The sequence below is a fragment of the Myripristis murdjan genome, chromosome 1 (genome assembly GCF_902150065.1).
Source record: "Myripristis murdjan chromosome 1, fMyrMur1.1, whole genome shotgun sequence".
In the NCBI taxonomy this organism is placed as follows: Eukaryota; Metazoa; Chordata; class Actinopteri; order Holocentriformes; family Holocentridae; genus Myripristis; species Myripristis murdjan.
In genome coordinates this window covers 29,990,028-30,110,635 of record NC_043980.1, presented here as the reverse complement: position 1 = coordinate 30,110,635, position 120,608 = coordinate 29,990,028, and the positions used below count along the sequence as shown (strand labels likewise).

At 42.7% G+C, this 120,608-nt stretch overlaps 10 protein-coding genes across 14 annotated transcripts; 3 read left to right on the top strand and 7 right to left on the bottom strand.

Moving 5' to 3' along the window:
* Positions 1 to 5,548: 5,548 nt before the first annotated feature.
* ldb1b (LIM-domain binding 1b) lies at positions 5,549 to 20,289 on the bottom strand. Its single transcript, XM_030074608.1, has 11 exons — positions 20,203 to 20,289; positions 14,119 to 14,221; positions 13,285 to 13,329; positions 12,908 to 12,983; positions 12,716 to 12,818; positions 12,418 to 12,590; positions 9,913 to 10,035; positions 9,720 to 9,803; positions 9,091 to 9,214; positions 8,858 to 9,006; positions 5,549 to 7,825 (listed from the first exon to the last, which is right to left on the bottom strand). Exons 1-11 carry the CDS (start codon positions 20,234 to 20,236, stop codon positions 7,595 to 7,597), a joined length of 1,245 nt encoding a protein of 414 aa, XP_029930468.1. The 5' UTR covers positions 20,237 to 20,289; the 3' UTR covers positions 5,549 to 7,594.
* Positions 20,290 to 35,801: 15,512 nt separating this feature from the next.
* LOC115375115 (peroxisome proliferator-activated receptor gamma coactivator-related protein 1) lies at positions 35,802 to 46,332 on the top strand. Its single transcript, XM_030074484.1, is given in 14 exon segments — positions 35,802 to 35,941; positions 37,712 to 37,816; positions 38,224 to 38,382; positions 39,772 to 39,867; positions 41,085 to 42,825; positions 42,934 to 42,987; positions 43,097 to 43,210; positions 43,560 to 44,616; positions 44,696 to 44,893; positions 45,085 to 45,148; positions 45,246 to 45,367; positions 45,476 to 45,587; positions 45,589 to 45,628; positions 45,898 to 46,332. Coding segments are annotated over 14 exon segments (4,044 nt in total). The 5' UTR covers positions 35,802 to 35,860; the 3' UTR covers positions 45,999 to 46,332.
* Positions 46,333 to 47,578: 1,246 nt separating this feature from the next.
* Positions 47,579 to 56,075, top strand: ogal (O-GlcNAcase like). Its single transcript, XM_030050210.1, has 17 exons — positions 47,579 to 47,972; positions 48,260 to 48,311; positions 48,741 to 48,838; positions 49,577 to 49,707; positions 49,974 to 50,145; positions 50,709 to 50,807; positions 50,930 to 51,069; positions 51,162 to 51,306; positions 52,312 to 52,410; positions 52,912 to 53,174; positions 53,300 to 53,474; positions 53,590 to 53,675; positions 54,184 to 54,276; positions 54,386 to 54,474; positions 54,563 to 54,683; positions 54,791 to 54,920; positions 55,527 to 56,075. Exons 1-17 carry the CDS (start codon positions 47,900 to 47,902, stop codon positions 55,661 to 55,663), a joined length of 2,103 nt encoding a protein of 700 aa, XP_029906070.1. The 5' UTR covers positions 47,579 to 47,899; the 3' UTR covers positions 55,664 to 56,075.
* Positions 56,076 to 56,143: 68 nt separating this feature from the next.
* On the bottom strand, positions 56,144 to 68,011 carry cant1b (calcium activated nucleotidase 1b). 2 transcript variants are annotated; one of them, XM_030050231.1, is made up of 5 exons: positions 67,845 to 68,011; positions 60,267 to 60,860; positions 59,991 to 60,131; positions 59,256 to 59,459; positions 56,144 to 59,105 (listed from the first exon to the last, which is right to left on the bottom strand). In XM_030050231.1, exons 2-5 carry the CDS (start codon positions 60,799 to 60,801, stop codon positions 58,735 to 58,737), a joined length of 1,251 nt encoding a protein of 416 aa, XP_029906091.1. In that variant the 5' UTR covers positions 60,802 to 60,860; positions 67,845 to 68,011; the 3' UTR covers positions 56,144 to 58,734. The 2 variants fall into 2 exon arrangements, with proteins under 2 accessions (XP_029906091.1, XP_029906082.1); XM_030050222.1 differs by lacking the exon at positions 67,845 to 68,011 and adding an exon at positions 64,381 to 64,502.
* A 610-nt stretch (positions 68,012 to 68,621) lies between these two features.
* Positions 68,622 to 75,880, bottom strand: afmid (arylformamidase). Its single transcript, XM_030050244.1, has 11 exons — positions 75,633 to 75,880; positions 74,504 to 74,594; positions 74,094 to 74,198; positions 72,971 to 73,019; positions 72,775 to 72,860; positions 72,561 to 72,633; positions 71,512 to 71,609; positions 71,229 to 71,307; positions 70,851 to 70,986; positions 70,221 to 70,325; positions 68,622 to 69,618 (listed from the first exon to the last, which is right to left on the bottom strand). The coding sequence occupies exons 1-11, from the start codon at positions 75,660 to 75,662 to the stop codon at positions 69,589 to 69,591; spliced, it is 882 nt and encodes a 293-aa protein (XP_029906104.1). The 5' UTR covers positions 75,663 to 75,880; the 3' UTR covers positions 68,622 to 69,588.
* A 1,080-nt stretch (positions 75,881 to 76,960) lies between these two features.
* On the top strand, positions 76,961 to 81,603 carry tk1 (thymidine kinase 1, soluble). The gene is made up of 7 exons (XM_030059114.1): positions 76,961 to 77,165; positions 77,351 to 77,382; positions 77,678 to 77,791; positions 78,130 to 78,223; positions 78,716 to 78,805; positions 79,145 to 79,264; positions 80,176 to 81,603. The coding sequence occupies exons 1-7, from the start codon at positions 77,100 to 77,102 to the stop codon at positions 80,350 to 80,352; spliced, it is 693 nt and encodes a 230-aa protein (XP_029914974.1). The 5' UTR covers positions 76,961 to 77,099; the 3' UTR covers positions 80,353 to 81,603.
* Positions 81,029 to 89,685, bottom strand: syngr2b (synaptogyrin 2b). Of its 2 annotated transcripts, none has more exons than XM_030059113.1 (5): positions 89,454 to 89,685; positions 85,898 to 86,135; positions 84,506 to 84,642; positions 83,614 to 83,882; positions 81,029 to 83,499 (listed from the first exon to the last, which is right to left on the bottom strand). In XM_030059113.1, exons 1-4 carry the CDS (start codon positions 89,562 to 89,564, stop codon positions 83,637 to 83,639), a joined length of 732 nt encoding a protein of 243 aa, XP_029914973.1. In that variant the 5' UTR covers positions 89,565 to 89,685; the 3' UTR covers positions 81,029 to 83,499; positions 83,614 to 83,636. The 2 variants fall into 2 exon arrangements, with proteins under 2 accessions (XP_029914973.1, XP_029914972.1); XM_030059112.1 differs by having other exon boundaries at positions 83,602 to 83,882; positions 89,454 to 89,683.
* A 325-nt stretch (positions 89,686 to 90,010) lies between these two features.
* On the bottom strand, positions 90,011 to 97,366 carry LOC115364437 (Fc receptor-like protein 5). The gene is made up of 13 exons (XM_030059012.1): positions 97,240 to 97,366; positions 97,126 to 97,152; positions 96,856 to 96,982; positions 96,537 to 96,712; positions 94,931 to 95,117; positions 93,782 to 93,888; positions 93,365 to 93,637; positions 92,933 to 93,244; positions 92,715 to 92,816; positions 92,374 to 92,401; positions 90,993 to 91,041; positions 90,737 to 90,802; positions 90,011 to 90,627 (listed from the first exon to the last, which is right to left on the bottom strand). The coding sequence occupies exons 1-13, from the start codon at positions 97,268 to 97,270 to the stop codon at positions 90,535 to 90,537; spliced, it is 1,578 nt and encodes a 525-aa protein (XP_029914872.1). The 5' UTR covers positions 97,271 to 97,366; the 3' UTR covers positions 90,011 to 90,534.
* Positions 97,367 to 97,747: 381 nt separating this feature from the next.
* Positions 97,748 to 103,756, bottom strand: LOC115363985 (Fc receptor-like protein 5). 2 transcript variants are annotated; one of them, XM_030058366.1, is made up of 11 exons: positions 103,660 to 103,756; positions 103,525 to 103,551; positions 102,958 to 103,239; positions 100,802 to 101,098; positions 99,861 to 100,133; positions 99,416 to 99,748; positions 99,214 to 99,270; positions 98,991 to 99,101; positions 98,852 to 98,879; positions 98,671 to 98,761; positions 97,748 to 97,940 (listed from the first exon to the last, which is right to left on the bottom strand). In XM_030058366.1, exons 1-11 carry the CDS (start codon positions 103,697 to 103,699, stop codon positions 97,920 to 97,922), a joined length of 1,560 nt encoding a protein of 519 aa, XP_029914226.1. In that variant the 5' UTR covers positions 103,700 to 103,756; the 3' UTR covers positions 97,748 to 97,919. The 2 variants fall into 2 exon arrangements, with proteins under 2 accessions (XP_029914226.1, XP_029914235.1); XM_030058375.1 differs by lacking the exons at positions 97,748 to 97,940; positions 98,671 to 98,761; positions 98,852 to 98,879 and having other exon boundaries at positions 99,026 to 99,101; positions 99,214 to 99,274.
* Positions 103,757 to 103,963: 207 nt separating this feature from the next.
* tmc8 (transmembrane channel-like 8) lies at positions 103,964 to 112,901 on the bottom strand. 2 transcript variants are annotated; one of them, XM_030057601.1, is made up of 16 exons: positions 112,659 to 112,901; positions 111,767 to 111,989; positions 110,825 to 110,973; positions 110,563 to 110,694; positions 110,412 to 110,464; positions 110,197 to 110,336; positions 109,916 to 110,063; positions 108,038 to 108,211; positions 107,734 to 107,885; positions 107,579 to 107,648; positions 107,298 to 107,395; positions 106,589 to 106,775; positions 106,150 to 106,280; positions 105,606 to 105,761; positions 104,835 to 104,913; positions 103,964 to 104,667 (listed from the first exon to the last, which is right to left on the bottom strand). In XM_030057601.1, the coding sequence occupies exons 1-16, from the start codon at positions 112,699 to 112,701 to the stop codon at positions 104,551 to 104,553; spliced, it is 2,052 nt and encodes a 683-aa protein (XP_029913461.1). In that variant the 5' UTR covers positions 112,702 to 112,901; the 3' UTR covers positions 103,964 to 104,550. The 2 variants fall into 2 exon arrangements, with proteins under 2 accessions (XP_029913461.1, XP_029913470.1); XM_030057610.1 differs by having other exon boundaries at positions 108,152 to 108,211.
* Positions 112,902 to 120,608: the final 7,707 nt, after the last annotated feature.

Here is a 120,608-nt window from a genome sequence, read left to right as displayed (position 1 = left end):
TGTGAGTCGGAGTGGTCACAAACACTTGCATTATGCAGTAAAAGAGTGGTGTAGACATCTGTGAGTGGCCTTGTATCTCATTACAGGGGAGGTGGCGATTGATTGTTCCCACACCTTGCCAGGCTATGGCGAGGAGTTGATGCTGATGGATGTTGTTTTAGCTGCAATTTGTCCTCGGTTGAGTCGAGGGGCCTCTGGTGGAGCTTGAGAACAATGCATCTGGTGTGATGACTGTGTGTTACCGACTCCAACACCGTGGAGCAGTGATCACCTTGATCTGGTAGAGCTTAGCAGGGCAGAACTCAGCTTATGACATGTTGGCAAGACGTCATTCATGGAGGTCTGCATGCATGGAGGGTCAGAGACTTTGTCAGAGATGGAGATGGGTGAGGGACCAGAGGGCTCTGCAGAGGGGCTCTGTAGCCATTTGTTGCTGGTTTGAGAAAGGCATGTGGGAGACGAGAGCAGAGTCAGCAACATAAAAGCTCACTTTCAAGTTTTGTAATTTGTACATAGAAATTTTTTGTGACATTTTGAGCTGTGAAAAATGTAGAAGTTACTCTCATCTGTAGCAGTCGTAGACAGTTTTGTGCTTCATGCTTTGTGCGTAGCTTCAAAGGAATCAAAAGCTGTGTGTTTGTGTGTGTGTGTGTGTGTGTGTGTGTGTCTGTATGTATGTGTGGGTACGTACCAGAGGCTGCGTGGTATTAATATCTACTGGCACAGCCACATTACTCATAGTCTTGGCTATAGATAATCATCAGTCAAGTTTTGAAATTCCTACAGTGTAAAGGTAGACATAAATACATAAAGAGAGGGATTCAGAGAGAGAATGTTGTGTGTGTGTGTGTGTGTGTGTGTCTGTGTGTGTCTGTGTGTGCGTGCATGCATGTCCATACTGCACATGTATTGCCAGTCCTGTGCAAAATTGCTGGAGGATTAGCGAGTTTGCTATTAGAGTTACTCAGCTCCTGTAAGATGTGCCCATAAATCACTGACTTTAGCTTGTGAGGGAGAATTAAGAGATTAGGAAGTATCACAAAGGTATAGTAAATTAAATTCAGAGAGCTTATTTCATCACTGACTCACTCGCTTTTACATTAATCAAACTCTTACAATGATTTTTCTTTTCAGCAGCTTAGTGGGTTGGTCATATGGTTGGTTGCAGATCAACCACACAGAGAAAAGTGAACAACGTCATGGGAAGGCATATTCCAGAACATATCTGAGGCTGCTCGGGAGCTGTCACCGATCAATGTTTCACATGTGTTCCTGTTTATGAGTGATAAAATGTTTCTCTTGTAGACCCTTTTCTGTTTGCTTGGATTATAAGACGTCCAAAGGCTCTGGTTCAAATTTGAAATAGCAAATCAGTGTGCAGCATTTGACACTTCTTTATTTTGACCTCATGAGTTCCTTGCTAAATTAACTTTACCATCAAGGGTACAATGTTTCCGGTGAAAGCTACATGGGGAGCCTCAGTTTCTGAAATAAATGAGTCAAACTCTGCTTTTCCCATGTCATTAGACACAGGGGGAGATGAGGCAAGAACTGAAAGAGAGGGAGACATCAGAACATAATGAGAAAGAGATGGAGCAGAATAACACGAGTGAGGAGTGTAAAAGAACATTAAGTGACACACAGGCAGCCAGCTAGGTAACCAAACACACCCTCACAATGTGTAGAAGTTGATGCTAGACTTTGACCAATACTGGATTTTAGAGGCTAATATTGATATGGATATTTGGAAGTAAATAGCTTCCATAATGTTTTTATACATAAAAGCACCCATTTATAGCAGGAAATCCTCAAGTTTGGCAAATAGCTATAATGAAGATATTAAGATACACAACATCAGTGTTCCCCAACCCTAACCCTCAAGGACTAACTGTCCTGCAGGTCTTGGTTTCAACTCTACTCCTGCACACCTGAACCAGTTAAGTCGACATACCTTCATGCATGCCTTGTTCATATTCAGCATGAAGCCCTTAAATGGATCAGGTGTGAAAGAGTAGAGCTGAAACAAAAACCTGCAGGACATGGGATCCTTGAGGACTGGGTTGGAGACTACTGCATGGACAAAAGTATTGAGCTACACGTCTTAATCATTGAATTCAGGTTTCATTCAGTCCCATTGCCACAGGTGTATAAAATAAAGCACCAAACTATGCAGTCTGCCTTTCCAAACATTTGTGAAAGAATGGGTCATTCTAAAGAGCTCACTGAATTCCAGCATGGCACTGTAATAGTAATGTAATAAGATGCCACCGCTGCAACAAGTCAGTTTGTGAAATTTCTTCCCTCCTAGATATTCCACCATCAGCTGTAAGGGATATTATTGCAAAGTGGAAGTGTGTAGGAACCACAGCAACTCAGCCACTAGGTGGCAGCACCATGTAAAGTTACAGAGCGGGGTCGCTGAGCGCTGAGGCACATAGTGTGTAAAAGTGGCCAACGCTCTGCTGACTCAGTAACCGCAGAGCTCCAAACCTCCTCTGGCATCAACATCAGCACAAAAACTGTGTGCTAACTTCATGGCATGGGTTTCCACGGCCGAGCAGCCACATGAAAGCCTTCCATCATCAAGTACCATTCCAAGTGTCAGATGGAGCGATGTAAAGAACACCGCCACTGGACTCTGGAGCGGTGGACACGTGTTCTGTGGACGACCAATCACACTTCTCTATCTGGCGGTCTGATTGATGAGTCTGGGTTTGGTGAATGCCAGGGGAACGTTCCCTGCCTGACTGCATTGTACCAACTGTAAAGTTTGGTGGAAGAGGGATAATGCTATGGGCTTGTTTTTCTGGGGTCAGCCTCAGCCTCTTAGTTCCAGTGAAGGGAAATCTTATTGCTTCAGCTTACCAAGACATTTTGGACAGGGCGTCCCAGTGGCTCATCGGATAAGAGTGCATACCATATACCAAGGCTTAGTCCTGATCGCAGCGTCTTGGGTTCGAATCCGATCTCAGGCCTTTTGCTGCATGTCATCCCTCCTCTCTCCCCCCTGCCTTTCCTGTCTCTCTCTCTGCTGTGACTGTCAAATAAAACAGAAATGCCAAAAAAAAAAAAAAAAAGACATTTTGGACAATTCTCTGCTTCCAGCTTTGTGGGAACAGTTTGGGGAAGGCCCTTCTCTGTTCCAGCATGACTATGCCCCAGCACAAAGCACAAAGCAAGCTCCATAAAGGCATGGCTGGATGAGTTTGGTGTGGAAGAGCTTGACTGGCCGGCACAGAGCCCTGACCTCAACCTCCTGACCTCTTCTGGATGAATGGACAAAAGTTCCCACAGACACACTCCAAAATCTTGTAGAAAGCCCTCCCAGAGGAGTGGAAGCTGTAATAGCGGCAAAGGGGGGACCGACTCCACATTGATGAGAAGAGAATTATTCTCACATAGGATGTGAAAAGCCACTGATAAGTAACGTTTGCATAGTTTTTGTAGTCAACAGGTGATGACAGTTCAACCTGGATAAGTTGCATGGTCAAGTGAAATCTTTATAAAGTAAAAAAAAAAAAAAAAAAAAACAAGCAAAGCATGAGAGGAATTGTGCCTCAGATGCCACAAAGAAAACAGAGTGAGCGTCAGGCCTCACTATTCACTTCTTTGTAATGACTGTAAGGCAGCATCTCAACTTGAGCTGTTTGACCTCAATTTAGTGTATCCCACAAAAAAACACATCACATTCATTGGATTAGGATTTAGGACATCTCCCTTAGAGGATATTTGGTATACTCAGAAGCATCTATGATCGGCTCTCTGCAGAGACAAAGTCTTGACTCTCAATAATGAAAAAGCATGAATGAAACTACAAAGAGATTATTATATTTATGTATGAGCTTCATTAAGTGGAGGTTAGCAGATTGTACCTTCTTCCGTGTAAATTATATGCCATTTGTAAGCACACTGGCTGCTATCAGGAGTTTGATTGAGACTCTGCTGAGATGACAAATGGCAAGTTTGGATGGGGGATGGAGGACAGTTGATAGAGAAGTAACATAGAAACAAACCAAGAAATCAAATGGGAATGGACACAGAAAATAAGATAACATGGCACTTAATTGATCCCAGTAGAGAACATCATTGTAGGGAAGCACACTAAAAAGCTAAATTTATTGGGAGAAACTGGATGATCTGCGATTTCAGACCAGTTTGCTTCACATGGTGAAACCCATATGATTATGTGAACCGGCCAGTGATCACAGATCTTATTATGAACACTGCTCCTATTGTCTTGCACATCAAGTCTTACTCTACTAACTCAACCCAGTCTTTTTTTCCCTTCTGCAACTCACAAATGTCAGATCCCACAAAGAGTGTGGTGATGTCAGGTATGAGGATGGAGACTATCAGCTCTTCCATAGAGATGAACTTTTTCCTCAGGCCGCTCCAGCTCTGCTTCCACCCCAGGAGACAGGAGAGACGTTCAGCTGGCTCAAAGCTTCGCTGATAGTGTTTAGCTCCGAGGGTACAGTGTCACAGAGAATGTGGGATAAAATGCCTAAAGAGAGGCTTTGGTTATCTGGCCAGAGGTGTGTGAGTGTGGTAAGCTGGTGTGAGGGCTGAGGGATACAGCAGGGGAAGGAGCATCAGTCAGAGATTCAGTCTCTGTGATTGCCTCCTGCACTCGCCACCTCAGGCAGCAGAGGAGCAGATTTGCTGCAGGGGAGAAGAGACTGCAGACAGCAGCAGACTGGATCTGAGGACCATTCGTGCATAGGAAGATCCAGCAGTGTGCACAGCATGAAGCCGGACTAGCAACCCAACACCTCTGACAGGTTATATCCTCCAGACTGCAGGAGTTGTGCCGGATTTCCGTAGGGGAACTGTCCATTGGATATTATGAGCAGGTTTTACTTCATCATTTGGAATGTTCCATATTAATTTGGTGACCTAGCAACAATAAAAATTTCAACTCTTTATGTGAAAGTTGCATAGTGTAAAGCCAGTAATAGAATAAATTCTGATACACTTAGACTGACATTACATGTGGAAATTCTTCATGCAGTTTGTTGTGGGTTTTGTTTTTTTGTTTTTTGTGAGTTCCAGCCAATCAAAATCATGTTCTGGGTTTGCATCATCATTTGGAACATTCCATATGGGTTTGGTGACATAGCATCAGTTAAAAATTAATTTACAACATGCAGCTAATTACATGGAAAATTGCGCTGTGTAATGTCGGCCTTACTCTGGGAAAAATGAGCATGTGTTTGCAAACTTGATAAAGCCTCATTCCCATGAGGTGTGATAATGTTAAATGGCTTTTGTGTTGACCCAAAAAAATGCAACCCCATTCCTTTCTTTCTTTCTCTCTGTCCAGCAAAGGGGGGGGACATGCTGTTTGTGTGTGTGTGTGTGTTGACCCGGTGCTCTGCTGTCACACCTATCCAAGAGCCATGGGAAACTTATACCTAAGTCATGGCTGAGGTCTTTAAAATAGGAGTGAGACCTAAAATCACTGCCACAGACTGTCACTAATGTCATCCATCAAATTAACTTTAAACACGCATATATATTTAAGAAAAAAAAAATCACAAACTCCATGATCTTTTAAAGTGAAAATGTATCTTTTTATTGGTACCATACATTAATTATCAAGGGCAAAAACTAACCAAATCAAAAAAATATATATCAATGATTTTTCTACAGGGTTTGCAGAAGGTACAAGTCACCATTCAAACTTAATCATAACTGTTGCTGGAAGTAACTGTGATGAAATGGAAATGTACAGAACAATAACAGAGCTTTAGCTGTATTTACAGAAAGAGACTCAGCATTGCTACCAGATGGATGCCAATTGAACTTGATGTAAAGCTGGTTTTAGAGGGTTTTTGGGTGACTGAGGGTACCACTCTGTGGGTTGTGAAAGAGACCACACAAATGAAGACAATTTTGCCCAAAACTAATAAAAACCTGTGATTTCAGCCAGTGATTAAAAACATGAAATTCACTGGTCAGCTAACAAATTCAGCTAGTAAATTCACTTGACATCAAGTTGAAAATGGGAGGAGACTGAATTTTGATGAATGTTATGTGAAAAATCATTTCCTGTATACATGAAATATACAGAAACAAATATCGGAATATACCAAAATAAATAAAAATCAAGAAATTAAATTGGAGAAAAAAAAAAATCACCTCTCAATGGTGCCATTGTACCCCTGGGGTTTTGTAATTTCATTTACACAAGTTTTAAAAAAAGAGGGAGGAGAGAAGAGTGGGTTGGAAGAAAGAGGGGAAGGTTCATGGGTGTTTTTTCTCCTTTTTTCCTTTTTTTTGTTTTTCTTTACATTAGATTGGGATGGCTTTAGGTAAATCTAAGTAAGAATACATTTTATTACAGTCAGACAGAACTTTGCTACTACCTTAAATATACAAGCACAAATACACAAAAATTCAAATCTCCAAAAAAGGAACGAAAAAAAGACAAAAATAAAAACATCCACACTAAATTATTTCTCTTTTATAAACATAAAAGATAAAAACAATATATTTTAGAGGAGGGGAGGGATAAAAGTCCTGTGTTGCTCCTTGGTCTGTAGCTTTTCAATATTGGTAGAAAATAAAAAAAGTAACAATTGAAATGAAGGAGTTTTAATACAAATTAAAAAACATTCTAGGGAAATAGATACTGTATAAAAACTCTTAAAATGTGTAACTGTGTGTATGTGCATGTGTGTGTGTGTTTTAAATGCTCTGTTCAAAAGGATGTATCTGCTGTAGTCTAATCAGAGAGGGCTTGGGCACTAGGGGACACAAAATCCTTCAATCATTATGTATAAGTGTATGTTTACGTGCGTGTGTGTGTGTGTATGTGTGTGTGTGTATATGTGTGTGTATGTGTGCATGTGTAAGACATATCCCTAGTGCCACAGTACAACTCTCCTACTAGTGTGTGACTGTCAATGATTTAGATGATTGACTCTAAATTCTGGTCCATCTGCTTTGGCAAAGCCCCAATTCTTGTTCAGGCTGACTGCTTCCACACACCACACAAACTCAAGCACACAAACACACGCACACACAGACACACACACACATTCCCAACAGCCTCTACAACGAATTGTAACTTACGTTTCAACAGAACAGACCAGAATTGAGAATCAGATTAGAGGATAAGTGGGCTAGCTGTCCCTAAGCAACTTGCCACCACCTCGAAGCCCCACTGTCACCATCCGCTCCGCCCCGCCTCTTCCTACATGCGTGTTTCAATATGGACACTTCTGTCTGTACAGTTCTCGCCTACAACAAATCTCTGCTCCTCCTTTCTCACATCTGTCCACCTGCTGTCCGACCTGTGGAAATGAGTGAGAACAGACTGGACGATCGAGATGAAGAGGAGGAGGAGGGAGACAGAGTTGGAAAGTACTGGAAAGTCACTGAAATGATGAAACCTATTACACTTCCTCTGGGCTCAACGACAACGTCTGAGAAGGGTGTTATCGAGCCTCTGGCACCCTGAGCTCCGCCGGGCTACCTGCCTCTGAGCTGTTTGACTGATCTGGGCTCTGAGGTGATGTCTGGGTAGGTGGGGGTGGGGCCTGAAGAGTGACAGAGAGGGACTGGTGTTGAGGTTGCGGGGCTCTGGGTTCTACTGCGATGCTTGTGAGGTGGGGTTGTCGCTCTTGCTCTCCTGGCTGGAGGGGGCCTTGTTGTTCCAGGGGGAGTTGGCCCCCAGCGCCGGGGAGTTGTTGAAGCTGTCCTCGTCGTCGATGCCATTGGCCGCGTCGAACTGTGTGTTCTCCAGCCGCGTGATCAGACGCTCGTCCTCGTCGCCAAACTCCCCGCCCATCAGCGTGGGCTCCCCAACCACCATCACATCCTGTAGAGAAGCAAACCACACAAGATCATTTCTGGGGCTGGGCCAAAGACCTGGATGTTTGTTTAATCATGTGTTAGGCTGCTATTTGCGTATAATGTCAGAGTTTGAACAAATCGGGAGTTCTGCCCGACCACAGTCATGTGAGGTCGTGTGTATGGAGTGACATGGAGGCTGACCATGAACAAGATGCTGGTAAGTTTTACGAGGGTACCTACAGTTTAAGGTAAGTTAGATGTAAGACTTTTTAGGGACACTTGGAATAAAATTTCAAATCAATTTTACAATAACTAAAAAAAAAAAAAAAACTAATTCACTAGGGTACAAAGAAATGAGAAATACCTATTGTTTGCGGGCAGGCTGACTTGGTAATTTTGTGTTTAACTCTCTGCATGTGGGATTCAACTGCCTTTACACCCAAGTCATTCTCTTAATAAGTTTGAGAAATAAACTGTTGTCACTTTGTTGTTTTGTATCCATCACTCACAGACTTTAATTTTATTTTATTTCTCACATTCAGTTCCATGTTGCTGACTTTCCATAGTAGAAGAAAAAAAGTACTAGGAGGTAAGTCTAAAAAGATTCAAATCAAAGTAAATTATATGAATTTGAAAAATGTCATTTACAATGTCATGTTTCACTGCAGGCTTCTGACATTGTGGAGGAGGTTACCAGCTGCACCTCTATCCTTTGGGAGATTAGTGTGTGTTTGGAATATACTCCACTATAGCCCAATGCAATTTTATAGGCCAATTAAATTAGATAAAATAAACAAATATTTGTTCGTAAAAGCCATATTATCTGAATACTAGAAAAGGTATTTGTAAACGCCCTCATCATTTCATTTCTGAGCAGGAATGGGAACCATCAGCCATCATTAAAAAAATTGTTTGTGAAGTGAAAAACCAATTCCTTCTCTCTAGCAGTGTTCCTTCCAGGAAGAATAAAGTACTTCATCTACGAATAATGCAGTAACGGCATCTGACATGTGTGTAATAGCATGGTGAGGTCAGTAGATGGCACTGAGGTACTCACTGGAACCTGACTGGACAGGGGGAAGCCGCTGGCAGGGCTCTTTTTCTTGCTGTTGTTGTTGTTGGTGGTTCCTCCTCCTCCACTGATGGTGCTGCCGCCTGACATCTTACGCTTCCGCCGCTTGTTGGGGGCCTGCCGTGTTGGCTCAGCTGCAGAGGAGGGAAAGGAGGAGAAAGTAAGTAAACTGGGCACGTGTGTCTGTGTGTAAATGTGTATTTATGTGGCTCACTCACCTGGTGGTGCCACCATCCTCTGCCATTTCTGGAAGAGGCAGGTCTTGAGGCAGTCTCTGGGGCTGAGGCTGTATGTCTTGTGTCTGGACATCAGCTCCTGCATGGGCTCCAGGATCACACACAGCTGCAGGCGGAGGAAAGACAGCAGCAGCAAGGGCAGTGCAAGATGTTTAGTCAGCAATGTTTATCTCCATGACACACACAAAAAAAAGTGGAACTATTGTCATGCCTGTGCAATTGTTTCCCCGATTAATCAACACTTTGTCTACCTCTTTACATTTACCCTTTCTGTTACAATTTATGCACATTTACAGATCAGTATCTCATGGCCCCAACAGAGTCAAATGAAAAAAAAAAAGTATCTGTCCTCAGAGTATCTGTGCACTGATATTATATAACTGAAAATAGTGTTCCCATGCATAGTGGTTCACACTGTGAACCACCAATGAGGCACTTTGCATGGAGAGGGGCAGGGTTACCAGGAACTGAGGCCAAATTAACAGCCTGCATACATTTGATAAGAAGAAATAGCAAAAGTGCAAAGCTGATTCTCACGGTTATGCACATTTTTGCTCCATCAACACTAGTATCATTCTTGAAGCATAATGCTGAATGTGTGCTTTACTTACTCGGAGGTAGTTTAGGGTAGAGTTGGACAGACCACATCTTGTGATGTTCTTGGACAGCTGGTCCAGCATCTGAGGGTCCTGGGCCTGGGACGGCAGCAATATACAGGTCACAAAGCTGACAAACTCACAAACACACACACACATGAAACCATGTGCTTCTGTGTGGATTCCCTTTACAAATGTATCTACTCACATGCATGGCCAGTATGCTGCGGGGGATGAGTTCACGATGTTGTCTGATGCTGAAGTGCCACGTCTTTATCCTCATCATGTCATCAAACATGAACTCCAGGTACAAGCGCCCCTCCACACACACCTAGAGCAGGCGACAGGACAGAGTAGAGATTAAATGGTATGAAAATTTCATATCACAAAAATTACCACAGTTATCAGTACTATCGCAGTATTGTTAAAACGTGTTGAAAATGTTCAAAAACTGCTAATTCACACTGATAAACTCAGTTTTACGCTGAAAACCACAAATAAAACTAGCAGCACTATGCGCTTACGTACTATGCAACAGTGCATTGTTGCAATCTAGGAGACTGTTACTAACTTTGGTTGATGCTGGACAGTATTTACTTTGAGTCTTTCAAAGCAAGGTACTCAAACACTTTGAATGATCATTAAAATTTGAAACGGTAATACTAACCATCAGGGATCTTACTATGGTTTACCATGAAACCACTAATGATTTCATCTCTACAACAGAGATGTGTAAACAGCACATGGTCTCTAAATGTGATGTGCCACAAAGAACTATGAGTTAAAGATTTAAGGCAAATGTTAGAGGTTTAAGTGAGGAGTACGTGAGGAGCACTGAAGAAAGGCAGTCAATCTATAAAGTGGCTTCTTTCAAGGAAGCAAAGATTAAGGCCATTCAAGTAAGCCTAAGCTGGCCTTAAAAACTTTTTTCCCCAGCAAGAACGTGCCTCACATTGATACCATTACACATGTACACCAGGGTACTCTAACGGAGCAGTTAAGGATCAAAATACTTGGCTAAAAGAAGTCTTCAATATCTGCTGTGATGCTGTCCTCAAGGGGGTCTTGAATTTATAGGGTGACGGTTGCACTGTAACCTTACCCTCTTTCTTGACAGAAACATCTGACAAACAGTATTTGAGGCAAACTTTGCCCAGTACCTCACAAAAACCCTCTACTTGTGTACAAGGTAGGGCTGGACAATATAGACAGAATCAAATATACTGATCAAGTATCTTGATATTAGGGAGGTAAAGGAATTTTGTCTCATTTGCAAAAATAAGATTTTTTTTTCAATCAGGGATTTGGGATAACAACATGAAATTAACAAGTATTCTTTAATCGGCAACTGTACACTGCAGGCTGGTTGGGAGCATATGCACCCCATTCCAGATTCCTGAGAGAGAAATGCAGGAGATATAAACCATATATTGCATCAGTGGTAATAGGGAATGTGAACTCGCTGGCCAACCAGACAGACGAGCGAGCCGCTCTGGTTAGAAATCAGAGAACATACTGGGACTGCAGTCTACTATATCTCATGGAAATGAGATATAACTCTAACTGGAAAAACACCCAATGCCAACATGGACATCCCGGGATTCACCACCATGAGAGCTGACAGCGACACTAAACTATGCAACAAAAACAAAGGCGGGGGACTTGCACTGTTTATTAACATCAGATGGTGTAACCCAGGGCATGTGACAGTTAATGGGACAAGAGCATTATCCATCGTCTGAGGAAGCTGTGGTTATGGGAAAGGAGTACCCACACAAGAAGAATGACACTACAAAATGTATGTAGGCCTAGCTACTATCAATGCAATAAAACTGTATCTGTCCATCAAGACTACTACGTAACCTCGGAGTATTCAAACCAATACGCTGTCAGCTGCGTATCCAATGACCTTTGGTTTTTCAGAGACACAAATCGGCCCGAGTTGTGTGGAAGCAAATGTGTTTTAATACATAAACCTTCGACTATAGATGCACCATTGGACACTTCCCCAAACGAATGAATAAATAACACGGAAACACCCCGAAGCGACTATGGAGCTATGGGACAAATGTCTTGCTCAGGGACACTAGTGCATGGTGAGGCTGCATTAAGCAGGACTCAAACCCACGGTGCACACACTGCAAGCAAGCTCCCTAACCACAACAAATATCTATGGCAGTGTAACTGCTGGGGGAAAATAAGGTTTGGGGATGTTATAAGGAGGACTGTAATTCTGTTCTGGTGAGAACTCTGTAGGGTGTATTTGTGCACTGTACATTTTTTTTTTAATGGTTCAGTTTTACACTCCCACTTGATGCCAATATTGTGAATTTATCATAGGGATGGTTATGTGCACTTTCACAAAATATTTAAACATGAGATTTTTCAGAAGCAGTAATTAGTAATGTGGATATGATGACCAAGCAGGTAGGACAAATAATAGAGCAGTCTAATAAGTTCAGAAAATTGCATCCTTCTACTGTAATGCAGCCTTTAAAAAAATAAAATAAAATAAAGGCCAAAACTTACCATGATATCAAGATAATATCAGTATTTCACCTAGCCCTAGAGCCATTAGCCTCAGCCCAAATTAAATTTGAGGATACACTCTTTGCAAGTATACACCAGTCATCTGTATTTGATACAGAGATGGTTTCTGGACCATATGGGGAAAACATTACACACATATACATGTACAAATACACATATTTACCTGTGTGAACATGGGCTTTCCATTCTGGGTGACCATGGTGCACTGATCACAGTCAAGAGAGACAAAGTTATTGTGGAAGGACTCCTTGGGATGTTTCAGTACGTAGTAGAGCTCAGTGGCGCCCCCCTCAAATATACTCCGGAAGTACCTAGGAATCAACGTCCGGCCAATTGCTAAGGACAAAGGAAGGAAACACAGTAAGTATAAGGAGACATTACTGTATTGCACAGAATAATTGTGTATATGTGGTCCAAGGATAGCAGACAGTATGGTTAATGGCTAATGGTTTGTTTCTTACTGTAGCGTTTGGGTCCATCCTCCAGACAGAAAGTAATGGTCAACATGGCGTCATCCTCAAAGAACTCTGTAGTAAACGCATCCCACCACAGGTTATCGCACTCCTACAGAGCGGAGACAGGGGAATCATCAATTAGCAACATAGTTTTCAAGGTGTTTTTGTGTGTGCCTGTGTATGTCTGCGTGAACATACCTCTGTCCAGTTCTGTAGCCGTTTGTTGAGCTCAAATATTCTGTAGTCTGTCTGGTTGCCATATGGTGTGTGCCTCCTGGAATGCCACAGACACACAGGAGCAGCAGAGAAGAGCCAAGCGCAAGTAGGACGGGGGATGAGAAGAGAGGCATTAGCTTGTGGCAATAAGACAGATGTCAGTGAACCAGGATACTATCCCAATCATGGCACTGTGCAAGCTCAACAGAATGGCCTCCATACTTTTAGGCCTTATCGCAGACTAATTGCAAAATCACTATTGAAAGATTAGACCCAAACTTGCCACAGCCTTATCTGTGCTAGTGGTATTGCCTTTTTCATATCACAATTACAGATAATGGAAAGTAATGTGGTCTTACCCTATTCCTGGCTCCAGGTATGTGGGAGGGTACATTGGGGTGGGACTGGAGAACAAGAGTCAGAGAGGGACAGTGTTATTATTACTAATACTTTGTTTTTGAAAAGTGCTGTATAAATGAAGTTACAAAGTGCTTTATAAAGACACCAGTTAACAACAGAAAATAAAATGGAGTTAAATCAAGTGGGACAAAAAACCAGGACATAAAAGCCAGCTATGATACCAATATGCCTCCTCCTCTTGGAGCTAGTCTGTCCTTAAAAACCTGGGACACCGGCCAAACATGGGACAAATTGGATAATACAGGGAAATACCGCTAATGACACAACACTTCTCAAAAACAGGCATACACACACCAGCTGCATTTGATGCTCAGACAAACAAACTGCAAATAAACAAGCAGCGGAATGCAGTGCACCCATCCCAGACTGACATGGAAATAGGTATTACTCTGACAAAAGTACAATCAATTACAGAGAATAAAGGCCTATACATGCCATCTAAAAGACTGATTTGTAAAAAGTTACGTATTCCTGAAGAATTCCTGGTGAGCGTTAAAAGCATGTTCCTCCAGTTAACACAATCAAGTGGTTCTGCCTTATCGATTTCAAAATGCACACTGCGCATTAAGTGCTGTAAACCAAGAGTGCAATAACAACTAATAACACCACAACACAACTTGTATGAAACAGCAGCAACAACAGATATTGGCTGCTCCGCTTCCTGCTGGCTTGATTTGACACCAGAGGCTAACTGCCTGTCCTGAGCTGACTCAGCAACACACTCAAACTCAAACTCACACAGCAAACACAACACACACAGACACAAAACTCACCCCACGTCTCTGTCCAGCATCGTGCCGGGGTGGAAAGGGGGAAAGGCGCTACCGTTGGGGGGCTCCTTGGGGGAGTACAGTTTGAACGACTTGGAGGAACAGCCTGGAAGAGAAGAGAGCAAAGGAAATCGCTCAGAGACAACTCAAATGCGTGAACATTACACATTTCTAGACATGTCTGCTTCACGCTAGTCTGTCAACGTGCTTTCAAACTATACAGTATTTTTCACATTAGCCACACATTTTTGGAGCGCCACTTAAAAGAACGACTGTCATGTGAGGGTGAGTGCATGTACAGCTCGAGCTGACCAGTATGGCCCAGTTTCAGATGGCTGCACTCATTCACGGGTCATCCCCAATAGGCCATTCATATTACAGGAAGGCGCAAAACAACAACGAGATGAGGAGAGCCTCCTTTATAGAATGTGCTCCTACCATACTGCACCATAAAGAGTCACACTCAGTCACTCAACTCCCCCTGAATAACATACTGAGCTCCATCAAATCCCAACAGCCCAATACTGACAACAGTCTCTCTCTCTCTCTAACACTCACTCACATGGCTCCGCCCCCTGCCCTACTCTAATTGCCCAGCTCTACTATAAAGGCCATCCAGGCATGGCGGCCGCTAGGTCACGACCTCTGCCGTTGCCACGGTGAAGCCCCACCTCTTTAATGTCCTTCTGTCTTGTCTCTGCATATTAAACATCTCACTGACAGTGTGTGTGTGTGTGTGTGTGTGTCTATGATCTAGAAACAGACTGACAGGGAGCAATAACTTGGAGTAGGATTGACAGAAAGTGCTGTTCAGCCAAGCAGAGCTGAATGGTGATTTGTGATCTATTTTAGGTTTATAACCACCCTTTTATAAGAGTAATACTGTCCCCTGACTCAAAAGAAGCAAATGATCTGACATAATGTGTGTTTATTCTCAAAGTTCTGCTTTATATTGGTTGGAGCCTGACTCTGATCTTCAGATGCACACATAAGCAGGGCGGTCTCTTATAATCCTTATAACACTCTTGTATATTCACAGCAATTTAAAAAAACAAGCCCCAAATTCAGCTATAACTCACTGACAGATTTATCCTCTTTAACAACAGCTCAGCTTCATTTTAGCCGCCTGGCTGCAAAGAGAGGGGTCGTGCCACTGCCAAGTTACCACACCGCAGACTTCAACTCTAACTCTATGTGCACCTTGCAAATCAGTGGCCACTGTCAGTTTTACTCAAATAAATTAACAAAGGAAAGTTGGTCAAAGTTTTGCCATTAAGTGACAAGCACGTCTTCAAAACAAGGACGACATCAACAGCACCCATCACACCCTCATTTTGTGTAAAACCAAGTTGTTTACTATGTGAGGTAACAATGATGGCTGCATCACCAGAGGAAAACAAATGGGCTGATAAATAAATAAATAATCAATGGTTATGTGTCCATTAGTTGTTGAGAGCTCCATTAGCTCCTCTCCTCTCCTGTGTTAGTGGTTAATGACAGCCCTTCACAATCACATCAGCTAGACTCCACTTCCTCTACTGGGAATAGTCCTCTTCTATCTCTACATACATTCACGCATACACATAAAAAACAAACACACACTCTCTCTCTTTCTCTCTCACACACACACACACACACACACACACACACACACACACACACGTACTTCCTGGCTCTAAGTGATGCACTGCATGACAGAAACCAAACTTTCACAACAAATGTGACATGTCAAAGCGAAACGTAGGGCAACACTGATGAGGTGCACAAATCAGGCATTCAATTTCAGAGTAACTGCAGTTTGTAAAGTCCTTCGGCACAAGCAAATTTCCCCCAAATAATAACAACCTGTCACCATCCTCGACCTGGCCATCCCAGATTGCTACCATGGCTGCTAGGAGTCTCGTTATCAAAACGGAACAGGCGATATAACAACACTGACTCTCTCCTAAACCAACAGGAAGCTGGGGATATTTTACATTTAAAACACATTTTCACCATCTTCATCTTTCCCTAATAAATTAACGTTGGTTATAACGCTTGTATTATGGCAACATTTGGCAGTTTCTGCTTACAATGGCAACCAGAAAGAGAGCAACCGGATAATGCTAACACATAACAGTTAGCTAGCTGCAGTTAAACGTTGAACACAGGTGATTTGAGTAAGATAGTTGAGTAATAATAACCATCAATGCTGGCACAGAAGACAAACAAAACAACAGGTAACCATAGCACCTTCAATTGCCAAAAATGCCGATTACACACTACACTGCCTTGTAGGCCTGCAGGGCACACAACTGCCCTGGCAAGCTAACGTTAGCAAGCTACATAGCAGTTAGTATCCAGTTAGCTGCGTTGCTAACACCTTAGCGTTAAAGCGTTTTTGCGAGAAAGCACCGAAATAAGACGCGAAGCTACAGCCCGGCAGCAGGTAAACATTATTTAATAGATGTGGGAGCTGTGGGGCATCAGCCGGTGCGTGCGTTTCAGAAAAGCGACCCTTTACCTGCAAAGAAGTCCAATCAGAAAATTGATGTTTACAGATCCGTGATGATAGACCGTGTGTACGCTCCGTGCGTAAAAACGGATAGGCCCGCTGGACGGCGGTTGGCTGGACGCGACGCACCAACCAATACGTCCCACTGAACTGGAATAAAAAATATTCTCAAGTAGCGGAGGTTAAAAAGAAAGGAACCGAGATTGCGGGAGTCGGTCGGTTATGTTTTGTCCCGCATGAGGCCTTGTCAATGGGCTGCAGCCTGCTGTGGGTTTACATACGGACCCCGATGAGCCCTTTGTTCACGGGAGGACATGAACAATAGCTGTAGGCCCTCCTCCTCCTCCTCTCCCTCTCCCTCCGCAATGCATTTGCTCCTCTCTCCTCTCTGTCGCTGGAAGGGGCGAGCACCGTCAGCCGCCCTCTCCCCTTTCTCCCTCCCCCCACTCCAGTGCACAACTGCACATAAAGGTTGTCTGGTAAGCATTTTCTCCTCCCTGCATCTCGTCCCTTTCCTAACTGACACAGATGAAAATTGGCCTAATACAGCAGAGTGGAGGCGTATGGGGGATGGCTACGGCCGGCGATAATGTTGACTGCAATTTGGTTTGATGTTGGCCTAATTAGTGCACATAATCAGCCCTCTGCAAACAACTGAATAGAGACATGCAATGCATTGACAGCGGGAGCACTCTCAGACGGCCCGAGTCATGTGTCATCAGTGGCCCGTGCAATAGGCATACATAGCTGATTCAGCAGTCTGATCAGTCAGTCAGTCAATGGCATGTAAGGCGACTGATATCAACTCTCATACAAGGCACTGACAAAGAGTGCGCCTATTTACAATTACTGTGAATTTTGGGGGTTTGCAAGCTCGGCTGTCTCCAAGGTACTCTGTTAAATCCATTACCACTGGGGATCATGTGCCCCCCCGTCCATCATACACACACACACACACACACACACTCAAACGGGAAGCACTAAGCCAAGAGGAGAATCCCATAGTCCCATAGACCTCTAAATCTGCTTAAATCGCCTCAAATTATAATCAGATATTCAGAGAGAGAGAGAGGATCCACCCATATGGCCAAAGTTGGGTTATAAAAAGAACCAGGTAGTTATTAGGTCAGGAGTTTGTGTGTGTGTGTGTGTGTGTGTGTGTGTGTGTGTGTGTGTGTGTGTGTGAGAGAGAGAGAGAGAGAGAGAGAGAGAGAGAGACAGTTTTTACTTATTTGTTATATAATAGTAATCTCCCAAGGGAGGAATGGCAGGGGCTCCTCATGTTTTCCAGCCGGTGATCTCATATCAAAGTTGAAGAGATGCTTCAAGTACAAAACTGAGGGTCTCCCGTGGGTGTGTGTGTGTGTGTGTGTTATATCACTGTGTTATTGAATAGTTCACATAGAGGCGATAGCTGGGAAAGATGGGGAGGGAGAGCAAGGGAGACACAACATGCAGCTGTAACACGCAAACAAAGGTCCCAGGCTGGATTTGAACCCAGGACATCACAGCCACATCATAGACATGGCAGGTGCCTCAGCCTGAACCACCTGGATGTCCTAACCCAGCGGTTCTCAATCTGGGGTCCTTGGGGTGCTATGGGGTCCCCAGAAAAATTGGTAACAATTGGTAACAATTGTTACCAAACACAACCCGTACATCTGATTTTCACACTGTGTATGTACACCAGGAGCCAAAAAAAAAAAAAAAAAAAACAGTTTTCCATAATTGATTTATTCACAAATTAAGCTGTCTGGGAGCTGGTCTGTGACAGAGCTGACAGGCTGCCTGGCTTTTCACAGCGGCTGTGAATCTAAATGGTAATATTAAATAAGTAATTTTGGTTTAAGTAAAACTTTTTTTTTTTCTGGTGGTACAATTTAGAATAATGAATAATCATACCCAGAGATAAAAGTTGGATTGACTGCTTGTACGTAGATTTGGAAGTCTAATTCCACTCCAAATCTCTGCATGCCCATTTTAGGGGAGCTATCATTACCTGGAGCACTATTTCCTGTGCACTTTTTTTTTTTTTTTTTTTTTTTTTGTGGTTTGGAGACCAATTATTAGTCTAGTCAACTCCAGTAGGTCTTGCAGTTGAAGAATTTGGGTATTAAAGCATGATATATGGACAGCTGCACTCGTGATATATGGACATTTGTACTGTAAATGCAAATGTAGTTGGACAGGACAATAAAACCAGATGATGAATTTTCATAGGGTGTGCATCTTTCTAGTTGTAAGGGCAGCTCTCCAGCTGTTGGGTGGGAGAAAATGATTTGTTTTAACTTGCTGCTGTGCTAGATGTCATTTTATAAGCACAAGTGACAATTTAAACTCTTCGTTGTTTTTAATCTATCAAACAATGTTGGCTACTTTAGTCTAGAGCTCTTTGATTTGAGTGCTAAATCTCTAAACTGACCCCTGCAAGGTCCTGACTCCAAGGTTGGAAAATGTCAGAAATACACAAGTGAAGTGAGTCCCTGACCCAGACATATGGAGGGAATAAGCTGATCTAAGACCTGTTTCTCACACTAGCAGCAACAAAGATACTCGGGCTGAGTTTATGTATATTGGTTTGACCGTGGTAAGCCTATGACATGAGCACTTCACAGCTCATGAGGTTTCTGTCACTCTTTTGCCCACATCTTTGTGTGTCTAATACCAGGGGGAGGTGTAGTCGGTACTAGCTTAGAGTGTCTGTTGTGGGTGACTTATGTGGATTTGCCTATCTTACATTCACTGGCCCTTGTAGCCATGGCAACACGAGCAGTCAATGCTGTCACAACTGGAGAGCAGCTAAGAATCATCCATGGAAATGGACACACAAGGGTTAATCCTGTGTGTGTGTGTCTGTGTGTGTGTGTGTGTGTGTGTGTGTCTGTGATTCTGTGTGCATGTGTATGTGTTTGTCTTTGCAAAGCTCACCCATTGAAATGGTACATGACAGGGGTTAATCCCCCTGTGTGTGTGTGTGTGTGTGTGTGTGTGTGTGTGTGTGTGTGTGGCGGGGGTGACGGGGAGGTGGGGGTGGGAGGTGTGTCAGGATAAGGCTTGAAGGGCTTACACACGCCGTCTCTTTCGCTCTCAGCCATAGGGCATGCCTTATCTCCAACCAGCACCCCGACCAGCGAGGCTCATGTGCGCGCACACACACACACACACACACACACACACATACACACTGCTGCCTAACCTTCGCCACCTAGCCTCATTTCCCAACATGTGCAGTTACACATTCACACCTAAAGCCATAAATCCATGTATAATAAGTGATTAAGGCTGGAGCGTGTGCGCACTGAATAAACTCCACAAAGTGCACTGTATGGTGTTTTTTAGGAAGCTTACAGTTAAACCCAGAAGTGCAACTTGGTTCAATCGCCTTTGTCAAAGTTGATAAAAAAATATATATATAAATATAAAATATATATAAAAAATTACAGCATTGGACAGCGGTAAAGCCAGGAGGTACAACAATAAAAAACAATCAAAAGTTTTCCTTTGCAGCTGTTTTGTAAGACCTCAGGGTGATGCTTTTGCTGCTCAAGCAACTATGAGAGAGAGAGAAGGAAAAAGGTCAGCACGAGACTTACCTCCTTCTGTATCTAGCTGCTCTGACATCGCCATTTTGTCACCTACAGATGCACTTGCACACTGCTATACTGATCAAGCCAAAATACTGAGTTCCTCTCTCTCTCTCTCTCTCTCTCTCTCTCTCTCTCTCTCTCTCTCTCTCTCTCTCTCTCTCTCTCTCTCTCTGTATGATATCTCCCATGTCCAGACTGTCAGGCCCAGGGGCACGAGGGGGGGGGGGGGGGAGAATGCCTCCAGTAAACTGTGTCTTGTGTGTGTGTGTGTGTGTGTGTGCGTGCGTGTGTGTGACTGTGCACACAAGCGTCAGCATGTGTTTATATGTCTGCTGTGTATGTGCAATGTGTATGTGCAAATGTGTGCAGTGTGCCACTTCCACCCGCTAGTCAACAGGAAGCTAAACGGCATACACATCTGCCAGAGTTCTGATAACAACCGTCTCCGCCACCCTCCCATGGACCCACTAATAGACACTGACCTCAGGACAGGCTGATGTGGGGTTTGTGCTGCAGGCTGTGTGCAGAAATAGAGCTCGGTGCACTGATCCCTGATCCCGTCTCTAATCTGAAGAGGTAACTTCCAATGAGAGTGACATCTGTTCAGCCTTGCTCTTTTTGTTTTCCCAAACAGGAATTAAAAATAGAAAAGAAACCCTAGCCTGTTTTCATAGAGTGCATCCACCGCGTTTGTAATTGACTGTGGCAGGATTTATGCCAAAATTGCTGCTCTGTGGCATGGACTTTACAACTTTATGCTACTTAGATGAAGTGAGACATAAACAGATGACAAGCCAGCACAGGCACAGATAGTCCCCGATCCTCCATATGGTAGCTTGCTCCATACCTTAGGGGCTGTTTGCAGTGGTCAGGGAAATACTCACTGTCTGCCAGATGAGTTGTGTTTTATTCATATGGCAGATCGGTCTTCTTTACTCTGCCACTGGATCAGATGGAGACACAGAGCTCCATCTGACTCAGCTTTGTTAAAAGACCCAAAAGCTGCCACAGTACGAGCTGTCACTCTTCGAGTGCTAATCCGGAGCACATTGCCCAGCGTTAGATCACCAGCGAGTCTGTGATGGTGTCAGCTTGTGGATCCCAATCGCAAAAACTAAATTGTCGGTCTCGCTGCCTGAGAAGGAGAACACTGATTGATGTGGCTGCTTGGCAAGAGCACAAAAAATAAAAGTGCAACAATTTTATATAGTGACAATTAAAGCTGCTATGCAAATGTTGCATGAGAAATAAAGTAGTGTAATTCCCCTTTAATTCCCAAGAAGTCAAAATAGGTGACAGACAGGAAGTCACTCATCTTCAGTCAAAACTTCACCATGCATCACTGCTGTCTTTGCCAGGGAAATAAGTGAAACTGACCCACAATCAAGGACAAGAGGAGAACCACAGCTCTGGTCACAGGCTGTCCTGCTGTGGCAGCGCCCTCCTGTGGCCGAGGTGAGCAACTGTGTTTGTTTTCATCCCGCTCTACAGTGTTTTCTCACTTGCTGGGTGAATTCCCCGTTCAGGATTTCTCTGGCAGCCGAGTACAGGCAAACTGCAACAAGGGCACTTCAGCGGCCAGTGCGTCACATATTACAGTGGGGACAACGGATGCAGGGACGAAATTTAAATGAGAGGCTCAGTTTGGAGCCGGTTCATTATTAGTATATATTATTTATACATCATTAAAAAAAAAAGTGTTTTCTGGGAAATTTAAATAAATTCATCATGACAGCTTTGTGACCATCATCATCATCATTACTGTGCTGGTCATCCTCAGTTTTTACCTTCACATCATGATTATGCAGGTGGCTTTGGATTTGCCATAAAGAAGGGTGTGTGTGTGTGTGTGTGTGTGTGTGTGTGTGTCATATTTAGTCTGTGTGTGAGTGTGTCAGACACTGGTGTCAGCTGACAGCTGTGTGAGGGGAGATGACAGTGCCCTGATGCTGCATTCTCTGTTCTCTGGGAGCCATTTTGTCTGTCTCTGATCTCAGAGTCAGGTCTACCCCCCCTCAGCCAATCACGTCACCACTCAGCCTGGCAGAAAACATAGAAACACAGTCTGATCTCTCTCTCCCTCTCTCTCTCTCTCTCGCACGCTCTCACTCTCCCACCCACTCACCCGCTCCTTCGCTTCCACACCGCTCATCTCCCACTTGCTCTCTCTCCCTCTCCTCGTCTTTTGCTCAGTCTTTTTTTTTTTTGCTCTTTGCCTTCCCCTGCCACCTCTCTTTTCTCACATCTTCCCTCCCTTGCCTCTTTCTTTTTTCTTTCTTTCTGTCTGTCTCTCTTTCTTTGTTTCTTTCTGTCTTTCTTCCTCTCTGCTGCTTAATCCGCATCTTTTTTCCTCTGTAACTACACACTGCCTTTCTCTTTCCCTCTGTCACGCCCTCCTCTACAGGCTCTCTTGTTGTGCAACCCGTTTCTAAACAGCTCAGCCTTTGTGCGTTTGGTCTGTTGCCATTACAGCCAGGCTGCAGTCTTTACTCATTTTCCTCCAATCAGGGACACCATGTGACTCTCTGCATGAGAGGGCACAGTCCCTTCCCCCTTCCCCCTTCTCTCTCCCTCTCTCTCTCTCTCTCTCTCTCTCTCTCCTCATTGCCACCCTCCCCATCTAGCCAGCCAGCCAAGCAACATACGCTAGCAATCAGAGGAGTCAAAGAGAAAGGGAGTGAGGGGAGGGGAGGGGGAGAGAGGGGAAGGAAGGATGAAGGTATACAGTGCAGAGTGAAGGAGGGGAGGTGGCAGAGGGAAGGCAACACAGAAGAAAGGGGGGATGAGTGCAAGACAGTGGTAGAGACAGAAGTATGGCAGAGGAAGGTAACATATAGTCTTTTTTTTTTTCTTAGGCAGTGTTGACCACAGAGGAGGAAATGTTTTTTACTTTCACAGAGCATGTACACATAAGTCGATCAGCCTTTTCATGAGTGCATTGTTGCTGTGGAGCACATCCCTGCACTCACTGCCCAATGTTTATATCATCCACATGTTGGGGCACATAGTGTGTGTATGTGTGTGTGTGTGTGTGTGTGTGTGTGTGTGTGTGTGTACAGTCACACACACAAAAGCTCAGCCCACACAAGAAGGGGGAGGATCCTTCTGTGTTGAACATGGCTCTGGAATGTAAACAAGCAAGAATGGGAGAGGGGGTGGGGGGGATGGGGGAGGGTGTTGGGGGGGGGCTCAGTACTTTCATATTTTCTATCATATTCAACTAGACTGGCATCTCTTGACCTGCTGCAAATCGCTCTGAACCCCGACACGGTGAAGAAGCGAGCAGCGCTCGGGTCAAGACCGTGGGTTGAGTTTGAATTGAAATGAGTGGCTCAAAGTGGCTGTTTTTGGCTTTTAGTGATCATCTTGCTGTATGTAAATTAGATGGTGATAAAGTTTTCACCGATCACCCGCATTGTTTCTTGCCTTTCATGCAGCTACTGCCCCCTTTGCTGTGGATGAAAGTTTAAAAATCACTTCTGTTGTCCTTTTAAGTTATGGTCACCCATATCGTAACATAGCATTTGAAATAGCTATTAAATACCACATCTGAAACAAAGTCAGTGTCTGGAACAAGTCAGTTGTATATTTAAAAAAAAGACCTACATTGCTATTGTATCCAAAAACTTGGAGCAGCAGCCCTGCTTCTACTGTCAGGTGAGAAGGAATTACAAGAAAACAAGAGAGGATTATGTTAATGAGAATCTTAAAGGGAGAGAAAAGCTAAGATGAAGGAAAAGGGGGAAACATCAGAGAGAACAATATGAGCAAAAGTGGAGCACACAAGAGTGCGGTCATACGTCTCTTTTTTCTGGAAATTTCCATGACCACGCTGATTAAGTATGCAATCTGACCGCAAGATAGCTTGGGCCGATTCTAAACAAATGCTCCCGCCTCCAGTGTGCTGGCTTGTTTAACGGCTGAGGTGGCAGCGTTTGCCTACGTACCACGGGGCACTGCGCACAGATTGAAAACACACACACACAAACAGTATGCGCTTGCAGTCACATTTAACACACAGATACGCCACGTTTGCCAAGGCCATTGTGTGTTCAAGATAAACTGTATGCATTGGTGCATACACGTACATCTACACAAGCACACACACACACACACATCATCTGGCATAATATCTAGAGAATTTCTTTGCTGATACCCAGTTTAGCACCTTTCTGGTTTGATCACAGAGGTGACTTTTTTTTTTTCCTTTTTTTCTCAGCCTTCCCCTTCAGCTCTGTATCTATCCATGATCCATGCATTCATCTGCACACCATGTCTACAGACTCCAGGGTAAGTTGGTGTTGTCACATAATTTGCTCTTCCTAAACTTTCCACCTTTACAATAATCCATCAGCAACAGAGTTTCCAGACCACAGACATGGGAGCAGTTAGTGTTTCCATCTCTCTGATGATTAAAGTCAAGACTGGCACCAGGGTAATCTGATCATGGATGTGCGGTCAGCTAAACTTCTCTGTCCACATCCAGCCTGTTTGAGGGCTGACCACACCGGCCACCGTGGCCTGGCAGAGAGTGAAGGAGAGGAGGCCACATCAGGGTGATCCTGCACCCTGCACAGGAGCAAGGAAGCTGACACACACCCACACACAAACACATGCAGACACACTCGCCCTGTCCCCTCCTCCTATTGAATACAGCTTTTAAGTTCATCTATCATGATTCTGATTACATTTTTATTTATTACACCACCTATCAGAGTGCCACATAGGCCAGTGTAACACTTAATAATATACTGCCTCAGGCAGCGTGACCTCCTCTGTCTGATTAAAGTTAATAAAAACAGAAGAATTATCTGTTTGCTGTCAGCCACTCAAAACATGAGCAGAATGGTTCGGGGACAGGCAGGCAGTTCAGCAGCCTTCACAAATGGTGAACAAGTCACACTCCTCACGGTATGAAGGTCTAATATGACTAATATTACTCCCTGCAGGTCCCAGCTCACAGCAGCCCCATGGCTGTTACTCAACTTTAACCAGTTTTATTAAAAGGGTGACAGGTAATGCTGTGACTCCAGAGTTGTTATGTTATTGGATTGTCGATCGGGTTCAGGTTGGACCTGAATTAAAACTGTGCTTGTGTGTCGTTCTGATACTTCCTTGATAAACAGCGGCAGGGCGAGACGGGGCAGAGAAACAAAGGTGGAAGTAGGCGTGACAGAGCCGCAAACAGAGGAATGGTGGCGCAAGAGTGATTGTAACATATAATTGTACTCCGACAGCACCTAGGGCAAGGCCAGCAAGTCTTTCCCTTTCTCCCCCTCAGGTATGCACTCACTGACCTCCTTTCTTGGGCTATGGAAGAAAAGACTTCTGGTTAGAAGAGGATGGAAACTTCCTAACAAGGCCATTACACATCCATGCCACGATTTTCAATGCATGAAGACACAAGAATGAGAGTTGGGGTGACTTTTTCTTTAAGAGATGACAAAACAAGTGTACTACTTATTACCCTTCAGAAACAACGCTGGTTCTTGAATAAAAATCCTTGGGCTTTGTCTGAATGAGAAAGACTTCTCGGCCTTCCAATGATCTGTATCTCTCTTATCACTCTTGCCTGCAATGCTTAGGTAACTTACATCCTCCTGCAGGCCAAACATTTATTAATGCATCTTACGCTGTTGTGGGGATTGCTGCAGAATAAATCATGCCAGCCTTTGATCTGAGTCTGTGATCTTTGCCCTTTAAATGTCACACTTTGATGACCCTTTGCTTTGTTTTTTTTTTTTCCCGTCTTCTTACTGCTCTAAGCCAGCTCTCATCCACAATGAGAGGATCTGAGAGGAACTGATCTGGTAACTTTGCTGAGTTTTCACTGAAATACCCCGACCTCCATTGTGAATGAGTGAGTATCACATCTGGCACCGGATCGACCTCAGAGGAACCCAGCGCTCTGTCTCCAGGCCTGATGTTAACCCAAGCCATCAGTCAGGAATAATCATCATCAACAACAACAACAAACTGGCAGAGTAATGGAACTAGCATTAGTGGCTGCATAGCAACAACTTCATGCCCAGATGTCTGCACCGCTAACTGTGTGGCGCCTTCCATGAAACAAAACAATGTGCTCTTTTTCCCCCCATTTATCCTCCAAATGAAACAAATACAAGCACAAAGAGCCAAAAGGGAAAAAAAAAAAAAAAAAAAAAACACTTTGTTGTTGAGTGAAAGAAAAAAGAAAAAGGTTATATTAAAAAAAAAAAAAAAAAAAAAAAAAAAGGCTACATGTTAATCCATTTTGGTGTTTTCTTTGCTCTCCATCCTCACAGCCATTGTGGGGGCAACCTCCCATGAGCCTTTGCAAACAGAGCCCTAGGGCCCAGGGCACCTCTTGCTCTCTCTCTCTCTCTCTCTCTCTCTCTCTCTCTCTCTCTCCCTCTCTCTCTCTCTCTCTCTCTCTCTCTCTCTCTCTCTCTCTCTCTCAGTCACGCCACAGCAGCTGCACTTACCAACCAAAATACAACACCGAGCAAGAAAAGTCAGTCACTGGCAACCACTGGGGCCGTTGTTAACAGCAACCATCACCACGGCAGCTACTTACCGGGACACGCGCAGCCGCCCACGGACATCTTCTCACATGTCTGGTCTGAATCCGATCAGAATGATGGTGGTGGCTGTTATCCCTGCTTTCTTCCTCCTCTCCTCTCCTCTCCTCCTCTCTCCTCTCCTCTCTCACCAGTCACTGCTGCCGCCACTGAGGCTGCTCACATGAGCGTCTGTTATCCCCACGGTTCACACACATAGACACACACACCACCAGGGAGCGAGGAGGGAGGGAGAGAGAGAGAGTGGTGGGGGGGGTTAGAGTGGAGAGAGTGAGAGTAGGAGAGAGTGACGGCAACACAGAGAGAGAAAGAAAGAGAAAGAGGGAACCAAGGAGAGGTTAAAAAGAACAGGAGCGCACAAACACATACACACAAAGGATCAGGTTCTCTCAGTTGTAGCTGTATACTGTTTGTGAATCACGCCATGTGTGTCTGTGTGTGTGTGTGTGTGTGTGTGTGTGTCTGTGTGTGTGTGTTGTGGAGTGAGGAGAATTCTGTTCCTGCCTCTGCTCTGCCCTCACCCTCATCAGCCCTGCAAATTACAGCTCAGGTGGGAGGAGAGAGAGAGAGGGAGAGAGAGAGAGAGAGAGAGAGAGAGAGGGAGAGAGAAGAGGGGGGTGGCAGGGAGAGCGAGTGACTGAGTGCCTGTGTGTGTGTGAGGGAGGAAAAGAAAGGGAGGGAGAGAGAGGCTGAGTGCCTCCGTGTGCGCAAGAGAAAGCTAGAGAGAAGGAGAGAGAGAGAGAAGAGAGAGAGAGAGGCTGTCTGTGTGTGTGCTAAAGCGAGGAAGGGAGGGAGAGAGAGAGAGAGAGAGAGTGGACTGTCAAAGTGACCTGAGAGGCAGATTTGAGAGAATAACAACCATGTGATGTGGGTCTTTTTTTCCTTTTAAAGATGTAGGGGCTGTTTTTCACCACCGCTGTTACAATGACACACACACACACACACACACACATATATATACATACATATATATATATATACACACAGTCCTGCACACATGCACAGTCACACACAGACCCACACGGGGACATGCATGTTAAGCACGCACACACAGGTCTAAATGATCTTCAGGGGTAGATGAACATTGTCATGGGGAATCTAGTGACAAGCTGCCTGCACGCGTGTGTGTGTTGTTCTGTGTGTGTGTGTGTGTGTGTGTGTGTGTGTGTGCGTGTGTGCGAGCTGCTGCTGCTGTCTGAGTGGCTTGTTACCATCCTGCGAAGGTCTGCTACATGGCAGGGAGGGCAGGGGGGAGGGAACGGGGGAGGAAGAGGGAGGAGAGAGGAGGGGGCGATTGACGTGCTTCTCTCTCTCTCTCTCCCTCTCTCTCTCTCTCTCTCTCTCTTTCTCTCAGTCTCGCTCATTCACTCTCTCGTTCCGTTAGTCTTTCTGTCTGCAGTGTGTCACATAGTGTTGCTCTTTCGCTTCACTCATCTCTCCGTCTGCTCAGCCATTTATCTCCCCTGCCCTCCCCTCTCTCTTTCTCTCTCTCTCTCTCTCTCTCTCCCTCCCGATTACTCTTTCTTCCGCTCCACCTTTCCTTCCCACTGTCTCCATCTCGCTCTAATCTTTCCTGCATCTCTGTCATTTGTCTCTCTTGGTTAAATGCACAAGTTTGCATGCGTGTGAATATGAGTGTGTGTGTGTGTGTGTGTGTGAGGATTGTTAGGCCTGGGTTATATCCAACAAGACATGGGTGACACCTGTCTTGGCTTAAACAACACCACACGCACAGACACACACACACACACACACACACACACACACACCATACATGTTCACGCAATTGAAATCTTAAAACTATTTAAAAGGTCATGACCCCAAATGAGCCGCCACTAATGCACACACCTAATAATAATGATACTGCACACCAAAAAAAAGTACATGCATACATCGTGCAGTACACACACACACACACACATGCCCAAGATAGAAACCTGTCTCTATATAGACATCTATCCTTTACACCACCTCCCACCCTCTGCTGTTCCCCTCCAAAATGACATCACAGAGTTGCGTTGAGCACCTAAATCAGGTTCTGTCTTTACATATAAGAGGGAACAAAAGTCTGCATAGATTTCCTCCCCCACATATTTCTGCTGCCGTCTTTTAAGGCACTTGTTCTTTGTCTATCTCTCTCTCTCTCTTTCTCTCCCTGTCTCTCTCCTTTTCTCTCCCCCTCTCTCTCTCTCTCTCTCTCATTAGGCAGTATCTCATTTTGAGGAGGAGAGTGTTAAGCCAATCAGAGAGGGGAAGAAAGAGCAGAGGAAGGAGGGAGACGGGAAGAGGAGAGAGAGAGAGAGAGGGAGAGAGAGAAATGGGTAGAGGAGGAGGAAGAGAGAGACAGGTTGCAGTAGGAAGAGGGGCGAGATTGAGAGAGAGAGAGAAAAAGAGAGAGAGGAGGAAAAGAGAGGGCGATGGATGGATGGTAGGAGGGAGAAAGAGAGAATAAATAGCTCTGGCGCACTCGTCCCCCATTACCCCGGGAGGGCACTGTCGCCATGGCAATGTGGCAGAGAAAGGATAGCACAAGCATGATGAGCTTCTACACACACGCACGCACACACACACACACACACACACACACGCACACACACAGACGCACACAGACACAAAGACATTTACAAATGAAAACTGTGATTCACACATATATTTGCCCACATTAACAGTTTCATACAGACAGTTTTGACAAGTTCATACTTTCAAATATCAGTGCAAACAAAGTACACACTCTTACACTCTGCCATGGTTATTTACATACACACACACACACACACGCACACGCACACTGACAGCTTGCCAGTTAGCAGATATTTTCCAAAGCCTTCATAGTACAGTACAATGGCAGAGACAAAGACAGACATGCCAGGGAGAGTGTAAGGAAAAAGTGAGACAGACAGTAAACAAAAAGGGGAAGATAAAGAAAAGGGGTCGAGGGAGACTGTGGGCCAATAAAGTAATACACTTTCTAGACAAAGCATCCTACAATAAACTTTATTTTGGATTAGGATACCCGATATATCTCCCTCTCAATTCATAATAACTTTCCCTCTTTGATCTATCTTTGATCTGTATGTGTTTATGGAGCCGCTCAGTTAGAGCTAACTTTGCTCATCTCATTTGTTCAGACCAGCCAATCCATTGCACATCACTGCCCCTGCTGGACTACTATACTGTCATGATAGGATAGTGTTGCATGACAATCTCACATATTCTGTGAGATTAGACCCTTTGCTGCATGTTACCCCCTCTCTAGTCCCCGTCTTGCCTGTCTCTCTCCACTGTGACTGTCTGGGACTGACCGTCCAATGCAGATATGCTCCAAAAAAAAAATCTTTTAAAAAAGAGATAAGTGATAAAGACCAGCTCCCTGGCCATTCAGGTTGGGTAGTTTAACACTTGGTCACAAACCATCCACGTACAAACAAACCTGTTAGCACAAACCTCAACAACATAAGATCCAACTGTTTGGGAAATACCCTTTGCTCCACAAGGAGCTAAAGAGCCGAAATTCACAAAAATCCAATTAGGGTAAATATACAAAATCTTTCAGGATCGTTTTCGTGTCTTTGTTGTGGCGCAGTCATCTTGCAAAGGCTGTTGGATGGCAAATGTGGTGGTTAATTAGTTCAAGAAAATCTTGTGTGCATCCAGCCTGAGGGGGGAAACCAGAGAATGAAAGAGGCTGTTCTGAGCCAGCCAGCCCTCTGTAAACTCTTACAAGGTTATGTAAGGCAGAATCTGCATCCTGTTTCTCTCAGCTACATTATTGATGCAGGCTTCTATTACCACGCCTGCCGTGTGTGTGTGTGTGTACGTGTGTGTGTGTGTGTACGTGCCCATGCACACACGGATGTGTACACCTGTAAGTCACTACCTCGTGGCCGACAGTCTCTCACCTCTGCTGTTGTGGAGAGAGGGTGGTCTCATCCAGCTATAGGCCTCGTCTTGGTCACTTTCTCCCCTCCCCTTTCCTCTCTCTCTCTCTCTCTCTCTCTGCAGTCTCTCTTGTTCTTTCTTCACCTCCCTTCTTTTTTATCGCTCTCTGTATTCATGTAAGCCCCCTCCTCCTCCTCCTCCTCTCCCAGGCCTTCACTTCTCACTAACAGATGTTCTCTGCGCCATGTGGGAGGGCATTCCTCTTCTCTGCTGCGAGAGCAGGGGAAAGAAGACTTGAAGTGAAGAGAAATCAGACGAGGGCGACGGCAACAGAACTCCTTAACTCAGCAGCCTGCTCCTTCTCAAAGTAGTAGCATGTGTGTGTTTGTGTGTGTGCGTGTCCTGTTTTCCCAGAGGAGAAGGTGTCAGGTTAAAGATCAGAGTGCCTTTGCCTTTTTATAACACGCTGCTCTCCGTGTCACACAATATCTGAAAGGGCATAGCAGTGCACACACACACACACACACACACACACATTGCAACACAACTGGAGGCCATACAAAACATTCACACACTGCTGGGGAAGCTGCAGAACACACACAGTGAAATCACAGAAAACCAGGGAGTGAGAGAAAGAGAGAGCGAGGAAAGCGTACCTGATTCCTGAGACCTCATGGGTTCTTTAAAAATTCAAACGTGCCAAAAGAGCACCGTGGGAGTCCTCCTCCAGGTCAAGAGTGAGGAAGAAATGAGAGGCTGAAGAGAGCACGGAGAGAGAGAGAGAGAGAGAGAGAGAGAGAGAGAGACATAGAGGGGACTTTTTCATATATTCTTGCTCTTTCCCCCCCAAGAATGAGAGTAAAGTCTGGCACTCCAAAGGCCATGAGGGAATTAAGGAAATTGTGTGTGTGTGTGTGTGTGTGTGTGTGTGTGTGTGTGTGTGTGTGTGTGTGTGTGTGTGTGTGTGTGTATGTGTGTGTGTGTGTGTGTGTGTGTGTGTGTATGTGTGTGTGTGTGTGTGTGTGTGTGTGCGTGCCTGCACTTGAAAAAGTGAGACAGAGATGTATGTTTTCCTCTGTTTCTGGGCACTTTGGTTTTCATGCCAAAAACCGTGGCCTGAGTGGAAAAAGAGGACAGTGGATGGAGGGTGGGTAAAATATTTGTGTGTGTGTGTGTGTGTGTGTGTGTGTGTGTGTGTGGCCATGTAATGATGCGGAGGCTGGATGCTAGATGCTGCAGTAAGGTGACCCACTTACACAGAGCCCCTTTTCCTGAACACACACATACACACGTGCATATCCACTCTCATAAACACACTCACACCTCACTCGTTAGAGACTAGGATACTTTGGCCCCATTTCAGACAGCATGTGTTTCAAGCGAGAGGAAAGGTGTGTGTGTGTGTGTGTGGCAGTGTGTGTGTGTGTGTGTGTGTGTGAAAGAGAGAGAGAGAAAACGAGAGCAAGAGGGAGCATATTTGCCTCCCTGCTGATACAATACAGTCATTGACTCTGCATGCCACTGTGACATTCAGCAGAAAGGTCGACTCCTTGCTGGTATGTGTAACATATCCATGTCCATAGTCAAGAAATAACATGAGGTAACATGGCATAAATGGAGACGAGTTATGCACCTTTTTTTTTTCTTCACTAAATCAGTATTTATATGTGATTGGCATCTACTGTGATTCAGCAGCTGAACTGGAACAATCAGCACAGCACTGAAAATGAACTCATTCACAACTTATGTCAGATACATTTAGGGTAACAGCAAAAAACTGGAAAAAGTGTGAACAGAACCTAATGCAAATATATATACCGTATCACCATCTAGTGGAGAAAATACATTACAGCAATTTATGTGCCTCACAAGCAGCAAGCGGGATATTTCCCCTTCTTTCTGCATTCATTCGTCAGCCATAAGTAAAGGAAGGGATTCATTTCAAAACATATATAAAAAAATGCACCCAACATTCATCTCTGAAATGTATAATAACAAGGCTATAAAAAGGGCTTTTACTTTGGCATCCAGGGAACATGGACTAACTATCTTCACAATGACTTGTTTTAATTTTGTCCTATCTGTGATTTTGTGAGGAGGCTGTCACTTTATTGAAATGGTGGATGAAAAAAATACCACCGTCAGTGTGATGGTTATGATTCATGGATAGTTGACCAGTTCAAATTAACAGGTCATTTTGACGAGTCCATAATACAAAATGTAGCATAATTTCTTGCTTCCATCCTCAAACATCCACAAATGTTGTTATGAATCAAGATAAATGTTAATTATTATTAAAAGATGCTGCATGTGTCTCCTTCTTGTAGCAAAGAGGTTTGTGTAGAAAATACAGAGAAAATTGCATTAGTGCAATGCAAATGAAATGAATAGAGGGTACAACCAACTGTTTGACGAAGCAGACTAAGTTATTGTCCACATGAGCCCTACATGTTTTTGGGATACAGCATGACAACTGAAAAAATAAATTAAAGCTCTTTTCATCCAAATTCAAGCACAAACACTCTCCTTAAAACGACAAATTCAATAGCAAACAACAAAACCCCTCAAACATTTGCTCTGCACCCATCCCTGCTGTCTGCACACTGTAAACATTAAAGGCTATACTGCTCGGGGATTAAATTAGCACTCAGTGTAATTTACAGCAGAGAGGGGGTCGGGGCCCAGTGTCCTGTTCAAGTACATAAAGGCACATGGCACATGTTGTGCATCAGGACAGATTCACAAGACACACTGGCTGATGTGGAGGCTGAAGCTGTCATGGTCTCTGAACCATGTCGCCAGCCTGCATTTTTACCATTATTACCATTATTTTTTAATTTAACTTTGATAGTACTACCAGATCCAAGCCCTGGAGTACAAAACTCCCAGTCATGGAAAAATTCCTCCCTGGTGAAACACACCAGCTTCATAGACTAAGTCCGGGGTAAGAGCAGTAAAAACTTGGCAGCAGTGCTCTCCATGTAAATGTAATCAGCCCAAGAGTCCAAGAGGAATAAGACTGCCTCTGGAGCATCTGGTTTAGCTCTGTTGTTGTGCTCATCTACTGAGAGAGAGATGCAAAACACTGCTGGAAAACACCGGGTTAAACAACTGCATGTCTTTATTCATAGTTTGAAAAGGGAAAAGACTGGACTACACAGGAAAACCTGCACTGGTTACACACCAGCAGTAAACTGCATGATCACAAACAATAAATGCAATCAGTCATCCCCAGAATAAATGATGATACTCTGTCTGGAGTTACTGTATTACATTACTGATCTGCACCTTGAACACGTTTTGTTTTATGTGATGACTGAAAACGACACCAGCAATACACGGGTGTAGATTTAAGGTAAATTAGGCTGCAATGACCCTCTTGCTTCACCCTCATAAACCAGGAAATCATGGCAAGCTGGAGGGTGCGCACACAAGTTGATCGGGAAAAGTCAACACATCAATATTTCAGTATCTGTATGTGCAGCTGATCCCTTCTTGTTGTGTCTGACAGCAGAGCAAGACCACAACTTTTGCTTTGCTAAATACAGTTTAGCCTAAAAAAAAAAAAAAAAAAAGTTTTCCATCTTCTCTCATTGTTTTATCGGAGCTGTGTTTAGTATTACAATTTGGATGCTGAGTGATTTTTTTTTTTTTTTTTTTTTTTTTTTTTAATGAAGTGCTCAGAAATTCAGCATCAAAGTCAGTGGAGCAAGGCTTTCCAGATTCACATCACTCTCAGTTACCTTTTCCCTGCCAAAGCTTTGTGTTTAGGAGAACATCCAAGCCAAAGCAAAACATTCAATTCAATCACAATAATCACTATTAGAATTGTATTTTAAGTAACTTAGTCAATACACGTAACAGTTTGGCTTGGGTTTTGGCAAAACACTGTAAGAATGAACAAAATCACAAACACTGTCTTTTGCTCATCTTTCAGCGGTGTCTTGTTATAGTGTAGTTTTTAAATATGTGTAAAACATAAAATATTGAAGATTTCAGATCTGAATACCTGCTTTAGTGCTGCCGTCCATCTCGTGTGTGTGCAGCATTTGGACACTAGATGTCGCTTTTCAATTAAATCAAAGTTTCAGTAAAAAGAAACCAGTGAGATCAAACAGGATGTGGTGAACACGGGAAATCTGTTTAATATATTATTCCAAGAAAAATAAAGGAGTTTCTGTTTAAGGTCAAACAAACAAACAAACAAATAAAACTATTAAATTACTTAGACATTTCTAACTCACTCCAATTAGTTAGCAGACCCTAATTTTTTTTGTCTGTTTCGTTCTTTCTTTCCCTTCTTTTTTGTTGTTCACTGAAATTCGTTTTTAAAATATTTTAGTTTTTCATACTTAAGTATATTTACAGCAACTTCTCTAATGAAAAAATATAACATGCATACTTCATACACGTCAATTTAATTAATAAAGGGAAAAGTTATCTGCTGTACGAAGGTAATGTTAGCGGCTCATTCTGCGGGCACACTGTTACTTTATAGAAATCCATAGCAGTCAGTGGTTTATTAACATATTTCTGTACATGACACGGAAGGCTCCGCCGTTTAGAAACCACAGGCTACGTCATCAAAACGCACCCAGAAGACCATAACCTCGTTTTTAAAAAGTATATACAGAGTTGCCGTTTGAGTTAAACACAATACACTGTTGCTGTGATTACACACACTTCGACTAATAAGCTTCGTGTACTTTCATTAGTAGAAGAAAAAAGTTAAATCAACAGGAAGTTTCGGCGCCGAGGTGATGGCGGAAGTAGCCAGGAAATTAACCATCTCGGTTGGTTTCCTGGCTAGTTTCCGTCTCTGGCTGGAGGCTGGGTGTAAAAGGAAAAGCTTATGCTGGTGTTTGACTATACATGATTTACTGAAGCTGCTCAGGCCTGTCCGGTCACCGTGAAACGAGTCAGTCCAGTTCGACACGATATAGTTCTTCAAAGTAACGGAGACTGCAGACTTCTCTTTACAACTCAGCTTCATCGCTGGATTCATTAGATGAAATAAATGAAGTTATCACGCTCGACAGCACATAAAATTCACTGATAAGTCCATGAGCAAACAAAAATGCATAAATCAATAATAAGTTTATGAATAGCTGAGTCGTGTGTAGGCCTAGGGCAGCCCGGGGAGCCACTTCAATGATGTGCGTGTCGTGCGCCGGCCGGCGACCACGTGCCTCCGCCTGCCAGCGGACCATGTGCGGAGCGGCAAGATGGCGGCGCGGTGGAGGGGCAAAGACAGGGATTTAAATGCCGGTAACAGCGACTTTCTGACCAGGAACACTCTCAACGAGGTACTGGCTCGCTGCATGTGTTTTACTTTACCTCAGTACAACAGCAGGTGAATGTATTTCAGTGATAGCGGGTGTGTTATCGGTGCAGGAGCGCGCGTAGTGACACGTGGCTAACTGGCTACTACTAGTAGCGTTCGTGCCGAGGCTGGTAATCGGGGAGTGGGCTCGGTAGGGAGGCAGCGTGCTAAGGACCGTGTGGCCACACAAACTGCCTCTTACCGCTCTTTTATCACATCACCTCGCCATATGTCCTCACCGGACACTGTACCCCCGGGCAGTGAGCGGGTTATTAGGCGGATAAGAGAGTTGTGTTCAACGGTTTAGTGTCTGGAACAAGATGTTCAGACTCACAGCAGCTGTCACTGTCCTCACCACCAAGCTAGTGCCCTGCTTACCTCAAAAGTCCTCTCTCTATTTCTAGAAAACTCCTCAGTATTTGCTAAGCTTATATTCAAGATGAGGCCAGACACAGGGAGGCTGTGCCCTCACCTTAAACCAGCTGCGAGCCAGCGGCTGTCTTACCACCACAGGCCCTGGGCCACGGGGCTACAGTGTGTTACACTGCCAGAGATACTGGTGCAGGCTGACACCCCGACACACACACACACACACACACACACACACACACAAAACCTGGTGTGTGTGTCAGGGTCCAGGTCCAGGTCTTACTCATCAGCCAACTTTCTTGAAGAATGATGCTCGGAGGGCTTCGGTTTGTCTTCGTGGGGAAGCACCTCCCTGTTGTTTTACCACACTCATTATTAGTCCAGTGAAATTCATCTCTATAAAACTTTTTTATTATTTGCAAGCAGGCTGTGTGCCTGTGGGTTCTTAAAGTCTTTTAATATGTTATCAAAGCTGCCAAAGTTTTTGATGACAGTTAAAGCACATGTGTCTTACAGGAGAAAATGTAGCAGTTTTTCCAGGGAGAAATGAGCTCAGTCACACAGGGTTTATGATAGGTTGCTTTTTCTTTTTCTGTCTTTTTTTTCCACAATGAATTGGTCTGATATTTCACTCAAACTGAAATTATTTCCTTGAGTAAGTCCACTTGAGACCATAAAGACTATTAACTAGAGTATCTAGATTAAATATTTTCATAGCCATGTCACAATATGCATTTCTTTTTTTTTATTTTATTTTTGACCTTTTTTAAACAGCAAGCAGACAAACAGAAAGCACCCAGTAAGGAAAAAATATAGCAACAAAAACACATGGGTGGGGAACTGGCAAATAAATCAGTCAAAGAATATATGAATATTTTTCTCGTGAGAAATGAGCAGTCACACAGGCCTGTGTTGTGATCGGTTGCATTTATTTTGTTATTTATTCATTCACATGACACATTGGTCTTATATTTCACTCAAACTGAAATTATTTCATTGGTTGAGTCAAATCTATGCTATTGTAAATTTCCTCATAGCCTTGTCAGTATATACATAGTCTCCTGGTTTCATTGTGAGCAGACTTTAGTCTCAAGTTATTATCATTTCACATCCAGTGTCTCAGAGTGTGGTCACACCCAGAGATAGGCTCAGCTCTTATCCAGGCAAAACTGCACAAAGCAGAAAAAGTGGGCCAGGTTTCTGTGTGTGTGTGTGTGTGTGTGTGTGTGTGTGTGTGTGTGTGTGTGTGTGTGTGTGTGTGTGTGTGTGTGTGTGTGTGCACGCGCGTGTGTGCGTGTACGCAGGTTGCTGGTATCAGTGTGCAAGTTGCCATGACAAGGACAGGGTAATAAGATCTTATTTTCTCCCCCTCTCTCATGGGAAGGTGATGCTGAGTAGAGGCAGCATGGCAGGAGCAGAGAGGGACGTGCAGTCTGTGATGGACCGCTCCATCCTGGCCATCCTGGAAGACTCCACCGTCACTCCAGAGGTCAGAGTCACGCCGCCGGGCCTACTTGTGAAATCAGGCTCGCCTGATTTCTGTTTTGTTCACTCTTTAGTCTTTGTCTGCTCTCAAACTTTGTCTCTAACGATTGCCATACATTCTCTGACCGTGAATCCATTAATTTATGTTGGATTTATTCACAGCGATAGCTAAAAGGATTGCTAAACTTCTAAAATTACTTTTGATGAAATAAAAAAATCCACACACTTTATAAGCGAGTTGATTGGTTTCAAAATGTGCCGTTGTTTTTGTATTTAATGTAAAATGTATATTAATTCTATTGGCCATTAAAAAATATTCCTTGCAGGTCTTTTCTTCTCATTTCTTTTCTTTTCCCAGCCCTTGGCAGGTGAGCAAAAAAGTTAATTTTGGACACTGCTGCCTGTTTGCAGGATAAGAGGAGAGTGGAGGAGGAGAGTGAGACCACCTTGCTGTCAGCCCTCTCTGAGATACTGGATACAGTGGAGGATGACGACGTCACTCTGTCGCCTTTCGACACGCTGCTTGACGCTGAGCTCTTGGCACACCAGGAGCACAGGGACAACTCTCCGGTGGGTGTTCACTTAGAGCTCCTTTTTCCAACTGTTTTCTGTGGTAATACTTAAAACACTGCCAGCTTATCATGTGGAGCATTTTCCATGTGGAGATGGATAGACACCAGCCATGAGACTATAAGCAAGTTTCACCCAATAAATATGTATTCTGGGGAGTGGCAGTGGTAGGCAGTACAAAAATGCAGCTTACTGAAGTGGTTCAGTTCTGTGAAGGGGTAAATCAAAAACATCATAACTGCCCTGAGGAGGCACATCTTAACCTCTCATCCTGAGAAAGCCTCGGCAGCTGTGGCAGGACAGCAGACGAGAGAGAGGTCCATTTGTGAAATGCTCTTTCAAATGTCAGATAGTGAGAAAATAGAGATTTCCAAATCATGTTTATTATTTTTATTAAAGTATTGATTTGTTAAATGACTGCAACATGAAATAAAAACAAGCCAGCGCCTAGGACAAGAGAAGTCATGCCATAACCACACTGTGTTTCCATCAGCCATTTTTTAATGTGCATTTTGCCATAGCAAATAAAAAAAAATTGCAATGGAAACAGCAAATGTCAAATAAAATCCCAAGAATGTAACTAAAGGTACATACGCTTCCTTTAGGTGAATAAAGTAATGGATGAAAATAAATGCGATAATTTGTGTTGGAAATGCTTTTGCTGAATAAAAACAAGGCACATGTCCAGTGAGCTGTCTGTCATGGTGGATGGTGGTGACGTCAACAGGTGCAGTGGACAGATGACAACCTTTTGTCTCATATATACAAAGAATCTGATTGTGGTGTCAGATGGGAAACCGCAGCACAATGCAACTATTTAAGATCATTTCAAATTACAAATGCAAAAATGCATCTTTGCAAAACTATGCACAGGTATATAGCTACCACTCAAACTGGTTGTTTATAGCAGTGGCCAGGTGATGATGACATAGTAAGATGTGTCATCATCTGGCACCCATGGACAGCTAGAATTTATTCCCTTAAACAGATGTTATGGAAACACACCTTAATTCGCTTTTTGCAGCATGCAGTCACATGTAATTAACTTGCTTGTTTGGGTTAATAAAGTCCCTCGGCAGCCACACAGGTGTTTTCAGTTAATGTTGGCTGATTAGCGCTCCTCTCAGGTCTGTCTGGCTGTATTTGTGCTTAATTGGCATTTCACTGGCTCTCCCAGGACAAGTGTTTTGTGCCTGTCAGGGCAAGACAACTTAGCCCCTCCTTATTGCCGGACATTGAGTTGCCCTTGGTCAGAGCTGACATCACCTCGGACTGAGCATAGCTCCACCCAGCGTTTACCTGAGTAGAGGTCTAATCAACCAAGATATAACTCAAAACACCTGTGTGGCTGTGCAGGCTATTAAATCTCTTGTGATTGTGTTGTTTCAGTTGAGGAGGCTGTTGAGTCTGGCTGGAGCTGCGCCTGACAGAGATCCTGTGTGTTGTTCCCCAAAGTCCTCCTCCCTGTCACCGTCCCAAGAAAAGGTAAATTTACAGTTGCCTGCTGTCAGGTTCGTCAATTGTACAACTTTCCCACCAGCAGTAATTGAACACCCCCTCCGTGTCAGACAGTGAAGTCTGGGAAATCTGCATCCTCGATGCAGTACGCATCAGTCAAGTTGTGTTCTTGCTTAATATTTTTAAACATGAATGCTGAAGAAATAGCATTGCAACCTTTAGAAGACCAGATTACAAGATGGCTTTGTTAGCTTGCACTGAAATCAAATGCTTCCTGCATCTGACAACTGATTAATAAGCTAAATAATAATAGCTATAATCTATAAATCACTTTATGCAGCTCTCTTCATCCTCGTGGTCATGCGGGTGCTGACAGCTCTGTAGATTTATCCAAAAAATACATGAATGTGACTTGGGTGACTAATCAGCTCAGAAGTACATTTGACATGCACACGAAGGAGCCAGAAGAACCTCAGTATCTTTCCTACTGGAGGTGTTTTGTTGACAAATTTGTCTTTTGGACTGTGTGGAGGCAGAAGTTATTTCAGAGCTCAAAATTGCCCTGCATCCCTTTGTGGGGGACAATCTAATACAGTCCAATACAACTGTTCTGCCATAAAGTTTACTTTCCTGCTGCCTTTAATGCTCAGGTTTTCTTTTTGTCATAGTAATAGAGGCGTTCATTCAGTTCTATGTTTGACATTGAGCTCATAGTTAGTGCTGCTGTTGTACTGAACTGCAGTTTATTGAGGTGTTTCTACTATTTTGTCCCCCTGTATATAGATAGGGAGGACAAAAAATAGAAACACCTCAGTATAATGTAATCAGTACAATATCTCTGAAAACTACACCCTCGGTAATAAACATAATTAAATTTGCACATTCTTGGCAATGTAAAAAACTGAACATTTTAAACTTTGTTAAAAGGTAGAATTTATGGCAGAGCTGTTGTACTGAACTGCATTAGACTGTACCTGATAAAGTGGACAGGACACTGAGTGTATGTGGAAGGCATGACGACATGTTCAAAAATACTCAGGTGGGCAAAAGAATGATAGGCCCGTCTTTGTGTTTACAGACAATAAAGGAATGCCCTTACTTCCTGTGATCTAGGACCGTGAAGTACACTACCGCAACAGACATGACTGCAGTAGTCCTTTTTGCATTTTTTGCTGCCTCGTTAATCTGCCTCATTTCTGATAATCTTTTCTGATCTAAGACATTTCCTCTTTTCCCCTCTCTAGGAGGAATCCATTGTTGACAGACTGAGAAGACCGAGATTCAAAGAGCAGAGTGGTGGAGAAGAAACAGACAGGAGCAAAGGAGAAAGTGACAGCCTGCCTCAGGGGTTCAAACTGCCTATTCAGAAAGCACTTGACTCCACAAATTCATTTGAATTGAGATCAAAAAAAGCAGAGACTGAAATTGAGGTGTTCACGCCAACATCTCTGGTGAACCTCGTGAATATCATGCACCCCTACTGCCTCAGGTTACACCTGGAGGAAGAGGGCAAAGGCTGGGTCAGCAAATCTAGACAAATGACCTCCCCACGGGGTAAACAGAAGAAAGACCACACCTTATCTTCTATGGGAGAGATATGGAAGTATGAAAAGCCCACTGGAGACAGTGATGAGGAAATAAATGTTGATGAAGATGATGAGGAAATACCATTCAAAGAGACAAAGGAGCAAGAGGAGGGAGCTAAAAGACCAGTTGACCCCAAACTGCTGAAGAGTTCATTGTTGAATCGGGATTCAACCAGGGCCCAGCCATCCAGGGAGAAGAAAAGGGTGAGCTTCGGCCCTGTCCAGGTGGCTTGCTTCAATGAAGCTATGGAAGAAGAGTCTAATGGAAAAAAGCTGACCGACACAGCAGTTTCAGCTCCACTTACCAGCACAAAGAACCCCGAAACACTACTTGGGCCAGAACCAGAGCCCTTGACAAAACCCTCGTCAGAAAACAACTGTGACACGGATGAGGCTGTGCATGTTCTGCCACCACAAGGCGAGACTAAGGCCAAATCACTAAGCCTTCAACAGTACAGACAGCTACGCCAAAAGAGGCTGCCCTTAGTTGAAAAACAGAGGAACTACACCACCAAGTGGCCCTCCCTCTCTGAGACACCTAAAGAGCTGACTCCCATACTCTGTTTACAGGGACAGAAACGTCACAGGTGCGAGACTAAACCATGTACTAATGAACACCATAGTGGACTGAAGCACCCGAGGACTGAATCCAGAATCAACTCACCTGCTAGTCCGCTCCCAGGCATCACAGCTACCCTGAATGTGCCTGAAAACAGAAGTCCAGTAAAGAAGCGAACATTACTAAGTAGTGATCCCCCTAATCCTGTCCTCCTCCCCCTGCCTGTTACTCAGCCATCTAGTGACAGGGCAGTATTGCCGTCCGCCACCCAATCTTCCTCAGAGCCCAAGGTGGCATTCCTTAACAGAGACCCCAACCTTGAAAGCACCAGACTCCTGCAAGAGATCCAGACGAAATTCTCGACCCATCCTCCAAAACGAGAGTCATCCTCACAAGAACCAAAGTCCAAGGTGTTGTTGCTGAACCAGGATCCTAACCTGGACAGTGCCACTCTGCTTCAGGAAATAAAGAATACGTTTTCTAAACAACCTCCAAATGAAGAGCGTCTCTCTTCCAGATCTCCAAAGCACTGCCCTGCGACAGCACAACCCGATTCTATATCAGACTGTCAGAAACCACAGACTCAACACTGCAGCCAGAGCCTAAAAAAAGAAACTGAACTATTACCAAAGATTGCTCAGTTACCAAGTGCAGATCTGATGAGACAAACTAAGTGTCCTTCCTCCATGCCATACTCCACTCCACCACCGACTCCTGTGAAGGCTTCCATTCAACCAGAGGAGAAATTAACTGGGGTTCCCGTCTATATTTCTCCCTCTGAAGAAAAACTATCCCCTCCCCAGTTTACCTGTGGAGTGCAGAGTTCAACATGTGACTCGGGTAAGGTGTTATTAGGCACTTTGAGAGCAATATGAGCTAGTAAATTTTAATATTGCTGAAAATAGGTGATAATTTTAGTAAAAAAGGGAATCACTTTTTCTGTTTCAGGAATTGAAGCCCCTGATCTGACCAGCTTACTGGAACAATTTGAGGAGACGCAAGGTGAGTGATTAGACTTAACCAATACACGGCTCAGTTGGTTGCTGAAGTTCACTCTATTTCTTTTAGTTAAACTCACCTGTTGCATGTCTTTTCATCTTTCCCTTCCCAGTCAAAGATCAGAATAAGTGTGAGAGTGACCTGCTCATCGGATCTGAAGACATTTCTGAAGCAGCCGATCCGACCAGACCACCTTTGGAAACCAGTTGTAGTGGAAACACTGTGGGTAAGTGAATATTGGAGTCCAGGCGAATCTTGCCACTGGTGCTGGTACGAATATTTTCATTTGTACTCTTGTGTTGATCAGGGTGCCACAAATATTCTGATTCATAAATTGGTTGACTTATTTAAATTATGTTGTTCCTTGAATGTGCTGCATTGATTTGATGATCATGAAGACTTTGTAACAAGCAGGCTAAATTGGGCAACTGTAACATCTTCCTTCCTGATTCATATTGTACAGATGCAAACTAGAGTTGGTCTGGACTTTGACTTTTCTGGGTGATTTTAACAAGTTTTAAATTGATGAACTTTTGAGAAACCTGTGTTAATTTAGGGTCTTTGATTCCTTTCAGAAATGCTGGGGTTTTTGGATGCTTGCCTCCCAAGCATTGAACAGCCTCTCTGCAGTTCAGAACCGGATACAGTTATTACTGCAGAACTCGTTAATGCTCCTTGGTCTCCACATCTGCAAATGCTCAGAGACTTGGACCCTGACACTGTAGGACAACAAAAGGCCCATGGAGGATTCGGAGCACCCTCTGTGGAACCTCTTGAGAGACAAAGTCAGCAATCTTTTAGCACTTTGGAAATGCCCAGGACAACAGAAACCCTCAGGATTCTCCCTCCTGTCCAGATGTTGGAGACTTCAGACATTCCAGAGCCTCTTGGCACCGATATCGTTCTCAGCTCTCAGGATTGCTCCTCTGCAAATCAGCAGCGGAAGCTTTTTCCTTTAGACCCCCAGAGGCAGCAGCCAGCAAGATCTAAAACACTGCCATCCAAAGCCATTCAGATCATAGACCCCCGTCCCCTACCGTCCAAGAGGACACACGCTAGTCCCTCAAAGTGCCCTGCCACCAATACCTCTTCTCAGATGCACTTATCTTTAGCATCAGACCATGATTATTGTGCACCTGTGGATCGATTATTTACAAGTGCTACGTTATGTAGCAAAACTCTGACTTCTACCCCTAATAACTTTGCTGACCTCACATATAAAAGCCAAGCAACTACTTGTGAGTCAAGTGCCACTTCTGAAAGCAAAAAGTACACCTCAACCTGTGAGGCTAATGCCACATTCAAACCTGGTAATAACTCTAAGAAGTGTGTGTGGCAGCGTCTCTCTGAGGACGAAAGGACTCAGTCAGAGACAAACCTCGCCATAGATGTTGACCCACCTTTTTCAAACAATGTTCTGCCAAAGCAAGAGTATGATCTTCTAGGTGATTCAAGGGAAGACGGAACAAAGCCATGCACCCTGCCCACTCCTCCCCCCAGCCCTCCTGGTAGAGGGAGGGTGCGCAGAAGATGTCGGAAAAGATCCCCCGATTCTGACTCGAGCTCTAGCTCCCCCTCCTCATCATCCTCTTCCTCCTCCCGATCCACATCTCGTTCTCCGCAAAGAAAGAGGTAGCCATCTTCTCTCAGTGAAGTTTAATTTTAAATGTCTGTCTTTGTGCATCACTCATTCTCAGTTTGTGTCTTGCAGGCTCCGTCACAAACGTTCAGAAAGCAGCTCTTCTTCAACATCTCCCTCTCCCTCTCGCTCCGTTTCTCACTCCCCACCATGCCGGCGGTACAGATTGTCTTACTCCAGATCAAAATCAAGATCCAGGTCTTGGTCCCAGTCTAGGTCTCGATCCCGATCACCGGAGGTCTGCCGGAGATCGTGGGGAAACGTTTACAGGTCAGTGGGTCACAGTGGGCGGTTCAGGGAGACGCTTGGAAGGACAGTTGTGGGAAAAACTTAAAATGCAGCATTGTGTATTATTAAACATTTTTGGTGCCAGTAGCTACGATTTAGTTCTAGCCCCAAAATGATACTTGAGTTTTCACAACTAAAAGAAAAAATGTAAAATGTCTTCATGTATTTAACAGCAGCAGGGAGTCCAGGTGGCACAAGAGACAACATGAGATAAGGATTCAAAAACTGAAAGCCATAGTAAGTATGACATTTTTGCCGTGTTATTTGTGTTTGTGTTTTTTACTTATCTGTCAAAGAACAGTAAAAAAAATTTAACCAAACCTTCCTGCAACAGGATGAACGCAGGGTGGTGTATGTGGGCCGCATCCGCAGGTCTATGACGCATGATGAGCTGAGAGAGCGCTTCTCTCTGTTTGGAGATGTCGAATGTGTCTCCCTTCACTTCCGAGACAGAGGGTGAGTATGCAGCATCAAAACTGCGTTTTAAAAATGTTTTTATTTACTTTACAGTGAATTATGTTCATTGGTATCAGGAACTGAGATATGCCTCTTTGGTTCCCATAGCGACAACTATGGCTTTGTCACCTTTTACAACATGGAAGATGCATTTGCAGCCATTGAGAACGGCAGCAAGCTGAGGAGGCCTGATGAGCTGCCGTTTGACATCTGCTTCGGTGGGGAGACGACAGTTCTGCAAGTCAGACTATGCTGATCTAGGTAAGAGTGGAAAACAGCGCTGCATTTCTGTAATGATGGAAAGATTTTTCCTTGTTTATGCACATTGAAACATTTTCATAACCCTATTCAAGGACCTTTATTAACTTTTGTAAGCCACACTGGAGGTAAAATCTTTTGAAGATGACTTCATGACATGTGAATATACTTGTTTTTAATTGGTGTTGTAGTGGACTTTGCATTGTGCCACTTTTACCATGGAAACAAGACTGCTGTCATGCTACAGTGAATCTGTTGTCTCCACTCCTCAGACTCAAATAGAGATGAAGACCCAACTCCTGCCAAGAGCAGGTTTGAGGAGCTCGACTTTGATTCGTTGCTGAAGCAAGCCCAGAAAGGACTGAAGAGGTAGCAGGACAAGAGCAGATGGAGCAGCGTGTTGGACACAGAAGAGATGGAGAAAAGGTTTTCTATCAACCTCAGAGCATCATGCTCATACTTTTGTACTTTTGTAGCACACCTTTGTATATTGGCAAGCTTATTTGTGTTCATGTTTTGTTTTGTAATATGCATGTAGAGTTTTTGATGTGTATGAGTAAAGTGTACAAAGATAGTTTAGTTAATTGTAACATTTTTTCAAAAGAAATTTGTGATAATGGCACTTGATATTGATTGTTCATTTACATTCCATAACCATAGGTAACTTTTTGTATAAAAAAATAAAAGCACTCTTTTGGGTTTCCTGATCAGTTGTCAGTTCCAGTGTATTTGGTATTGAGTATCATTATGTTGACTATTCTGACAAATGTGTACGAGTCCATTACCCAGTAATTAATATTAGTAGGACCTGTGGTCTCTCTCTCTCTCACACACACTCACACACACACACAGACTAGTTAGTTGTGAGGGCAGTGGAAATTCATGTTGCACTTGGGAAAGCAGACATGGTTGTGGAGGCCCTTCTCTCCAGCTGGCTTGTGCCTTTGCTCCTGGTTGGATGCAGGTGTATCCTGGTCCACGAGCAGTGGAGCTTGATGGGAGGATGACAGCTGCTGGCTAATGCACAAGCCCTCTCCTGAAGCACTAACAGTCTGCTGGAGCTTGTTGCTCTCTGAGGCACCTTCTGGTCATAAGTCGGCCCCAATGTTCACAAAGCTGAGTTTGAAGTTAATCAGCCTCCATGACGCTGCAGTGCTACCTGTTGGCCTCTTGGACAATTTAGTGATGTTTGGATGCACTTGCAGTAGAAGAGCAGGGGGATTTGACCAGTCTTACATGCTGAATGGAAAACTAAGATGTAGTGATCCCTCCATCATGTGCTGTATTACTGTCACTTATGTACGATGGTATCATGCTTAGGCCTACACAAAGTGAAAACAGGCTGTAAATTGTAGAAATGTCAAGTTATTTCAGCCCATATCTACAATTAATTATAAACAATAATTGTCTCCTCCTATTTGCATACATTGCTTTTCAGCACTGTAAATGAACATACATGCACTGACCGTGACTTAAATGTGCAGAGATAATTTCTTCCTCTGGTTTAAGTTCAGCTTTGCAGCAGTGTTCAGAAACATTTAAGAGGTTGAGGATGGTCATTACAATCCAAAGCCAGCATTTTGTGAAGGTATTATAAGTCATGTGGACGTCCCAGTCTCAATAACCATCAGCATCAACGCCTCCTCATGCTGGTTGTGTTGACAAATTTGATCAAATTGACAGAAGAAAACTAAAGACATTTTCTGTATATTTTTATTTTATTTAGTTATGCAAATACCAAATATCGTCTGTTATTTTTTTCTAAAGTCTATTTTTTCATTTTTATTTATTAACTAAAATCTTTTTTCACACCTAGTTTTAGTTTTTAGTTTTGTTAATAACCTTGATGCAAGTCAATTAGTGTATATGTTCGCCATCCTAGGAAAAAAACGTGGCTCGGGTTCAGTATTTGGGACGCTGGCCCTTTAAGACGCTAACCCGGTAGTCTAACGCGCGCCGTCAACATGCCACTGACAAGGTGGGCATGAGCTGAACTTCACTCACTGCTAAACAACATTATTCCCGTTCGCCCAAAGTATTTACAACAGCGGACTACCATGTTTGTGTTACGCAACGCTGCTGTGCTCGAAACGCCCCGCTGTGCGCAGGTGTGAGGAGGAGGAGGAGGAGGGTGACTGTGCAATAAAAGTCCATCAAATAAATGCTGTCATGCAGAGCGATGACTGACAAGAGCGCGCCGTCAGTGTCCGAGCTGCTGTCCGAGCAGTGATCTGAAACACAGTGCAGCCGAGAAGCCAAAAGTCAGCTCACACCATGTCGAAAGCCGGCGGTGCAGAGCGGGGATCCGGAGCCGGGACCAGGCGGTTCATCAGCGGGGTGGTGGAGGGTGAGTGACCGTCCCAGTTTGGGATCAGTGGCCCGTGGCTGGCAGGGTGGCCTCCCCCTGAGGGCTTGTTGGGGGTGTTGTGGCCCCACTTAGCCACTGGGTCTAACATGAACCAAGCCTGAAGGTGAAAAAAAAAAAAAAAAAAAAAATCCACACCAGGCTGCATTTAATTTAGTGTGCATGAATAATTTGGGCTGGGTAAGATATTTATTGTGGATTGATCACTGCTTCCAATTCCTGTAAAAGTGACTCAGTTTGGTTTATAACTCGACCTTTGCTTGATGCAGGATTTTATGGGCGACCATGGACTATGGAGCAAAGAACAGAGCTGTTTAAAAGGTAACAGGGCAAGTAGCCTACTGCCATATGATGACTGACATATGACCAACACTAATATTCTCAGCTTCTAATCAGTTTCATAGAAATAAGGTCTATCCCCAAAAAGTTCTGTCCTAAAATTGTAGTTTCATAATATGCCCAGTTTTGCCCACTTTTTATCCAGGGACAGATAGGATTGGAGCATGGAGCAGAATGGTGGCCCGCACCACAAACAGGACAACAAACATTTAAAAAGCATCCTGTTGTGTGTGTTGCGACCCCATAGTGTTATTGACAGCGAAAAATTACACTCCTAGTTTCATGCACCACAGCATCAGAGGATACGTCACTCAGAAACACTGAACATTGCTTGTCACGTCACCAGCATGTTTGGACAGATATTACAGATTATTGTGCCTAATTGTGCTTTTTTGGTATTGGGTTTCATAGGGAACAGAAGTGGGGTTTGAACACGTACCTGTACGCCCCCAAGGATGATTACAAACACAGAATGTATTGGAGAGACCTGTACTCTGCTGAGGAGGCAGGTGAGTCTCCCATTGGCAGGCTTACAACGCTCTCTGTCCTTTTTTTAAGGGAAACTATGAATCTGATTTGCCTGGTGGAGCTGTAGGATGATGCGATGGAAAGAGAGACCATCCCAAAACCAGCAACCACTAACTATCCACTGACAGTCCTGTCCATTAAAAAGATAATGAACCTGCTCACTCAAGTTGCTCTTGAATATAGCGGGTTTCCTCTCGGTGTTGCTCACAGTCTCTCCAGCTCTCCTCTGTCTTACTGTACCATATTTACGTTTTGCCACTCCTATTTAGCCCTGGAGAGCTTATCTTCAGGTTTATGTCCAGACCCTCATTTGAAATTGTGCCTTGTTACAACAAATAAATAAGCCAAGATAGACAAGTGAAGGGATTGTTAAATTGTGGATAAATTAATCTTTTCCCTTTGTTTATTACACTAAAGCCACATCTTGAGTCATTATTATCAACTCAGTTTGGTTTATTTGGTCAGATAGGAGCCTCTCCCTATTGCTCTTATCTTTGAAGCTCTAGATTGAAGATCAGTGATAGTTTGTTGTGTCATCTATGAACCATTAAAAACTTAATGTGCCTCGGATGACTGCAAGTGGATACCTAAGATAATGCTGTCTTCATAGGAAACAGCGCTTGTATAAGATCTTTGCGTAGATTATACAATTCCCAGTGGTAATGATAATGCATCCTCATGAGATTCGTCGCCTCGTCCTGTTGTCACTCCTGTTGCAGAACAACTGATGGCACTGATATCTGCAGCCAAAGAGCATGACGTCGAGTTCATCTACGCTATCTCCCCTGGCCTGGACATCACCTTTTCTAACCCCAAAGAGGTTGCCACCCTCAAGAGGAAACTAGATCAGGTAGGGCTCGGTGGACAGAGATGCAGGGTGGAGCAGTTAAGATAATTTAATCTCAATTTTATGAGTCTTTATTACCCTCTGAGGTTTTGTCTCGTTCTCTATATGAAAACATGCAACAGGAAAAAGGCAACATCAGATACATTACTTGAAGCTTACAGAGTAAAGTGTGCATGTTTTAAGTTGCCGATGTTTTAAGAAAGTGGTATTTGATGTCTGTCTGAAGACTCCAAACCACATGTTGTGCCCCTTGCCTTGCCCCTATCCAGGTGAGGGAGTTTGGCTGCAGGTCGTTCTCTTTGCTGTTTGACGACATCGAGACGGAGATGTGTCCGGCTGACAAACAGGCGTTCAGCTCCTTTGCCCATGCTCAGGTTGCCATCACTAATGACGTGTACCAGCACCTGGGAGAGCCCGAGACCTTCCTCTTCTGTCCCACAGGTCAGAGCATCAATGACAGTCACAAAAAAATAATATTATAATTTTTCTGCAGGACGTTATAATCTTTTTTTTTCTCACCCCTTGAAAATTGCTGAGAATGTTGTTAGGAGAAAAGTAAAAGTCTTTGAATTTGAATGAAATTATGAAAAAATAAAATTGTGTCTGAACTAGCCCGGGATTTTGCCCAGCACAAGGAACATAAATTGATTTAGATATATATTTTTTTTTATTAACAGCAAAAGTAATAATTATAATAATTTAGTAAATTTATACTGTATCTTCTGTGGCTCAGCATTAAAACACCATGTTTAGGAAGCTGTCTGAAACAACATTTCAGTGTTTGCTTTCATCTTGACCCCTAATCAAAGAACCATGCAATTAAACCCAGAAATAGGTGTCATTCTAATATTTTTTTTTTGTTCTAAAATTAAAATCAGTTGGCCACTGATCCATTTGTCACTGTTCCAGGAAAATCCAAGCACTTAGTGAATCATAGCAGTGCTTTTATGTTGCATAATGTTTTTGTTGTCTGTCATTCTCACTCGGTCTGTCCTGAACCCCAGATTACTGTGCTGCATTCTGCACTCCCAACGTGTCCCAGTCCTCTTACCTCAACACTGTGGGAGAGAAGCTGCTGCCCGGGGTCGACGTGCTGTGGACGGGTGAGGACGAGTTTTTGGAAATGCCATAACTCAGTAGAAGTGACGGAGGGGACATTTTTTAATACATTCATCGGCGCTGTGTGCTTTCACAAACACTGTCCATGTGTGTTTGTCCGCTTTAGGTCCCAAAGTGGTATCCCACCACATCTCTGTTGAGTCCATAGACGAGGTGTCTTCTGTCCTAAGGAGGGCGCCAGTCATCTGGGACAACATCCACGCCAACGACTATGACCCCCAGAGGCTCTTCCTCGGACCGTATAAGGTAAATATCCACCTGTCAGGTTTGTTGATCTGTCCTCAGTCTGCATCCTAAAAGCTTCTTAAGCACTAAATAACTTCACGTCGTCCTGTCAGGACCGTCCCACCGAGCTGATTCCCAAATTGAAAGGGGTGCTCACCAATCCCAACTGTGAGTTCTACCCAAACTTTGTGGCCATCCACACTCTGGCTACATGGTGCAAGGCCCCGGCTGAGGGAGGACAGAGGGACGTGGAGATGAGTGAGTGTCGGGTTTTTTTTTATGAAAGATAACTCCTTCACTGCGGTGTTTTCAAGTATCAGATGTTGCATTACATCCATAACTGTAATTTTCCAGGCATGCCACTTCAAGTGTGAAAGGCTTTCATCCAAGCCAAGATTTAAGAACAACTTCTCTTTTTTGGAATATTCAGTTCGATTTGAGGTTTTAAACTAAAATTCCAGTCAATGCTTCAATATGAGACATTTAGCCAAAATTTTATACCCATCAAATAAGCATGTGTCATAATGTAAGACTATCCTCTCTTTTGACATGTGAAATAAAATTACCACAGAATTCCTGATACACTATATACTCTTTTGAAGAATCAGGAATGATTACATTTTAAACATTTCATATCACTTCAGGCTTGAGTCAAAGCAGTTCTGTCTTTTTTTACTTTACTTTACTTCTTAGTAGTTTAGTCAGCAGAATGTATAATCAGTTCAGTGAATAAATTGTGACACCCCTACTTCCATCCAGTTGCGAAAGGCTCACCCCTACAGAGGAAGCCGCAGTGTTGCAGTGGCAGTTTAGGAAGCGCTGCATGTTGTGACATTACCATGTGCCTGTTACGATTAGGCAGTGGTGGAACAAGTAGTACAAATTCATGCATTTGCAGATCTATGTCACGGCAGAAGTGCAGCAAAAATCAGGTGTAAACAGGCAGCCAGTTGAGAGGCATATCCAAGTTGTCTTAGATAAACAAAAAAAGAGCCTGTGACGATACTGTTGCAGGGTGCGGATCTGAGAAACAGCGAAACAGTCAGATGTGATAGAAAAACAGGAATGATGATTTATATGAGGGAAACAAAATCAACAAAATCAGTTTATAAAATTTAAATGTGTATAAAATGCATTTTCCAGCAGACCAGTCACCAGCTGTTTGAGAGCACTGTTGGGCAACTAATTTTGCTGCTTTTGCCTAACAGCTTAACACCACAGTCCTTCCTGGTCCATACATAATAAATGCAATCCCACCCCCAGGCGATGAGGAGCAGGACCTCTGCTACAGCCCCCAGAAAGCCCTGACCCTCGCCCTCACTGACTGGCTGCAGGAGTTTTTCAACACGGACCATCCAGGAGGTAGATACAACTAACACCTCTAACGATGAAATATACAGTTTTACCAAGGGCAGGGTGACGTATCAATATTATATCAATATAGTAAGATGAGACAAGATATTTTTGGGATGTTGGATATCTGGTGATATGGCGTGGGTGTTGTCGCTTCCTGGTTTTAAAGGCTGCATTTCAGTAAAGGAATGCAAAGCTCTCAACTTACTAGACTGTCCGCGTAGTCAGCATATTCATATTACTGATGGTTGTTTATCAAGAATCTCAAATGTCTTGTGGAGGCAGCAATAGCCATCCCTGCATTATTGTCATAATATCAATATCAAGATGCTCAGTCGAAGATAGTGTGATATTTCATTTTGTCCGTAATGCCTGTCCCGTAAGTTTTATATAGTGTTACCATGGTATCACAAGGCAAATCTCAGAAGCAGGCAGCAGGGTGGTGTAGTGATGAGGGATCAGTGAAGTATGACAAGAGAAAACATGTCGTTGCTTTCTTCACCCTTCCAGGTCCTAGTCGTCATCCCGCTCGCCTGAAGAAAGAAGCCTCAGACGAGGAGCCCATGCAGACAGACCTGGGGGAGGCCACGTACGTCCCGGGACCCAAGGAGAACCCGCTGTACACCGCAGAGCCGCTGACCTTGGAGGACCTGAACCTGCTGTCGGAGCTCTTCTACCTGCCGTACGAACACGGGGCCACAGCCAGGACCATGCTGCAGGAGCTGGACTGGCTTAAAAACCACAGCAGGGCCGCTACCGTACAGACAGACAAGGTAACACAAGTGTGTGTGCGTGTTCATACACTTGTTCAAAGACACATCAACAGTGCTTCTCCCTCTCGTCCTGTTATACGTCAGCATGCAGTTCTTCTCTCACAGCCGTGCTGCTGTTTCTGCAGACAGCCGAGTGGTGCTCCCGAGCGCAGCGTTTTGACGACATGTGCGACGCGGTGGTGCAGATGTTCAACCGCCTGTCGAACGCACCCAACCGTAACATCCTGTACGACCTCTACAACTACATCTGTGACATCAAGAGCGGTGTCGGCCTGGCACGAGCCTATGTGAAAACACTAAGTGAGACGCCAGGATGTTCCCAACTCTCCTTTTTTATGGTGATCACCCCACACAGACTGGCGTATATTCTGGATAATGTTGTGTTGAATAGTGTGTTGTGCTTGCTGTGTCATAGGAGGGCATGGTCAACCGTCCGACCAGCTCATGAATGATGATCCTGAACCCTGGGGCTTCAGAGGAGGCCTCTCCGGAGAGTTCCAGGTAACTTTCCTCTCACTGCAGTGCAGGTAGCTCAGGAGGGCAAAGTATTTGGGGCTTTGAAATATCTATTGTAAAGCCCGATTCACATTAGCGTCTTAAGACTTGTTGGAATGTGTCCTCACACACATGCAAGCTTGAGAATGTTTTCCTGTATGAGCAAGTAACAGGACCCCATCCTGTTTTTTTCCAGTGTCAATTTTTTGTCAGTGCCAGTTGTCAAATTTCATTCCTGTCCCTGCATGCACACTCAGAGGTATTTACGTTGTAAAAAGTGGAGGACTCGGTACTACTAGTTGTTACCGTCACCATACTGAGTTTGACCTTGACGGGTTTACAGTGAGGAGTGAGCCATATTTGTAATATTTCTAATGTGAACATGGTCTGAATTGTCTGGTCAAATGAAGTGAGATTTGTCTTTTTTTCCACAGTTTACTTTGAAAGATCTTCTTATTGAAACATTTTATTCAGTGAATTATTCAGATGTACACACTGGAACATGTTTGTGCAGAGACTGCTGCCCGGCCACGGGAACAGGGACCTATTCCGACACCCTCCCATGACGGCGGTGTACTCCATACGGCCGTACTGCCCCGAGGACAAGGTGAGGATGGCATTTCTCTGACATGATGCTGTACCTGGTTGATACTCAGTGTTGGTATTGTGCTATGTTGACGCAACGCAGCCTCTCACAATGCCAGTTTCTGTTCCAGGGGGAGGTGCAGAGGATTTTTAGGGAGATGCAGAGAGCAGGAGAGGGCAAAGCCTCTGCGATGACACAACCTGAGCTTATAAGTGATGGGTAAGAGTGTGAGCTCACCTTCTCTCCTGAGCGCTTCCTCTTTTAAAGTTTTGACCTGACCTAACGTTTCCCTCTGTTTCCACCCCAGTCTGTCAGCAGGTGAAACATCCCCTTCCTCTCAGTGCGGTTTTGTGCTGGAGGATGAGAATGGAGTGTGCGGCTACGCCCTGGCGCTTACCGATGCAAAACCAGCTGCAGCCAAGGTCCAGGTAATAGCCTGATCCATCAGGTGTAATGACGAAATCCTGTTCCAAATAGTCGATCACATCAGGACTGAAGTCAGTATACTCATATGAATTTTGTCTCCTGCCTCTAGAGGGTGATAAGTGATTCAGTGCTTAAGGACTTCCCGTCCCTGGTCACCATGCAGCTGCTGCCCCGGGTCACTGACCCCGCCCCTGCCAAGCGTATGATCAGCAGCCTGCTCTCATCCATCAGGAGCTCCGGTGAGTCAAGCTCTGAAACTTTGCTCTCGGTAGTCGGGCGGGGCAGTATAGCTGAGATCAGTATTATGATTCTCAGTAACAATTTTTTTCAACATCAATACATATGACTCATACATTCAAAAATCACAATAAATAATCAATAAATGATCATCACATTGAACTACACGGTAATGTTAGAAGTGATGTCAAAAAAAACCCCACAACTCAATTGTTCAAATATTCTTTAAAATGTTACATGCCTAATTTTGTAAGAGTTATCATGAGTTCACACAGCAAAATCACTATGCCGTCACAATTACTGCTAGTGCAATAATTTTGTTAAAGTGGGTCATTTTTTTTGTCTGAATGAAACGTACATGTTCCCCCACTAATCAAAGTGCTCCTTTTGCTCCGTTGCTCAAGCAAATATAATAATACGGTTCTGCTGAAAGATGAAGAACAATATCAAATTATCAACCCGGCCCTACTTGGTAGTTTTTACAGTGACAATGAAACCCAATTATAGACTTTCCATCACACCTAACTGTGAAAGAGTAGAACATTGACTTAACCACTGAGATTTACAGAAAACAACAAAACTTACGATTGTGTCCTTTTCCCATCCAGGTTCCAGAGGAGTGTTCTGTGAACTGAGGCAGGACGACAGGAGGATGGTCGACTTTTACACTAAACTGGGCTCCTTCAAAACCATTAAACCAGCTGGTCTACCTCAAGACGTTCTTGCCATGGGAGCAAGCTTGTGAGCAAAGTCACCTGGTGTGTTGCCCTCAGGTTTGAAATGTCCATCAGAAAAAGGGACCGGCTTGTACATTAACTGGTAACTGAAACCTGTTTAACCAATGCAGTCGACCTTTTGATCAGTTTGATCAGTTTATATCAAATTTATCTGTGAAATGTTAGCAGTTTGTCAATTTCCACCCCAAAAGGTGAGGCATTACTTAACAACAATAATAATAATGGCTTATGAAATTTGTAGAACAAGGAATTATGTATGTTGTGGTGTCAAAAGTGTAAGACCACTGATTTTTTAGAAATTAAAAGGGTAAATCATTTAATGTATAGGCATTATTTTTTACATAGTAACACAAATGTAATACACAACATGTAGGTTGTTTTAACCCGGCTTAATAAAATTGATGGCATATTGTGTACTGACATTCTGTTGTGTTGCATATATTAGACACTGTGCAGGTGGTGACAGACTGATCACACAAAACCAGGTGTACTTGAACAATAGAACAGTTTAATCTTTGTGAAGGGATACAAAAGGTATAGATTAATGGTAAAAATGCACAATATTACAACAGCTGGTGTATCAGTTCAATGTAGTCACGTTCTCTGAGCTTGAGAAGTTTCATCAGTCTGATAACATGTAGTTGAGCCAACATGGAGTGCCTGGACCTGTCCAGAACACCTCCTGATCAGCACGTACATGAGTCAAAAAACAAGGAGAACCTCGGCTGGACCTGCCATATCTCTGTAGATCTAAATAAAAGAAATTAAGGACCAGTGTTTGTGTCTGGGCAGGGCCATGTTCAATAAGCACATACATATGAAATAAATTAAACATATCAAGTAGACATTAATTTTAAGTATTTTCTCTTTAAAATAAACTTACTCATGTTTTGGGGTGCCCAGTGGCTCACCATATAGAGAGTGTGTGAAACGTAACTCTTAGGCCAAACTGCAGAGGCCTGGTTTCCTCTCTGGCCCAGACTCTGTGTTGTGTGTCATCCACTCTCTGCCCTGTCTTTCCTGTCTCCACTGTGACTCTCTAATAAAGCAGAAATGCCCCCCGTCCCCCCTAAAAATCTAAAATTATGTTTTGCTCTTGTTCCCCTGAGTGTCTGACCAGCAGAGTTAAGCTGTAGGAGAGGATGTCCACGTTCCCTGGCGCCGGTCTCCTTAAGTGAGTGTCATGTATTAGTGATCTGTTTTCTGATCACATGAAAGTGATTCACTTTGACCCGGGGTTGAGCCCTGTAGTGACTTATGCTGCATGGCTGACATGTGGAGCAGGTTAAAATCAGGATGTCAGAACATGTACATGGCCTCTCTTCCTCACTGATCAGCTCAACTAGATCAAATAGAGCCACCACTGCTACAAGAGCCCAATTTTAATTGATAGCACTGTTTTGGACTTGAAGTAATAAAACCTTGCACAACAGGAAACTGTTAAATCAACAGACAACAAGAAAGGGCTGCTCACAGGCTAACAGTGTTTCGAATCCAGCAGAATCTTTCAGCTGTCCAAGGTTTGTAACATTTCCACTCTCAAATGGAAATGGAACAGTAATGTGTCAATTGTAAATTAACTTAGGCCTCCTACTGAATATACTGTTGCACATTACGTGTGCTGAAATTCTTTCACATTACTAGGGGAAAAAAGGCCGACTTTGTGAAGATTAAATTTCTTCATAGCAACACGATCAGTGAAAAGAATAAACAGTTTGTCCTAATGGACAGGGACAGACCTTACACTGTTACATTATAGCAATTTTTATCCAGCAATCCTCTCTAGCTTTGGGGCATTAAAAGTATTACAATGTTTTGTATTTATCAAAAAAATTCATTGTTTGTTCAACTGTTTTTGTTCTTGAGAGAAGGACACAAATGTTAGTATCCATTTCTTCTGTTTACTTTTACATTCTACTTAACATGAAATTGTTGGGAGCATGTTTAGGTCTGTGTAATCCCACAATTATTCATTTTTTTAAGTAGTTTCATTCCATTGCCATAATCTTGTTCTGTGTGGACATTAAATTGCCTTTTCCACCTTTTATGTGAATGCACACATATTGTCTCGAACCATCAGCAGTGCCCGATCAAATTAAAGCAAGATTTAATTCAAGACTGACAAAGGTATTGATCTCCCACTACTGATATGATTAGGCTAGGCCTCTGAAACACTGAAACACTTGACAGGTGTGCGTGAAGGTTGTCACAGAGATACCATTGTCAACCATGACACTGAATTCACAGACAAGTTGACTCACCATGTGGTTGTCCTACAATTTTTGGGCATTCTCTGCATTACTGAGCACAACAGAGTGATGTCAAATATGGAGAGTAGAAATGACATGCAACGCAGGTCATGAGTCAGTTTCAAAACAAGTGCTGCATGTACACAGCGCTCCTTGTGCTACGTTCACACAATGGCTGAAAGTGACCCAGATACTGATTTTTTTTTTCTCAAATCTGTCTGGACAGTTCATATTAATCTCTGACCTGCATCTGACATCAGTGTGAACATATCTGTTACCATGACCCCACCTCTCCAGCAAGCTTGCTGCTGAACAGCAAAAAATATCATCTGCACAACAGTTAGCCATCACAATTAACAAAATAGGCCATGGTAACAGTGGCGCGGTGGCAGTGTGTCAGAACGTCAGGCTGAGGGCAAGAAAATAGAAAATGGCTGTGACTGAAACATCTTTCCATTTATCTATTAAACTCCTGTCTTCCTGTTGTTGTTGCTGCAAACCTCCGTATTTTGTGCTAAGTGGGAAAACAACATATGAATTCTGATCTGATCACATGAGCATGAATCAGATCCATATCTGATTTAGGACCACATATGAAAGTGGGTCAAATGAGAACTGAAAATGTCACATTCAGTGTGTTTTTGCTCTTCACACTGGTGCAAAAACAAACAAAACAAAAACAAAACAAAAAAACAGATCTGTGTCACATTTGAAGAAAAAATTTTAAAAATCAGATCTAGGCCACTCTCTTCTGGCTGTCTGAACATAGCCTTTGACTGCTAAGCCACGCAGAGCCCCTACTCATCTAGGAGATGCTTTACCTGTCAATTTCAAATAAACTCCAACCCCTCATACTTCACATCCCCTATCTTTGTCTCGGGTATCAGCACCCGGCCGTCGAGAGTAAACGCCAGGATGTAGGTGGCAATCTTGCCAGCGTCCTCCTCTGACTTCAGTGCCAGAATAATCTGGTCATCTGTGTCTGGAACAAATTTAAATGAGGAGAAGCCATGTGTGGGGTTGAGCGGTCCAACATGCCCTATGGTTATGTGACTGAAGTCTGCAGGGCAGGACAACAGGAGGTTGGTGGCACGACGCTCATCTGCTGTTTCCTCATAGCGCTCATGACTGGCACGGCGAGGCAGGAAGAACCAACGCTGGAGACGCTCGCTCCACGCCGCTGACTCATGGATGAGGTAGCCTGGGAAAGGGGGAAGAGTTGTAAACAAGAAGAAAAAGGTGAAACAGGAGAAGACATAATGATAGGAGAACAAACGATCAAGTATGGTAACATGATACCACAATTACTGCATGTGGACAGGATTAGAAATGTAATATGTGAGATCCTCACCTGGTGGTTGAATGCCTGCTGCGCTCCGCAGGGCGTTGTAGCGTGGCACCCAGTTCTCATGCTCCACGTCGCCATGGTAGCCAACAACTTTCACCCACTCAGGGTTGTTATTGACAACCTCTCCGGAGGTTGTGGTCCACTCCTTCCCCAGGCCACCGACATACAGGTGCTCATCCTTCACTGCCAACCACTCCGCCTTGAACCCTACACACACAGGACAGGAGAGGGTCATATGAAACAGTGACATGATGTGTTCAAGGGACTGAGAAGCATCAACACAAAAGCAAATTAAATTTGTAACCTCTACTAACCAAGTACAGAGACAGCTGTGAAAAGGCATCTAAACCAAAAGAGGACCAATTTTGTTACTTTCCCAGCAACAAAGTAAACCCCCCCTTGTGATTTTGCTTCTTTGCTCCTTTCAAATGAAGTTCAAACCCAAGGTGCTCATCATATCTGAACTTGACTTCTAGGATAGACTAGATGGCTGTTTTTGCACTAAATTAATTAATTAAATCGTTCTAGTTTCTGGCTAGTTCTTTGTTAGTTAATTAAATTATTCAATTATTCAAGTTGAGTGTAAAGAAGCCATGCTGCTGAACAAATGCAGAAGACTCGAGACCTAAGAAAACAACAATTAAGGCTAATTACCTATTCTGTGTGCCAGTTTGAGATTTTTGCTGAACAATCTCCACATGTAGAAGGTATAAGCTAAGGGGTTGAGTGAAGACTGACCTTTAGAGACAGAGCCATCCCCATCAGGCAGTATAACCCAGGGAACCGCCTGCCTGCCCTCTATCCTGTACACCACACCTGTGCGATCATCCACACTGTACAGGTGACCGTTGAACACGACCAGCTCGGACAGCTCCATACCTGAAGAAGAGGCCATTAGGTAAATCAATGAGATAACCAATCTGTTATCTAAAAACAGCAGATAAAATGAAAAATGCTGTGTATATGTGTGTGTATGTGTGTGTGTGTCATTAATGTAGTCCCTATCTCATCTACCTCGTCCCTTCTCAGCCAGGTGACTCTCCAGGGTGATCGTCTCAGTGTCCCATTCCACCTCCAGTCTATCAGCACTCTCAGAAATGGTCAGGTGACCCTTTCTCATGTAGCTGAACCACGTCTGCTCCTTAGAGCTGCGTGACGCTGTATCCAGGTCTGCAATCACAGCAATGCGATACCGGATGCCATGCTTTGTCTTCTCCAATGGACTTAACGGGTATGTGTCATTGTAGCGTTTTTCCCTTTTCTGGAAGCCGTTGAGGCTTCCTATAGTTTGTCGATTAGTGTCACTGATGAGGTCATTTCTCTCACTGTGCATTTGCCAGCTATGCACCCTGTTGCGGTAGTAAGCTCTGGTGCCGCTGTCTCCTTCCCCTACTATCCGATGCGTGTACAGCAGCAGGGCGAGAGCCAGCAGAGTTGCCACTGCGATAGCTTGCCATTTCAAGCGGAAGCGCAGGTCAGAGGTAGCAGCTCCTGTCATGGATGCCAAGGCCGGAGGGAGGCCTCGGATAGCTAGACGAAAGGGGGTCATGGGACTATCGTCTTCATCCCCACTGTCAGGCCTGGACTCGGAGTGATGGCTATCATAGCCTAGGATCAAACAAACCAAAGAGATGAGGAGAGAGCCACGGTGCAGTCAGGTGGGGCAATGCAAAACTTAAAAAAGTGCTAAACTAAAAAACACACAAAGAATAGCCAGCACTCTGGAAATAGCTGCTTCTTTATTCACCTGTCATATTGAATGTTGTATATACACACACTCTATAAACTGTTCTGTTAAAGCTGCACTAAGCAATTTGCGACCACTAGAGGGTGTTGAGAGCACAAATTCCATATGCAAAGACACAAAGCCACTCCTCCCCAGTCACTTGTAGATATCAAAACTATTTTTTATGGAAATCGGAGATATATTTTTATGTGCAAGGCTCCTGTTGGATCCCTTGGATTATTATTTTATCTCTAATCTCAAATTTAAAAATGTGGTGAAGCTGCGGACTCTCAGCTACAGTGTAAGCTTTGAATGAACTTTTTCTGCTGCTGTAAATATTTATACTGCAGAATGTGCCATTTCAGAGCTTTTGAATGACGTTCATAGTGACAAGGGAGTGGAATGGAGGGCAGAGAAGGAGCTCATTGTTTGTCACTACAGACATTTATCAAGCTCAAACCAGAAAAATAACAAGATAGTGGAAAGAGACCCATAATGACAATACTCACACTGCATGGGATCATTTTGCGGCACAAAATGCATATTTGTTATGTAGTTGAAAAATATGGCTGCTTAATTTGGCTTGACCCTGAATAAAGTCACTGGAAGGATGGACACACACACCATTGCTAAAGTGTAATTTAAACATGTAAAAACACACTTGTTTGTTATATTTATACAGAAATAATAGGAAAATCATCAAATATTGAAAATGGGTTATGGTAGGGAAAATGAATGAACAAAAGGAAGGAATGAAAAGGGAGACAAGTACATTGGAAAACAGGCTACTGTTCTCATTGTCCATTGTTTGTTCATAGCAGCGCTTTGTGTGCCATTCAGGCAGAACCCCTGAATGTGCATAATAAGTAGGCAGCAGCCACCTCCAACTTCCTATGGCTGAGAAGCCATAGGAACTCCATGTACCTTTTGTACTCTGTTCTGACATTTAGGCCGAATTCTTCTGCACAGTGCGTCCCTCTGTGCCCCAAAGCTATTTCTGTTAAAACTGAATTATCACTGTTGCTGTGTGGAAACCTTGTAGCTCTTAATTGTGTTGATTTATGTGATTACAGTCATCTGCAGACTAAGGAATTTCACCGACCTCTTTCAAAACCCACTGGATAATGTCAAAAATCCACTGGAGATAAAATGTTTTTGACCGACAGAGACGATACTGTGTATCTGATGAGCACAACTTGTATGCAAAGTATGTATGCATGTCTCTAAGCTTCAAGAGCACAAAGACAACTTTGTGTCAACTCAAGCCTTGGGTAATGCTTTCATTATTGTTGTGGTATGAAACAGATTTTATGTTAGAATGAACAAGTCGGAATTTGTCATTGTGAACATAAATAATTACTTTGATTTGTTATGGATATTTCAACAACAAAACAAAACAAAAAAACTCAACCACAAAACACCACAAAGCTCTTAGATCTTTTGTCGGTCCCTTGTTTGAAGTTTTGAAGGCTCTTTAAACCTCCTGTTTCCATTGTAAAGAGTGTTTTTTCCCTCTTATTTGGTAGCACCATGGGTGCATTTTTTGCAATGCACTTGTTTTCATTTACTTGGTTGGTCTTTTTTTTTTCTTAGTACCCTTTAAGACTAACATTTGTGTGGTCTTTCAGTAAATATAACTATGAACATATCCTTCAAAGATAGAAACCAGGTAACTAAGTCTTGAATTGGATGTCATCACAGAACAAAATCTGAAACTGGCCGATCAATGATGAGAAGACTAAGTTGCTCTCCCTTTCACTTCCAATGGTGCAGCTCTTGCTTCTATCTCCTGTTTTGAGCTTTTGGAGAGACTCGCAGACTTACGATATATGTAAGTCTTGTTTAGCGGGAGATGTTCCCTTTGAGTTCTAGTTTAATTGTATATAAAACTTGTTTCCTCAACAGATACTTTCAGTATAAAAAGGCAGGTGGTACAAGCACGACATCCCAACATTTGCCCTGCCCAATGAAATAGGAAATGTTTTTGTTTTTTTTTTTCTTTTTTGTTTGAGGAACAAGACCGGCCATGTTATAAAAGTATAAAAGCACTGTCGTCAATGACAACCAACTAGAACTGTAAATATGCCACATGGCTGTCTTAGGCTGCACAGGCTCCCTCAATCCACCTGTGCTGAGTCACATTACATAGGGGCACTGCGTCTCCTAGTTCCCATGAGCAATAACAACCAGACTATAGTATACCAGTACCAGTAAAGTTCTCTTACCTTTGTGCTTAAAATAAAATGTCCCTGCTGGGCACTTCTTGTCAGATTTTACTGATACGTTTTGCCATTGTTCACAGGTGATTTCCCATTGCATACCTCTGTTATAATTGAGGCAGAATCCGATTGACTTTATATTATAAATTATAAATATTTAACATAAAGTAAAAGCAATAAAATAAATTTGATATATTATGAATACTATTGAGGGTGTTCAAAAAGTTGTTAAACAAACTGGAGTGAAATGTGTTTACTTAATACACATTACTGGTCAGACAAGCAATGTTTACTAGAAACCAATTCTAACACATGATTGGCCTTTGTTGACGCTGTAAACACAAATACTGTTTATCCTTGAAAATCGAGGTAATCAAGGTATTTGCTTAAAAGAATGAGGAATCTACTTCCTGGAAGCATGGAAACCACTCAGCTTTGAATGATTATGGCTTTGAATAACAATGATATCTGTCAGCAGGATATTTGATGCAGCTTCAGACGGAATGGGATCTTATGAGCAGCAGAAGGTAAGTTTGAATCTGCAACAGGCATATATCCAAGGCACTGAGGCAGTATCTAGGTGGGTCTTCCGTAACAGAGTATATGTGAGCAAAAACCACAACACCACCAATATATTCCTGATTTCCTATTCAAAGCTACTATGGTGAATGATTTGCAAAGCTGCTTATTGAAAAAAGCAATCTTGTTTTTACATTAACCTCATAATAAATGCTTAACAGTGCAGCCAAATACTTGTGTCCAACACGGTGCGATATCAACTGAAGAAAACAATGAACAATATAGCTGTTCTCTGTTCTCCGTGCCGGGCTTAAGCAGTTTGTGGAAACAGCAAACAGAGCAAGGCTCTATTTGCTATTACTGAAGTGCAAAACAGAATCTAACATCACACACAGATGTTAAACATTACAGTCCCTCCTCTGCCTCTTCAGCTGCTCTTTACAAAACTTCAGCACACTCGCTGACTAACAAGCTCGCTAACACACATGCACACTTTCTGTCCCTCCCATGCACACATTCTGCCAACCTCTTCCAACACACAAGGCCAAACGCATAATGCCACAATTGTCACAATTGTATGCATGGCCTATCTTCTCCCCTCGCTTTGCAACACAGACCCAAACACAGCGTCCCTGTACCCGATATGAAGAATTCAATTATTCACCCCTCCTTCGCCTCTTCTCCCCTGAGCATTCTGTAACCAGCATGTTGTTCTCCTTTGCACACATCCCATAATCAACTCCACGTCCCTTCAGCCCTCTGTCCCATAAGAATGACTGATTCCTATCTATCTGTGTCTCCTCCTTTTATCTGCCCGGTTCTTTCCTCTCCCTCTCTCACACGCACACTCCTCTTACACCCTCTCCCTCCCCCTTTCTGTAGAACTAAGAAAGATAAAGCTCCATGCAGAATCAGGAAAAATGTCAGTCAGGTCTGAATTTTACCTTTTGCAACTTTACACCTGTAAATGGCAGTAAACTCAAGAACCTACCAAACACATATACCATCAAATGTTAACTACTGGCTGATTCTCATTGTAGGCAACTCTCGTCTTAAATTACAAAACAGGTTTAACATTATGTCACAGCTAAAAGTCTGACAAGCACAGGTTTGGCATGAAAGCACGCAAAATGTACACCTGAGAGTCTAATACTGAGTGAGCAGGTTTAGAGGGCATTTTCTTCCTTCGGGCATACTTTTTAAAGTAATTTTTTCATATTATTTAACCTTTATTTGACCGGACACTGACACAAGGGCTGGGGTGCATGTTCCCTTTAATGTACTACTATTTTATTTTAATTCATTTATTTATTTATTTTGTCTGTTTATTCACATTGCCAGGCTGAGCCTTCTGTCAATCAATGTTTTTGTTTTGTTTTGTTTTGCTAGGCTAACTGTTGGGAAAATCAACAGCATAAAAAAATTAAGTTAAAAAAAAATATGACCAGGGTTATAAGCCTTAACATATGCTCCTAACAATTTCAGCATGTTAAGTGGAGTGTAAAAGTGCACATGTCTGTTGAAGTTGGTTATCAACCTGCACTGTCAAATAAATCAGGATTTTCATGTGTGTTCACATGAAGGAGGTGGAAAGCAATTGAATTTAAAAACCCAACACTATGGAAATAGAATGAAAAAGAGAAGAATCATGGGTATGTCAGCCTACAAAGTAGAGTGAAACAGTTTACTGGCATATGTATTATTCCCTCAAGAGAAACAACCCAAACCCTAACCCTTAAAAAGTGGCACGAAACATTGTAACAGTGAAAAACAGGCTGCCAAGCTAGAGGATTTTGCTGGAGTGCAAATAGTGAGTGCGTGAGGCTTATCTCTGTCATCATTTAAGACAAAGTGTTCCTTCTGTGTCGTCATACTGAGGCTGTGAAGAAATTCATCTTTACAAACTCTGCCTCATGTTCCCCAGGACTGTGGTGATGAACTACAAATCTCACCAAAGAATATCAGCACATTCACTGTGCAATAACAATAAATTCAATTCATTACTGGTACCTACTGTATGTTCAACTAAATGTAAGCCACACACGACTTGTTGGAAGCACTTTTATAGCGTGGCAAATGGCATGGGAATACTACAAACATTTAATATGTGGCTGTTTGATTTAGTAAAAAAAATTTCTCAGATCCAACTTAATCACCACAGAAAGGAAAGTGATTATGCTGGTCTGTGCACACTGTTAATTCAACAGTATCCCCCCGCAGCTCTTTTTAGATGCAAAGCAGCTCTACTCCTCACCCACTCATTCAGACAAACAGCACACTAAACCAGGATAATTCATTCACCTATAAGAGTGCTTCATATCTATTACACTATTCTATTACCACTTTCATTTGAATGAAATGCTGTTGTTCATATGAGGATCCAGTACACAGAGTAGCTGTTTTTCCAGAGAGCTGATGAGTGAAAAGATGGACTTTTCATACAGGTTGCGGATAGCCTGCATTTAACCTGCTGTTAGCATGTGCAGTATAGGTTTCCAAGGTGATCAACCTCAGGTGAAAGTGAGCCACTAAAAGTCAGGATTGAGCTCATTACTGTTAGCTCTCAGATGTCGGCATGTATACCTCATTTTCCTAAACCTTTTACTAAAGGACATTTCTTCAGGTAAGAGTATGATCCTAGTCAATTTACCCAACTAAAAAGATAAAGCATGAACAACACAAGATGAAAAATGTGACTACCCTTTTTTAGAGTCTTGGGCTGGTTTGCCTGATCAAGTAAGAAAGGTGAAAGAAGAGGCTGAAAATATCCAAGATAACAGATACACCATCCTGACAGTGTAAGGAGAGGGACCGATAAAAGGCCATCCAATATTTATTTTAAAAAAGTTTGCAGTATTTGCATAGTTCCCACTTATCTGTAATTATATACAGTTTTGTTTATTTTTTAAATTGCAAGTGTGCAGTTTTTGTATTCTTTCTTTCATTTTTTTTCCCTTGTCCGTATATACACTCAGCAGCCACTTTATCAGGTCCAGCTGTACAGTTTAATGCAGTTCAATGCAACAGCTCAGTTTTTCTTGACATTGTGGAGAATGTGTAAATTGAATTATATGTTTATTATTACGGTTGTAGTTTGCAGAGGTCTTGTACTGGACAACAGTATATTGAGAAATGTTTCTTTCTTTCTTTTTTTTTTTTTTTTGTCCTCCCTGTTTATATTCATGAGGGGGACAAAATAGTAGAAACACCTTTCAATAAAATCCAGTCCAGTCCAACAGCAGCACTAACTATGAGCTCAATGCCAAACATAGAAGTGAATAAACGCCTCTATTACTGTGACAAAAAGAAAACCTGAGCATTATAGGAATCAGAAAAGTAAAATATATGGCAGAACAGTTGTGTTGGATTGTATTAGACTGTACAGGTGGACCTAATATTTTTAGCAGCAACACCACTGTTTAATGTACACTTTTTGCTTTTATTCCACACTTGTTTTGGCGATGTAACCGTCTGTTTCCCATGACAATAAATCCCCTCTGAGCTGAGCTGAAATTGAATATAACATGTAACACAACCCTGGCACTTGTCAACAATCGGACCTGGACCAGACACCAAGATCGGCTCATAAATAAAAGACTTTTCTCTCCTTTCCTTCTTGCTGTAACAACCATGTGGCCAAAAAAAGAGGAACATTTCAGCTTCCATAAGGTTGACGAGCCAAGTGTCTCTGGCCTATACATTTTTTTTCTTGCCTCTGTCTGAACACAGAGCCACGAAGACAGGAAGAGGACGAGTCGGCAGAGCACCGGCCGGCCGGCTCCCACTGTAAACTTTGACTGGTTGCCAGTTCAACTTACAACTGACGTCAGCTTCAAAAAACTGTAAAATTAATGCCAGTCATACGAAAGCGAAGACATTTTCTATCACCGCACTGCCAAATACAAAGTGTGCCAGTTAATTTTGGCTTCTCAAAAGAAAGGGAAACATACCGAGAGCAGTTCAAAATGTTTGCTGTTAGCTCGCTGATGTTAGCTAACAACTTTAGCTTGCTAGCGTAAACCTTTGCCGGGCTAACGGCGGGCGGTAATAAGATTTTTGACCTCATTTGTCCGCTTGAATTAGTTGACATGGTCATCCTTTTGAGGCTTATGAAAGGGTGGTGCTTACCTGACGAAGAGTCTACTTGTCCCCTGTGATGTTGAGATGGTAAGCGGTTTCTCCGCGGCTCCCGGTGCCTGACGCTACCTCCGCTCCATGGGTGCGCTGGCCGCAGGCAGACAGGCGGGCGGGCGGGCGGCGCTTCTTGCTGACAGTGGAGCCCACACCAGTGCCTGCCCCAGCCTCTCTGCACTGTCTGCCTACAGTACAGGTACTATATGGCAGCGTTTCCACAAACTCAATTTTCAGTGCTTCCCAAAGTGTATTGAATGCTGCAGGAGCCAGGGGATCCCCAGCCAGATGAGGGAATAATTCAGTTATTCTTGCAGCTAACAGTTTTGTCATTGATAACAAGAGACTTATGTTTACTCAGTGGTCAGTAACAGGCTCCACTATCCATACAATTATGCTGCCACTTGTTACACTGACAGGTGTGCACGTCTACACTATATTTAACAACACAAATTTAATCTGAGATGGAGAAAAATCTTTTGCATATCTATTTGGGAGTCCTTGAAATAAAATGTGGAGGCAAGAGCGAAATCCAAAAGTGGCTTTTGGCATGTCACTAAATTTTAGAAGTGGGTCTTGCTGTCACTCAAAACATGGGAGATGGCTTTTAGATGATGCAGGTGGGACAAGTGTTTCTGTAGTGTTTGAGGGTGGGATCTTATTTGAGAGCATTATAATGAGTCACTAGGTATATGAATATAGGATAATCAAAAACCTCCAGTTTCAACCGCACATGCTGATAAGATTGAGTTTTTCATGAAAGTCAACACAGTCTCAGATTTAACATTTATTATGTGATTTATAATCTCCTACAGTAATTAATGATTAATCTGCACTACTTACGTAAACAATAATGTAAACAATTGAGATGCTACAATGTGGGCAGCAAGTATCATTCTAATGTTCATCTGTGATAATTAAGTCCAGCTTCTTTAAAAAATATAGATCCATCTTCATATTGACAGTCTCGTACAAGAGTGAAATTAAAAGTGCAAAAATACAGCATTCGTTATTAACATTAGCAAGTGTGGATGACACTTTTAACATAATCATTCAGATTCCCTGGCTGAAATACCTGCACTGTGGAGGTTACAGTAAAATGCTACATTCACTTCATGCCACTGGTTGGCATGTCGTTAGTCTTAACTATTTTCATTCTTCCCATGTACTTATAGCTATTGGTGTAGATTGTCACAGTCCGACTGGATCAACCCTTAAAACAAAGGAAATATGCAAAACAAACCATCAAAAATATCCCATTCTCTACCGTGTGATGTTAATATGATAGTGAGTAATGAGTGTCAAGTCAGTGTAATAGGTCTTGTCAACAAAATTGTGCAGTATGAAGATTAAATAACTAGCTGGCAACTGAGTATGAGCAAGTTTCACTATCATATCCCTGCGGTCATCATCGCCCTTGTACCTGCACAGGCACACAATTTCCCAGCTTGTGTTAATATAGTTTGGGTCATAAAAAGTTGATGTGTGATACTGCATATTCTACCAGCAGCGACAACAGTAAAGGACTTCTGTGGGCTAGATGGTGAGAGAAACAGAATGCCAAAACAACTCAAACACATGCCACCTTAGTTTTGATCGACCAAAATGGATGGGCATTGTAAATGTACCATACTACGACACTGAAATAATGCGTATTTTACCACTAGCAGAAATCAGCAGTGCATTATGATTGTTCGGAGGTGTACACGTTGATACTAGATGGCAAATGAGACCCGTCTTCTCAGCTCTTCCCCATCATCTTCAAGAGGAGCTACAAAGGAAGGAAGAGATTAAAAATACCATCAGTTTCTCTTAGTTTAAAAGAAACAGTTCACCCAAAAATGAAAGGAGTTGTACCATATCTAAATACACACAGCAAATTAGCTAATGCAGCTTCATAGCAGCCATATCCAGCACTGCTGAGATGAAGGAGACTGTGTCCAGCATGATTTTCTGGTAATCTGAGTTAATATTAAGGTTTCTTGAACTAAGAGCTACACTAAAACCTCAAGCTCAGCCTCAAGCCTCAAAGTAAGTCATTCATTAACAAAACAACTCCAGACTGCATCATCTTACTCCTTTATTTTTTTACTAACTTCTCGACTTCTACACACCATTTATGTTCAGCTCCAAACCATTTCAAAACCAACTTGCAGGGGTGACAAGCTAAGTGTAATAATGTAATCTGTAGAGGAGACATGCTGACAAAATTTAGGCCTCACCTGTCAACGAAAAAATAAACCAAAAATCCTCTACAGAACCCATTGAAAAATTTATAAGATAAAAAATATCGCCCAAGCTATAGGTTACCAAAAAAAAAAAGCAAAAAAGAGATATGCTTTAAAGTGGCTGGGTTTTGTGAGTATAATGTACCTGTGTCAGGTGGTATTCCCCATTTATCAGTTGCTCAATGATATTAAAGTGATCGGTGTTGGGAACATCCTCCATCGTAACAGTCAGTCCTGCTGCTTCCAAACTCTTCAAGGACAGAGGAAAGAGACAAGTAGTGAGAGGAAAAAAAACCTTTGTCTCAGTTTCATATAAAAATCACAATACACATCACAAGTCAGTGTGACACTGAGAAATGTTAACAAAAGTCTGACACCCTTGCAGTGACAAATATCTTCAGCATGGTATAAGCAGCTTTGTAACAATCACTTCTTGAATGACAACCTGTTTAATTACGTTTTGTGTCACTGACAAGCAAATCTTGGGAAAAGAGATTAAGAACTTGATGGATAACAAAACTGAATGCCACATATTTCTCCACTGATGACAGATTGTCTCCAGAATGGGCTTAGAAATATACAACACAGTGACTATCACTTTATAGACACCATGTGTGTACTCTAATCCTAAAACCATTTTATCTTATTGAGGCTCACCAAAGAATACACAAGACAGTCTCTACATTGACCTTTAACTTGGGTCATAGGAAGACCAGTAAAGGTATAATCAAGTGAGAGAAAACAATTCCTTCTGTAATATTGTAGGATCACCAACTTTGTAGTAATCTTCCGACTGCCTGCGAAACTCAGGGGAGTCGTTCTGCGCCACAGCAACAACAATGTGGCAGCTGGAGGAGGAGAGCTTGAGCTGAGGGACCAGCTTGCTGGGGCTGTTCCTCACTGCCACCTCCCTGTGGACAGGAGACAGGGGGAGAGGCTGCAGTCACTGACTGGCACTGACACACTAGCAGACGACAATTACACACAAACACACACACACAAGGAGCTGGAGAGGAAGAGCATAAATGCACTGTCTGATTTTCACAAAGAGAATGGTTTCACAACATGCACATACATAAACGTGTGTACACAGAAATCTGTCCACAGTAAAGTCATTGTCACTGACATTACTACGGCATCATTTTTTACATACTCTGTCATCTTCAAAGGCTCGTTGACGTAGGTAGACAGGATGGGCAGGAGGTCGTATATCCCACTGACTAGGAAAGCACCTGGAGACGACAGAAGACGTGGATTTCACAAAAGGTCAGCAGAGGAGGAGGAGAGCACCATCAGAGAAAAGAGAGTGTAGAGAAAAACAAGATCAGCTGCACACCATTTGTGTTTCAAACACTCATCTCTGTACATCTCTGCCTCCTCAGGATGTCCTCAGTGAATCCTAATAAAACCGAGCCATCTCATCGAGTGGACCTCACCTTTGATCTGAGGAGTGACGTTGTATTGCGACCAGTCTGTGGAGAGGACCATGGCAGCCAGATGAGCGCCGGCGGAGTGGCCACACAGGTACAGACCACTGGGGAGTGTGAGAGATCAGCCATGAACAAGAAGTGCAGTTTCTGTGCCAGTCTCACAGTCTACATGTACTGTTTGTGCTGATGGTGTTTAGCTCTGTCTGAACAGGGGGGAGAGGACTGTTCAGGTTGGGTGATGATAACTCACAGCTTTGGCCAACTTTACATGATGTAACCTGAATGTAACTGCAGTTCCTTGCAGCTTTGTTGTGTTGGAGTTATGAAAATCAGAAATTGCGTTTGGCATGTTCAGCATGTTCAGTGACAATAAAAATGTAATTTGCAACCTGAATGCTAATTATATGAAAGTGGCTGTGTGTAAAACCAGCCTTAGGTGTGAACAACATTCATACTTACTAATTACTGTAATCTGACAATAATGCAACTTAGTCACTTAGATTTACTTAGATACTGCTTGACTAAAAGCATGATTTGTAGAAAATTATTTTTTTACAAGTGCTGCAAACTGTGGTTAAGATTGACAGTGCATAAATAAACCAGAGTGGTGTCTTACACTTAACTGACTGATCTGAGTTTTCTTTGATACCCACAACACAAAGTCAACAGAGCCATAAGGGAGAAGAAAAAAAAAAACATTCGCACAGTAGCATAGCAGTACCAAAGGAGTGCTTACAAGAAAATGGATAAGAGAACATGTCAAGCCTGAAGTGTCAAAGCCTGACTTCAATCCTCTAATCTCCGCAGTGCAACATGCCACATATTGGCAAGTGTCCTTGAGAGATGCCCTTTCATCTTGTGCTACCAGTTTGCATGCAGGAAATGACCCACAGCATGTGCTTTGCTTTAAAAACTGTGTGCTTATTTACAATGGTCGCCTGTGGTACTTATACTTTTCACAGCAAGAGTTGTATTATGACGTGGTGATGAATTCAGATCAGCTGCCCTTAAGTGGGGGATTGTGAGGTGGAATAAAAGACCAGAAGCATGGATACCTGATGTGAGAATACTGCTGAATGACGGACACAACACTCCTGCGCACCTGAGACACCATTAAGTCCATGTTCCCTGAAAAGGAAGTGACAGGGCCACAGGGAAAGGGGCTGATATTCCCGGCACAATGATACATTTTTTACAACCTTCTCGAGGTGATCCCTATTAGAGGGACCAAGAGAAACATTCATATGTCAGACTTCACCAGGACTGTACCTTTGGGAGCGATGTCGTAGCCGACGGCAACCACCACTACGCCTTTACTGACCAATGGGACCGCCATAAATCCAGACTCCTCCTTACTGTGTGTACATACAGATTCAGCATACACAACTTGAATGAGAACTACAACCAGAGAATATATATATATCTACTTCATACTGTAGAGGCTTTATGGAGCAGAATATTGTACCTGAGAAACTGCCAGTAACCTCCATGTAGGTAAATAACCAGGGGGACGTCTAAAACAGAGGGAGACCTATTAGTTATGACATATTAGTTTCCCCAGACAATCATGGGGGAATAGCATGAAATTGCATAAAGGTATTATAGTAGCAAAACAACAGAGAACTTTTAATGTTTGAATTTACACTCTAAGAACCCACTGTAACAGAAATTTGATTTCACAGCGAAACTTTGCAAATGAGCAAGTCAGTATTTGAATGAATGGAATAGACCCAATTGTGTTTTTTTTTTTTTTGTTTTTGTTTGTTTGTTTGTTTTTCCTTGTGTAAATCTGTGATCATAACTTCTCAAATCTGCTGCTGCAGCCTCTCTGGTGCATCTCTGAAGCTGACCATGCTGCCATCAGTTTCTCCTCTGCTACCTGTAGATCAGGAAGTTTTTGCAGAGCTTATAGTGATTTTATTGGAAACCCACCAGCAACTCCAATAGAAGGTATACTGTAATCTGTAACCAAAACTTTATGTACCTCTTTATCCTGGATATATAACTTTATTGGGGATATACATTTTCAACCAACAGCTGGTATAAGAGCAGAAAGGGAGTGACAGCTCTGTAATGCTTGCAATGCTTGCACGACCAATCAGAAGAGCTGTTTAAGGCCATATTTTTGTTTCTTGTTTGTTCCAGGCAATCGGAAAAACAAAAGAAAGCACACACACACACAGTTTTCATTGTACAAGCCTCACTTTTGTAAAGATATCCCTGTGTTTCCTAGTGAGGTTTGTTTCTTAAATATTTACCACAAGATTTCTCATCATCTCAGGGAGCGCTATTACATCAGCCTCTAGCACTGGAAAAATGCATCACAATGAGTGACTGCAGTGGCTCTAAGTGAAAAGTAAAGGTCTCAAGTGATGCTGACTGATGTGTGTATGCTGATGAGTATAAGCCAGACATCGCCAGGTAATCACAAACTTCTACCTGAAAAATGTATTGAGCAAAAAAGTAACTTTTGTTCCATTCTTTCAAATGCTGATCTCTGATTAGTGAAGTGTGTGAATTCAAGGTCCACACATGTTTTGCTATCACTAATTCCTTCAAAAACAACTTGACACACACACAGCTCATACCCAGAGAGGTGGTGCTGGGTATGTAGACATCCAGCTTCTCCCCCTCTCCTTCCCCATATGGCACATTGAGCAAAGTTTGGGCCAGGCCACGGGCGCGCTCTGTACCTGGACGGACACGCGCGCACGCACACACACACACACACACACACACACACACACACACACACACACACACACACACACACACACACACACACACACACACACACACACACACACACACAATACAAGAGCATGAAGCAGTCGACGCAGACATGAATGATTCAGCAGCAAAACCCAGACAAACCCGTCCGGTGAGCCACCCATTCTCACAGATCTCAGCTAGTATGCTGATCCCAACAGCGCTGTCCCTTCGTCACCTCAACTGGACGACTGTGTTATGGCGGAGTTGAGCCCCAACACACACCAACCTTGTCTCAGAGCCGCCACATGGGCCTTGATCACGTCGTCTGCCGACATCCTGTGCGACCAGCAGCTGGGGGAGTACTGCCTCTCAAGCTCCTGACGGGCGGAGAGGACACAGAGCTGTCAGCTGGGCGGCCATACAAGCCGACTCACCCTCCACCAGCTGGTGAAGGCAGTCCCGTCAGGTCATCAACGCCACCGCCGCTATGGTAAACAGCGCCCTCTGCTGCCCAGCGCCCGCACGACAGACAGGCGCAGCCCACCTCTGCCTCAACGAGCCTGCCAGAGACTTTAAATGGTTGGAATATTTGTGCGCTCGAGTGAAGCACATAAGCACCTGCCTCCACACAATTTTTCATTCAATTCAAGTGCCGCTTTTGCTATGGAGCCCTTAAAGCAGCCGAACTGTCTGATGCGATATTTTAGGAATCAAGCCTCACAGTGGAGTGAAAGCATGGAGATGACCCATGCGTGACATGAAATTCAATATTGACACATCTCACTCAGCTCCTCTCCACCCCCTAAACGTCTCATCTCAGCAACTTTTATTACCACGTTCCCAGGTGCAGGGCGTATCTCCCACTATGTGAGGCTGTGGTTGTGCGCTCACTGGCAAAGGCGATCATTAACAGAATGAGGAACACTAACCCTAACCCTTAACAACACGTGAAGCCAGACATACAGGTCAGTGACTGTAACTGAGAATCATCTCAATCTCCTGTCCTGACAAAAGTAGACCATTATAGTAGCTAAAGTAATGAGCAATGTATGGGCTTGCCTATTGTTAAAATGAGATTTGAACTTGAGAAATAATGTTTGTCCATGCAAAGACACAGAAATAGCTCGGTGACTGCTGGTTGACTGGCAGGGTAACATCGTCCGGACAGTGAACGCACCACAGAAACCTGCACATGACTAATCAACAATTTAACACTCAGTTTTTCAAACAACCATTTTCATCCTAATGTGATAGTTGTTATTTCCAACAATTGTGGGAATGAGCCAGCGGAGAGGACAGAGAAAACATTCCTCCAGTGAATGACAAAAAAAAAAAAATATTGCATCGGAGGAAAATATGAACCGAAAGAAAGACATCACCCCCCCAGAGTGAGAAATTGCAGATAACGGGCTTACATCTTTCTTCATATCAGTCCAAGGCGTCATTGTATCTGTCGAAGTGACTGAAATCCTCCTGACTGACTCCCAGGCTCAGGCAGCACATCAGCATTGTACTTTGGTCTTCGTGTTGAGCAATGAAGATCAATCACGTCAGTGACTCGAGCAGCCTCCGCCTCTTTCCTCTGCAGGCACAGACACACCCGACACACCGTCTGCATGATTATAGGCCTATCTATCTCTAAAACACAGTTGAGCTGCGATTACTGCCACGGTGCGCTCTCTTACATGTGTGGATCTGAGAGAGAGAGAGAGAGAGAGAGAGAGAGAGAGAGAGAGAGAGAGAGATCAGGCAGTGTCTTTAAAACACACTGAGGCGAAAAGTGCTGTTCATTTTGCACTTCATAGTGCCTTTACAGAAAAGTCCATTTTGTAAAAGCACCACACATAACAGAAGATATGGCACTATTAACTATGTAATGCACAGCTCAAGAGACTGAAGAGCTCTTATCTATTTTAAGCGTCCCTCAATCAGCAGGCTGCGAGACGTCAGATGGTTTGGCTGGTACTTTATCAATATCAGTACACAGGCTGCGGTAACCAACACCACAACAACAAAACCTGACTGATCACGCTCACATTAGACTGACTCTCTCCTCCAAAAACAGGAACAAGAACGTAAACATCCTCTCTAGCTCTCTGCCAACCACAGGTGCAATATCTGACCAAGTTTCTGTCAGAGGAAGCTGAAGAGACTGACTCCATAGCTTCTAGGATCCAGAATCACATGTGTTAAAAATAATTACAATGTATATAGCAACCAAGTGTGTGATGTTGCATGCAATCACAAACGTGCAATCACATACAGGACAAGAAATCAGTTCATACACCGAACATAAATGTATTTATAAGCATTGGCATACACAACAAATCTCTCTCTCTCTCTCTCTCTCTCTCTCTCTCTCTCTCTCTCTCTCTCTCTCTCTCTCTCTCTCTCTCTCTCTCTCTCTCTCTCTCTCTCTCTCTCTCTCTCTCTCTCTCTCTTCCACTTCATGCATGTAGCCTGGTACACACTGAAACGAGTATATCACCCTGTAGATATAATAAAGACACACAGGGGTTTGAACACACACACACACACACACACACACACACACATACACACACGCACGCACGTATACACGCACGCACGTACACAGCTGTTTGTCTGTAGCTCTTCCCACGCGCGCGTTTCCATTGTTTTGATTGATTCCCATTGGCGCCAGCAAACCACCTGTTGTCTCGAAGCTCATTGGCGGAGAGCGTCACGTTGCTCTGCGCCCATTGGACGAAGTCACTTCCGCTGTGAATCCGCGCCGGTAGGAGCTGGGGAGCGCGATATTTAACTTTATTAGGGTGTATGCTTTGTTACTGGGAGGACGAAGAGACACCACTAGACTAATTTTATTATTTTCTCGATAGGTCAGAGGTTTGTTTAAGTAAAATATGGACTGTTTGGATGTTCCGAGAATCCTCCCCACCTCCCCGCAGAAAGCAAGAGGACAAATCCAGGTTTGTGGCCCATTAATTTACACCCTTAGATATGTCGTGGCGTTAACTAACGTTTGCAAATTTCAGAGAACGACATAATTTAAACACTGTGGTTATGTTTTTCGGTTTTGTTTGGTAGTTAACGTCCCGGGCATTGTCTTTGTCAACTTCCTGCGTCTGACCAGTAGTCACTCTGTTATTTGCAGGTCATTTTTGGACCGATGTTTTCAGGAAAAAGGTCAGTAAACTTTACCTCTGCAAACATAAATAAGCAAACTTTTCTAATATGTAGTGTGTTTTGTGTTATTGATAGTTTCTGCACAGTGAGCGGGACAAACTAATGGTGGCAGAAAACCCGCCCAGTCTGTAATATCCCGCCAACCATGGAAACTTACTGTAACTGTTGTGGAGCCCCAAGACCTTTTTAAAAACAGCTCATTGCACAACCTGACCACTGTTACACAAGTTAACACCCTTACGTCTGATTACTTTCACAGGTTGTGAGTAAATGCATGTCATTTGATATTTTGCAGCACTGAACTGATGCGGAGAGTGCGCCGTTTCCAGATCGCCCAGTATAAATGCTTGGTGATTAAATATGCCAGAGATACACGCTATTCAGAGGATGGCATGGCCACACACGACAAGTAAGGCAGCTGGTTTAATTCTGCAAAGACGCACACATTCACAGAAGTCTAACTGTGTGTGTGTGTGTGTGTGTGTGTGTGTGTGTGTGTGTGTGTGTGTGTGTGTGTGTGTGTGTGTGAGTGTGAGTGTGTGTGAGTGAGTGTGTGTGTGGGTGAGTGTGGTTAAAATAAATAATCTGAAACTGATCTAAGGATGAAATGTCTTTATGATCTTGCTCATCAGATTAGACTTTATGTACAATCTCCCTAGGTAAACAAAAGCAAATGAAGTTGCATAATAAGGTGACACGTATTTCCATTAAAATACAGTGTCCCCCTCTCTGTGTGTGTCCTTTCAGAAACACAATGGCAGCAGTGCCAGCCAATCAGCTGAGAGATGTCCGGTCTCTGGCGCTGCAAGCATGCGTCATAGGAATTGATGAAGGCCAGTTTGTGAGTATGCTTTTTCAGTTTGACTTGGCTGCACTCATCAGTCAGTGTTTTCCCTCAGTAGACATTAGGGAGTATCTGAGTTCGGAAGTCTTGCTGCACAACAGCAAAGATCTAGACCCACTTTGTAAAGAAACGATTTATTTAGACATGCTTTGCAAGTACAAGACAATAAGGCAAAGCAATGTGTTTTGCTTCATCAGACATTTTTGAGATTTCCTGCGCTTGACCAGCACCCACCCAAAAAAAAAAAAAAAAAAAAAATACTGGGCTGTGCAAGAGGTATCTCTTTCTGTAATTTGAAAGTGGATATTAGGAAGTCGTTCTGTGACATGAACTAAAATGTGTTAACTGTCTGATTTTGTGGAGTATTCTCACAAAAGGAAAGGAAAAGGTCAGGATTGGCTGGCTAGAGAGCCCATCCAAATTCCTCTGCTCGCGTCTACCTCCCTCTGGACAATGTGCATCTAATGTGCTGCTCTTGTGTTGCTGCAGTTCCCAGACACAGTGGAGTTCTGTGAGGAGATGGCCAATTTAGGCAAGACCATCATTGTAGCTGCCTTGGATGGGACCTTCCAGAGAAAGGTGTGTGTATGAGGGAGTAAATACAATATTTGCATCTGTTCATAATTCCAATTCCCATGAGGCGTGTGTATGTGTGTGTCTGCTCCATGGGCAGAAAGAGTGCCACTGTGGGTATAGACAAAACAAAATGACAGAAAGAGCACATTTTTATGGAGGGATGGCACCAGGAGCAACATGCCACTGAACAAAAGCCATTTACAGCGATGCAACGCAGCTCAATGTGCCCATTATTCAACACTGTGGCGTGTCTGTTCTCTGTCCTGAGCTCGTAATAGAATAATACCTGCATCTACGAGGCCATCTAACTGTTTTTGTGTTGTCTCATGTCTTGTCTTGCAGCCATTTGGAAATATTCTGAACCTGATCCCTCTGGCGGAGAGTGTGGTGAAGCTCAACGCCGTGTGTATGCAGTGTTACAAAGAAGCTGCCTACACCAAGAGGCTAGGAGCAGAGAAGGAGGTGAGGGGAGAGACACGAGAGTTGATGTATCAGGCAGGAAGTGAGAGAGGCATCCAAGCATGCATTTTAAAAACCTGCAAACGGGCATTATCTGTTTTCCTGGCCCACCGCACATCATGCATTTATATAGATTTGTATAGATCAGTGGTTCTCAATTTTTTTTTTGGCTCATAACCCCAAACAAATACTTGACCTATTTGGCCCCCTGTGACCGGCTGCATATGCAGAGTGGTGAACAGTCCGGCTAACGAATGAGCATCTGTTCAGGGTGAACAGGTGGTTACAGGTGGTCGAGCAACTGTTTCATTTACTTCGTTTTCAGAGTTTTAAAATTACCCAGCATGTCACCAGAAAAAAAAAAAAAACTTGCATGAAAATATTTATTTATTTTCTTTTCACTTACGTCTCAATCATCCTGCAAACCCGAAGGAGGTTCTCAAACCCTGAGTCTAAGAACCACTGGTATAGATCAAACATGCTAAGCAAACTTTTTCCATGCAAATAAACAAAAGGTTTCAAGCTCAGCACCGACAGAGGGTGTATTTCAGTTGTGAGCTGGGGACTGGCTGTTTTGAACAAGGCACTCAGCCCCTGACCCTTTTCAAGAAATGTATATGTGGAGGGGTGTGTGAGTGTCCTGCAGGTATATGCAGAAAGACAGTGCAATCCTCTAATTACAGCTGGAAACATAATCAGCAATATGGCAAAGTGCTATATCCACACTGCAGCATTTTTTTTGGTAAATGTAAAATATGTAACAAAATTGCATTATGTACAAGTCGTGTTTCTTTGGTGTAGTCCCCAGGAAAAATCACATCATCTTAGCAACTTTTTCAGGGAAAATTAAAATTATGATGCTAAAAATGTTTATTTTCAGTAAAATCATGAATAATGTGTTTTGTGTGCTGTAGGTGGAGGTGATTGGTGGAGCTGACAAGTACCAGGCAGTGTGTAGGAAGTGTTACGGGGGTCTAATGGGGGACAAGGAGAACAGCGCTCCCCTGCGGCATGAAACTCCACCGCAAACACTCACAGGGAAACAGGACTGCAAAGTTCCCAGGAAGCTCTTCTCCTCACTCCACCTCTGAACGAGAAAAACAGGACCCGAGGAGAGAGTCAACTGTAAACTGGTTCTGTGTGTCATTAACAGGTTTTTTTTTATGTTTGAGTTAGCATCTTATTTTTAACCCGTTTCCTCAATTTGTCCTCGTGTTTTGTGTCTGAAGGATGAGGCTTCATCAGTCCGCTGTGTGGGCACCGCCAGCCTTCTGTTTGTCCATTTGAGTGTATTTTTCAGTTAACTGTACTATTCATTTTAACTGTAATTTTTGCATTTTGAACATGGCATTATTCAAGCAGGTGCTTTACTTATTTTCAGGGTACTGAGATGTAATAGCTATCACCCTGTAATGAAGCTGCACCTCGATTTGAAGGGTGACTGCGATCCCAGGTCTGAGGCTTGAGAGAGTAAATTACAGCGTTTCAACAAAGTCTTGTATGGACAGGATAATAACTATTCTCCAACTTGAATTTTTTTTATGTTTTCATCTAGCACACTAGGACAGTGACGTGTAATCCAATGCCGTCACATAGTAGTGAGGACCGAAATAACCTGTATAAATCCTGGCAGGCTCCAAGGCTGTCTCATGAGTTGCCAGCTTGGAATGGGAAGGTTCCTTGCATACATTTATAAAAAAAACCTTTTGGTTTCTGGGTTATTGAGTTAAACGTGCAGCAGTAATCTTAGTAACGAGACAAAGAGTGTACGGTGAATGATTTTATTCTATGACTTTCACACATAAACAAAAAGTCTACTTTTCAAGTAGATGGCTGTTTGTTGTGCTTTTGACACCATGACTTGAAAATGACAAAAACATATAAGCAAAAGAGCATTTAGCAACTTCATATCTCAATTTAATTGGAAAAAATAAAATAAAATTAAAAAAAAAAATGTATACATGTGATACAGCAAAACAAGCAAACCAAAACATAACCATTTTTTATAAAACATCTAATAGAAATCATAAGATATGAACAAGTTATTTCTATTAATCTAATTTCCCGAAAACTAGTACATTCATATCTAAAATGTGGACCTTGCTTAAATAAGGTAAATTAATCTGTCAATAACAGGGAAATTGAGGTACAATGCACATCTCATTGAACTGCCAAATTTGATCAATTTATTATTATTATTTTTAACTTTTAATTTCTTAGTTATCTCATTGCAACCATTATTGGCCTTTACTACACGATGGGATGGCAGCTGGAGTTTGTCTTGGACAGTGGGTCTGAAGGCATACCCACGATGAATTTACAATCAGCTGACAAACTACGGCGGTTAAATCTAGATTTAGCTCAGTGGGTCATAGCAATATGTTGTTTTTGTTGAGGGTGCATTAAACAGGGAAAATATTTATTTATATGCCACAGCATGATTATGAATGATGGCAAACTGGCTCAAGCACAGCAACAAAAGCAGATGTGATACATGTTTGTGTAGCCTGCATGTAAGTTGGCAACCTTTAAATGTGCATTTTAGTCAGTGTTTTACATTTACTTCCCTGTACAAGAAAACTTCCCCTTGAGGCACAAATGATTGAAATTAATAGCACAGTGTCTTGGGTTCAGTAAGTTGTGTATGTGTTTAATTCTGAATAAACAACTTTAGTCAGTTGCACGTCTTAAATAAATATGAACTATGTCTTTGCACCGCTGTAAGTGCTCCCAATATCGTATCACAACATGGCATCACGCGCAATAAATAGAACTGCATTTACATTCCAGCCTGTCATTTGCACAGATCTAAGATCAGCTTACACACTAAGGCAGCGCTGCTAGCTGGGACAGAAGTACTGGGGAAAAAAAGCAACCTTAGACCCAACTTTTGTGTCCAGTTTTGGGCGAGCCGCGGCAGCTGGTCAAGGCCACTTGGGGATCAAACTGAAAACTTACTGTAAGGCACGATCGACAAAGTAAACCAGTGGTGGTGTTGCTGAGGTGTTTAAATATCCCTGTGACACACGGAAGTCTGCCTTCCTAGTGTTGGTCTCTGAAGTTTAGATAATGTAGCCTGTAAACATGATTAAATAATCTGTGTCAAAACTATCTACCACCAACAGCCTTGAGGAAGTCTGAGGCTTCGCTTTGCACGGGCCACAGAGGCAGTTTTGTCGCTGGTGGTTAATAAGTTACTACTCAGCATGAGGACAGAGCTGCTAGATAAACCTGTTCAATAAGTACCTAGTTATCTGCAGGTGCCTCCTGTCAATCTGAATGTTACATCACTTTACTTAAAACCAACACTTGCACATGAATATTCAAAAAATGTCTCTACATTTGACACCTGTAACCCACTTTTGATCAAACAAATGGAAGTTCTACTGTTGCACAATCCCCCCCTGAAAATGGCTGTTGGTTAAGCTGGTATTCAAAACGTCAATAATTTGCAGAGAAGACAAACATAGCACACACAAGCAGTCTTTCTATGTTTTAAGCAAGGTTTTCGTCCGAGCATGGCCTTGCAGTTATCAGATTATCAGATAAACTAAATGCTAAGGAGACAAAGAAAAAAAAAAAAAGAGTGTTTCATCTCTTTAGAGCCAATGTGGGGCCAAGAAACAGCCCTCAAACAAGGTTTTCTATATGGAAACATTTGGTGTCAGCTGGGTTTTGCCATTGGACCTGGTACTTGCAGAACCAAGATTACAGAATTAAATAAATTTGTCTTCACTTACAGGTCTTGAATGCGCTGGATGGAAAAGCAAAATACTGACACTAAACCAAGTGCAGGAAAAATAAACATGTAACCATTAAAATGGCAGTTTTGCATAGTCATATCTAAGTACAGATGCACATTCTTCTGGATCAAAAGGCATTGGGTTCCAAGTTCAGATTCCAACAGAGGACATGGAGGAACAGCTGAAGGGCTGGCCGCTTCCACAGGAGCTCTTACTGGTGGATTATTCTACATTACGTGACCTTTAACGTGCATGTCGTGTGAACAAAGTCCCTCTACTTATCCTTTTCAGGATTAGCCCCCTTGAGGTAAAAGTTTCATCTTTGCACACAGATCTAAAATCAGATTACCCAATCATCAGAGCTAATCTCAACGATCAGCCTGGTGTATTGAGGTCTGAACACAGACAAAGGATCTACAACCCTCTACCTAAACCGCAGTGTTCCCCATCTCCAACTCACAGCTGGACTGCTCAGGCTCTCAGATGTGACGGCACCTGGAAGACCGCATTAAATAAAACGTATAACCACATCAATATGACATAGCAAGCTATGGGTCTGCACGGTGCAACTGCAACAACTGTAAATAAAGAGATAACCTGGAACAACACCTCCTCTGTCTCCTCGCTCGACCTCAGTAGGTGGGGGGCTGGTAGCCTTCGTCTCCTTGTGGCTGCGGCGTCGGGATGAAGGGCGGCTGCTGGTGCAGGTCCGGCCCACTGCTGGGATATGCCGAGTAAGTGGTGGGGGTGTAGGGGGTTGGGGCGTAAGTCGGGGGGTAGGGCGTGTGGTGATCCGGTGGGGGCTCGACGTAGGTTGGCACAGCAACATCACCAACGCCACGTCGGTAACGACCCAAAGCAAAGTAGGCAAGGATTCCCTGCGGACAGATGCCAAGCCGGTTACGATCCCTTGACTTCCTCAATCAGTCCCTCAGTATTAATAAATAAGATCCCAATCATTGTCCTGTCAACATATAAAGTGGTAGACATTTGTCTGGCCGATCTAAGAGCAGAAGATGGACCTACAATAATCTTAATCATCGTATAGACCTGCCCCATGAAAGCTGACACATCAAATCGTTTATTATAGACCCTGTCAGTCGACTGAGATTCTTAGAGTGGAGCAGTCATTTTTATTTGTTTAATAATTCCATTATTTATATTTTTAATCTTTAAAAAAAACTTAATAAGAGCTTAATTTAACCAGAAATTCCTGTGTGCTGTAACATCACGGTGCAGCTGGATTAATGAATTTAATAGATGCTGCATGCTCAAAAATATGGTCATTTGACTTATTAATATGGTCCATTAACACTGAAACCTGTGGTGATGCATTTTTGATCGTCAGAATGTATGAATTGAAATAAATAAACAACAAATATTTGTGTGGATCTGATTTGACTGGTGAAATTATGAGCACAGCCCTATATCATACTAAAGCTACATGATGAGGACAATGGCTAAAAGCTGTTATTTTGTCTGCAGTAGCAGTCCTCCTCACCCAGGTGGCGATAGAGAAGAACGAGAAGGCCACAGTGGCTCGCGCAGCGTCCTCAGGGATCCCGCTGACATCGTGTGTGCGGCCCCACTGACTAGCCAACAGGCAGAAACACACAAACCACAGGAAGGTCCACACCCCTAGAGAACATAGAAAGACACAGATGCACAAACACACACACACACAAGCAGAAAAATGGTCATTTGTTTTTCCACACTGCATCAAAGGATATGAATGTGCTCGGCTGAAAACAGTGTTCAGTGTTTCCCCAGCCACTTCACACAATTCTAGTTTTGACGCACATAGATCATGTACTACACTGAAAGCAAACCATATTGGTTTAGATGTTTCCCAAAGAGGGCTGAATCGAGGACAACCGGACTTGGCTGTAGATTGTTGAAGATGTTTCACTTCTCATCCAAGAAACTTTTGCAGTTCTGACTAACTGGTAAGAGGTATTTAACCTTTGTGGGATCGTTCAAGGTCACTGATGTCAATTTGGTTCATTAGTTCTCCCGGCTCTTGTAATGACAGGAGTATAAAGTGTCTACAACCAAGTCCAGCTGCTGAGAATCGTCATAGACATTTTAGATCTTTCAATTCATTTCCATTTATTTTGGTACAGTATGAAAATCACAGACTTAAAATTTGCCTCACATAAGTAATCCATCACAGCATCTTGCCATAATACTTTATTTTTATTAAAGTTAGATTTTTCATTGCACATGTTGATCTGAAAAGTCTTCAGGTCTGACACACCGCTTATATGCTGATGAGAAAGTCCAAAAGCTGTGACTTCCATGTTCAACAAACACATTTCATACTTGGCAGCCAGACTATCATAACTTTTTAAAAGACAGAAGCAGCCAAATCCACAAGAGTCTTTCCACAACATCCATGTTTGCTTATGGTTTGTCTTTCAGGTTTAATAACAACACAAATGCAATGCTGTCCAGAGCGGAACTGAAGTCCCAAATGTAGGAGCTTCCCATCAGCTGATCTGCAGACTTCCCATCAGATTGTGCGGTGATGAAGTAACTTGGATAAAACAAATGTTCCCTGTGATGGATTACTTATCCCAAGCAAACTGATATTCTGTCATATTGGCAACAAATTGAAGTTGGAAGTTGGAAGAAAGGAAAAAATCATTCAAAAAAGTGTGGTTTGCTTTGGAAAATGGTTTGGAAACTGGACTTGTCCTTTAAGCTGAATGGAAAGTAAAACAGAGGGACCGTTGGGAATGAGGAGTGATAACTGATGGATAGTGCATGATGACATGATGTGCCATACAAAATATGTTTGGGAAAGTTTTGATTTACATCCTAATACAGCCTATTTAATTCACACCACAGAGTCTAATCCAAATCTTGGAGGTCATTTGAAGCTCCTGCTCACCTGAGAATCCCAGGTCAGCCAGGACAACATACTTCCTTTCTTCTGCGTTGCTCATGAGAGGAAAGTAAGCATCTAACATCAGGAAGCCCACGCAGGCCAGGAAGGCGATCACCCCAATGCCAACAGCGTAGTTACACGCCGAGTCATTCTGGTTGAAGATGCACTTCGCATCGGGGCTGTGGGAGGGGTTCACGTAGCCCTCTGTCGTGATGCAGGCAAACACAACTATGGCGAAGATCTGAAGAGGGGGAGAGGGTGGCAGATAAAGACCACAAAATGAAGCAATGATTGCATTTCTTCTATTCTCCATCAACTCAGTGAATTAGAAATATGCCAGCATGTTTTAGCAAGCCTGAAACAACAAGAGTTTATCTTAGTGGCATATATGGTGCTAGACATTTATCAACTGGGTGAGTTGTAGAAAGGAAGAGGATCAGTGAATCATGTCATTTCATCCATTCATTACATTTTTTAAATGAAAATGTTCATGCACCAAAGGGATAAGGGGGAAAAAACACTAAATAAAATAGATAACTACATAAACAAACACAGGAATTCCAAAATCACATTTGCCAACCCTTTGCCCAATGTCAATTTATGTAACCAGGTAAATACCCATGAAAATGTAGATTAATGTATGCTCTCATACAAGCATTCACACTTACAAACATCTGCAAACATCTACATGGGTACCCATGCATGACACCTCTCCGGAAAGTCAAAGTGTACTATTTAAAATTATGTTGATGAAAAATGAATATGATTGCTTTGGTCCGGTGGGGGGAGCGGGAAATTCAGGTTTAGCTTGTATCTTGAGTCACCCAGACCATCCACAGTGGAGTTAAATGAGTCATACTGCACAATTAGCCAGATAATGCTGCAAAAAATGAACAAAATAACCTGTAAGTGCTGTTCACAATTGATAAATGTGGCCAACAGAAACCCACAAGACCCTATATTACTGTTTACTTTGACAAACTGTCCGAAACATGATGATTACATGTGACACGGTGTTATGACTTCATGCAATAACAAATGCTTCTTTTGGCTTGGGCGGCTGTGTGTTGCTGCTTCTTGAAATATCCCCTCAGCGCTTCTGCTCTCACATCTTGAGGTGAAGAGCGCCAACTGCTGCCTGGTTCCTCTGGCCGTCCTGCAGTCTGTCACTGTCTGCTCTGGTTACCCACCTAACCATGTGACCTACTTCTCAGTGCAGCTGCCTGCCATGTGACTACAGAGATGCCACCGGCTCCCTAACAACGTCCATAATGAGCCTGAGAGAGAGAGAGAGAGAGAGCGCGAGAGAGAGAGTGTAGCGGGTGGGAAGAAGGATGAGGTGAGAGGGCAGAGAGAGTTAGGCCTTAATCCTGCTGATATGAAGAGACAGGAGAGAGAAAAGTGAGCCGCAGTGCACAGGCAGAGGGAAAGAAAAGACGGGAGATACCAAGAGAAGTGAATCTGGGGATTTCCATGATACAAGAAAGAGGTGAAAGTGAAAAAGCACGTTGGGCGGCTTTTGTAGGTGGACTGAAACATGGAAAGTGTGAGAGGAAGGGAACAAAAACAAATACTGAGTGAGAAAGAGGCGTGCGACATATCTTGTTTGGCATGACCCACTTGTAGGAACGTGGAGGTCGCAAACTCCAACCCGCGTCCTTTCCTCATCGTGTTGTCTTGACACAGAAACGGAGGCAAATTTGAAATAGTGCTTCAATAATGGATTTCATTCATAAGGAATGCAGTGCAACTAAAAACAATGATCCCGTTTGTGATACTCTGTGCTTTATTATTCTGGAGTTTAAGTCAGGAAATTCACTGATATCACTCAGCAACTTTTATTTCCAAGTTTCACTGTGTACAGCCCTCTATTGTAACTATGTAAGAGTAGGTATAGTGCATTGTGGGAAATGTAGGCATGGTTACAGGGCAAAAACTCCAGTCTTGTGCTATATTTTATCTAAAATAAAAAAATAAATAAATAAAAATTAAAAAAAAAAACAGCTACATGTCATGGCCAGTATGAAATTGGAGATGATTCTGTAAGAGTTGAGACATCAAAGCGAGGTCCCAATTCAAAATCGGTTGAGGACGGCTGCCCCATATGTGTGTGTGTATGTATGTATTTATGTGTGTGTGTGTGTGTGTGTGAGAAAGAGAGAGAGGGAGAGAGAGAGAGAAGAGGGCTAGATCACTGGCACACACACACCAGGAGAGCAATACAAGGGGTCAGAGGGGGAGAGGTGTCACCTTACCTACCCATCAGCCCCTGTTTACAAATGACACACACACACACACACACGCAATCTCTCTCACTCTCTATTACACACACTCACTTCCCCCACACACAAAAGCACATAAATACTGTACAGTTGTGGCAACCAAGGGCACATTCTCCCCTCGATCCTCATCTGTCTCACCTTGTATTCACATGTTGCCACACTGGCCAGATTCAGCCAGCTTCATCTAGCGGTGTGTGTGTTTCTCATTAAAATCACAGCATGTGTGATTCATATACATCTCTAATGAGCCTTAACATACCCTGGAAAGTAGGAGATGTGTTGACTACCGGCCTCAGTGTCAGAAATCAGATATATTCAAGCTGTTTCATTCAGGCATGTCAAAAGGATGACACTGAACACTCACTTCCTTGTTTATCTCGAGGACGTGACACTCAGAGGCAAATGAAATGATTAAAACTGTGCCCTGATTCATTCGAAGCCACCACCGTGCAGGGTCATTCGCCATCTGGTTCATTTTGGAGTTTCCAGAGAACTCAGTCCTAACCACAAAAACAAATTTGTCCCTCCTGATTTACCTAGCAACAAGTGACCAAGTGTACATTCACTTCCCCAAACTTTCCTTGTTCACATGAATTCCCCCATCCATCCATGCATACATGAATACAAGAGCTTGAAAATGTGTGTAAACCTTAAAGACTGTCAACCACCAAGTCAAGGGGTTTGATGAGCTATACAGCAGTACTGCCAGACAATTTCAGCACGGCTTTAGACTACACATGGGCTGACTGATCTACTGCCACCACGCAATAAGCGACGTTTTAATATATATATATATATATATAAAGAAAAGACATATCTATATTTTGTCACGGCTTTTGTGCTGACCAGAAATAACACTGGGTTAACGCCTTTATCTGGCTGGTTTCTTTCCTCTGGTGGTGGCTGCGCTGCAGTTTTTCTGTCTTATGTGTCACTGCTTTGACAACAGGCTGTAATGCTCAGTGTTGACCTGCGCTGTCACCGACCAGCTGCATGCAACATGACGCCGTGCGGTGAGGCTGGATTGGTAGCCTGTTGTTTTGCATGATACGGCCCGAGAAAAAAGTAAAATATTGTGATTTAACGCGCTTAAAAAGAGCGGAGGGTGATCGTGAGGGCGGTCCGGGCCAGGCGCGCCACCTGTTCACACAGCACACCGACGTCTTGTTGGGTGCGTCTCTCTCCTTATTGTAACCTTTGGCCACTCTGCCCCGTGCAGTAACCCTCGCTGTGATTTAATATACAAATTCATCCATCCTGCTCTACTGGTCACTCACCCAGCTGAGGATCCGCACGATGGTTTGCGGCTGTCGGACAAACTTGTGGAAGTCGAAGCCTGCGCCTGCCAGCGACGCCCCGTACGCACTTGCACCGCCCGTCTCCTCCATGTCTGCTGTGTTGCCTGATCCTCTGGAGTCACACGGCGACCCCGCAGCACCACTTCTGCAGCTCCGACTAACCCACTTCCACCTTTTGCTTTGCTTTTTAGTTTGCTGGACGTGGACAAGATCCACCCACGGTGAACGTCGAGCGCGTCACATAGGCGGAGTTACGTGCAACCCGGGTTGCGCTCTGAGTGTGGCGCACAGGCAACTTTTACTGAAGTCAGTGTGAATGCTGAAGCACATGATTATCCCTCCAACAGTGAAGGCTTTCACTCCAAAGTCATGTTTTTTTTTTGTTTGTTTGTTTTTGTTTTTGTTTTGTTTGTTTTTTTGTTTTTTTAATTTTTTGAAATTTTGAACTTTTTTTTTTTTTTTTTTTTTTAAACATAACACAGAATAACAGAGAATAGAATTGAACTTTATTGTCTAAACAGGGCAGGACATTTGTCCTTGGCCTCATCTCAGATATAAGAAAACATCACTTACAAAAACTACACAGATGCTAGACTACAAAATGACACAAGGAAGCATCAGTTAAAATACACCAAAATATACCACAGTAAAGATTTAAAAAATACTCCATAATGTGTGTTAGTGTTAATGCCAGTAGTCAGTATGGGAGAGTGGTGTCTTTTTTCATTTTGTGTGGAAAGAGACGATGGCTCCTATTGGATAACAAAGCTCTTCAAATCTAAATCTAAATTATTTATGAGTAAGGTACAAGTGTTAACACAGGTCTTGACCTACATGGGGGGATTCAAGATGTATCCTGTGATACTGTTGACATCAGCATGTGAATATGGAGTCGATGTGAAGTCAGTCGGCACATGAGGTGAAGCTTCCATATGTTAAGTTGCTGATAAATTTAAGGCAAATGGCAGACTGTGTTTGTGGTGTGTCACGTTACTACAGTTTAACTGGTCCACGCTTTCACCGAGCATCCTGGACAGATGTGTCATATTTATCTGAGTAACTACAGATCCTGGGAGCCTTCATCTGGTTCATCTTCCAAAGTCTTCCTCTCCTCTTCAATCAGTGGCCACTCATCTGCAGAGGCTACAGAAGCCTGTGGAGAGAATAAAACACATAGGGAGGCTCAGTCTGAGTGCTCCTTTACTTTACTGACTGACTCATTCATTCATTCATTCATTCATTCATGTGATCACTGACTTCACCTGATCAGAGTCATCTATTCTGGTTGCGTTCGCCATGTCAACATCCTCTCTGTATTTATCCAAATCCTAAGAAAAAGAAAAACAGCATAAATTAGTTTGTGTTATTATAAAGCACTTATCATTACTGAAAAATACAATGTGTTAAATCTGCCATGAAAATAGCCCTTTTAAACTTGCTGTGACAGCATGGATGGAGTGAATAACTGTTGAAAATTATGTTGAAAATTATGAAATTTATTGCTCATCATCATCATACCAGCTCATCCTCATAAGCAACTAGCACTCTTTTCATCCTCATGTCCAACCTGAGAGAGCGGAGAACAAGATGTTAAACAACTGGCTGAGGACAAGAAAACCATAACACTGTGGCAAAGTTTGTTAAAGGTGCAATAGTAAGATTTTTTATTGCCTCGTAGCATGAAATTGCTGCAATATACACTCAGTGGCCACTTTATTAGGTCCACCTGTACGATCTAATACAATCCAGTACAATTGGTCTGCCATAAAGTTTCTTTTATGATGCCTATAATGGTCAGGTTTTCTTTTTGTCACAGTAATAGAGGCGTTCATTCAGTTCTATGTTTGGCATTGAGCTCATAGTTAGTGCTGCTGTTGTACTGAACTGCATTTTACTGAGAGCTGTTTCTACTATTCTGTCTCCCTCATGTGTATTCATAGGGGGGGCAAAAAATTAGAAACACCTCTCCATATAATGTAGTCTAGTGCAAGACCTCTGCAAACTACAAGAACTGTTGCACTGAACTGCATTAGATTTTACAGCTGTTTTGCTTTCTGTTGAGCAATCAAGATTGGCCAATACAGACATGTCTAACATCTTTCAGCATATTTCCTGCCCATAAGATTCAGTTCAACAGAAAGCAAAATCTTTGGATTTGCAAACAAAACATTTTGATCCCAAATTTATTTTACTTAAAATAAAATATTTTTGGAATGAAATGTTGATAGTTTTGTTCTCAAATCTATTTTTTTTTTATTGCAAACCTATTCTGTTTGATAGCATAATAAAGAAACGAAAACAGTCCATGCTGCTCTAGCATGTATCAGTCTTTAGCAATTTCATGGTAACTGAGATCCATAAAAGTTGCTAATTGTTTGGTGCCCCTTTAAGGATGCAATGGCTATCATTTTAACATCGGTAAATGATTGCCAGTGTACATGCAAAAGTATGATAATCAAAATTAGAACAAACAAGAGCTGAAAACATCACCAAGAAGATTGGCAGCCTCTAGTGGCTACACTGCATTTTACAGTGTACTGTGTGCAACCAGATGGGATTTTGCAAGAAATCTGACATTATGACACCAACAGATATTTCAAAAGATTTCAAATCATTCACAGCCTATGGTGGAGCGAGAGAAAGGTTGATATAAATCAATATGTTTGTCTTCTTTGGTAAAGTGAAAGGAAAGCATGACTGAAGACAAAGACTAGCAATGTCCTCTTTGTGGCAGGAAGCAACTGAGTTTATGGGTAATGTGGTCTTGACTTTGAGAGACACTAACAATAACAACATCCCAGGCATGAGTTAGACACTAACAATGGCCTTGGCCATGGTTTCATTTGTGTATAATGATAATCATTCCAAGGTTTTATAATTAATTTAACTAACAACTTACACAGACTCCCCTGCATACTGCTTTCGTCCTGAAAGGCGAGAAAAGAACATTTTAATTCATTATCAAGGTTTAGAGGTCACCAGAGCACAGAAACAATGAGTAGCAAAGGAGAAACACAGTCCAGGAAAGGAGTGCACTGTGCAATGACAAATCAACTTTTCTATATCTTCGTTGGGATAAAAAAACTCTTCTCTTGCTCCCCTCAATATGGAAATCAGCAGGATCAACACCAGAGCAAACCTAAAGCTGCTAGGTACTAAGTGTCTTTCTAAAGAGCAGATTACCCCCACTACACCACCTTGCTGACAATAGATTAAGAGATGGAGAAATTATAAACTCACTGTACACCACTCCAACACAGCAACAAATGGAGACCAAGGAAACCAGGAAGCTGAAACAACCAAAGACAGCAGCCACCACGGAGATGGGGAGACGATTCAGCACTGGAAGAAATGGAGGAAGAAGAGACCAAAATAATAGTGTTGCAAACATTTGCATTAAATTTTGACAGGACTCTTGGTCCGCAGATGTCTCCATTAAACCAACAGATCAGCACTACCTTCTTTATCTAAATACCACTTCTTGCTCCTTAAGGCAGCGGTATCCAAGGACTCAAAGCTGTCCGACGCTTCACAGTGGTACGTCCCAGCGCTGCTCCTCCCTACGCTGATGAGGAGTATGGACTGTTGTTGAGGCTGGTCGACCACCACGTAGAAGGTTCCTCGGCCCTCTAGAAGGGTCTCATTGAGGAACCACTGGTACCGTGGATGTGAACCCTTTGCCACCTTGCAGTAGATCCTCAGGCCGATCACAGCAAAGTCTTCTCCAACGTCGTAGTCATAGTGCATTGTCACGGGCCCCTGAACCGGCACTGTTGGGGACATTACGGAATTAGCCATTTGCAGACAGAAGCATGGACACACAGAAAAGAATTACAACAAATAGATAAGACAATGAATTAGTATGTCTGGGAATCACATAGCGGACATACCAACTTCTAAAGCTTTCCATTCGCTATACGCAGTCTGGTCTCCATTGTATGCCTGGCACTGAATCCATCCCAAGTGTTGCCCCAAAACCACCTGAACAGCAAACTCGGCACTCAGCTCGTTGACTGTCATGTTTTCCACTAATTCTCTTATGTTGTACAGTGAAAAAGTGATGGGTGGAGTCCCCTTTGTTGACTGACAGGTAACCACGGCATAGTAGAGGTCAGTGGCCTCTTTTAACACGGTGAAGGAAATATCAGGATTTGACACCACATCTGTGGAAACAGACGGGAAAACAGATGTGATCAGAAGCAAACAGGACAAACGAGGATGTTAATTTCATTGCCCCTTATTCAAAAGAAACCGAATTTAATGTAAACTGTGATTTTTGACAGCTTAGTCATCAGTCGATAGCTCACCTTTGACTGTGATTAGAACTTCCGAGCTGTTGGAGGTGAAGATCCTGGTCATGTTGAACTGGTTGGTGGCCACACACATGTAGGACCCGCTGTCCTGAGAGGTGGGTCTAAAGGTGACACAACTGATTTCAGGAACATGCTTATGATTGTTCAGATGTTGTCAAAAAATCTCCCCTTATGCTCAAGCCCAATTCTCTGTCCAACTTAATGTTTTGCAAACTCTTGGAGCACTTGTTTTGTCCTCTGTGGTTATATGGACAGGCTGTGTTATTGTGCACCATCTATGCACCACCCACTTGTGACAGGTGAGGATAAATAACAAGCACTCCCTCCCATTGCTTGCCTGATTGACACAGATTCCATGATAGATATAGGAGACAGATTACATAAGATGGCCACATCTGAGAAATGCACTGCACCTCTTGATAGTCTGTTGAACAAAAGCTTGTTGTAGGTTTGTTTTATTATACTCACATGTAATGGACACACCGAAGAGCAGTGTTTAAAGTCTAAGTCTGGAAACAATTTAACGTCCTAATAACATAATTCTGCTTCAATCACTTTTGCTATTCAGCTATGAACCTTTTATAGGCCTTTTATACAGAATACATGGTAAATGATGTCCAAATTGAGATTTTTAGATAGACAGATAGATAGGCCTTAATTAATGTCATTAGTACCGACTGTGTTTACCTGCTATTTCATGTTAAAATGGATGCTGTGAAAAAGGTCATAAGGTCATAAGACTAATTAGTCTACACACAATAAAAGGTAAAACAGGGGTCATGAAATGAAACTTTTTTTTAAATGAAATGTTGACATGCTGTAGCCTTCTCCTACTCTTCCTTTTTTCATAAAACAGGGGTATGTTAGACAGGCTTAACATAATAATAATAATTGAAGAACCGAAATGGCAAATACTTTTTCGCCATTTTTTCCCATTTCTACATTTCTTTCCCATACTAGCAGGCCTGTTTTTTTTCCACTACAGCCCTGCTAGAGTTGTATATGGGGGGGAGAAAAAACAGGACATGGGAGTTTTTTTCTTTGCTACTCTGTTCATTTGACTAAAGAAAGAGTTGCCAGGCAGTTGTGTTTGTTGTTGCATCAGTTTCACTAGAACACCAGAGTAATGTGGACTGCACCGACCTATGGACGAAGAGTTGGCTCCCTGTGGTATAGTGGAGAGGAGAATGAGAGACAGGCTGGCCATTCAGCAGCCAGCTGTAGGAGACATGGTTCCCAGCGGTCAAATTACAGAGCAGCTTCAGTGTTTTCCCCTCAAAGAACTCCACTGCACCTGATTGGACGACAACCTCTGCCCCGTCCACTGGCTCTGCAGGGCAGGGACAGCAACAGACTGATGTCACAGCCGGGATCTCAAAACCACAGCAGTACTTTCTTATTGATGCTCTCACTGTTTGGGCAATATAAAACTGAGGCAATGCAGCTCTGCGTGTAGACACATTTGGTTTTGTTTACAATTAAGACAAAATCTCACCAAAAGGCATTGTTTGTGCCCTCGAGGCCTGATAAGCATGCTGAATGCATTTACTATCTCAAAATCATCTGCAAAGTCTTATTTTGAATGTTTTGAAATTTGCATTGTTTACATCAGTGTGTGTAATTTTTCCTAGTCTGCACTATAGCGCCATGGTTGCTCACATATTGGTATATCGTACAGTGAGTTTTGATTCAGTTTGGAAAAAACACTTTGTAAAGCTAAGATATTGTTTTCTTCAGTTGCTGTTGTTTCATTATGATTGTTATTATAACTGCACTATTATGACTGCTATGCGTGGCTCTATGACAACTCATGCTAACTAACCACAGAAATGAGTTAAAATTAATATAATTTGTGATTAACGCAGTGAATTTATGAGTTCTTGGTCCACACAAAGTGATATTACTGATCCTCCCCTCAAAATCAAATTTCTCATAAATTCAGATACACTGAGGACAGTTGCAAAACAAAGCTTGTACAAGTAGAGCTCAATTATGTCTTCTACTGCATATGAACGTTTTTATCTTTAGGGAACAAAAATCCATTGCTACAGCTTTGATGATTCATAATGGAAACACGCTGACTTTAGCTGGTTTTCATAGTGATACCACGTGAAACTGCTGTGAAAGGGTGGTTTTCCATTTCATATTATTGACTCTACTTACCTCGGCTCTGCTCGCTTTTGGTACCAGTTTCTTTTCTGGATTGCATTTCCATTGCACATAGAGCCGTGCTTTTTGTATTTCCTTGCTGTAAGCAGTGACCAACAGGGCGCCACTACCGGCAGGGCTTTGCGGTTCAATTTCTCTCAAGTCGGTCTGCCGGGTTTTCACACCACATTTTAGTGTCAGCTAAACTCGCTTGGAACCTCAATGAAGGTGGATCCAAAAATAGTATCTGGTAGCAGATACTACCCCAAAAATTTGCCTAATTTGAAACCCCAAAAAAAGCCGATTGAGCTGAGGCGAGTGCAGTAGATATGTGTGACATGTAGTGGAAAAGAGGCCAAAACTGCTGCCAAAAAAAGGCCCAGGTACCAGGCACTATCCACCACCTTTGCCTGAAGGAAAACCAAAGAATGCGAGAAGAGTCGAGTCGAGTTGAGCCGTACCAGCAAACAGCCATCTGGCTACTGTCTGACACTGAGAATTAGACTATTTTGGATAACTTTACACTAATACAACCGTACTATGAAATATGATTCTCTGGTTTCACAGCAACATAATTATCTCTGGTAATACAGACACTCACCAATCACCTGCAGATAGTGTCTGTAGCTGACAGTGGGCTGTATGCGAGAGTCGTTCAGCACACTGGCCTCACACTCCAGGTAGCCCTCATGGAGAGATATGATAAGCAAGGGCATGACTGCCATCTCCCCGCTCATGGAAGTGTATTCAGCCAACACCTTGCTGCGATCACCCTCCCTGTGTAAGGTTGATAATTACAGGAATTTAATAAACCCCATGCCACATTTTAATGAGGTGAATTAAAATTAACAGATGTTTACTTGACCATTAATCCACACATTTTCATCCAGTGTTGAGTGTCAACATAAATTAAGTCTCACTTGAATATCTGCAGTTGTATGTTTTCATCCTCTGGGTAGATGAGCACCTCACACTGGAAATCTACAATGTCACCCAATAAAGCCACTGAGGGCCCATCCAGCTCTGGACGTCCTAGCACATTAGCACCTGCCAAAATCACACTGTCACTCCACAAGCAGAATAGCGGGATATAAAATTATATAAACTGATCCACGCACACACACACACACACACACACACACACACACCCCTTAGCAAACACACATTTGCAAACAGCACCATTGACTTACTGCTCTCCTTGCTGCAGTAGCACAACCCTAATAAGGAAAAAGACAAAATAAATAAATAAAGCTTACAAAATCTTCGAACTTCAAAATGTTAAGTGTTTGTGATGATCATCTTACCCAGGAGGACGACAACAAAGAAAGCAAACATGCTCAAAGTGTATCCAGATGACGAAACAGTCCTGATTAGATGAGAATCGGGGAAGAATAACTGCCTTGAATGCAACAAGTGATCCCAAATATGTCGTTTGGAGGGGATTTTGTCGGTTTCGAAAGGAGGGTTGATGTACTGTAGTTACAGGGAAGAGATTACACACTTGGGTGCATGCACAAACACACACACACACACACACACACACACACACACGCACGCACTTTAAACACGTGCAGTGAACTGATAGTGTTATACTACACCTCCCTAGCATTACCCTCCCTCTCTCTAACTTTGGACTATTGCAATCATTCATGCCTTATGTTTGATGTTTTTCTTTTATATTGTGTAATGTATATTAAAATAAAGCAAACTGCAATACAATGACAAGTAGAATTGAAGCAATAATCAGGCAAGTCTTAGTGTCAAAAACAGCATTTTAAACATGGATTTTTATTTGCAAAAAAAGGTGGCTGAATACAGTAATTAACAGAGAATCACCCACTATGTTCTACTGATGGCTCCAACAATTACTCTGCACTGCAATTAGCAGATGAGGCAAAGCAACCATTGCAATGCCTACAGAGAGCAACAACAATGGCTGCTGATTTGAGAAGAGAAAGTGGAAAATGCAAGGTGTCATCGAGCGTCATATTGTGATCTCCATCATCTGAGAGAGAGAGAGGGAGAGAGAGAGAGAGAGAGAGAGAGAGAGAGAGAGAAAGAGAGAGAGAGAGAGAGAATGGTCATGACGTCATCTTGTTTCCACAGGTGTTAGTGGTTCAGTTTGTTGAAAGATGAAATTAAAAATCTAAAGAACAGTTCAGTTCAATTTCTTTCTGCATAATTAATAATTTTTCTGAAAATGAGTTTAAGAGAACTCGACTTGACTGATTAGAATTATGTTTACTTTTTTGTTCACATGTCACTTCAGCGATTACAGAGCTTTCTTGAACCATACCACATTTTAATCACTCTGCACAGTTATTCATTTTTGAGGAAGGATATTTTCATTAGCCCAATGCACAATGTTTTTTTTTTTTCTTGTTGTAATTGTATGTATTTTTTTTAATTATCTTTTAACTGTGTGAGTAATAAACAAAGATAGAAACGTTTATGAGGCTGCTCGTGTTCCTATTTTCCATTGTATGTGTTCATTAAAGGATAGCTGACACTGACTCAGAAAACAGCCTCATAAATGCATGTGCCAATCCAGGTAAACCACTGATATAGCAACGTCAAATATCAAGAATACATAACTGTTAATCATGCTTTCTCCATTTTTTCTTAATTCCAAAAAGCAGATTTTTTTTTTAAACATACAATGTTTCTACCAGGAAGCGTTCTGCTGATATTAAATAACTGTATAAATTCAGTTTAGTGTATGTGGGCTTGTGCACCTGATTGTGCACATCAGTATCTGGGCTTGGTGTGTCCATCTGCTGGCCCTCTGACTGGGATGTGGTTGGAGACAGACGACGCACATCTGAACTGGATTGGGAAAGTACAGACATTGTAAAACCGGGTGGTTTGACTTTTGGAAATAATAATAGTTATGAAGTCTGACAACATAAAGCTTACTTTGCTGTTGCAGTCATGGGAACATCGGCTGAGGAAGACAGAGACCAGCAAAATTACTTTTATTTTATTATTATCAGTTACTAATTCTGTCTTTTACTGACACACATGCTCACTCACTCACACGTACACACACACACACCTTGCTTGTGGTCAAACATCCTGAGCACACAGGCCACACCCACTCCCAAAAGTAGAAGCAAGAAGCAGCAGAACACTATAGAGATGACCTCTAGGGTAGCCATGGAAACCTCTGTGGAAGACAGAGCACAGGCCAAAGACATGTCATTCACTGGATTTCATGTTGGATAATTATACAGAACATTATATACTGTTTATATGAATGAATTATATGTGCTTTTTACTTGGTGGTGTTGCCGTGGAAGGTGTTGGGAGGTGCTCACGGCATGGAGCTAAGGATTCTGCCTGATCAAGAGTAAAAAGTGTTACGCGGTGAAGCGTGAAGAGATCCCGGACACGGAGGACATTTCTGTAAGGGCTTCTGTCAAACATTTGGTCACAACATCACAAGCGATTTTGTAACAACTGGTGTCTTAGGAATCTCACCCGTCATTTGGACCAGCACTGCTGCACTCTCCAACCAGGGTGCAGAGTCGTCATAGCTGTCCCGCACCCGGCAACGGTAGTGGCCACTCTCCTGCGGGCCCAGCTTAGTGAGGATGAGGGTACGTCTCTGGTCGGCGAGGGCATAGTGTGGGATGAGGGGCCGGATATAGGAGTCTGGCTCAGCCTCGGTGGGAAGGGGGGAGTCATTCAACAACCAGATGAAGTAAGGGAAGGTTCCTCGGCTCAGCTGACACTGCAGCCTCGCAGCGGTCATTCTGGAGTCGGCTCTGTACAGATACTCCACTTCCACTTTGGCATGACCTCCAACCGGCACTGGACAGAATGGGAGGGAGATGGAGAGAGAGGCTAAATGAAGAGGTGGGGAAGCAAAAAGGAGGGGATGAAAAAGAGAGGCATTTACTTGTTATATGTGCGGGACTCTTACCCACTTCCAGAGTCAGAGGCTCACTCATCAGCCGCTGCACCTCACTTTCCACCTGACACTGCGCCACGCCCATGTCCAGCCCGGGCACCACGTCCACAGAGAACCAGGCTACCAGGGACTCCGTTGCTACGACAGTGCCTGCTTCCTTGTGATCTAACAGCAGGTTAAAGGTGACTGGAGGGCTGCCCCTTGATGACCAGCAGGTCACATTACCGCTGTAACTGTCACCATCTTTGGAGATGGTGAAGGAGATCCTTGGTGTTGAAAAGTGGACTGGTGGCAGAGAGAGAGAGGAATGAAGAGAGGAAAAGATGGAGGAAGGGATGTTAACCCCTTAAACTGGCTCATACATAATCTGTATGTGCTGATTGCAATGCCTCAGTGAAGCTACATCACACTTACACTATGTGAAATAAACCAATGAAGCCACTGTTTTATGGCTGCAACATTACATCAAACAGAAAATGTCTAAATGTCTTTTGCATCATTTTAGACAAATTTTCCTGGAATTCTACAGGATGTATTTAGTCTCTTTTGAAACCTTGGGATCTCCTCTATAATTTAAAATGACGTTCTGAGAGTTTGAACAAAGCTCGGCCATGCAGTGTGCATTTGTGATGACGAACCCACCGATGGGAATGGAGAGTTGAAGAGGTTTAACAACAAGAGGGGAAAGAGGAAGCATGCACATCCAATCTCCATTTGGGCCATAAAAAGTCATGAAAAGAGGTACAAAGAGGAATAGCTATGCGATGGATAAAAACATCTTTCTTAACACTTTAGTTGATGTAATGTTTTAACTCTGAGGTTTTCGTCAGGCTTTGTTATTCATCAGGCAGACCTTAGCACTAAAACATTGCTTAAGAAAGCGTCTCTAATCTAATGTATGGATATTCCTCTCTGAAACCACTTTAGAACCAACAGAGATCCGGTTGATTTACCTTTTACAATCACCTGGACTACCCCACTACCAGAAACCCGCGTGTTTCCCATCACTGTGGTCCCGGCCATGCAAGAATAATTCCCAGCATGCTTTTGAGTCATGTTGTTTGCCACCAGCTTGTTCCCGGTGAGGTGGAGCGAGGGCAGGACCTCAGACGTCACTTCCATCATGTTGAAAAGCCAGGTGTAGGAAAGGTGGGAGCCCCTGGTGACATCACAGCTCAGGACGAGTTGTGAGCCCTCATACACAACAGGGGGGAACGGTTCAGACGTCACTCGTGTTCCTGCCACAGGAGCTACAGAGGAGCGAAGGATAGAGTGTTGGGGAGGAGGGGGGAAGGTTAAATTTTGACTTATTTTGTCTCCTGCAAAATAAAAGGAACATTAAAACACTAATAAAAGAGTAGCAGTGGGTGAAGTATCAGATTTTTTTTTTTTTTGATTCCTGAATCAATATAATTAAAAAACAAAAATCGCAATAACTTGTAATATCGAATTGCAATTCTTGTGGAATTGCGATACTTAAGTGCTTAAATGCTTAATTACTTGATGTGCGTCTTTTTGCAAATGTGACTGATGATATACGGTCTCTTGAAATGTATGATTCAACTTTCTGGCATTGTCTAGCATTAAAAAAGCAAACAAAAATGCAATAAACTGTGATATCGAATCGCAGTACCTGTAGAATTGCAATGTATGTCAAATCGGTACCCAAGTATCATGATAATAGATGATCCTATTGTCCAAGCCCCAATGAACATCAGAAAATAAAAAACAAGACACCATATTTTGAAATCTGTTGGGCGGATTGCCATGACATTTGGTGAGTACATTCATGCTCCCCACAGGATGCACTCTATCGATTTCGGTGACTTAATGGCCATTCCTCTTGCGCCACCCTGAGGCCAAAATGTCAGATGAGCACCCCAGAAGAAGATTCCTCTTGATTACAATGACCTCATGACTTTTCCTCTAGCATGGCTCTGTAGGCCCACACAAACTGACATCACAGAATAAATGGCAATAAATGTGCCACCTCACATCGCCTGTGTTAGAGCTGAAAAGTTATACTTGGACACACCGCAAAGACGTCATCCAACAGCCAACTAGCACATACTGTATGTTCTGCACCTCCATGTGAGGAAATAACTCACCCAGGAATTCAGATATACAAACTGTAAACAAAAGAGCATTTGCTTAACATTTTCACAAAACTCTTGCTGTTGGTCTGATGAGAGGTTGCAAATGGCACTGATGTTGCCAGCCCTTAGTCTTTTTCGCTGTGGAGGAAGAAAGGAAGAGGTGAAAGCGAAAAAGTCTGTTTCTCTTCTCGTGCATTGATTTGCTAAGCTGAACAGCCAATCAGAGTCATCTCTCTTATTGACAGACTCCACAATTCAACAGGACACACCGAGCAGGCTACGACCACAGACGCTCACCACAGCCGAGCACTGACCGACAGCTGACCATCGGCTGTCACAGCCTTCAGGCCAAAATGTAAAATCTGATTTCTCAAAATCTATTGGGTGGATTTTGATGAAATTTGGAAACCACCTTGATGCTCCTCAGAGGATGAACCCTGCCAACTTCAGTGACCTCATGACCTTTCTTCAAGCACCGACCTCAAGCCAAAACTTTACAAACTCCATTTTCCCACTGTCTGCATTCCCTTGGCATGCACCCCAATCTGACACCAGAGCTTGATTTGTCTTTTTTCTCTTTTATGCCTTAAGTTGTTGAAGGGAAGTAAAATGAAACAGATGTCTAAATAGCCTGAATGAACAACTTCTAAATGTGTGATTCCACAATGTCTTGTTTGATATCTAGTTGGTGAATATTGATCATTTAATGAATGTGTATCAGTGGAGAATATACACTATGATGAGTTTTATAACTTTGGTTTTAAATGTATTTCTGTGTGTGTTTGTGTGTGATGGGAGGAGATTTGGGTGGGCGTGCGAGAGAGGGTCAAAGGGGTGAATGTACTGTAATTTTTTAAAAATCTTCTTTTATTATTTATTTCACATTGGTTTATTGTTTGTTTCTCTCTTCCCTTCTGAGATGATGTGCAGTATTTAGGCACTATTTAGGTTCAGCACACCACCTCCACCTGTGTGTGTATGTTTCTCTCTCTCTTTCTATCTCTAATACTCACTCACTGCTAGTAGCCTAACACTGTTGCTGACTCCTGAGCTCCTTCCTGTTGACGCCTTGCAGTGGTACGAGCCCTCCGACGTCGCTGCAACTTTGAAGGAGAGCGTCACAGGTTGGTCCCCTTGGTGGTCGGTGCCTGTGTTGATCGGGACATTATCGTCCTTCATCAGCACAAAGGTCACAGGCGGAGGGAACCCAGGTGCTCGACACTGAAAAGCCACCTTAGAGCCCACATAGGCCATGTCTGGACCGGTCAGCACGGGGCGAGGAGACACTGACCCACCTGGAGGAAGAGAAAGAAGAAAGGAGAAGGAGAAGGAGGAGAAGGAGAAGTAGTTGAAAATTAGCCCTGAAATTTAATGCGATCAGGCTTTGGAATAAGTCTGCAGATCTACCCAAATGTATCCATACATCACATACACATTTTGTGGTCTAAATACACATCGTCTGAGCTGCTACACAACTGTATAATGTAAAGAGTCTTGAGCCAGAAAACATTAAGTTTATCACCATTTTAAAGTAGCAAATGCTAAGCTCCATGTGTTCAGAACCACTTTGATAAACTTACCTGTCTCGAGGACCAAACTTGCCAAAACTGAAAAGAAAAAAGAAAAACAATAAAAACACAATCACAGTAAAATTGGTAATGGTCTGTCAAATAATTAAATTACATTGTCACGTGTTAAACAATGTTTTAACTCACCCAGAACTGGCAGCAAATGAACTATCTGTGGATTCTTCATTACAGTGCTCTGTAGTCATCGCTGACATGGTTTCTCAAGCTGTTTGTGTGTGTGTGTGTGTGTGTGTGGAGAGGGGTGTTGCATGTGTGTTACAAATAGATAACAAACTAGGCTGTGTGGTCATCTTAATTTTAGTTTATCTATGCCATAGTAAACACCAATATAACAAAATACACAGACACACACACACACACAAAAGGAAAACAAATTTAAAAGGTTTAATAACTTGAAGAAGGACAACAAAAACATAACATAACACACCCCTTTATACTACCTATATAAAAGAATGTTGGACAAAACTTGTCATACTATGAATATTCTCAGAAACATTGAATATAATTGCATCCACATGCATTCATTATACATTAACAAAACACATAATTCACACATTGTATATACATACAGGCTGTAAGGAAAAAAACACAGTAATTGCACCTTACAACAACAACAAATTGCTACCATATTATTTATTTTTATTACTATCATTGTCAGTATTTTAACTAAAAACATGATGGATAAATTAAGAGAGAAGAAAATTGCATGTTTTATCTTTTGCAAAAACTGTTTCATATCTTTGCTTTTGAAACAATGAGAGTTTCATCGACCCTCAGCTGTGGTTTTAAAAGCAAACGCTCGCCCACGAGCCCTCCATCCAGTGATGAGTCTGCAACAGCCAGCAAAGTGAAACCTTTCACCCTCAGACTTTCCATCATTCAGCGAGGCAGCAGGTTTGTGGACGGAAAACCTAAAAGATAAGAAGCCTCGAAAAGCTGTGACCTACAATCAGGATCGGTGCATCCTGAGTGAAAACAAAGTGTTGACATTGCTTTAGAAGTGTGGAGGGGGTTCCTTCACTGGCAGGCAGAGCTGTCCTCCCCAGCGTCTGTGGTGCGAGCTTTCTGCGTCCTCTTCTTATTTCTGAGCATTGTGGTGTGCTGTTTGACCAGGAAACGTTTATCCGAACTGCACTGTGAGGGGAAAGACACACATATTTGTAGACATAAATATTTCAATATCACTCAGCATGAATTGTTAATTACCAAAAATCAGACAAACTGGTTTCAGCCGACGTATCTCCTCATCATTCTCAGATGACCTTTTAATTCCGCTAGCTGTCTCATGATGTGTGACTTACCATAACCAGCATATCTTTCAGTCTCTCAATGGCCCTCTGGTTGGCTCGCCCCCGTGACACATAGGAAGTGAGAATTACACTGAGGAAACACAATGTATTTGTTCTCACATTCACTGACTCAGGTGAAGGCATCACATGCATTTTTAAAACAGCTTTGTTTCCATGACAAAAAAAAAAGATTGTTATTGTTTAACAACTGCCCATGTTGCTGTAGTATAAGATCAAAATAGTCTTAGAGTATTGATACTTGTATTCCTTCTCGTCTCTATAAACAGACTCTCTATATACATATGTAGAGTCTGTGGGCGAGGGACATGAGTCTGGTATTGGAAGCGCTCTGGTTTCTGTTGCTGTTGTAGTCCAAGTAGCTGCCGCTTGTGGTGCAACTGGTTTTATGAAGGTAAACATATAAGAGACAACATATGAGGGAGTGAAAGAGGTGCAACACATTGGCAGAAATGTTGTCTGGACCTAAAACAGCTACAAAAATTAGCCATCTTTGTGTATGGTGTGGAGTAGCGTTTGACTTGTGTAATAAAAGACACAGAAATGGAAAGCGTTTCTAGCTTGTTTCTGGCTTAACCTGAAATATTGGCTCTCGCCCACAGAGGCTAAAATCATCATCAGGCGATAGCCGATGGATACTGAGATTGTATTCCTTCAAACTGGAAAAACTCAACACACTACACATACAGAGCTGGTGTTTGTGTTGATCTAAGTAAACCAACCAGGGTGTGCAGCAGTGGGGTGAGGCTGAATGCCTGCACTTACATCTCGGCCAGGATGAGCGGCAGGGCGAAGGCCTCAGAGGCCAGGTAGCGGACTGCGCTCTGGGCTGGTCCAGGTAGACTGTCCACACACACACCGGTCACATTAAACACACTGGCCCCGTTTGCAAACGGACCACAGGAGGATGACAAGGCGAACCTAGGAGAAGAGGGGGAAGACGAGCAGTGGGTTAAAGCTGCACAGGAGATAAAAGAACAGGGGTGGAAAGAACGCTAAAATATCCCACTGAAACAGAAGTATTGTTACTTTGCTGGAGTTTTACTTGAGTTGAAGTTACAAGTGTGAATGTACTTCTTTTACCACAGAGAACATTGTTACATAGCCTATGATCTTCCCTTGCAGTGCAAAAAGGTTCAAACAGTGTTAAGATAAAAACTTAATAAAGAAACAACATAAAGCACATAAGCAAAGAGTCAGCACAATTTCATTTAGCCTGTTGCTGATGCCGTGCTTACAAAGAACCTACAACATTTGTATTCTGTTACGTTAGGGTTGCCATTTCTCTTCTGTATGTGTGAGCTCTTACTGGTAAAGGTTGAAGCCGAATGTGGCCACGGCCATGAAGAGACCCAGCAGCAACATGAAGTGGAATAACACTGAGGAGCTGGAGGCGCGGAACATCCTCTGCTCCGCTACACAGCACCGCAAAACCGTGAACTGGAGATAAGAGGAATTCGTTTTTTATTTAATCTTTATCAAACCAGGCAAGTCATTAAGAGCAAATTCTTGTTTACAGTGGCAGCCTGGCAAAAGGCAAAGCCTCTTGAGCGGAGGGGGTAAGGGCACAAAGGAAAAATCCAAGGTTAAAAAGACAGCAATACACATCCAAACGCTCCAACACACCCATCACTTACACACAATCCCAACAAACACACATTTGACAACAAGCGTTACATAAAAGGCATGCAGAAAAATAAGTGAAACTACAATAGATGCTCTGCGGCTCCCATCTGCCATCAGCCAACCTTCTTGATGTAGAACATCACCACCAGCTTGACAGTTCCTAGGAGAGGCAGCAGGGGGCAGTAGTAGACGCCCACCCAGCTCACTGTCTGATGGTAGACCAGGTCGAGCACATTATCAGGTATCAGGAAGCGCTGTTTGCCCAACAGCCGAGTCAGCAAGGACGATGGATACAGCTCCTGCAACAACCTGTGATGCAGAGGAATGACTGCTTGTGCGGGACGTCCACAAATACTGACTTCTTACAATCAGGGATGTCACAACAATCAAGTCTTTTGGTATCTGGAGTACTGACACAGCTCGACCCCTCACTGTGTCACTCAGTGTTGTTATTCTATTCATACAGGCTTTAAGCTGTACGTTTAAAATATCTGAAACACATACAATTTTGGTTTACTTGTTAATATCTATACAAAATTTTTAAGTAAAGGGAGTATGTGCTTATTGGGATTTTTGGTTGGTTTGGTTGGTACCAAATCAGGTATCGAGAAATGTGGACTTTCCCTGATACTGCTATCAACAACTAAAATCTGGGTGTCATGACATCCCTACTTAGAGTAAGTGAATGTTGATTTCTTGTTGAGTTTCTTGACCTTTGCATAATTTATTATTGTGGTGTCCTCCAAAGATAGAGAATACAAGCACTTGCATTTGCTTCCCTTTTAGTGCTACATAAGAAAGAGAGAGATGGTTCACATGAAACAAACCCACTTCCTTGGGTAGTTCAACAGGAAGGTGTTGCAGAAGGATGCCAGGAAGTCGAAGATACAGAGCTTGTACATCTCTCGGCCAAACTGGTTCTCCCAACACTGCGAGGAAAAAAAACTCACATTTTTCTCCCAATTTAAAGTAAAAAAAGCTGAAAAAACATCTGTCAAAACATCATATCTTTAAACCCAATGCTCAAAAGGAGATATATGAGGATGCATGATCGACGAGCCTGAAGCACAAGTGATTAATTTGATAACAGGCCTCAGACAGTCTTAACTCACCTGCTGACGGTCGGCTCGAAAGAGGAAGAACAGGTACATCCCAAGAGAGGCCAGCTTCAGGAAGATGCTCCTGTGGAAAACAGCCAAGTGAATCTATGCAGGAACATGTGTGCATGTCCATTGGTTTGCACGCATCTCCCCTCCTCCCTCCTTACCTCAGCAAGGTGACATTGACCTGTGTGGTGAAGGAATAATCTTCAAAAGACGAGACCTTGCGGAAGACGTGCGGGAGGACCAGGTTGACCGAGGTGATGGCAATTGGAGGGAGATACTGGAGGATCAGACTGACCAACCAGTGGTGCCCGCTCTGAGAGAGAGAGTGAGAGTGAGAGAGAGAGAGAGAGAGAGAGAGAGAGAGAGAGAGAGAGAGAGAGAGAGAGAGAGAGGGAGAGTAAGTTTCAAATATGAGTTCACAAAATGACCATAATAAGACTAAAAGAAGCAGCATGCATGCCTCACCTTCTGGCCCTCAGACTGTGACGTTATGGTGGCAAAGTAGATGAGGTAAAAGGCTCCGCCCAGCAGAGACACAACGAGCAAGTTGAGGATGATTCTCAGTGTGTAGAGACGCACCCTCTGAGCAAGCGTCCTCTGAGCCTTCCGCAGTGAGAAACTCTGCTCCTCCAGGTACAGCTGGGGACCGACAGCAACACACACCACAACACTCAGTGGACGAATGAATCCACCACCCCAACTGTAAACCAGGACCATCCGATTGCCTGGGTACCAGGTCAAGTCCACTGTGTTGCCATTCAAATCTAATGTTTGCTATGAATGCTCCTTGGTGCCAAAAGTACATTTTAAACATTAAAAAAATATATCACACATACTCATACAACAGTAAAAGAGCCATAAGAGTATAAAAATAATATTTTAAATGCAATTCAAATGTCCTGAAGTGCATTGGGGTGCCACTTCCCAATAAGACTGCCCTCATAAAGGGTAGGTTGGAAACATGTTATAGATGGTTTGTAATTAGGTTATGAAACATGGTTATAAATGGTTAATAAACAACTATAAACAAGTTATAACACAGTTTTCATACATGGATGCAGATACCAAGGATGGCTGATTGATAATGGGACAAGATAAGGTAAGGTAAGCTGCTAGCAAGATCTGAGATTTAACAGAATAGATGCAGTGCAGCAGTAACGTGCCAAATAGTGAGCCTGCATCGAGGTCCTTTCTAGATGGTAACCTCTTTGCTCTCGCAAATCTATGAAAACAATAAATATTTAAATAAATAAATAAATACACATATAAATATATAAATACATAAATAATTAAATTTATAAATATTTCTAAATGTATTTATTTAATTATTTAATTATTTCTGTTTTTATTCATGCATTTATTTATTTATTTGTGCATTTATGTATGTATGTATTTATTTCTACATTTATTTATTCATTTGTGTATTTATATATTTATTTTTACATTTATTTATTTATATTCTTATTTATTTATACATTTATTTATTTATTTATTCCTTCATTTATTTATACATTTATTTATTTTTCGCTCTAGCTAGCTACTGTGTTATACGCAATGGAAGTCCTCATGGACTACTAGAGCATGGTTCCTGTCAGAGCTTCATGCATCCATGCATAAATCGTTTGCTTCTGTCTGATTCACCCAATTGACCAATCGTGCTTAAGACTAATGTAAGAACCGCCCACCTCATTAACATACGACACAGAAATACAGAAATAAATAAATGTGGAAATGTAGAAATACAGAAATAAATGTAGGAATAAATAAATAAATAAATGTATAAATAAATAAATACATATATAAATGTATAAATACACAAATAAATAAATAAATGCATGAATAAAAGCAGAAATAATTAAATAAATACATGTAGAAATATTTATTAATTTATGCATTTATATATTTATATGTGTATTTTTGAGATGCAAATCCAATTAGACATGACTCTGCATTGATGAATGAAAACTGTATTATAACCTGTTTAGTGTTTATCAATGATTTATTAAGCGTTAACAATGTAATTACAAACAACTCATGTAATTAGTTTGTTGCTGGGAAAATAGAGGAATTCTGTTTTCACTAAAAATTCCCTTTATGTCATTTCTTTAGATCTGTCTTAAGAATTTAATTTAGAAACATTTGTGAAACTGACCTCAGATTAATTTACCAAACAGACAGCCTTTTTTCAGATTTATTGCAATGAATCAGCATTACGGAAGACCACATTTCCACAGCTGTCTCAGGAAAGATTACTTTCCACTGACCTTCAACATGCCAGGTGTGTCTGAAGGGCCTACTTGGATGTGTGGTAGCATGCAGCAGGTATGTGTCATATTTTTTCACCTTGAGGTCATTTCTGATGAAGCTGCGTTTGAGACTAGCAGCAGCGTGATCCTGGATGGTGAAGTCCCAGCCGCAGAAGATCTTGAAACTCACATTCACACTGTAACGCTTCCCCAGGAGCCGCATGTGCTTGTAGCTGACCGCTGTTCTGTTGGACAAGGATCTCATCTTACAGGGTTTCATACGCAACACATATACATGTTACTTCAGATATTAAGATAATGTATTTGACAAAATATTGTTGCTATCTTAACCCCACTTCAACTCATTTTTCAGCTGACCTGCGGACAACCATGATGAGACTGAGGATGAGGATGGCGAGGACTCCATTGAGGTACAACAGAGGTGTGTTCAAGCACGTCAAATTCAGCGAACCGCGCGTGTAGTACCCAAAGAAGACTGGAGAACGCTCCAGGAAGCCCTGCACACCAGATAGGATAAATATAGACGTGCTGACGAGACACACATAAACACACACAAACAGAAAAACACTCACCGATCCCAGGAAGAAGTCCAAGAAGGAGTCATCGTCTTCAAAGGTCAAAGGTTCTGGAGAAGCGCATAAAATAAAAAGAACAATCTATTTTCAGGGAGCCTACATTGTCTTGTGGTGTATGTAATGAAATTTGCCATCACAGCTCACTCACTGTTGTTGCCCCTGCCATAGAAAGCTGTCGGCCCCAGGATGAAAGACGATATAACAACACAGTGTAGCAGGTTCATGTAAACCAGGTATCTCAGGAACACAAAATAGGATTTGACTCCAACTCCAAATCTGCCTGCAAAAGACTGGTGAGCATTAGGAAGCTGCTCGCATGGTTTGGTGATGCTCAGTAACATGAAAGTACATGGGTGAAACAATTAAACAACGATGTAAAGCAGCCCGTGTGTCCTGTAGGTCTTTCTTACCCTCAATGGAGTGGAGAACATGCTGCCATGGCAACAGGCTGGATAACGCCCCTCGCACCCCTGCCCACACTCTCTTCCTGTTGATACTTTGACTCCGCCTCCAGGACTCCCAAAAACCAACACTGCGTATTTCCAGGTTCCTTCTGTTCCTGGTTCACAGACAGAACAGGGTGGAAACATGTTTCACAAGAGTGTTTTTGGATACTCAAATACAATAATAAACAAGCAGAAAAGGCTAAGTAGAACAGTATATATTAAAACACAAGATTGTTCTCATGTTTACAAATCAGCCATACAAATGTGCATATCTTTAGATGAGACAAAATTCAAAGTTCAGCTGAAATAGCACATCATCGAGACTGCTGCACTTCAAATTTTTTTGTTTGATTGCCATTTCGGTCAATTGAACATGACATCCACTGACACCAAAACACCAATTAAACAAATGTTTTCAAGTGCAACAGTCGTGTGGTGATATTTTATCTGAGTCATAAAGCAGTGCTTTTTAAAAAGGAAGATCAAAAGAAAAAAAAAACAGTTTTTCCAAGACTAAGATTAAAGTTAACTCTCTTTATCATGGCAAAATGTGATTCAAATATGACAAATATGTTTGACTTTTACTTTTGAAATTCACATTTACAGAACATTTACCCCTGAAATCGTAATATGATGTGCAAAAACAAATATTCTGTGATGAGCAAGTCAGATTAGATTAGATGGGCCTCCAGGTTAGAGTTAGAGTCACGGTCTTATTCTTAAAATGCAGTGACTCCTGAGTCCAAGATAGATTTCCCTGTGGGGACAATAAAGTATATCCTATCCTATGCTATTTTTCTGACTACATGCTCTGTTAGAGTAAGTGGTGGGTTGCAGCTGTTACGCTGGTCACAATCTGCCAGGATCTTGAGAATGAGCTGAAGAAGAAGAAGAAGGCTCCCTCACCTGGCCTCCCTCTTCCCCTGCAGACACAGGAGCAGGTTTCTGAGAGGCTGCGTAGACGTTTTGTCCTTGGCTCCTCGAGGCAAGCGGCCCGGCTCAGCCTCGCAAGTTTGCCAGCCACCCTGCTTTCTGTGCCGGGCGGCCTGGGAGCTGGGCAGCTCTTCATATATCTCAGTGTGATGGTACACACACGAGTCCTCAGACAGGATGGAACAGCCGCTCTCATCTGTTGGGGGGGCGGGGGGAGAATGCATTATGGAAAGTCACTCCTTACTTTATCCTATCTTGATGACAAGCCTGAGAGAACATGGAAGGGATCCAGTTTGACGGAGGTAAGCATTAACAAGGTGGTTACCCTCCTAAATTATACTTCACCAATTTTTAACAAAACATGGGCGGCATAGAGGCTCGCTGTCTAGATTTGCAGTCTCAAAGTAAGAAGGTCCTGAGTTCGATTCCCAGCTTCCGTTCCTTGTAAACGGAGTTTGCATGCAAGACATGGCTGTGACTGTCTATCTATGTGTGTTTAGCCCTGTGATGAACTGGACACCTGTCTGGATTGCTTCCCTGCCTTTACCCAGTGCATGCTGGGATAAGCTCCAGCTCTCCTATGACCATGAACAGAAAAAAAACTGATAAAAAAAAAATTAATGAATAACAGAAGGGAAAACACAAAAAATGAGACTCATAGATGTTAATCAAAGACTGTCAGCAGACAAAGTATCAGCATAATTCACCTTAAAAAAAAAAACTGAGCACATATCGATATGAATATGTTATGCTGACACAAACACACATACATACACACATTCACACTTAGAGAGGAAGTAAGATGTCCGCTCTCTTTCTTTCACACAAACACAAAAGTCACTCTTATTGTATTATTTTCTGTTACCTGATAGGAGTCTCATGAAGTTGACACTTTGGTGCTCCTCCATCTCTTTCTGTCCCGCTCTCTCTCTCTCAGCTACATAAATTTAATCTCACTCACCCCTTCCTTGGCTCACATACAACACACATCAGCACACCACACAATCTACACTGCAACGTACACAACTGCATAAAACCATGAGGATGTAAAAATGATTGTATTAAAAATAGTATTTCCGCATCAAACTACTTTGTATGCACCCCCACTGCAAACTTCACACTCAAGACCCCTGATCACTGATTTGGAGTCAGTGTTACTCTTACAGTCCAGGTGGCTCAGTTCTTGTTTTGCCAGGTGGAGCAGACTCCAGATCAGTCAACACGTAAACCAAGCGCAGCTTCCTCTGACAGGTCTGAGGAAATCACATGACAGGATGCAGAAGTCAGCCTGGTGTTGGTGGCTGAAATATCTCCAATAAATGTCACAATCAAAACTACACATGGGTGTAGATGCACATGCGCACACACACTGGACTGACAAGACAGTTTGAAGGCCTTGAGGCGAGTGAGTACAGTTCATGGTACCTGGATTATGATTGAATTGATGGATTAGTTGAACATCAGACTTATTTAAAGGCAGATTGGGCAGTTTCAAAGGGGAGGCATCCCACCTTGACATGATGTGGTGAAGAATCATCAATATCACTAAATTCTTAAAAGAACAGAACTCATAAATGCCCCAGGAGTTCAGGACAACTCTTGTACCCCATCATAACCCAAAATATAAGACTATTTTTCCTCCATTGTTCATGCTTTTGTTTACATTTGACATCAAAACATTATATTCAAGACAGGTATTTAAAAGCGTTATATTTATTATCTTGGTTAGCCTATTAGTCTTTGCATGAACCTGAGGGGTTTTATCCTTCCTCAGCCTCATCCCTAAAATTAGAAGACATGTGAAACTGCCAAGTTTACCTTTAATTTACATAATCAAATTTCTTGCAGGAAACTGATTTAATTTAGACATCTTTCACTTTCTTTTGGATCATATGGTCTAGAAAATCAACAAAATACAAAGCTAAACAGAAAATGTTGAAGGAATTAATTATATAACTCAATAAAAATGCAGATTGCATGCTGTAACCTGTAATATTTATCACAACATGTAACTATTATCATCTGTCTGCCTGTCTAGTATAATGTCACCATGAAAAGCATCACCTGACTTTATTATTAAGTGTCATGCATTACAGTTAAAAATGTTTAGCCATGCACTGAAGAGGAGTTCACTCTTTCATGTGAATGGCAATGTTAGATATGACTTTAAGGTTGATCAGTAATTAATCATTTGAAAACTGATTGCTGAACCCACTCCACCATTTCAAGAGAAATGATCTGACTACCCACTCAACCACAAAACTCTTGTATGCCATAAGCTATTTCCGTTTAGACAGGAACATAATTTGGTAAGTGGCAGTCAAGCCTCATGTGACATGTGACAACATCTTGACAAATCCAGTGCTTCTGCTGCAGCTCCCCCCAAACTGCTGGAGCAACAGACACACAAGACTGAGTGTGTGTGGACACACACACTCTCTCTCTCTCTTCCATGTACAATATCCTAAAATCCACTACGGCATGTTTCATAACTATGTTGCCTCTCTGGATTCAGAGAGGATTAGACAGGAAAATCTTACTGGCCAGCAGACAGATCTGTGGTATGTGAACCACTGTGGCCTTACAAAAAGATCCCACGTACAAAACCTACATGAGTTTGAAGCTCATTGGTTTTGATATGTCGGATAGCTTTCCCCCCAGTTGTAGTCTTGCATCATATTTAACATTTTTAGGTTGATTTAAGTGTGAAATTTTCATATAATCCTTTATGTGAAGTGTTTTTTCCCCGCAACTTTAAGCGCCCCCCTCCCCCAACCTTTTTACCACTTGCTACTACATGTACACTATAACAATGTTTATTTCCCTTTTCCTAAGGCCAATAGTGATTTATGAAGATGTCTGTAAATTTATCACTATGTCAATAACCTTTGAGCCTGCAGAGGGAGTGTGCAGTGACACTGTGGGCGTGGTCAGGCGCAGGTGAACCACAGCAGCCAGGTGACTTCTGAGGAACCTCCACCTCACCAGGTAGGGCCTGTTTACACTCGCCTCCCTGCTCAACCACACTCGCTTTGGGCTGTATTTCACTCTTTTCACATGCCGAAATGTTTTGCCACAACTTATCTAACACCTTGCTGTGCATGGATTGCAACCTCTAATCCTCTTTTTTGTGTCAAATGGGTTCATTTTTAAGCCTTACTTCCGACAAGTGAATCTAGCTCTAACGGGCAGTTTTGTACCCTAGCTTACTGCCCGTGTTATGTTATTGTGTACCGACACAATGAATAGGACTGTGCCATTTTAGTCGGTTTTGGGGGTGAAACATACGTTATCTAGGTATCCGTCGCGAGTGGTGTCGTTAATTCAGTATGGTTTATGGGTAAGAAATCCAGTTAGAAGTCAGTAGATCAGTATTTGTAGTTTTGTGCTGAAAAGTTGAATCAGAGGACTAGTAGCCACAGGTAGCCGCTGGCGTCCCCCCTCCGGCGGTGAAGTGGTTCGTCCCGCTGCCGGGCTGCCAGTGCAGACTGTGCTGACTGACAGACCGACTGTCGAGCTGCTTCAACGGGTTTGGCAAGTTTCCTGAGAGTGGTGAGTGAACCAAAGTCTAACTTAACTTTTTGGAGAAATTACAGCACCACGCCTCAGCTGCTTCACTTGGCACCGGTTTTGTAGACTTATCCGCTTGTCGTCACCTCAAAAGACAAACTTGTTTAACTTTAGGAAACTCATGAACAGGTTGACAGCCGTTTTTCTGCCGAGCCGCTCGCCACCTTCCGTCAGTTATAAAACAAACAAACAAAAAAACTGGATTGATATGCTGATGTGATGCTCGGTGTCTTTCAAAATGAAATCACACTCTGCTGTGGATTATGGACTGAAATGTGGTTGTAGATTTGACCCTGTTCAGACGGGAAAACTCCAAATGCATCATCTCGGGTGTGTGTGCCTAATGTCGCTTGTTGTGGTTGCACATTGCTGCAGTGTGTCTCTTCACTGAATACATATGAAACTCTTTTGTGTACTTCAGAAATCTGTGTGTGTGAGTGACATACATCCTGGACAAATTAAACACGCTTTATTCTGAGGAGTGACCGCCCTGCGTGACTAAAAGTCTTGATTCAAGGCAGTAGGATACACATTTAGCCCTGATGCTGCATGTATTTCAGGGGGAGGGAACATGCAGTGTGAACAGAGGAGAAGTCCAGCTCTCAGCTTAGCTCAAGGAGTTTCAAGTTTCAGTGATCTAAGCCAGCAACAAGCCTATAATTTTGGTGTCCTTGTCCTGAATGAAGTGGGAGAGACCTTCAGTATCATGGTGCAGTAATTGTTAATTACATATGTGTGTCTGACTGTGTTACAGATGGATAGAGAGCTAGTTGTGCTGACTGCTTGCACATTTGTCATCTTTTTCTGCCTTTATTCCCCCTCTCTGACTTTACCTCCCTCTCTCAACTTTTTTCCTTAACCCCCCCCCACCCCTCTGATTTTTTTCCACATCTTCACTTCCAGCGGATTGACTTGAACGCCCTTTTTTCTGTCTTTGCTTCTCCACCACCAAGAGAGCAATCCACGAATTCAGATTCTCTACCAAAACACAGATTTGTCCTCATGTGGCTCTACTCCTTCACCCCCCAGTGCTCTCTCTCTGTCTCTGCCACCTTCTTTGTTGAAGCAAACAATAGGACCTAACTAACATCAGGCCACTGAAATCTGCCTCCATATTTAGCCCCGTGCCTCTTCACTCCCTCTGTTGGTTTTTCTCTGCTCTCTGAGAACATATCACCATGCAGTTGTTGATAGCTGTCAGGGTAGGCCAGACACATTTTTGTTCACCATTTGCTTCCCTTTGTCCCCCATATCACCAGATTACCCGCTTCTGTTTTTTTTCCCCCCACATTTCATCCAGTGAATAATTCCAGTCATTGATGCTGTGCAGAGTTGTGTTTTCATTTGGAGACAGATTTGTTTATACAGTGTGATAGTGGAGCCCTTATTGTGACTGATGTTAGACTAGCCTACTCTTTAGCACCTCTTGCAGTTTGTTTGATTTGTTATGGACTAACTTGTTTCCTTCTTATATCTGCCCTCCAATAAACTTCTTCCCCAATATAAACTCAGCTCAGTAATTCTGCCTTCTGTTAGTTCCTCAGTCTGCTTTCCCAGAATATTTTCTCTGGCAGAAGTACAGATCTGCTCTGACCTTTGACAGATTGTGTTTGTCCCACCCCCTTAAACCTTCCCCTGAACCCTGCAGTCACCATGAACCACTACAGTCTAAGTAACTATACACACATGCACATAGAAAAGTAACACAATGCAGCTGTGCTCATGGTCAAAGAGAGAGAATGACCGGCTACCCCAGCAATGCTGAAATCAGCTCTTCACCCCGGGACCCTCTTGTCTCTGGTGTTATGTCAAGCCATTGTGTCGGCCGCTCTGCCCTGCAAGAGTGAGAGAGAATCAGGGAAGTACCCAAAGGGAAAAACAAGCAATTGGACATGGAATAAGACACCGAGACTAAAGGAAAGGTTAGGCCATGTGGACAGCCTGCATGAAAGCGTGAGAGAGCCGATGTGTAGATTTTCATCACAGGGTGTGGAAAAAGAAGGAATCAAGCTGAAAAGAAGGATTGGCGCCTGAAGAGAATGGATGTAATCGTGAAAGTATGACTTTTTGTAGCCTTTCCATCAGTGTCGGATGATGATGGATGCAGCTCCTCCCTGCCACTTAAGTGTGGTGTTGATTTTTTTTTTTTTTTTTTTTTAAATTTCAGGAGAAGAATCAGAGGGCAACATAGTAATATCATGTCAGTATCGTGATAGGAGGTGGGATAACATCTGGGATTTTGGATATCGTAATATTGTGATATGGCTTACATATCATCTTTACCTTGTTTTAAAGACTGCAATACAGTAAAGTGATGTATTTTCTGGACTTAGCTGACTGTTCTTGCTGTTCTATCATTTGTCTTTACCCACTTTGTTATTATAAAGGCATTACTGATGATTATTTATCAAACACAACATTGCTTGAATATTTTATAAAAGTGCCTGTAGTCATCCCCACAATATGGTCACAATATTGTTATTGAGGTTTGGTCGAAAATATTGTGATATTTGTTGTTGTCCACATCGCCTAGCCCTTCTAGAGTCATCATACTGATGTGGTTGTATGCATTAAAGGGTTAAATTGAGCATTTATGATGTGCCTTAGAGAAGACTGCAAAATATCGACACATATATATGCATTGTGTATTGTGATACGGCGTAAAAATATGGTGATATTATTTTGGCCATATCACATAGTCCTAACTGTATCTAGAATCTTTGGCTTTATATCAGTTCATTTCAATTCATGAAACCACCACTCAGCAGTGGGCAGTTCAAGTACAGTTTTCTATTTTTGAATGTTTTGAATTTGACTGAAGTTTATGAACATCAATTTGAGTCAAGAATTCCACTCAGTACTTAGGGTGCACTCACACTACGCCATTTGTACTGTACCCAAGCACGTTTGACCCCAAAGTCTGGATTATTTGTCTAGTGTGAGCTCTCTGTTCCGTGCTTCAGTACAATACACTTCCTCCGCTCTGGCACGGTTGGAGGAGGTGTGCTTCAGCATGGTACGGGGTTTAGTGCACGAGCACATGCACAGTCACGCACGCAGCGTGCGAATGTGGATATGACGTAAATCATGTGACCGTCCCTCCCGTGTTTCCTCCTGCCTCTGCAAAAAACGTTTTATGCGCACAGCGGAACTAACTGCGGATCACCCCGTCGCACAATCAATAATCAACCATGTTGTCTGTGTCGTTGTCCATTGTGCTGCTGCAACCGTGTAAAAACAAAAGTCGATTTACGGTGACGTCGACCCATGCGCGTGTCAAATTTCAACGTGATGACGTGCGTACCAGAGGCAATCGTGCTTAAGTACGGTTGGGGTTCGGGTAATGTGAGTGCAGGCCAGTGGGGGACTGGGGAGGGGCAGCATTCGTGCTTCAGAACGGTACAGAACAACTGGGCCAAAATTTCATATCCTTTAAATTAACATGTGCATATGATGTAAGACTATCCCTTTTTTTATTGAAAAAAAAATATGAAAACAGAATTACTTTAACATTATTATTATCAAAAAAGTAGACAATTTATAGTGTTCTGTTAGATTCCCACAGCACATTTTTTTAAGAATCGTGAATGAATCAGTTGAAAGCATATTGTCTGGATTCATGCTCAAGTCAATCAGTACATATATTTCTATGTTCCCTTTAGCAAATTGATGCAGTTGAATGATCAGAATTTAGAATCAATGCATCGATGCAGTTCATGAATTGTTGATACCCCCAGTGCACACACACATCTAAGCTTCCTGTGTTATCATTTACTCAGTACAACAGGCACACATGTAAACAAATACAGCTGGCTTGCAGCTGGGATTTGGTTGAATGTTTTTGCTCAAGGCACTTACAGCACCAGGAGTGTGTGTTTTAGAATGGCTGTCCCCAGTGGGAACTGAACTATACAGCACCCATTACCTCATAGCTCATCTGTGTGTGTGTGTGTGTGTGTGTGTGTGTGTGTGTGTGAGAGAAAATATCAGCTCTTTGACTAGGGATGGCCGAAGGGCAGTCATTAAACTTAATTCTTGTCTGTTTATTATGGTTTATTTTGTCCGCAGTCTCTGCTCTGCTCCTCTAAGGGTGGCTTGGAGAAAACCGGGAAAAGAGGTTTTATTGGTCAATAATGAGTATCTGGATTCAATTTTCTTAAATCCCAAACACTTCAGTAGTTTTTTTATTATATGGCTTTTGTGATCATTTTGTAACTAAAGACGTGCTTTTGAACAACAGGAAATGTCTTTCTTATGTCTTTAATGAAAGTTTATATGAAAATGTTGGACACAAATTAAGACAGATTTTTGGACTGAAGGGGCACCTGTTTATGGGCTGCTGGGTTTCTAACTAACAGTTACTTTTGTTGTTGATCAATCTATCATGTATTTTCTTTTTTTTTTTTTTAGATTAATGGATTAATCTTAAATTGCTTCATCTATCAAATGGAAAAGATAGCGATAAGCACCCATCAAAAGTTAGCAGAGCCCAAAGTCATGACTTGGAAATGATTCCTTGGTCTGAGCAGCAACCAGAATAACCCAAAATATCAGTTTATTTTGATCGTGTAAAGCCAGCTGACAAATTACTAAAATGATCAATCAATCATTTTCTGTCAATCACCTAATTGATTAATAATTTCTTTACTCACTTTAAATTGCATACAGACACAGAGAGGCACACATGCTCCCTTCAAGCCCCAGAGTGACGCGCTCTGTGAGCCGTGACAATGAATCATTCTGTCTCACTTCTCATGAATATTCGTTGTTGAAGCTGTGCCATCTGACTTTGACCACAGTCCTCATTATATCTAGCATGACAATGGAGTGCTCATGACTAGACATAATGACGTGATCGCGCATGACAAGTCATCTTTATGTGCATGTCACTGTCCCATCCTCTTGTTCATTATGGGATGGAGATGCCGCACAAAAACGAAAGGATTTAGTTTTACACGGAGCGGTTGTCTAAATTTTGGCCTCTCTCTGTGCTCTTGATGATGATAATGTTGTTGTTTGTGCGGGAGTCTTCCTGCTACTTTTTTCTCATTTGTTTCAATGCAAACCAAGTCTCAGAGCCCAGTTTGGCTAAATGCAAATCTGATTCCATTACATTCAAAAGTTATGTTGCTTATTCATCAGACGTTCTTGTAGTCGAGCTTTGAGTTTTGTTCCCTTGCTGTGTAGGGAAATGTGCTTACTGTGGACAAGCAACAACACGACGTGACTGAATAACCTCTCACTC

Coding starts and splice junctions, on each gene's coding strand:
- tk1 (XM_030059114.1), top strand. CDS start 77,100: ATGGACTGTTTGGATGTTCCGAGAATCCTCCCCACCTCCCCGCAGAAA. Junction 77,166..77,350: donor AAGCAAGAGGACAAATCCAG/GTTTGTGGCCCA, acceptor TGTTATTTGCAG/GTCATTTTTGGACCGATGTT. Junction 78,806..79,144: donor ATGGGACCTTCCAGAGAAAG/GTGTGTGTATGA, acceptor CTTGTCTTGCAG/CCATTTGGAAATATTCTGAA.
- ogal (XM_030050210.1), top strand. CDS start 47,900: ATGTCGAAAGCCGGCGGTGCAGAGCGGGGATCCGGAGCCGGGACCAGG. Junction 47,973..48,259: donor CATCAGCGGGGTGGTGGAGG/GTGAGTGACCGT, acceptor TGCTTGATGCAG/GATTTTATGGGCGACCATGG. Junction 48,839..49,576: donor GTACTCTGCTGAGGAGGCAG/GTGAGTCTCCCA, acceptor CTCCTGTTGCAG/AACAACTGATGGCACTGATA.
- syngr2b (XM_030059113.1), bottom strand. CDS start 89,564: ATGGAGGAGACGGGCGGTGCAAGTGCGTACGGGGCGTCGCTGGCAGGC. Junction 86,136..89,453: donor TCGTGCGGATCCTCAGCTGG/GTGAGTGACCAG, acceptor CCCCCTCTTCAG/ATCTTCGCCATAGTTGTGTT. Junction 83,883..84,505: donor TCTTCTCTATCGCCACCTGG/GTGAGGAGGACT, acceptor ATCTGTCCGCAG/GGAATCCTTGCCTACTTTGC.
- LOC115364437 (XM_030059012.1), bottom strand. CDS start 97,270: ATGTTTGCTTTCTTTGTTGTCGTCCTCCTGG. Junction 96,983..97,125: donor CTACTGCAGCAAGGAGAGCA/GTAAGTCAATGG, acceptor TGATTTTGGCAG/GTGCTAATGTGCTAGGACGT. Junction 90,803..90,992: donor TTGCTTATGAGGATGAGCTG/GTATGATGATGA, acceptor TCTTTTTCTTAG/GATTTGGATAAATACAGAGA.
- ldb1b (XM_030074608.1), bottom strand. CDS start 20,236: ATGGCGATGTCAGAGCAGCTAGATACAGAAGGAG. Junction 12,591..12,715: donor GGATGGACCCAAACGCTACA/GTAAGAAACAAA, acceptor CTTTGTCCTTAG/CAATTGGCCGGACGTTGATT. Junction 9,007..9,090: donor GAGGATGGTGGCACCACCAG/GTGAGTGAGCCA, acceptor CCTCCTCTGCAG/CTGAGCCAACACGGCAGGCC.
- afmid (XM_030050244.1), bottom strand. CDS start 75,662: ATGACGCCTTGGACTGATATGAAGAAAGAT. Junction 72,861..72,970: donor GGTTACTGGCAGTTTCTCAG/GTACAATATTCT, acceptor ATGTACACACAG/TAAGGAGGAGTCTGGATTTA. Junction 71,308..71,511: donor CGTCACTCCTCAGATCAAAG/GTGAGGTCCACT, acceptor TGTCGTCTCCAG/GTGCTTTCCTAGTCAGTGGG.
- tmc8 (XM_030057601.1), bottom strand. CDS start 112,701: ATGGAGGAGCACCAAAGTGTCAACTTCATGAGACTCCTATCAG. Junction 111,990..112,658: donor CTTCATGAGACTCCTATCAG/GTAACAGAAAAT, acceptor CCCCCCCAACAG/ATGAGAGCGGCTGTTCCATC. Junction 110,974..111,766: donor CAGGGGAAGAGGGAGGCCAG/GTGAGGGAGCCT, acceptor TCTGTGAACCAG/GAACAGAAGGAACCTGGAAA.
- cant1b (XM_030050222.1), bottom strand. CDS start 64,444: ATGTGTGCAAAGGAGAACAACATGCTGGTTACAGAATGCTCAGGGGAG. Junction 60,132..60,266: donor CCTGGCTGAGAAGGGACGAG/GTAGATGAGATA, acceptor CCTCTTCTTCAG/GTATGGAGCTGTCCGAGCTG. Junction 59,106..59,255: donor AGCAGGCATTCAACCACCAG/GTGAGGATCTCA, acceptor CCCCTTTCCCAG/GCTACCTCATCCATGAGTCA.
- LOC115363985 (XM_030058366.1), bottom strand. CDS start 103,699: ATGAAGAATCCACAGATAGTTCATTTGCTGCCAGTTCTGG. Junction 103,552..103,659: donor TCATTTGCTGCCAGTTCTGG/GTGAGTTAAAAC, acceptor TTTTCTTTTCAG/TTTTGGCAAGTTTGGTCCTC. Junction 103,240..103,524: donor AAGTTTGGTCCTCGAGACAG/GTAAGTTTATCA, acceptor CTCTTCCTCCAG/GTGGGTCAGTGTCTCCTCGC.